Source organism: Gossypium arboreum, chromosome 11, assembly GCF_025698485.1.
Source record: "Gossypium arboreum isolate Shixiya-1 chromosome 11, ASM2569848v2, whole genome shotgun sequence".
NCBI classification, from domain to species: domain Eukaryota; kingdom Viridiplantae; phylum Streptophyta; class Magnoliopsida; order Malvales; family Malvaceae; genus Gossypium; species Gossypium arboreum.
In genome coordinates, this window is record NC_069080.1 from 98,191,069 (window position 1) to 98,324,309 (window position 133,241).

At 36.4% G+C, this 133,241-nt stretch overlaps 2 non-coding genes and 1 pseudogene across 2 annotated transcripts; all 3 read left to right on the forward strand.

Moving 5' to 3' along the window:
* Positions 1–57,968: 57,968 nt before the first annotated feature.
* Positions 57,969–118,092, forward strand: LOC128283911 (cellulose synthase-like protein E6; annotated as a pseudogene).
* LOC128284658 (small nucleolar RNA R71) lies at positions 105,415–105,521 on the forward strand. Its single transcript, XR_008275080.1, has one exon. It is a non-coding gene; the product is annotated as a small nucleolar RNA R71 (small nucleolar RNA).
* Positions 112,115–112,221, forward strand: LOC128284499 (small nucleolar RNA R71). The gene has a single exon (XR_008274924.1). It is a non-coding gene; the product is annotated as a small nucleolar RNA R71 (small nucleolar RNA).
* Positions 118,093–133,241: the final 15,149 nt, after the last annotated feature.

Sequence of the window (133,241 nt, forward strand, 5' to 3'; positions counted from 1 at the left end):
GCCAAATTTATGGAGATAAAATTCATGTACCTCCTTCACCACTTCATGTCATGACTTTACTATGGCCCTTCTACATGTGGGGCATGGACGTTATTAGGTCAATCTCGCCAAAAGTGTCTAATAGGCATCGATTCATATTCGTAGTCATTGATTACTTTACCATGTGGATAGAGGCCACTTCTTATGCCAACATCACAAATTCGGCAATTAGCAAATTCTTGAAGAAAGAAATCATATCTTGATATGGCATGCCAGAGAGGATCATATCAGACAATGCATTGAACTTGAACAATAGCATGATAGTGGAGGTCTGTAGTCAATTCAAAATTAAACACCATAACTCATCACCATATCGCCCAAAGATGAATGGTACAGTGGAAGCAACCAATAAGAACCTCAAGAAGATCATAGGAAAAATGACTGAGACTTATAAAGATTGGCACGATAAGTTACCATTTGCCCTTTACGCTTATCGAACATATATCAAGACTTCCACCGGGACAACGCCTTTCTCTTTGGTTTGTTGAATGGAGGTGGTTCTACCTATTGAGGTTAAAATTCCCTCTATGAGTGCTATCAGAACTAAAGTTAGATGAAGTAGAATGGATCCAGTCTCGATACGATCAGCTGAACTTAATTGAAGAAAATAGGCTGAAAGCTATTTGCCATGGTCAAATGAACCAAAAGCGAATGATGCAGGCTTATAATAAGAAGGTTTGCCCTAGAGAATTCCATGAAGGAGACCTTTTTTTAAAAAAGATCCTTCCCATACAAAAGGATTTCAGAGGAAAATGGATTCCAAATTGGAAGAGACCTTATGTGGTGAATAAGGTTTTCTTTGGAGGAGCTCTAATTTTGACCAAGATGGATGGAAAAAGCCTAGCTAATCTCGTGAATTTGGATTCGATCAAGAGGTACTTTACCTAAAAAAAAAGGAAGAGGCTAAGGCGAAAACTCGCAAAAGGGCGCTTTGAGACCAAAGGGGTTTTGAGTTGAAAACCCAGGAATAGGCAATTCAAATTTTGATCAAAGATGGGGCATACAATAGTCTTGTCTTTTTAAATTAACAAGAAGGAGGGATGCTACATCTTGGGGCATCAAAAAAGTACTATTGGTCTTCTAAACACATATCAAGTTCAAAGGGTCTTCAAGAAGTTTTGTGCAGAGAAGCTCATGCTATGATATCTGGGGCATCTATTTTCATTTTACTCATTTTGTATCATAGCAAATACGTTATTCATTTTCGAGCTTTGCTCTCAATAAATTTCCATCTTGTCTATTGCGACAATTTTTTCAAGCGTTCCTCACTGAAATAATGATTAATGTATTAATAATATTCAAAAAAAAAGGAATTCTGCATATTACTCTGAAATACTTCTAAATAGTACAAGGACTAGAAACAAAACCACTTAGTTAAAACTAACCCAAATTCAAGAGTTGGAAACATTTGTTAAAGAATAGCCCAAATTGTGATTATTCTTCAAGTTTTCTTCCAGAGATACCAGCTGAAGAAAAGACAAAGTAATAGGTCAATGATAAAACCTCGATTAACAACGAGCAATGTCAACATAAGCATTAAAAGAAGTTCATGCTCAAAATGACATTTTTGCATTTATGCAAACATCATTCATATACATCTAGTTAGAAGCATTTGATTCATTCTAATCATGACATCTTAATTATTTGGCATGAATAGACCCATGAAATAGATTCAACAAGTAATGTTCCCCAAAGAATAGTGTAACAGACTAGAGAAACCAAAATCCTATACCCGTGAAGATGTATTGGGATGGACTGAAATCACCATGGAAAATCTTGTCTCCCTAAAGTTGTAGTGGAGTAGATTGAAGCCACAAACCTTATCTCCTTGAAGTTGCAGTCTAGCAAGTTAAGATTACAAGTCTTATCTTCCTGAAGTTGTAGTGGGGAGCAAATCCTATCTCCCTAAAGTTGCAGTGGAGCAGATTAAAGTTACAAGTCTTATCTTCCTGAAGTTAAAGTGGAGCAGACTGAAGATAGCAAATCTTATCTCCCAAAAGTTGCAATGGATAGATTGAAGCCACAAACCTTATCTCCTTAAAGTTGCAGTGGAGCAGGTTGAAATAACAAATCTTATCTTCCTAAAGTTGTAGTGGAGAAGATTAAAGCCACAAACCTTATCCCCCTGAAGTTGTAGTGGGGCAGGTTGAAGTTACAATTCTTATCTCTCTGAAGTTGCAGTGGAGTAGATTAAAGCCACAAACCTTATCCCCCTGAAGTTGCAGTGGGGTAGGTTGAAGTTACAATTCTTATCTCCTTAAAGTTGTAGTAGAGTGGATCAAAGCAACAATTCCTATACCCCTGAAGATGCAGTGGGATGGAATGAGGCTACTCGAAGAACAAAAGCACCAAAGAAGTCAAGATTCGCAAGACTAGGAAAATTTGGCCCTTTTGAAATCTTTGCTCCATTCTCGTTACACGACATGAGCAAAAAGAGGTAGCTGTAATAGTCAATTTTGGCCCAGGTCAATAAAATAAAAACAAACCCAAACAAATAATTAATTAAATAGTCCAAAATAAATGTCCATTTACATATTAAACCCGCCTAAAACCCAATAGCCCAATCAAGACCCAACTACCAGCCCAAAACCTATAAAGCTAACCCTAGCCCACTAGCTATCAACATTTTCAGCAAACAAAACAAAACTAGCCCCGCTCACCCCACGCCGCCGCATGTCAGCAAGGCTTTCCCCACACCCCACCATCGGTCTCCCCTATGCGTCACACAACACCTGCAACAAAATCAAATACAATGGCAGAGAGAGCACGCGAGCGACAGAGAAGTAAATAGAAAAAGAACAAAAACAATGAAACCAACAATTTGTAGATTGGCTTTAAAAGCCAACACCTATTCTTTGTAATCATTTACGAACACTTCACGAACACAGAGATTAATCAAAAAAACTCAAAAGTTTAAAAGGTGATATTCGTTTGATTTTCTATTGATTTTTTTACTCTCAAGTTTTATTTTGTTATTTTTTTTTTTACTTTTGAAAATAAAAAAGAAAAGGAGAAAGAAAACCTTACCTGAGCCATCTCGCGGTTTTGTCGTTGAAAATCCTTCTCGGTGCCGAAATTGGACTAATAAATGGTGGAGAGTCTTTTTATCTTCGTTTTTTCGAACTAGGAAGGTTTGCCTTCAAATCTGCCTTAAAAAGGCTAAAATTTGATCTTTTCGTGGCTTTGACCACGGCCCACGGTGGAGCCACGGTGGTCTGGCATCATGCGATGATGGGTTTTATAAACCCTAGCAGAGAAAAGAAATAAAAAAGGGGGGCTACTCTCTAGATTTTTTAAAAGGGGGTTGAAATGAAAAGAATAAATTTTTTTGGCTTTAATAGCCATGCAAAACGGCAGCATTTTGCACCCCCCCTACACGCCTCAAAATTGCTTCTTTTTAGGGGGCTATCCAGGCGTGACCTGACCCAATTTGAAGGGGATCCACATGTTTTTAAGGCCCAAATGGGCTATTTGCAGTTTTGGTCCCTCCTTTTTGCAACACCATTCGATTAAGCCCTATTTTATTGTCTTTGACTTCTCATTTTACCCTAAAATTTGTGTGTCGTTTCATTTTGGCCCAGGATAAAACGCAGCGCATAGAGGGGTTTGGGGCATTTGCTATTTCACCCCTTACATTTTCGGCTTGCTGCGAATTGGCCCTTTGTTTCATTTTTGTTATTTCAAATTTATACCCGAAATTCTAGTTCATTTTCAATCACGTCCTAAGTCCTTTTAATTCATTTATTTTAAAATGTTTTATTATGTGTTACTTTAAATATTTTACATGCTATTTACGTTAGATTATTTATGTACATTATTTATTTTAATTTGTTTTAATATATTGATTATTTAAAATTGTATTATTATTTATTCTTAAATTGTTTTTATATATACATTATGTATTCTAAACTACTTTGTATATATTATATATTTTTAATCTTTTCACATATTATTTATATAGTTTATTTCAAATTATTTTTATACATATTCAAAAAAACTATTTTGTATATTATTTCTTTAAATCTCCTTTTGTTTTAAACTTTTATCTATTATTTTTAAATTGACTTATATATTTCTTATTTTAAATTGTTTTACATATCTTGTTTTAAACTCTATTTATTTATTTCAAAATGTTTTATTACTATTATTCCCTCTTTTATATTATTTATTTCACACATTTATACACATATATACATACTATTTTATCTTAAATTTTGTATAAACATATATTTTTTTATCGTTTAGTGTTATTGATTTTAAATTTCTATTTTGACATTATTTATTTCAAACTCATTATTGTCATTTTAAAATGTTACATTTATTTTATTTTATTTTATTTTATACTATTTTTTTATTTTTAAAATTATTATTTAATTCATTGGCCTTTATCTGTCGATGTTATTATTTAAATGTTGTATGATTATTGTCATTGTGTGTATTTTAATTCGTTTATTTCATATTTTTGTATTATTGTTATTCATTCATATAATGTTGTGTTCATGTATCATTGTTCTAGGCTCATTACTATATTTTTATTTCATATCATCGCTTCATGAATCAAGCCTCGTTACATTTATCCAATAAACCGTTTTATTTTAATCCAAACAAATAACGCACGTTGTTTAAATATCATACTCGCTATTATTCAAAAACAAAAATTTTCAAAATAAGGCAATATTTCGCGTTTTGGAATCTCGAGGAATTGTGCCCTAACTTACGGGGTTTCGATTTTCTCATTGATCCTAAATGGCCAAATATCCTTCGAGTTTTAAAATACAAGGAATTCCAATGAAAATTAAAGGCAAACTTATTCTTGAGGGTGCAAAGTGTCACGTCCTAACTCACAGGATGTGACGTTTTATTACTTCAAGACGAGAGAGTCTTTAATACTCTTTTCGGTTTAATTTGAGCATTTTTAAAATCAACATTAATAAGAAGGATCGTATTTCAAAATCTTTTCAAATTTTTAACTTTCAATATAAGGACATTAAATAATCAATTTGGTACCGATTTTGGGCGTGACGAGGGTGTTAATCCTTCCTCGCATGTAACCACTCCCGAACCCAATTTCTCAAAGTTTCATAGACCAAAAACACCGTTTTAGTAAACTAAAATGTTTTATTAAAAAAAGGTGGTCCGATCACACCTAATAAAGATCGGTGGCGACTCCCGTTTTAATTTTCATTTTCAAACAAAGTCGATTCCCATTTTCAAAAAATGATTTCTACATCCTATTTTTCAATGGTGTCAAAAATAGTGGTTTTGAAACCACAATTCTGATCTGTGAGTCTCATAAATATTAATTATTTAATATTTACGAGGTCATTAGTATTTTTTAAAATTTGGTTTAGAAATTTTAACACTTAGATAGTTAATTAAAGAAAAAAAAGACTAAATTGTAAAAACTACAAAAGTCAATTGCTATTAGAATTTTATTGCCAATTGATGGACTAAGTAAAATAGTATGGTTTAATATGGCAAATAAACCATTTCAATAGTGAGTGGACGGTAGGTAGTGGGAAATGAATTAAAAATATGAGGTAATGGCGTTTTTATAATTAAGTTAAAATAAAACAAAAAAAAAAAAAAAGAAAAGAAATGGCAATCCTTTTTATTTTATTTTGGCTGGAGAACCGAATGCGATAGTTAGGAGAACAAGAAGCTTTGGTTTTCTATTTTCCCCTTGCATGTAATTGTGTTTACCATTCGTTTGTCATGAATTTTATGTTTTTGTAATCGTTCTATTTTCGAAATTACTAAATATTTTAATATGTACCATTGATAAATTTAGTGTGTTCTTGAAGTTTATTAATGAATTACCATGCTTAGGTGTTAAATAGAAATATTTTGTTAAAAATTTTGTATGATTTTAAGTTTTGGGATTTAAATGAAAATTAATTAAATTAAGCTAGGTTTTCTTTTGAAATTTCAACATGTGTGAATTGTTTAACATAGCTGAAAATTAAGTTCAATGGGTTTAAATTTTAATAGGGAGAAATAGGCTTGTTTTGATCTTAAGGACCAAATTAATTAAAATGTAAATGTTTGGGGTCTAATGTGCAAAATTGTAAATAGAAAGTTATATGTATTAAATTGAATAGTATATGAAATTAAGGCTAATAATTGAAATAAATTATATCATAGATCAAGAACAAGTAGATAACTGAGGGAAAGGGAAAGTAGTTGAATAGTCCCTGAATCATTGTCGTTATTATAGTTTAGCCCTAGTAAGTTCATTTGTTTATTTTAATATAAATTGCAATATAAATTGAATGAGGTATTGAATGTTGAATGTTGAATGTTGAAATGAATGTTTTATTATTAATTTAACATGAATTGAGGTAATAAATTGTTTGATCTACGTTTTACAAAAATAACTCCTAACTCAAATGAATATAGGATAGAGTACAACTGGCATGCCAATAGGTTATATTGCATGCTGTTCGGGATTGGTTTGAGATGAGATGATGATTTCTATTTATTTCCTGTTCACTGAATATACCGACATCCAGCATTTGTTGCAGACTATCGTGTTATATTTACAATTTCTGGCGTGTTACCAGGGGCGAATGTAAAGCCTTTGGGCTTGGCATTTGGTGCGAGGTGTGTTATAGGAGGGATGTTAGCCTACGAGCTAGGCGCTTGGTGTCGAGGCATGTTATCGGTTGGATTAGCTCACTTGAGTGTTTGGCATGTTTCGGATGGTAACTGTGTACTCATATCCATGTATCGCTCATTGGGCAATGTTTTTTGTGTTAAATATCTTGTTATTGAATTGGTGAATGATTATTCATGAATCTCCTGATAGAATTGTGGCTTGATAGTGAATGATCTCGTACTTGTTTATGTATAAACTCACTTGTTGTGGATTGTGGTTGACAAGAGTTTCTAACTTTTAATCTAGTTATTAAAATTGTTATATTTAATTCAGTAAACTTTATCGTTTTAACCTTTGAACTTACTAAGCTCTAGTGAAGCTTACTCATGTTCTTTTCTGTTACTTATAGATAACGTTCGAGCGATTGGATCAACTTGAAGATCACATATCCAGATACATTTTGGTAGATTTTGATATGTTTATTTTGGATTATGTGGCATGTAATAGGTTTTCTTGTATATGTTTAGATACTTATTACAAATGTTATGTTTTAAGTTTGGTATAAGCTTACATGAGTATGTGCCTTTAATCTTGGTGTGAATATTTTCATATGAAGTTGTTTTGGTCATGTGATATAAACCTTATTTAAGTGTTTGAATCATGGTATGAATGAATGTGAATGATTAAGAAGAAATGATAAGCTTGGCATGAGTTTTTTATATGAACTTATGAATTTGAATGCAAATTAGTTGATATGTCAAGTGAATTGAGGTTGATAATTGAATTGTGGTGTTAATGAGGACACATTGGTTAGACACTTAGGATGATTGTTTTGCTATGTTTTAGGCTTGTTTAAATGTGTTTTTAAAGTATGGAAATAGTTTATTTTGATTTGGCTTGGAACTTAAGTGTTAGATGAAAGCTTGTCTTGTTTTGAAAGATTGTTAAGGTGCATATGGCTTGGGCTATTCTACACGGCCATGAGTCTTATTAATGTTTAAGCGCAGGATTTTCACACGGTCATAGTTAGTTACATGGTTTGGCCACACGGGCGTGTGGGGAAGCCACACAGCCTGGGCTATTCCACATGTTCATGTGACCCCTGTTTCCAAAATTTTTAATTTTTTGCATATTTTTCTATTTTGATTCAAATTAATCCCAAATTCTTCCAAACTATTTTTAGGGCCCCGTAAGCTTGATTTAAGGCCCGTAAGTGTATTTTTACCCTGATTTTTATAAGCTATTGAATGTTATCATTTATTTTATATTTTTTGTTTCTATTTAATGATAAATGTCCTTATTTGTATTGTAATGCTTCGTAACCTCAATCTGATAACGAAGATAAGTTAAGGGTATTAATCAACAAAAACTAAGAAAATCAAGGACATGCCACAATAATAGATGGAAAACATGTCATAGACACGGACAGAAACGTGTTATAAAGACAAACCTATAAAGTAGAAAATTATTACATTTGTGTCTTTAATTTTATATATTAAAGATGTGGTCAATGAAATTGATCCACCAACAACTTTGAATGTTGAATCTTGAATTTCACATTTGTTTTTATTTTCTTAAAAAAAGAAAAATATTGAAAATAAAATGGGCTGAAAATTTTAAGAATGGGCACTTACAATCAGCCCAAAACTCAATAATTCAATCTTCTCTATTTTTTTCCTTCCTTTTATTTTATTTTCTTCTCTTCTTTATTTTCTTTTGTTTAATTATACTATTAATCTCTATACTCTTTAAACATTATAAAATTTATTTCTCCAATTTTAATATCAATAACTCAATTCATTTATTATTTTGATTTAATAATTAAAATTCAATTAATAGCACTACAAAAGACTTTATTAAACTGCATTATGTACTATTTTTAAATAAAAAATTATGCATGTGAGTATGTGACCAATATTACAAGTGTGAAAGGTGAAATAAGAAAATAATGAATTTAAGGTGTAAGGTTTCTTTCTAATTTTGGAATTGCGAAGTTCTTTAGCTCTATTTAAAGATATAGAGTGAAAGTAAATTTTTTACTTACATGGTTTTTACATATGACTTTATGAACGACATCTTTTTAAATGCTAGATAATTTAAATTAATGGAAGTTTTTATATAGTTATTATTTGCAATTCAATTATTAAATTCAAATAGTAAAAAATAAAATTGAAATTAAATGTAAAAAACTAAAATTAGAAATAAAATTAAAAATAAAAATTTAATTTTAAATGGGTTGAAAATATAAGGATTAAGAATAAAATTAGTTTTATTTCTTATTTCTACTTTTCATTTTCATTTTCCCTCTTTTCTCTACCTTTCACCGTCACAACTCCTTCGAAAGAGGAAAAATAATACACGTCATAATAAATTGGAGGCACATATTTACGGGTAAATGTATTGTTGAAGTTTTTGTACTAACAATTATTTTTTATATTTAAAAATGAATAAATTAATTTCTATAAATTAGATCAAAGAGTAAATTGATCTTTTGTTAAAAATTCTATTAATTTCTAATGTAAAAATTAATCATTATATTTTAGCATAAGGTACAAGTGTCACTTTGCTTAATTATCCTGTTAACCAACTAGTTTTTTAACGGTATAAATGGATGAAATTTTAATCAAATCGCTCTTTAGTTTAATATATATAGACTAATTTACTCATTTTTAAATTGAAAAAACAAAATATAATCTGACTCCTAATACAAATTCATACATCATACTTGTTGGGATCAACCCGATTAAGCAACAAGTAGAAAAATAGCTGAATAAATTGAGAAATTGAACACACAAATTTAACGTGAAAAAACCCTCAAAAGTTGATAAAAAACCACGAGCAAAGATAATTTTACTATAATGGCAAAAGAATGAAGAGTACAAAAGATGGAAATAAAAACTAAACCCCGAAACCTGAAAATAAAGTGTGTTATGAGTTCTTGTAATATCCCGAATTAGGGCCTAATCAGAATAGTGGTTTCGTGACCATAAAATTTGAGATAGAAATAATAATTTTATGATTATTTTGAGGTCTATGATATGATTGCATGATTGTGTGAAAATTTCGTGAAGAAATTTATGCATAAAGTGCTTAAGTTGAAATTAGGGACTAAAGTGAATAATTTGCAAAAATTGCATTCTAGAAGTTTTTAGTATGAAATTGCTTTGGAATATTAATGAGGAGGTCTTAAATAGCAATTTGACCAATTTCTAAGTTTATGGACAAAAATTGGACATGGATGAAATTTTTGAAAGTTTAGTAAGGAAGGGCATTTTGGTCATTTGGATATTAAATGAAATAAAATGGGAAAAATAACACAAAAATGATCATCTTCTCCATAATTTGCTACCAAATTTTGCTCTCCACCATAGCTAGGGTTTCAACACTTTTAAACCTTGATTGTAAGTGATTTCTATGCCCGTTTTTAATGTTCTTTACATTTTTGAAATCCTCATAGCTCGGTTTACCTATTTCTACCAATATTTTGAGCTAGGGTTTATATTTAAAATTTTACCCATGGATGATATGTATGAATTTTGATGTTTTATGGTAAAATATGAAGTTTGAGATTGTGTTAAACAACTTTTGCTAAGTGATTTTTCATAAAAATGAGTAAAATGACATAATCGGTAAAAATACCTAATATTCATAAGTACATGTTAGAGTGTGAATTTGATGTTGCTATAGAAGGTAAAAATGATCAGCATGTCATAAAACATAAGAAAATAATATAAAGTTTAATTTACGAGCCTTGGGGAAAAAGTGTAAATATGTGAAAGTTTAGGGGCAAAATGGTAATTTTACCAAAGCTCATACTAGGGGATGTTTTGATGAATGTATCTATTAAATAAATTAATTTGGTATTATAGATCAAGAGAAACAAGATTCAAGTCGTGATCGAGGGAAAAACAAAGTTTACGAGGAATAGACTCGATTGCTAATATTTTGTATCAAGGTAAGTTCATGTGTAAATAAGGTAACATAATTTTATTTTAAGTGATTTAATGATATTTGTATGATATGATATTTATTATCATGAAATATTGTGCTTTCTGAATTATTATTTGGTAATATGCAAATTATGTGAACAACTTGATAAGTATGAGATGTTAGCAAGTATCGATTTTTACATTTCGAAGAAGGTGATCAAAATGTAAATTTGAGAAGAATCCCGTTTGAACCTTGGGAATAGATTAGGGTACAAGTGACATGTCACTAGGATGGTTGAGTTCCGAACTCGTTGAGTTGAGTCCGAGTTCGTAAGATGTAATTAGGCATCCGAGCTCGTTGAGTTGAGTCTGAGTTCGTTTATGAGCGGGTTACATGGTAACTTGGCTACATAGATTTCGAAAGCTATTGAGCTTGTTCAGTTATGAGTATAGCACTTACATGCACACTATACGCGTATCCGAAATTATATTTCGATGTGTTCAACGGGATAATCTTAAGAGAATATGGAGAATACTTAAAATGAAAGTGATTCGATGATGAATGTGTTGAAGAAGTGAAAATGGACAGGTATGAGTTTAATTATTGGTTGAGAACTTGGTAAGACAAAATTGTGGTAAGATGGTAAGTATTCTTATGATATGAGTGTCTTAATGATGTTTATGTTGGATTGCATGATCATGTTACTTGTTATTTGCATGTGAACTTACTAAGCATCTATGCTTACTCCCTCTTTTTCATTCTTTGTAGTTTTGACAAGTCAATTTGGAGACCGGGACCGTCAGAGGCACGCTCACACTATCACTAGACAATCGCGGTATATTTTTGGAAATATGGCATGTATAGCATTCCAATCATTTTGTGTGTATAATCTTACGATATGGCCATGGATGGAATGGAAATATTTGAGAATTATTAGCTATTGGAATGGCTAATCAAGTTTATATATGATAACATGTATGCTTTATGTCTTAACTAAACCATGAAAATCCTTGGAAAGGTAAAATTTGCCACAAAACAGAATCAGACAGCAGTAGTGATGTGAATTTGAAAAATCACTAAAAATAGTAAAAATGGAATTAAATGATGAATAAGTTAAGAAATAGAATCTTGATGAGTCTGTTTTCATATGGAAGAAACGAAACAGGTAAATGAGTTATATTTTATGAGATATTTAAGTTTTGGTGGAACAGGGTTAGAATGGTCTTTGAATCCCCTGTTCTGATTTTAAAAATTCACCAACAAAAACAATTAGGAGTTTTACATTACATGTATGAAATCCTTGTTGAGTATAGTTTTATGATAAACAAACTTCATAGTCATTGAAACTCTGTACGAGGAAATATCTTATTCGTAATACACAGGGGTTAGAGTAGTCAAACCCTAAAATAGGGGATACTTTAATCAATAAACTGTAATAATTAGCTTGACCAAAAATTCTAGAAAACAATTAGTAGATATATATATGAGTCTAGTTTCAGGAAAAATTTATGGATCTTAATTTTGAGTTTCGTAACTCGAGATATGGATTTTTTAGCGACTGTGACACAGTTAGCCAGCTTGTTTGGAAATTCTAAAATAAATTGTTTAAGCTGTTTAATTAATGAATTAAGTTTAGTAACACCTCGTACTCGACTTCGGTGATGGTCTCGGGTACGGGGGCATTACAATTCTCATCTATAATGGATGTATTTTCTAAGGTTGTAAAAGATCCTATTTATAGACTAAATTCATAGGTCAAATAATAATAAAATAATCTAGACTAATCAAAGTTTGATTGAAACAAATAAATATAGTTTAACTGAAAGATTATTTCTCAAATTTGACTGAAATAAGAGTCATCCTCAACAAAACTCCACCTTGACTCATATTTCCACAATGCCATCCTTGCCAAAGCCTACCACGGGTCTATCTTGAACTATGCAGAGAATTAACTGAGTCGAATCTATGCTTAGAAACTGGAAGACTTCTAGCCTTCGACTTGTACACTGCTAAATTAAAACTAACCCGAGTCTGATTTTCATGAACACAGTGCCCTAACTTTTCAAAACCTACATCCAAAAAGAACCTCTTTTCAATGAAATGGTCATCCCTTTTTCCTTCATATGACCAAGTTACATTTGCTCCAAACAAGTTGACTTCGACTCCATAATGGACGAGGGACGTTTGATTCACCGGTCACTGTAGAACCTTCCAGAATATAAAGACTACCGGTTTTTTACCTTTTAACAAAATGAGATCTCCATGAGATACTTTAATGTCACTCGACTCGATGTTGATTCTTCATCCTTTCAAGTCTAAAATACTCAATGAGATGAGATGCTTTTGTAAATCAGGTACATACCTAACATCTGATAGTATCCTAATTGTCCCATCGTGTATCCTAATTTTAACAGTACCAATACCAATTACCTTACTAGATGAATTGTTTCCTATGTGCACAACTCCACCTTCAACCTAACTATTTGTGGATAACCATTCTCTATTGGGACACATGTGGAAAGAACATCCCGAATCTAGGATCCACTCGGACGTGAGCTTGGAGTTATCACTCGTTGACACTAACAAGAAATCATCACCGCTTTCATTGGCCAAATTAGCATCAACTACATTTTCCTCTTTACTCTCGGCAGCTCTTTTATTTTGTAGTTTATAACAATCTGCTTTGACGTGACCTAATTTTTTACAATAGTGACACCTTTTGTCTCGTTTCTTTGATGCTACCAAAACGAAGCTTGCCTATCTACCTTGCTATCCATACCAAACTTATTGTCAAGTTTGTCTCTACTCAACAAATGACCCTTCACATCTTCGAATGAGAGTTTGTCTATACCATAAATCAGAGCACAATAATGGCATAGATTGATCTTCATCGTCAATCTGAACCTCAACATTCTTTAAATCATTTAAAAGAGTAATGAATTGATTGATTTGATATCTAAGAAGTTTACCTTCGTTCATGTGAAACGTAAATAGACGTTGTTTCAACACTAAACAGTTAATCAGAGACTTAGTCGCATAAAGAGTTTCTAACCTTTTCCACAAGGTAGATGCGGTCTTCTCCATCAATACCTCTTGCAATACCGTATTTTCAAGGCACAATTAGATTGCAGACAAGGCCTTTTCATCAAGCTCTTCCCATTTTATTTGATTTAGATTCTCAGGATTTTTCTCGATAACAACATTTTTCAAGTGGGTTTGAACTAGAATTGTCATCATTTGAACTTGCCACAGATTGAAATTTGTCTCACCATCAAACTTCTCAATTTTAAACCTTGTTGTTTCCATCTCTGAACGGGTTGATCTATGAAAATTGAACTAGCTCTGATACCACTTGTTGAGATCGACTTGATTAAGCAACAAGTAAAAAAATAGCGAAATAAATTAAGAAATTGAACACATAAATTTAACGTGGAAAAACCCCTCCAAAGAGGATATAAAATCATGGACAAAGATAATTTTACTATAATGAAAAAAGAGCAAATAGTACAAAAGATGGAGATAAAAACTAAATCCTAAAAACTCGAAAATAAAGAACCCTTAAAACGTAAACACAAAATTCTCTAAATGTGTTATGAGTTCTAATCTCTAATGAGTGTATTGTGACAGCCAACTATAATATGTGTTAATTCATGTGTGACATTTTGATGTTTCGATTTAGAGTTATAAATGTGAATTTTACTAGAAAGGACCTAGTAGTAAACTTTGAAAGTATGATGGGGAAATGTGTGATGACTAGTTGATAATGCATGCAAAAATAAGGGATTTGCATGTCAAATTCCCCTAACATGAAGTGGCCGCCATGACAAGGAGTATGGGCTAAACATGTCATGAAACATGTTTTGTTGGTGCATTAGGGTGAAATAATAAACAAAGGTGTATGGGTGATAAAGGAATGAAAAAAAATGTGTGTGAGTGTGGTAATCCCCCCCTTGCCGTGAGTTGAGAAAGAAGGAAGAAAAAAATTGTTGTGTTCATCCTTTCTCATCTTTTTGGCCGAAAATCATAAGGAGGAAGAAAGGGATTTTTGCTCCATTTTTGGTTTAGAAGAGAACTAGAAGGAGATTTGGCCATACTTGTACCAAGATTAAGGTATGTATGAGGTTGTGTCATGAGATTCATGCATGTTTTAGTTGCTAACTTGATGTTCATGTTAGCCCATGGTTCAAATCCTTGTTGTGCCATGGAAATGGTATTTGGCCAAGGTTGATATTGTGTTAAAGCCATTGCATGCTAAATGTGAAGCTTGTTGATGATGCATGCAATGATGGATTGACTACTCTTGAAATTTATTTTAGCATTCTTGAGTAAGACATTGAATTCTTTGTTTAACCATGACCGAAGTTGAAAGGGTATGGTTGTGATGTATTCGGCCATGGTGCATTCATGAGCATGATTTATGCTTGTTACTTGATTGGTAAAAAAATTTGTGTTTGGATGGGTATGAACCCCTTGAGATTCGGCCATGCACCTATATGTGTATATATGTTTGCACATGATGTATTGGTATGATATATATATTATCTCAAAGTATGTATTTTCTTGTGATGTTGTTTCGGTTATGAAGTAAATGATAGATGTGTATTGAGCTACAATATGTAAAGCATTAGCTAGTAAAATGTGTGCCATTCATGAGTGGTATTAACCATGTAGTTGGCCTCAACATCAACATGCATAATCGGCCCATGAATGAGTACCTAAGATGTTGTATATATTTGGCCATTAAAGTGAGTATGTAGGTGATGTTGAATCAAGTTTTTGGTGCATATTCGGTTATGTGTATAATCGACCAAATGGGTGATTAGTAAGAATAGTTGCCGAATATACAAACATACATATGCATGTGTAATTGAATTGTGAATGTTTAGCAAGATGATTAAACTAGTTGATTTATTAATCAAGCTCAAGGAGTTAAAGGAGGAGAATCAAGCAAGAGAAAGGCGAAGGTTATCGAGTAGCCGACTTGGAACTATTTTACCCAACACAAGGTAAGTCATTAAGCATATATTTGGTATTGATTTAAATGATCATAATATATATGCAATTGTGTTTAATGAATTGATGTGTAAATGGAAATGTATGTGTATGGAATGATGCCATCGTTGAATGTATAAAGGTAGTAAATTGCATAAAGTATTGGTCTCGGCACTAAGTGTGCGGGTATAAATGGACACGGTGACAAGATTGGCACTAAGTGTGCGGGTTTAAAATTTGTACAGCACTAAGTGTGCGAATTTGATTATATAGCACTATGTGTGCGAAGCTGATTATATAGCACTAAGTGTGCGGACTCACTATATGCTTTTGCATCACTATTGGCACCGAGTGTGTGATATTATCGAGTTGATCACGGACAGCGGATTGGGTAAGTACCTTGAGCTCATGGCGAATAGGCACTATGTTCATGTTCTGGGATGAGCTTGGTAAGCTTTAAATCTATGTGATGATTGCAATTGTATGATTGTGGTGAAAATGAGTTGGTGTGTAAAATGCCTCAAATATCTTATTGAATAGAATATGAAATGTGGATGTATGACTTGGTATGAGATTGAACCGAAAGGCCTGACGAATTATGGTATAGTTTCGACATGGATGGAGTACCTAACCTCGCTTATTGTTTCATGTTGTGATAATTTTATTAATGGATGGTTGTCGAATGCTTATGACTTATCGAGTTATAAACTCACTCGGTGTTTTTCTTGTCACCCATTTTAGGTCTCTTGGGCTCGTCTATTTTGTGTGCTCGGAGCCGTCAACGAAGTCATCACACCGGCGAGCAATTTTGGTATTGTCTTCTTAGTCAACCTAGGAGAACATTTGGCATGTATGGGCTATTTTGTTTTGTTGAATTTTGGGTTGTAAACTTTAAACCATGTGAAAATGGCCTATGTGGTCGTTTGAGTGGGATGCTAGAACCTATAGCCACGGGTCTTAGAAACCTTAATTTTGATAAGGTGGCCATAGTTGTGCCATGTATGATGAATGATTAGTAAGGCCAAGGAAAGATTCATGAAATTGGCATAGTCTACTGCAGTAACTGTTGCGGACAGCAGCAGTGATATGAAATCGAAAAATCACCAAAAATAGTAGAAGTGGAATTAATTGCTAAGAAAATTATGTACTCGAAGCTCGATGGGTCTATTTTCATATGGATGAAACGAAAAGACCATATGAGCTGTATTTTGAGAGATATTCAAGATTTCGTGAGACAGGGCCAGAACAGTTTCTGGATCCTCTGTTTCGACTTTGAAAATTTACCATAAATTATCCAGAAACAATTAGAAGTCATTCCTTATATTCATAGATTCCCTTTGAGTCTAGTTTCATTAGAAACAAACGGCATGAGCATTAGAGCTCTGTACGAGATGATATCCAGGTCGTAATGCGTAAAGGTCAGTGTAGTCGAACCCTGAAACAGGGGTGACTTTAACTAATAAACTGTACCAATTGGCCCAACCAAAAATTCTAGAAATAAATCCATAGATGTATATATGAGTCTAAATTCGGGGAAAATTTACAGATTTGGTTTTCAAGTTCTGAAACTCGAGATATGATTTTTAAGGTGGCAGTGACGCAGTTAACTAGCTTTGCTGGAATGTAAAAAAGGAAAACAAAAAATTTTCCAAGAGAGGAATAAGTAAAAGTAAGCCCGGTAACACCTCGTGGTCAAATCCGGTGACGGTCACGGGTTTGGGGTGTTACATTTAATTGGTATCGAGCTATGGTTTAGTCGGTTCTAGGACTACCATAGCGTGTGAGTCTAGCTATACATGCCAAATTGTTAGTGCTTAATAATGTGATGACTTCGACGGTTGAAATTTTTGTTTTGATTAGCAATGGAACCCGGTAGAGAGACCCTTGGCGGATGACGTTGAAAGTGTAGCGGCTGCTCCCGCAGAAAGGACACCGCCTGTTGAGCCTCGACCATCCGCGAATAATCAAAATAAAGGCGAAACAAGCCTTCTTCACCTTGATGAATGAGTGGGTCGCGCAATATGCCCGAACCAACCCTACTGTTCAACCATTCCCGAATTCAAATACTCCGCCCAAGAGCCCGCAATGCCTCCAGCATCGATCCCGTGAGGCTGAGTAAACCACCGTGGACTTGATTAGGAAGCGGGGCGAGGAGTTCAAGGCCCTAGTTATCGATGATGCCGAAAGGGCCGAAGTTCGCTTGATAACACCATTCGAGTGTTTGATGAACTATCATGCACACCCGATGAATGTCTTAAGTGTGCTATATCCTTGTTGCGAGACTCAGCTTACTATTGGTGGAGGACTTTAATTTCCATAGTCCCAAACGAACGCGTTACTTGGGATTTCTTTCAATCGAATTTCAAAGAAATACATTAGTCAACAGTTCATCGATCGAAGCGTAAGGAATTCTTGGAACTTAAGCAAGGCCATATGACAAGATCTCAATCTGAACATGAGTTCGTAAGACTCGATCAGATGCCCGGAGTGTGTGGTGATGAGGTTGCTATGTGCAAAAGATTTGAAGAAGGATTGAATGAAGAGTTAAAGCTACTAGTGGGTATTTTGGAGATAAAGGAGTTCATAACACTAGTCGAACGAGCCTACAAGGCGGAAGAACTTGGAAAGGAGAAGAAGAAGGCTGAATTTGAAGCAAGAGATTATCGTAAAAGATCGACGAGTAAAGCTCCGTTCTCGGCGGTAAAGAAGTTCAGGGAGGACACTAATAAGTCGAGGGCGACTGCGGGAATTTCCATCAGAGCCCGACCATTGACGGACTCCCGAGCTACTTCAGTAGCTAGTGTGGGCAATAATCGTCAAGAGAAACCTGAATGCCCCCAGTGTGGAAGACGACACCTAGGTGAATGGTGGGGTAAGTCTATTAATAGGGCCTGTTATGGATGCGGTTCGAAGGACCAATTCATTAGAGATTGCACGGAGCTAGATGAGAAGAATAAGATGCAAGGTACAAGACCTAGTGGAACGACGGCTAGAGGTAGGCCCCCGAGAATTTCTGGAGGTAGGGGTGGTAATCAGAGAGGAGCCTCTGATACGGCTATTCGATCCGAGACCCGTGCTCCTGCTAGAGCATATGCCATCCGCGCACGAGAGGAGGCGTCCTCCCCTGACGTTATCACTGGTACTTTTACTCTCTTTGATACTAGTGTGATTGCATTGATTGACCCCGGCTCTACTCATTCATATGTATGTGAAACCTTAGCATCCAAGAAGACTCTACCGCCGAGTTCATCGAGTTCGTAATTCGAGTGTCGAACCCTTTGGGTCAATACGTACTCGTTGATAAAGTGTGCAAGAGATTCCCCCTTATAATTCGAGAATCCTGTTTTCCGGTCGATCTGATGCTTCTACCCTTTAATGAATTCGATGTTATTCTTGGTATGGATTGGCTGACCGTACATGATGCAGTGGTGGACTGCAAAAGGAAAACCATTGATTTGAGGAGTGCAAATAACGAGGTAGTCCGAGTCGAGTCTACTGATTTAAAAGGAGTGCTAGCGATAATATCTTCTATGACCGCTCGGAGATATGTGAAAAAGGGGTGTGAAACATACCTTGCGTATGTGTTTGAAAGTAAAGAGACGGAAAGGAAACTCGAATCGGTACCAGTGGTTTGTGAGTATTCAGATGTTTTTCCTGAGGAGTTACCGGGATTGCCACCGGTTCGAGAAGTGGAATTCGACATCAAAGTTGTACCGGGTACTACGCCGATCTCAATAGCCCCGTATCGTATGGAATTAACGGAATTAAAGGAATTGAAGGTTCAATTGCAAGAATTGACGGATAGAGGTTTCGCTCGACCGAGTTTTTCTTTATGGGGCACACCAGCATTGTTTGTGAAGAAGAAGGATGGAACTATGAGATTGTGCATCGACTATCGTCAGTTGAATAAAGTGACGATAAAGAATAAATATCCGTTGCCACGAATTGACGATTTGTTTGATCAATTAAAGGGAGGCTCAGTGTTTTCAAAGATAGATTTGAGGTCGGGGTACTATCAGTTGAGGGTCCGAGAATCGGACATACCCAAAACCGCTTTTAGAACGAGGTACGGTCACTCTGAATTCTTAGTGATGCCGCTTTGGGCTCACTAATGCCCTACGGTATTTATGGATTTAATGAATAGAATTTTGAGGCCATACTTGAATCGGTTCGTAGTTGTATTTATCGATGACATTTTGGTCTATTCGAGAGATGATACTGAGCATGCTGAACACCGAGGCTAGTGTTGCAAATTTTACGAGATAAGCAAGTTATACGCAAAGTTCAAGAATGTGAATTTTGGTTAAGAGAGGTTAGCTTTTGGGGCACGTGGTGTCCGTGATCGGTGTCGTGGTGGACCCGAACAAAATTTCGCTATAGTCGATTGAAACCTCCAAGGAATGTTACCGGTTAGGAGCTTTTGGGGCTTACGGATACTATCGACGATTTGTGAAAGGTTTTTCGATGATAGCTGCACCGATGATGAAACTACTCCAAAAGATGTTAAGTTCGAGTGGTCGAACGTCACAAGAAAGTTTCGATCGACTAAAAACTGCTTAACCGAGGCCCCAAGATTAGTACAAATGAGTCCCAGAAAGAGTTTGTCATATACAATGATGCATCCTTGCTTGGGTTAGGTTGTGTGTTGATGCAAGAAGGTCGAGTTGTGGCCTATCGCCGAGACAATTGAAGCCACATGAGAGAAATTATCGACCCATGATCTCGAACTAGCTGCCATCGTATTCGCTTTGAAAATATGGCGACACTACCTATTTGGGGAGAAGTGCCATGTATTTTCGGATCACAAAAGTCTCAAATATTTGATGACTCAAAGAGACTTAAATCTGCGACAAAGACATTGGCTCGAGCTGTTAAAGGATTATGAGCTGGTCATTGACTATCACCCGGGAAAGGCTAATGTGGTTGCGGATGCCTTAAGTTGTAAATCACTATTCGCTTTACGAGCGATGAATGTACACTTGTCTATTCTACCTGACAATGTGTTAGTAGCTGAATTGAAAGCCAAACCATTATTGATACGTCAAATTCGTGAAGCTCAGAAAGTCGACGATGAGTTGGTTGCAAAACGGGCTGAGTGTGTTCCGAACAAGGAGTCGGAGTTTCAAATCGATGATGACGATTGTTTGAGGTTCAGAAGTCGTCTGTGTGTTCCAAAGAATTCGGAACTTATTTCGATAATTTTGAACGAAGCCCATAGTAGCCGAATGGCAATTCACCCGGGGAGTACGAAAATGTACAACGATTTGAAACATCGATTTTGGTGGCATGGTATGAAATGAGACATCTCTGACTTTGTTTCGAGATGTTTAATATGTCAACAAGTGAAAGCGGAACATCAAGTGCCTTCAGGATTACTTCAGCCGATCACGATACCCGAGTGGAAATGGATCGAGTCACAATGGACTTTGTATCCAGACTGCCATTGTCAGCGAGTATGAAGGATGCGATTTGGGTTGTTGTAGATAGATTGACTAAGTCGGCTCACTTTGTCCCCGTACGTACGGATTTTTCAATGGACAAACTAGCCGAGATTGTGAGATTACACGGGGTGCCTATTTCCATCGTGTCGGATAGAGATCCGAGATTTACCTCGCGATTTTGGAAGAAGTTGCAAGAAGCTTTAGGTACCAAGTTGCATTTCAGCACCGCCTTTCACCCCCAAACCGATGGTCAATCCGAGCGGATAATTCAAATACTTGAGGATATGTTGAGATGTTGCGTCCTCGAGTTCGGGTTCATGGGAACAGATTTGCCTTTGATTGAATTCGCCACAACAATAGTTTTCAATCAAGTATTAAGATGGCACCTTACGAGGCCTTGTATGGGCGTAAATGCCGTACACCATTGTGTTGGACGGAGCTCGGTGAAAGCAAAATTTTGGGGTGGACTTGATTAAAGATGCTGAATGAAAGTGAAAGTAATCCGTGAAAGTCTCAAGATAGCCTCCGATCGCCGGTTGTACGCGGATCTGAAACGTAAAGACATCGAGTATCAGGTGGGAGATAAAGTGTTTCTTAAAGTTGCGCCTTGGAAAAAGATACTCAGATTTGGCCGTAAGGGCAAGTTAAGCCCGAGATTCATTGGGCCGTACGAAATCTCCGAACGAGTTGGCCCAGTTGCGTATCGTTTGATTTTGCCCCCTGAACTCGAAAAGATTCACGACATCTTTCATGTTTCGATGCTTCGACGCAATAGATCTAATCCATCGCACGTGATTAGTCCATCAGAGGTTGAAATTCAAGCCAATATGAGTTATGAGGAAGAACCGATTCGTATCCTAGCATGTGAAGTGAAAGAGTTGCGAAACAAGCGGGTTTCGCTAGTGAAAGTGTTATGGCTCAAACACAGGATAGAAGAAGCTACTTGGGAACCCGAGAACTCTATGAAAGAGCGATACCCAAACCTATTTACCGGTAAGATTTTCGGGGATGAAAATTTCTTAAGTGGGGGAGAGTTGTGACAGCCCAAAATTGACCCTAGTCGGGATGTGGTTTCGGGACCACAAAACCGAGGCATAAAAATAATTTATAATTTATTTTGATGCCTATAATATGTGTTAATTCATGTGTGACATTTTTGATGTTTCAATTTAGAGTTATAAATGTGAATTTCACTATAAAGGACCTAGTAGTAAACTTTGAAAGTATGATGGGGAAATGTGTGATGACCAGTTGATAATGCATGCAAAAATAAGGGATTTGCATGTCAAATTCCCCCCCTAACATGAAGTGGCCGGCCATGACAAGGGAGTATGGGCTAAACATGTCATGAAACATGTTTTGTTGGTGCATTAGGGTGAAATAATAAACAAAGGTGTATGGGTGATAAAGGAATGAAAAAAAAATGTGTGTGAGTGTGGTAATCCCCCCCTTGCCGTGAGTTGAGAAAGAAGGAAGAAAAAAAATTGTTGTGTTCATCCTTTCTCATCTTTTTGGCCGAAAATCATAAGGAGGAAGAAAGGGATTTTTGCTCCATTTTTGGTTTAGAAGAGAACTAGAAGGAGATTTGGCCATACTTGTACCAAGATTAAGGTATGTATGAGGTTGTGTCATGAGATTCATGCATGTTTTAGTTGCTAACTTGATGTTCATGTTAGCCCATGGTTCAAATCCTTGTTGTGCCATGGAAATGGTATTTGGCCAAGGTTGATATTGTGTTAAAGCCATTGCATGCTAAATGTGAAGCTTGTTGATGATGCATGCAATGATGGATTGACTACTCTTGAAATTTCTTTTAGCATTCTTGAGTAAGACATTGAATTCTTTGTTTAACCATGACCGAAGTTGAAAGGGTATGGTTGTGATGTATTCGGCCATGGTGCATTCATGAGCATGATTTATGCTTGTTACTTGATTGGTAAAAAAAATTTGTGTTTGGATGGGTATGAACCCCTTGAGATTCGGCCATGCACCTATATGTGTATATATGTTTGCACATGATGTATTGGTATGATATATATATTATCTCAAAGTATGTATTTTCTTGTGATGTTGTTTGGTTATGAAGTAAATGATAGATGTGTATTGAGCTACAATATGTAAAGCATTAGCTAGTAAAATGTGTGCCATTCATGAGTGGTATTAACCATGTAGTTGGCCTCAACATCAACATGCATAATCGGCCCATGAATGAGTACCTAAGATGTTGTATATATTCGCCATTAAAGTGAGTATGTAGGTGATGTTGAATCAAGTTTTTGGTGCATATTCGGTTATGTGTATAATCGACCAAATGGGTGATTAGTAAGAATAGTTGCTATACAAACATACATATGCATGTGTAATTGAATTGTGAATGTTTAGCAAGATGATTAAACTAGTTGATTTATTAATCAAGCTCAAGGAGTTAAAGGAGGAGAATCAAGCAAGAGAAAGGCGAAGGTCATCGAGTAGCCGACTTGGAACTATTTTACCCAACACAAGGTAAGTCATTAAGCATATATTTGGTATTGATTTAAATGATCATAATATATATGCAATTGTGTTTAATGAATTGATGTGTAAATGGAAATGTATGTGTATGGAATGATGCCATCGTTGAATGTATAAAGGTAGTAAATTGCATAAAGTATTGGTCTCGGCACTAAGTGTGCGGGTATAAATGGACACGGTGACAAGATTGGCACTAAGTGTGCGGGTTTAAAATTTGTACAGCACTAAGTGTGCGAATTTGATTATATAGCACTATGTGTGCGAAGCTGATTATATAGCACTAAGTGTGCGGACTCACTATATGCTTTTGCATCACTATTGGCACTCGAAAAGCGATATTATCGAGTTGATCACGGACAACGGATTGGGTAAGTACCTTGAGCTCATGGCGAATAGGCACTATGTTCATGTTCGGGATGAGCTTGGTAAGCCTTAAATCTATGTGATGATTGCAATTGTATGATTGTGGTGAAAATGAGTTGGTGTGTAAAAATGCCTCAAATATCTTATTGAATAGAATATGAAATGTGGATGTATGACTTGGTATGAGATTGAACCGAAAGGTCCGAGGAATTATGGTATAGTTTCGACATGGATGGAGTACCTAACCTCGCTTATTGTTTCATGTTGTGATAATTTTATTAATGGATGGTTGTCGAATGCTTATGACTTCTCGAGTTATAAACTCACTCGGTGTTTTTCTTGTCACCCATTTTAGGTCTCTTGGGCTCGTCTATTTTGTGTGCTCGAGCCGTCAACTAAGTCATCACACCGCGAGCAATTTTGGTATTGTCTTCTTAGTCAACCTAGGAGAACATTTGGCATGTATGGGCTATTTTGTTTTGTTGAATTTTGGGTTGTAAACTTTAAGCCATGTGAAAATGGCCTATGTGGTCGCTTGAGTGGGATGCTAGAACCTATAGCCACGGGTCTTAGAAACCTTAATTTTGATAAGGTGGCCATAGTTGTGCCATGTATGATGAATGATTAGTAAGGCCAAGGAAAGATTCATGAAATTGGCATAGTCTCATCGCAGTAACTGTTGCGGACAGCAGCAGTGATATGAAATCGAAAAATCACCAAAAATAGTAGAAGTGGCATTAATTGCTAAGAAAATTATGTACTCGAAGCTCGATGGGTCTATTTTCATATGGACGAAACGAAAAGACCATATGAGCTGTATTTTGAGAGATATTCAAGATTTCGTGAGACAGGGCCAGAACAGTTTCTGGATCCTCTGTTTCGAATTTGAAAATTTACCATAAATTATCCAGAAACAATTAGAAGTCATTCCTTATATGCATAGATTCCCCTTTGAGTCTAGTTTCATTAGAAACAAACCGGCATGAGCATTAGAGCTCTGTACGAGATGATATCCAGGTCGTAATGCGCAAAGGTCAGTGTAGTCGAACCCTGAAACAGAGGTGACTTTAACTAATAAACTGTACCAATTGGACCGACCAAAATTCTAGAAATAAATCCATGGATGGATATATGAGTCTAAATTCAGGAAAATTTACGGATTTTCTAAGGTTGTAAAAGAGCCTATTTATAGGCTAAATTCATAGGTCAAGTAATAATAAAATAATCTAAACTAATCAGAGTTTGACTAAAACAAATAAACATTGTATAAGTGAAAAATTATTTCTCAAATTTGATTGAAATAGGAGTCATACTCAACAATACTTTTACCCACATTTTCGTTACCTCATGTATTTTATTTTTTTTTTGTTTAAAAAGTAAAAAAAAGCATAGCATTAAAGTGTGCTATAATCCCACATTACAAAGTCAATGGTCAGCTTCCATCTTAGAGATAGGGAAATTATAGAAATGGAAAAAAGTAATTATGTTCCACTCTTTGAAACAAAGAATGTTAAAGGACCACTTCTTTTTAGGTGTATTGCAACCTCAATCTTTCTTGGCATATGTTTCATTGTCATGTATAGAGTAATGTTTTTCCCAGTCGGACGAAAAGCTGAGAGATGGACTTGGGTTGGATTGTTTCTTTCTAAGCTATGGTTCTATTTTTATTAGTTTCTCACCACCTTTAGTAGTAGAACTCTATCCACTATTTTCCTTACATACACAGTGTAATCCCAAAAAATATCGAACCCAAAAATTCTAAATTCCTGAATTTCTTTTTTCTTTTGGTTCTAGTAAAAAGTGTGCTTAGTATTCCCTGTTAAGTGTTAATTATGTGATAGTAGGTCTCGGTTAATGTTTGAATTTGAACTTAAGGGTGAAAGAAATTATGGGTTAATAATTAAAAGAACCCTAATGGCAAGTAGGTGGGCTTTTGAATAAATGAAGGAAGAATTGGACACAAGGAAGCCTTGTGATAGAGTGGCAAGTGGCGTCACATGCAAGGCAAGGAGGTAAAGGGTTCAAATCCCTCCTTGCTAAAAAAAGACTTATTTTTGCTTAAGAGATGGACAGAGGTGGCGTTGGATATGAACTATGTAGGGAGTGATAAGAGGAGAAATTTGAGGAGGGTATTAAGAAGTTATCAGGGAGAAAAACTAGGAGATGAGTAGTGAAGAAGAGGTGGAGCCGAAATAGGAATTTAGGCATAGGGGATTCAGCTATAGAGGCTATATATAGGTGCCAAATGTGAGGTTACCAGGCTAATGCCGAATTCTCCTTCACATTGTGGCCAAAAACCCTTTTCTCTCCAAGATCTAAAAGCCGAAAACCGTTGTTCTTCTTTCTTTTTCTTTGTGCCGATTTTCCATTCTTCCTCTACTCAATTCTCTTTTATTCACTTTTGGTTTAGTCAAATTTTTCTTCTCTTTTTCTTGGTTCCTAATAACCCATTTTTTCCATACAAATCTCAAGGGCCGAACATCTCTTTAGCCGAATACCCTTGGTGCCGCCAGTACCCTTTCCACTCGGTCAATTCTAGTGTAAGTGTTTGCTCTCCCAATTGATTTTTGCTAAGTATCGAGTATTTAGTTCCTCACTTCTTCTAATCGGTTTTGGTAGGATTAGTATTGAATCCCAATTTTTTGGATCCCTGTCGATTTGCTCCCTATGTGTTGAAACTTTGGTAAGTGTTCTTCACTTCGGTAAGGGTTGGTCGAATAGGCTTTAGTGAAAAGGGTGACATATGTTGGAAACAAATCACCAATTATGTTTTACCAATAAAGGTTAATGAAGAGCTGAAACATACACGTGATTAGTATTCAAAGGAAAAGCTATTAAGGCTTGGCGTTTCAGGTAGGGTTAAGGTGACACTTCGACTTTCGGTAAAGAATTCGATAGGTTCATGAAATTAATCATTGAGTGATGTCAGTTGTAGGTTCATGGCAAAGGAGATCGCAACATGCTTTATTACCAGGTGTGTACATAAACTGCACACACAAGTAGATCGGCAAAAGTCAAAATGCCGAAAAGTCGAAATGCCGAAAAGCTAAAAGTTTGGTTACAGTAGTCCTGCGAGTGCGCGAACACTTGTAAGGGGGAAACCGATAGGTTGTCTGAGGCCCCATAGGAGATTCTATGGGCTTGGGCTGTGAATTGGCCAACCGGGCTAGAATGGGCGAAATAGGCCCAATGGGCCGTAGAGCCCAAAATAGGCAAAAATTGATAATTAATGCTATGTGATGGAAAATTGTATGTGAGCATGACTGAAAAAGTGATTGGGCCTAGTGGGCCATATAAAAGTGATTTAAGCCTAATGGACCATATAAATGTGATTGGACTTAATGGGCCATATGAAAGAGATTAGACCTAGTAGGCCATATAAAGGTATGTGGATTTGGTTGGGCTTTGTAAGGGGTTTTAGGCCTAGTATCTGATAACTGCATGAACAGACATAAAACTTAATTAACTAAATGAGACTGTGGACAAGTCATAGGGTTAAGGTGTGGCAACGGGTATATGCATGTCTAGGATTGGATCTAGGGAAAGCTTGGTACTTAAGCGGTCTTACTGACTCACCTCTTCTTTTTTGGAATCCTACCTGGTGCATAGTATTCATTCATCTTAGCTCACGGGATTTGTTAACAGGCCAAGGCAAGTAAAAACCCGTAATAAATAAAATTTATCAAAATGCCCCTAAGGGCAAAAATGACCAAAATACCCTTATGTGTTGAATGTAAGATTTATGGATGTTACATGTATAATTGCTTCATACATATGATATTCTATTTAAGTTGCATATGGGTTGAGAATTATGGAACGGAGGAAGTATATGAGGATCACATGGTTGCTTGACAACCATGGATCTATCGACGGCTATTAAGCCCAATATGTGATTGGCAGCTTGTTGCAATGAAGGAGTTCCACAATCGAGCTAGCATTGATGTGTATCGGTTGGCTGGGTCGATATTTATATCCCCACATGATGTTTATCGGGGGACGGAGCTGATGTGTATCGATTGGATTATTGGGGTGGGTTGCATTGCATTGCATTGCATGTATGTTGTATGGTGATTGATGAATGCTTGTTACTCGTCAAGGGTTGTACACACTAAGTTTTTGAAAACTCACCCATTTTTCTCAGGTGGTGCTCAGTAGGAGGTTCGATGTCTAAAGGGACTCTAGGTGGTCACTAGCAAGACAACTTGGATTTGTTTTAAAGCATATAAGTTATTAGTTTATTAAGTTATTTTTATTTAGTCTGGATTGTAATAAGGCCTCTTCTTTTGTTATTATTTGGATTATTAATTTCATGCGTTGTAATTATGAGAAGTGGAACATGGATTTTCTAAACCATAGTTTTTTTTTATATATTACGTTTCCGTAACTAAATTTTTAAATGATAAGTTTTCTTAAATAAAATGTTTTAAACAAAGCTTTCACAATTGAAAAGAGATTTTACAAAGTAATTGAGATGTATCTTTTTAAGGAAGGGTTTTCAATGAAAACAAGGTTTTCACTAAAACACTTCAATGTGACACGCCAGATTCGACCATAACATCAGAGCCGAGTTTGGGGTGTTACATTTAGTGGTATCAGAGTTTGATTACAAAACTTGGGTTGTGAAGTGGGCCTTATTACTTGATTTCTTTTTTGTCTTCTAAAATTTTTTTGATTGAATGACAATGTTTTGGAAAAGAGGAAGTCTTGCTGAGCGGCACATCGAATGTCCAACGTCGAACCAAGTAAGTTCTTTTGTTCTTAAGCCTATTTAAATTGTTATACAGTAGATAGTTAGAGGGCTACTTTAGATGATTATGTTAGAATGAAATTTAAGCCCATAGGATCTTGAAACTGTAGAGGATCTTAAAAAACAATCTTCTCTTTAAATACTTTCATAAAACATCGGTTTGATCATGGAAACTAACTAAAACTTCCTAAAATTTTAATCCAAAAATACGTGAATCGACGATGAGTGCTAGAAGAGGTGCAAGAGGTCGTGGTCAAGGTCGCAAAAGTGTTAGGGTTGAATCATCGGCATCGGGCCATATGCCCAATGTTAGAGTAGAAGAGGTTTCGGCCTCACCCGTGGCTGAGAATGGACCATATGATCGGGCCGTGGGGGAAGATGCATTGTCGCAGGTAATGCAAAAGATTTTGGAAAGGGTCGCATCGCCCAATAATGGTACGGGAAATCGGGGGTCTATTCCAGAGCGACTTCAATCAAATGGGGTTGATATCTTTAGGGGTGTGGCTGGTGTGGATCCTAACATGGCTGAATATTGGTTGGAGGCCACAGAAAGGATAATAGAGGACTTGGACTATTCACCTGAATAAAAAGCTAAAAGGGGTAGTGTCACTGCTTAGGGAAGAAGGTTACCAGTGGTGGCTAACAGTGAAAGAGGGCACCCAACTTGAGCAGGTCACTTGGGAGTTCTTCAAAACTGCGTTCCAAGGGAAGTATGTAGGTACGAGTTATGTGGATGCTAGAAGGAATGAGTTCCTAAACTTGACCTAGGGAAACAAATCTGTGGTGGAGTACGAGGCCAAATTTCTATGCCTTAGTAGGTATGCAAGAGTTATGGTGGCAATGGACTATGAGCGTTGCGTTAGGTTTGTGGATGGACTTAGGGATAGCCTCAGAGTACTGATAGCACCACAAAGGGAGCGATTTTTCTCGGAGTTAGTGGAGAAAGCAAAGATAGCAGAGGAGGTAAAATGAACTGAGCGCCTAAATCGGGAAAAAAAAGGGCTAAGAATAAAAGGAAGGCTGAGACTCTGGTGTTGGACAGAGGCCTAGGGCTAAGGCTTGAGTTATTGGGCCAGTTAGAGTAGGGCCCCCTGCTATTAATCCAGGGGTGCCACATTATGCTGATTGTGGGAGAAGCCATGGAAACAAGTGTTGGAAGAGGACAAGAGCTTGTTTAGCTTGTGGGTCTATGGAGCATAGGATCAGACATTACCCTAGAATGCCAGGACAGGTGCCAGTCATAGGCTGAGGTGGTGCTCAGCCACAAAAGGGTGGTCAACGTCTTCATGGGGTAGTGGGTAGAGTAGGGGCGGTAACAGTAATGGACGTGAACATGGAGCACTAGGCAGAAATGCAGGCCATGCTGAGGCGAGGCAGCCAACTTTGGTTTATGCTACTCGTCACGGAGAAGATGGGGATGCCCCAGATGTGATAACATGTATGTTCTTTATATATGAGTTACCTTACACTACATTGATTGGTATTGGATCGACGCATTCATATGTTGCATGCAATATGATTGAACCTTTGGGTGATATGTTTGAAATTACTACGAATGAGATGACTGTGATAAGTCCGTTAGGTCAGTTAGTAGGAGTGAATAAGTTATTTAGGGAGGTACCCTTAGTAGTTCAAGGGCTACCTTTTTAGCGGATTTGATGGAGTTGACGTTTAGTGAGTTTGATTTAATCTTGGGAATGGATTAGCTATTGAAACACCGAGCCACCTTAGATTGCACTGCAAAATGAATGGTGTTAAGAACGGTAGAGAAGGTGATGGTGATTGGTGAACGCCAGAATTATCTATCGAACGTGATTTCGGCATTAAGGGTTGAGAAGTTGGTACGAAGGGATGCAAAGCCTATTTGGCTTATATTAGCGATACAGAGGTTGAGAGCCCTACAGTTAAAGATTTGAGAAAACTTAAGGAATTTCTTGATGTTTTTCCCAAGGAGCTATCAGGGTTGCCACCCAGTAGAGAAGTAGAATTTAGAATCGAGTTGTTACTTGGTACGGCTCTGGTGTCCATCGCCCCTTATCGGATGGCACCAAAGGAGTTGGTGGAACTTAAGGCATATATTCAAGAATTGTTGGATTCCATAGGGAGCACCGGTGTTCTTCGTAAAGAAGAAGGATGGGACATTGCGAATGTACATCGGCTACCGGCAGTTAAACAAGTTAACTATTTAAAACAAGTACCCTCTGCTGAGAATCGATGATCTTTTTTATCAGTTTAGGGGAGCTTCCATTTTCTCAAAGATTGACTTGCATTTGGGGTATCACAAATTGAGGGTTAAGGAGGCAGATGTTCATAAGACAGCTTTCAAAACTCGTTATGGGCACTACAAGTTCTTAGTGATGCCATTTGGGCTAACAACTGCACCGCCCACTTTTATGGATCTTATGAATCGAGTCTTCTAACCCTACTTGGATCGGTTCATGGTAGTTTTTATAGATGACATTTTGGTGTACTCAAGTGATGACGATGAGCATGATATGTATTTAAGGATTGTGTTGCAGACTTTGAGGGAGAAGCAATTGTATGCCAAATTCAGTAAGTGCAAATTTTGGCTAAGGGAGGCTACTTTTCTTGGACATGTGGTGTCAGATGAGAGGATTAAGGTGGATCATCAAAAAATTAAAGCAGTGTTAGACTGGAAAACAACCAAGTCGGTGTCAAAAATCTAAAGTTTTTTGGGTTTAGCAAGGTATTATAGATAATTTGTTGAGTGCTTTTCAGTAATTACTGCACCCTAAACTAAGTTGTTGAGGAAGGGGTGTCATTTGTTTGGATAGACAAGCAGCAGGAGAGTTCCAAAAAACTTAAGAAGATTTTAACTGAGGCCCCTGTGTTGATTCAACCAGAGCCTGGGAAGGAGTTTACGGTTTATAGTGACACGTTGTATGTGGGCTTGGGTTGTGTATTGATGCAAGAAGGAAAGATGGTTGCATATGCGTCACGGCAACTTAAGACGCATGAGGTGAATTGCCTAACCTATGACTTGGAGCTAGCTACGGTGGTTTTTGCGCTAAAGATATAGAGGCCTTACTTATACGGGGAAAAGTGTATAATTTATTCGGACCATAAGAGTTTGAAGTACCTCCTTACCCAAAAGGACCTAAACCTTAGGCAGCGTAGGTGGGTAGAATTATTGAAGTATGATTGAATACTACCCTGGCAAATCAAATGTGGTAGCCGACGCATTGAGTCGTAGGGTTAAGTCAAACTTGAGGGCTATGCTCGCCCGTTTAAGTTTGTTGGATGATGGTAGTTTTCTAGTTGAGCTTCAAGTAAAATTGGTGTGGGTCGAGCAGATAAGAAGTAAGCAATTAGTGGATAAGACTTTGGATGCTCATTTTAGACAAGTGGAGAGTGGAGAGACATCGGACTTTGGGATAAATAGTGAATGATTGTTGTGTTTTCATAAGAGAATGTGTATACCTAAGGACAATGATCAAAGATAGTCTATTCTGAGGGAAGCACATAGCAGCCTCTATGCTATGCATCCTAGCTAAAACAAGATGTATCAGAACTTGCGAGAGCTTTACTAGTGGCCTAGACTTAAGCACGAGGTTATGGAGTTCATAGGTAAATGCTTGGTTTGTCAGAAAGTGAAGGCGGAACATCAGTTGCCTTCAGGATTGCTTCAGCTAGTAAAGATTCCACTTTGGAAGTGGGAAATGATCACTATGGACTTTGTTAGTGGGCTAACCTTAACGCCTACTAAGAAAGACTCGATATGGGTTATAGTGGATCGGTTAACCAAGTTTGCCCATTTTGTATCGGTTTGCATCGATTACTTGTTACAAAAGTTGGCTAGGTTGTATGTGACAGAGATTGTACCCACGTTTCACTTCGCGATTTTGGAAGAAGCTGTATGAAGTGTTGGGTACTAGGTTGAATTTCAGTATGACATTCCACCCTCAAACTGATGGACAGCCGGAAAGTGTGATCCAAGTATTGGAAAATATGTTGAGGGGATGTGTGATTGAGTTCTGAGGTAGTTGGGAAGACTGTTTGTCGTTGGCTGAATTCGCATACAATAATAACTATCTAGCAAGCATTGAGATGGCTCTATATGAGGCATTGTATGGGCAAAGGTGTCGAACTCCAACATGTTGGATGGAGTTGGGAGAATGAAGAGTTTTGGGCCTTGAGTTAGTAGAAGATACAGAGGATAAGGTGAAGTTGATTCGGGATCTGTTGAAGAAGGCCTCGGATAGGCAGAAATCATATACTGAACTTAAGTGTCATAAGATAGAGTATGCAGTGGGGGACTTAGTTTTTCTTAAGGTCTCTCCATGGAAGAGGGTATTAAGGTTTGGACGGAAGGGGAAGCTAAGCCCAAGGTTCATTGGGCCATATCGGGTTATGAGGCGGATTGGGCCAGTCGCTTATCAACTAGAATTACCTCCTAAACTGAGCCAGATCCACGACGTGTTTCATGTTTCCATGCTAAGGCGGTATCGCTCAGATCCTTCACATGTCGTAGCAGTGGAGGAAATCGAGGTCAGGCTAGACCTAACTTTCAAGGAAGAGCCCATAGAAATAATTGGTCGTGATGTTAAGGTACTAAGGAGAAAATTTGTTCCATTAGTCAAAGTGCTTTGGCGTAATCATAAGGCCGAGGAGGCTACTTGGGAACCTGAGGAAATGATGCGACGTCAATATCCTCAACTGTTTGAATCAGGTAAAATTTCGAGGACGAAATTTCTTTTAGGAGGCAGAGTTGTAACTCCCTAAAAATTTTGAACCCAAAAATCTTAAACTTTTGAATTTTTTTTTTTCAGTTTTGGTAAACAGTGTGCTTCATATATCCACTTAAGTGTTAATTATGTGATAGTAGATCTTGATTAAGGTTTGAGTTCGAACTTAGGGTTGAAAGAAATCATGGGTTAATAATTAAAAGAATCCTGATGGCAAGTAGGTGGGCTTTCGAATAAATGAAGGAAGAATTGGACACAAGGAAGCCTTGTGGTGGAGTGGCAAGTGGCGTCACATGCAAGGCAAGGAGGTAAGGGGTTCGAATCCCTCTTTGATCAAAAGGGGGCTTTATTTTTGCTTAAAAGATGGACAGTGGTGGCGTTGGATATGAACTCTATAGGGAGTGATAAGAGGAGAAATTTGAGGAGGGGATTAAGGAGTTATTAGGGAGAAAAACTAAGAGATGAGGAGTGAAGAAGACATGGAGCTGAAATAGGAATTTAGGCATAGGAAATTCATCTATAAAGGCTATATATAGGTGCCGAATGTGAGGTTGCCAGGCTAATGCCAAATTCTCCTTCATCTTGTGGCTATAAACCCTTTTCTCTACAAGATCTAAAAGCCAAAAGCCCTTGTTCTTCTTTTTTTTTTTTTGTGTTGATTTTCCATTCTTCCTCTACTCAATTCTCTTTAACTCACTTTTGGTTTAGCCGACTTCTTCTTCTCTTTTCCTTGGTGCCGACTAACCCCTTTTGCCATACAAATCTCAAGAGCCGAACATCTCTTTGGCGAAATACCTTTGGTGCCGCTAGTACCCTTTTCACTTGGTCAATTCTAGTATAAATGTTTGCTCTCCCAATTGGTTTTTGTTAATTATCGAGTATTCAGTTCCTCACTTCTTCTAATCGATTTTGGTAGGATTAGTATAGAATCCCAGTCTTTTGGATCCTTACGATTTGCTCCCTAGGTGTTAAAACTTTGGTAAGTGTTCATCACTTAGGTAAGGGTTGACCGAATAAGCTTTAGTGAAAAGGGTGACATATGTTGGATGCAAATCACCCATTATGTTTTAACGATAAAGGTTAATGTAGATCTGAGAAGTACACGTGATTAGTGTTCAAAGGAAAAGCTATTAAGGCTTGGTGTTTCAGGTAAGGTTAAGGTGAGACTTCGGCTTTCGGTAAACAATTTGATAGGTTTATGTAATTAATCATTGAGTGATATCGGTTGTAGGTTCGTGCCAAGAGGGATCGCAGACATGCTTTATTACCAGGTGTGTACATACACTGTACACACAAATAGATCAGCAAAAGCCGAAATGCCAAAAGTCAAAATGTCGAAAAGCCAAAAGTTTGGCTACGGATAGTCTTGTAACTGTGCAAACACTTGTAAGGGGGAAATCGATAAGTTTTCTGAGGCCCCATGGGCGATTCCATGGACTTGGGCTATGAATTGGCCAACCGGGCCAGAATGGGCTAAATGGGCCCGATGAGTCGTTGTGCCCATAATAGGCAAAAATTGATAATTAATGCTATGTGATGGAAAATTGTATGTGAGCATGATTGAAAAGTGATTGGGCCTAGTGGGCCATATAAAAGTGATTTGGGCCTAATGGGCCACATAAATGTGATTGGGCTAAATGGGCCATATGAAAGAGATTGGGCCTAGTGGGCCATATATAGGTATGTGGATTTGGTTGGGCTTTGTAAGGGGTTGTGGGCCTAGTATCTGATAACTACATGAACAGACATAAAACTTAATTAACGAAATGAGACCGTGGACAAGTCATAGGGTTAAGGTGTGGCAACGGGTATATGCATGTCTAGGATTGGATCTAGGAAGAGCTTGGTACTTAAGCGGTCTTAATGACTCACCTCCTCTTCTTTGGAATCCTACTTGGTACATAGTATTCGTTCATCTTAGCTCATGGGATTTGTTAACGAGCCAAGGTAAGTAAAAATCCGTAATAAAAGAAAATTATCGAAATGCCCCTAAGGGAAAAAATAACCAAAATACCCCTATGTGTTGAATGTAAGATTTATGGACGTTACATGTATAACTGCTGCATACATACGATATTCTGTTTAGGTACATATGGGTTGGGAATTATGGAACGGAGGAAGTATATGAGGATCGCATGGTTGCTTGACAACCGTGGATCCACCGACAGCTATTAAGCCCAATATGTGATTGGTAGCTTGCTGCAATGAAGGTTGTTCCGCAACCGGGCTGCCATTGATGTGTATTGGTTGGGTGGGTTGATATTTATATCGCCAAATGATGTGTATCGGGGGATGGAGCTTATGTATATCAATTGGATTATTGGGGTGGGATGCACTGCATTGCATTGCATGTATGTTGTATGGTGATTGATGAATGCTTGTTACTCGTCAAGGGTTGTACACACTGAGTTTTCGAAAACTCACCCCCTCTTTTATTTTCTCAGGTGATGCTCAGTAGGAGGTTTGATGTCTGGAGGAACTCTGGGTGGCCAGCTAGCAACACAACTTGGATTTGTTTTAAAGCATATAAGATACTAGTTTATTAAGTTATTTTTATTTAGTCTGGATTGTAATAAGGCCTCCCCTTTTGTTATTATTTGGATTATTAATTTCATGCGTTGTAATTATGAGAAGTGGAACATGGATTTTCTAAACCATAGTTTTTTTTTATATACTACGTTTCCACAACTAAATTTTTAAATGATAAGTTTTCTTAAATCAAATGTTTTAAACAAAGCTTTCGTAACTGAAAAGAGATTTTACAAAGTAATTGAGATATATCTTTTTAAGGAAGGGCTTTCAATGAAAACAAGGTTTTCACTAAAACACTTCAATGTGACACGTTAGATTCGACCATAACGTCCGGGTGGGTTTGGGGTGTTACACATAGGCTCTCTCAAAGGTATACATACATATCTTAATTATGTTGTTTACAAAAACTATTCATGTTACCTCGTTTATTTTTTCACGTTTAACCATTCAATCTTTTGAAATGATATAACTCTATTCAGTAATGTGATTTGAAATATGCAAGTTGGATTGATATCAATTATATGGTTTTTTTATGTGAAATTATAGAAACGAATACGTAACCTTGCTGTAAATGCATGATAGTCTAACTTCCAATTATATAAGGTTGTAAGACCCTCCTTTGATATGAAAATGAGAAATGATAATCCATTCTCGGTTATAACTGATATGCTCTATAAATGAAATCCCCTATTCTGTTAATATTTGAATATAATCTTTGATTTGGCGTTCATGCCCTAATAAATTTGGTAGAAAGATTAGAATACAATTAGCAAGCCAATTAAGGTCTATTACACATTTGTGTATGGGTTCAATTATGATTTGGAGCTCTACTATGTTATTCCATGGTTGGGCACTTTTGCATTGACCATTGGACTCATCCTTTGATGAGATCTCTAATGTGTTCTAGTTGGAGATACTTCTAGTGTTACTTTTGGTTTGTTTGGTGTGAACACACTTATAGTGTAATATCTTCTTTGATATGTTTTGTGGATTCCCATGTGCCTGAGCCCTATTTTACTAAGGTTACTAAGAAATAAATTCATAAATCTGTTCAGAAACAGTTTAATAAATAAATGTGAGAACTTAACTAATGATAACTTGATAACTTTGAAACTACTTTACATTTCGTATCCTTTGACATGATTATTAGGATTAAATATAAAATTATCCTGACTAAAAAGGACTTTGTTGAATTGGGTTAAATTGAATTATAGATGTATGTAAATATGCTAAATTCTGATCTATGCATAATTGATACGAGTCACAAGGACCAATTTCAAATTTATGGATTGATGAGCTTATGCTACATCAAGGCTCAACAACAAGGTCAAAAGTCAAACAAATCAAACCAAGATTTGATCAAATTTAGTATGTAAGGATGAATTTTTCGAGGAAACGAGGAATGATACATGCACAGAATGGGTGAAATGTATTAAAGTCAATTCAACCAAGTTGTCAAGTTTCAATCTAAAAGATTAGTTAACTTGCAACAAATTTTTGGATGGGATCCAGACATTTTGGATTAAGATGTCTTCATAGAATTCAAATTTCTATCTCTTAGCTTCGAAACTCATTTTGAATTACTTGATTTTGAGTTCGGGAACTCAAGTTATGACTGTTTTATTGAAGATTGCGTGATTAGAATTTCTAAACAAAATTACGAGTTTTGGACTTTTAATTCGAGTTTAAATAATATTGGGTTCGAGTTTTAGGCTTAATTTTTATTATATATGAGCTCATTATTGTATTAATCAACTCTTATTATTTTATTATTTCTTTACTCTGAATTTTTATAATTATTAAATATTTTAAGTTATTTAGGAAAGATTAGTTTAGAACCACCTCTTGTTTAAGTTAATTAGAGCTATAGTATACTTAAGAGTTTTACTTAGATTTATTTAGCTAGCTTATATAAGAGCCTATGTATTGTTCAACAATCAATTCATTATTATTCAACTTTTCTTTTGAGTTAATAAATTCTCTTTGAGTTTTTCTTTTCAAGAATTTTTCTTGAGTTTTCTCTTAGAAGGGTTTTAACAAATTTTTCAAATTGTGGGAATCATTTTTAAACTTTTTTTTTTGCCAAGTTTTCGTTCTTGGAGGGGATATTAGAGTTGCTTGAAGGGTTGTGAATTATTCTTGTTTCTAAGGCTCCTTAGAACTTCTACATGTCACGTTCCACCTTTTCCATCTATCTTTTTTTTTTTTTTTCTTTATTGTTCTAATAATTGATTTATTGTATTTATTTTATTTGGCTTAGTTATTCAATTTAATTGAGTTCTTTAATTTTTTTATTTGACATGAATTTGTTTGCATTTCAGGTTGTGTTAAAATTCAAGTTTCTTTTTGAACGTCTAGAGCCATTGATAATACTCTAAAATGACATACTTTTATGTGTTAATTACATATATATTTTGAGTACGATCCTACTAATTTGGACTGTTTATGGTTTTTTTTTATCTTGTAGGGACTAAATTGAAGGCAAAAGAAAATTTAGGGGCAAAAAGCATGAATTAAAGACAAAACGGGTCAGCAGGCGAAATAGGGAAAAAGTGGTGCCGAAAGTACAAAGTGTGGAAGATTTGGTGCAAAATTTCAAAGAAGAGATTTATGAATATAAAACTTTGTTTAAATTTGAATTTTAATTTTAGGATTATTGTTCGGATTATTATATTGTTTGAATTTAATTTCAAATTATATCTCTTAAACATTATGATATAGAGTTTTAAATAGGAACTAACTAGGGTTTTTCATGTACTATAAATAGAGGATGGAGTGACATGAATACTCACTTATCACTTTTGTAAAAAAACTCCTTCCCCCTAAGGCTCTTAGCCTTTTGTTTCTTTTCTTTTCCAATAAAATTCTATTCATTAAACTTATGTTTTTTTTCCCAAAGAGAATGAGTAACTAAACTCGTCCAACCGAAGGTTATCAAGATTCCTTCAATAGAGTTAATGAGGCTTAGAACCCCCATGTAACCCTTCTCAACTAGTATTCATCATTTCTTCGCATTATGAGACTGATGCTTTCGTCCATGTCCTTCCAAAAGTAATCTTTTCATCTTGTGCAAAGATGGTCACTAATGGCGTGACATTAGCCATTGAAAAATGATGATCTAGTGTAAGATAGTGCCACAGGAGTGACAGTTAGCTAGTGTTAGGTTCCTCTAGATTACAAGGTTATAACCTAAAGTGGAGCTGGTGGTCGTAGGCGTCCTGTTCCACTATAATTGACTTATTCGGCATGAGAAGAACCACCTTAGATTCTATGATTGAACCAAAGGAGGATCAAGATGACCGGAGGCTGGAATCCTTCAAATCGAAAAACCCTTTTTCTCAAATTTGTTTCTTTTCATAATTGCAGTTTCAATTTATTTAATCTCAACTCGTCTATATTCTTAATTCTATTTTTTATTTATTTGTCCAAGTCGAGTTTTTTTTAGGCACAACAGCGCCCAAGATTTCGAGGAACAATAAGCTATAGCGATCCAGTCCTTGAGGATTTGACCTTACTTCCCTTATACTATTCTTTTCGTTATTTCTTAGGGATATGTTATATTTGGTGCTTTCGACGACGCACTAGCCGTAAGTCAAATCTATGACTTAGATAAACTTACGATCTTGTTTCGCACTCATTCGTATCATTTGATATCGATTCTTGGGCGATTTAGATGTTATTTGTGTTCTTATAAACTGATTTCCACCAAAAAACCTTAAAACAATTTTTTCTAATCTAGAAAGTTTTTGGAAAAAAATATTTTTCAGTGGATAAATGTTTTTCAAATGATCTGAAATTTTACATACTGATTCTTGGCACTCTGTTAGAATATTAAAAATATTTCTCAAAAAAAAGTGATCGAAAAAGTAAAAAAATAAAAATTTAAAAATAAAGAAAAGTTTAAAAAATATTTTGTGGGTTAAATTTTGTGTTGAAAATTTTCCGATTAGATCTAAATTATTTGAGGAAATTTTAGTATAAATTTTGTTATTTTTGAAAATCGGAAACATCTTAAACGAAATTTGTAAAATTACTTCCAATTTTTAAGTTATATAACTAGTTTATTTTTAAAAAAAAGTAAAGTAAAAACCACTCTCATATTTTTAATAATACAATTTTCTTTTCAATAAAATTATGATGAGACTCAATCATTTGCATTTGAGTTTCATATTTATCCACACAACTTATGTTTCCATTGTAAAACAATTTTCCATTAGCTTCTTTTATATATATATTTATATTTTGAAATTACCAAAAATATTTTTCCTCTTGTAAAGTAATAAATACTATTTCGAGAGTATTTATATCTTTTTATATGAAAAATTTAAATATATATATAGATAATTATAAGATTTAAATTTAAAACATCATAATTTTTACTATATCAATTTTACCATTTCAATCAAAATCTCATTTAATTTTATATCAATTTTTTATAAATTTATAATACATTTTTTTCACCTAGGTCCCATAATCTAAATATTTAAACTTCTTAAATCCACAGCGTTAAATGTAGTGTGTAACGCCCCGAATTTTGGGCCTAGAAGTTTTGGGTTTTGAGTGTAGGGATAGTGGAGAGGCTGCACACATAAGCTAAGTTGTGCAATTTAGTGATAAGAATGGGCCTGCTAGTCTAGTGGTTAAGTTGTGTGTTAGTGCGTTGCAGGTTTGGAGTTCGAGTTACTAGTGTGGGCGTTTTAGAAAACATTTTAGTTATTTCTGTTTTAAGTTTAAGTAATTGTTTTATTAATTGTGATGAGGGATATTATCATTTATTTTGGTTATTATTCTATTTTATTTTATTTTATTCTCATTGATTTTCTTTTAATTTGTACGTTAGTCTCTATTCTTTTCTTTTGGTATTGGCTCTTATTTTTTTCTCCTCGTTTTTGGATCGGTAGTGTTGTGGGGTCGAATGGCTTTGGTTTTTTCTGCTCCTCTGATGTGTTTTCTTCGTCGTCAAATAGCTGTTGGATTCGAACCATGACTACTTTCTCTTTTGTATTACGTAATTGTTTGGCTTTTCTTGTCGGCATGATTAAACCATTGTTTTTGGGATGTTAGTCGAAGGAAGTGGTGGGAAATTGCCACTTTCGATGTATTGTTGATAAGGAAAGGCTTAGGGATCGTTTCAGTGGCTTAAGCGGTGGTTTCGAGGCTGTTTTAGGGTGGTTTCATGACTACCTCAAAGGCTACACGGGCATGTACCGAGGCATATGGCCGTATGGATTTGGGGATTAGGGTTTCAGGCTAGTTATGAATGCCACACGGCCTAGCCACTCGGGCGTCCAGCCAATTTGGGGATTTTTGTCGAAAACCACACGGACGTGTCCCCTAGGGCACACGGGCGTGTGAGTTTGGGAATTAGGGATTTGAGATTTGGGGTCACACGGCCTGGCCACACGATCATGTGACTGATTTGGGAATTTTAGGATTCTCACGTGGGCGTGTGTTTCAGGACACGTGGCCGTGTAACCAATTTAAGGCCTAGGTGTTCCTCACGGGCATGTGTTGTGGGACACACAGCCGTGTCTGATTGTCACACGGGTGTATGACACCTTCACATGGTCGTATCTACTCTGCACTTGAATTTAGCGAAATTGGACTGTGTCTTACATGGCCGTGCCTCTGCACCACATGGGCGTGTGCCTCTGCCACACAACCGTATGCTACTCCTTACACGGGCGTATGGATCCCCACACGGCCTAGATTGCTCCATACGGAAGGAGCACACTGGAATGTGGCCCTATCTCACCAAGTTTGATTTTAGGTTGATTTAAGTGTAGTTGTGATCTCTGTTTGTTCTAACCTTTCGACTAAGATTTCTGAGGGTGATTATGACTCTGTTCTCAGCTTGATTTATGTACTGTTTGTAATTGAAGTGTGACATGTTAGGTATCGAATCTGAGTACACAAGTGTGCATGTTTCTATAATTGATTTACTGATTGCAAGGGAATATTTCTGAATGTCTGTCTAAGATTGTGTTGCGGATTGATGCATTGGCATTCATACAATCGCATACACTCATCTACATAAACCTTTTTGGGTAGGATATTGAAGAGAAGGGAGATTTACGATCTGCCATTTGAGATACATTCTGAATGCCTTAATAATACCCAGAGGGTCATAGGCGTTCCTAATACCCTGAGGGTCGTGGACATTTTCGTTAATGGTATAGCGGTTTACCGCCTTGCACTATACCGCATGTACGTTAGCTACGTTACGTACCATTATCTGATCTGATAGTTTATACTGTACATTTGTACCGTGGTTCATCGTATAGCACAGTACAGTATACGCTAGCTTTGCTACGTAACATATCTGATTTGGTAGTTATACTGCATGTCTGTACCATGGTCTTCCACATGGTACTGTATAGCTTTCTGATAGTCCTAATTCCCTGAGGGTCGTGGACAATGTATAGAGGATATAAGGTTGGATGGGCTTTTCGAGGTCCTATTTAGAGTGATTGGTTGGATGAGCTTACAGCTCTATTGAGATTTGATGGGGGACGGAGATGGTGTTGGTTGGATTGTTGGGTTACTTTATAACTCATTCGCACTCATATGCATTTGTTAGATTCTATGACTGCTATATCTGTTTGACTGAAACATTTTTGTCTGATTGTCTGGGAAATCTGATTGCAATATTTGACTAGAAGACACTCGTACCTAAAGGAATTTTGTGTGATGGGCTAATGCCCAATCGACTCAAATTCTGGAAAGGGCTTAGGCCCAGTTGTGACTTTTGAGAATTTTAGGTATTGTGTTTAACAGAGCCATATGACTGTAAAGTTACATATGGTCTGTTTTGTTAAGTCGCTTTGTAAGTACGTTCCACTGCTGAACTATTTTCATGTTTACTGTATTTGTTTCTGTTTTGGTAGTTAGTTAGTTTTATCTCACACTAAGCTCGTATAGCTTACCCCCTCTTCTGTTTCTCCTTTCAGGTACATTTCAAAATTTTGATGCTAGACTCGACATGCAAAGGACTCAAGCAGTTTGAGACTAATAAATTATTAGTTATGGTTTCTGATTTCTATTTGTATTTAGTTTTAAAACTAAGGTTTTTATTAACACTGTGGTAGAATGCTATTTTATGTTTTAATCATTTTATTATTTGGATTTTGAGCATGTGATATTTATATTTTTCGAAAATTGAGTAAATGATGTTTATATAAATATTTCCTCGCAGTCACTTCGGTGATCAATGTAGCATTCCAAATTCGGTTTAAACTTTTAGGACAAGTTTGGGGTGTTACGTTTAGTGGTATCAGAGCCAAGTATACAAAAGCTCGGCCTATGCTCTTATGTTTTTGTGTGCGTACATGTGGGATTTAAAAAGGAATTTTCTGAAAATTTTACCGCAGTAAGATGAAGTAATTGTGTTTTGGAAACGTTTTATGAAAATAAATTGTCTGATACTCCAATGCTAGTCCAGGTAAAATTTGAAACTGTACAAATAGAGATATAGACTCTGTTATTACAACTATTTCTATGTTCTGACATTGTAGGTTTTTAAGGTAGCCTTACTCTAGTTATGACTTCCGAAGGTGAGCATGATCGTGATGAGTCATCTGTTCCTCCAGAATGTGTGACTGTTTGGGAATTGGAGGACAGTGTGAGTCCGTTGACTTTGGGTGGCGATAACCCAGAACTTGGTACTGAAGCACTAACCCGATTAGTAAGGGAAGTGCTAGAAGGAGTGTTTGAAGCTAGGATAGGAGGAATCAATGGGATGCTTAAAACTAGATACGTGGATTGTGGGAATAAGAGAGATCGCAGTTCTATGGGGCTGGAGTCTAGTTTTGTGAAGCGAGTTAAAATGTGTCCGAATTTTTAGTCTTGCGAGCATTGCAAGAGCCATCATCCGGGCGACTGCTGGAGGAAGGCAAGAGCATGTCTTAGGTGTGGATTTAAAGATCATCAGGTTTGAGATTGTCCTCAATGATTCTGAGTCAGGTATGTTAGATGTATTGGTTCGAATATAGAAATTGTGTGTGTAGTATGTGTATCTGCTTCAATGGTTGAATGTTTTGGGTGTGTATGAGATGGTTCAAGTTCAAGTTTGGTATGGTAGTGTTTTGGGATTAGAGTGCACAGCGGGAGCATAGTGGTGTAATTCGTGTTATACAACTGTTCTGTTAGTGGGAAATTTCGAGGACGAAATTTCTTTAAGTAGGGGTGAGTTGTAACGCCCTGAATTTTGGGCCTAGAAGTTTTGGTTTTTGAGTGTAGGGATGGTGGGGAGGCTGCACACATAAGCTAAGTTGTGCAGTTTAGTGACAAGAATGGGTCTGCTGGTCTAGTGGTTAAGGTGTGTGTTAGTGTGTTAGAGGTCTGGAGTTCGAGTTACTGTGTGGGCATTTTAGAAAACATTTTAGTTATTTATGTTTTAAGTTTAAGTTTAAGTAATTGTTTTATTAATTGTGATGAAGGATATTATCATTTATTTTGGTTATTATTCTATTTTATTTTATTTTATTCTCATTGATTTTCTTTTAATTTGTACGTTAGTCTCTATTCTTTTCTTTTTGGTATTGGCTCTTTTTTTTTTCTCCTCGTTTTTGGATCGATAGTGTTTATGGGGTCGAAGGGTTTTGGTTTTTTCTGCTCCTCTGTCGTGTCTTTTTCACCGTCAAACAGGTGTGGGATTCGAACCATAACTACTTTCCCTTTTGTTTTACGTAATTATTTTGGCTTTTCTTGTCGGTATGATTAAACCGTTGTTTTTGGGATGTTAGTCAAGGGAAGTGGTGGGAAATCGCCACTTTTCTGATGTACTGTTGATAGGGAAAGGCTTAAGGACCATTTCGGTGGCTTAAGTGGTGGTTTCGGGGCTATTTTGGGGTGGTTTCGTGACTGCCCCGACGGCCACACGGGCGTGTGCCGAGGCATATGGCCTTGTAGATTTGGGGATTAGGGTTTCAGGCTAGTTATGAGTGCCACAAGGCCTGGCCACTCGGGCGTGTGGTCGATTTGGGGATTTTTGTTGGAAACCACACGGGCGTGTCCCCTAGGGCACACGGACGTGTGACTTTGGGAATTAAGGATTTGAGATTTGGGGTCACACAGCCTGGCGACACAACCGTTTGACTAATTTGAGAATTTTAGGGTTTTTACACGGGCGTGTGTTTTGGGACACGTGGCCGTGTAGCCAATTTGGGGCCTAGGGGTTCCTCACGAGCATGTGTTGTGGGTCACACGGCCGTGTCTGATTGCCACACGGGCGTGTGACACCTTCACACGGCCATGTCTACTTTGCACTTGAATTTAGCAAAATTGGACTGTATCTTACATAGTTTGATCACACGGCCGTGCCTCTACACCACATGGGTGTGTGCCTCTGCCACACAACTGTGTGCTACTCCTTACACGGGTGTATGGATCCCCACATGGCTGGAGCACACGGGCGTGTGGCCCTATCTCACTAAGCTCAATTTTAGGTTGATTTAAGTGTAGTCGTGATCTCTGTTTGTTCTAACCTTTCGACTAAGATTTCTGAGGGTGATTATGACTCTTTTCTCACCCCGATTTATGTACTATTTCTGATTGAAGTGTGACATGTTAGGTATCGAATCTGAGTGCTCAAGTGTGCATGTTTCTATAATTGATTGACTGATTGCAAGTGAATGTTTCTGAATGTCTGTCTAAGATTGTGTTGCGGATTGATGCATCAGCATTCATACCATCGCATACACTCATCTACATAAACCTTTTTGGGTGGGATGTTGAAGAGAAGGGAGATTTACGATCTAGCAGTTGATTTGTATTCTGAATGCCTTAATAATACCCAGAGGGTCATAGACGGTCCCAATACCCTAAGGGTCGTGGACATTTCCGTTAACAGTATAGAAGTTTACACCTTGCACTATACCACATGTACGTTAGTTACGCTATGTACCATTATCTGATCTGGCAGTTTATACTGCATATCTGTACCGTAGTTCACCACATAGCATAGTACAGTATAAGCTAGCTTTGCTGCTTAACATATTTGATCTGGCAGTTATATTGCATGTCTGTACTGTGGTCTTCTGCATGGCACTGTACAGCTTTTTGATAGTCCCAATTCCCTGAGGGTCGTGGACAATGTATAAGGGATATAAGGTTTGATGTGCTTTTCGAGGTCTTATTTCGAGTGATTGGTTGGATGAGCTTACAGCTATATTGAGGTTTGATGGGGGATGGAGATGGTGTTGGTTGGATGGGTGGGTTACTTTATAACTTAGTCGCACTCATATTGTAATGGCCTAAATTCAAAGTTATCAGAACAGTGGTTTCGTAACCACAAATCCGATTTAAAGAGAAATTTTTTTCAATATTTTTGCATGAAAATTGATATGATAGGAAAATCGTATGAAAATATTGATAAAAAAATTCTACCGATTTAGTGGTTAGTTAGAAAAAGAAATTATTGAAGAAATGAGGTAAAAACAAGGTATCGAGACCTCTATCTCGTAAAACTGAGTCGAAAATAATTTTATAAATATTTATGAAATGTTAGTAATGTGGTATTAAAATTTCGTTAGGAAATTTTAATGTTTGGGTAGTCAATTAAATGAAAAGAACTAAATTGTAATAGGTGTAAAAGTTACTAGAATGATTAAATAGCTTAAAAGTCTAATGAGAAAGGATTTAAAAGGCAATTAGACCCAAAATTTATTTGGACTGGACGGCAAGGGCATGAAATCAGCAGGAAAATTGATAAATTAAGGACAAAATTGGAATATTGCAAAATTAACTAAATAAAGCTAGGACTAAATAGGAAATATCTGGATTTCTCTTCATTTCCAGCAGCTAAAAATGCCATAGGAGGGTTCTCTAAGCTGGTATTTCATATTTTTTGCACCAAGTGAGTTAATCCTTGCCTTTTTCTTGTAATTTTTGTGTTTCTAAGACTTTTACAACTAGGTCCTACTATTAAATTCATTAGTTTTTTATTTCATGGATGAAATTGAAAGTCACGATGGTTGAGTGCTGTAAGTTTATGATGAAATAGAATGAAATTAAAGCTTTAATTTGTTTATGAGATGATTTTATTAGATAATTTCAATAAAAAATGATTTTTAGGACCTAATTGTAAAAATGCTTGGAATTAAAGTCTATTGCTGAAATTCTGATTCCTAAAGGTTGTAAACTAGTTCAAGGTGATAGAATAAAATGTTAATTGAGAAAACTCAGCTCAATTTAGAGGCTAATTGAGTAGGGACGAAATTATCATCTATTAAAACTTAGGGGAAAAATGGTAACAAACAGCTTGCACAAAAACAGTTTGGATAGTAGCAGTAGAGTAAATTTGAAAAATCACCATAAATTGTAGAAATTGAATTAGAAGATGAACAAAATATGGAATTAAATCTTATTGAGTCTAGTTTCTCATAGAAGAAATAGTGTAAGAAATGGATTTGTAAATTTTGAGATATAATGAATTTTGTGAGACAAGATCAGAATGAATTTGGGTTCTCCTATTCTGAATTTGAAAAATCATAAAAATTGAATAAAAATAATTAAGGTCTTATATTTATATATATAGAATACTGGATGAGTCTATTTTCAAGAGAAACAAATGAAAACATCATCCAAATTCTGTATGAAGAGATAATTAATTTTTAGTGAAGAAGGGTCAGAACTGTTGGACAGCAGAACAAGGGTGACTTTAAAGAATAAACTATATTTATTGGCTAAACAAAAAATTCTTAAACTTTTATGGTAAGAATATATATGAGTCTAGTTTTAGGGAAAATTAACAGATCTTAATTTTGAGTCCTGTAGCTCGAGTTATAAATAATTTAGTAACTATTACTCAAATAGACAGCTTTGAATAAACCATAAATAATAATAATGAAATTATAAAAATTGTTGCATATAAGCATGAAATGTATTAAATTGATAATTAAATTTATTTATTTAGATCCAGAAGATTCAAATCTGAAGCTAGATCGAGGAAAGGAAAATGTTCAGATTAGTAGATTTTTGTACATGAACAAGTATCAAGGTAAGTTCGTAACTTGAATTATATTCTTAAATGCTTGAGATTGTATGTTATTTATGTGAATATGATTTGAATGTTCATTGTATGAAAATTGGTGAAACATTGATATATTTGATAAAAGGGAAGAAATCCGGTTGAATGAAAGGAAAATTCGATGGATCTCGAAAAGGAATTGACGATAAAAGGATCAAGCCGGACGGGTGATCCTATCTGATATAGCCCTCCGAAGAATATGTGAAAAATGGATTTAACCGGATGGGTAATCCGAATCGTGGTCTGAATTTAGCTTTGACTGGTAATTCAAATCAAGCTCATTAGAGTAATTGTCGTTGCGAGGATTTAGCTTTGGTGGTAATCCCGACAATACTCTATGAGTTTATATTGCGAGGATTTAGCTCGGACCGGCAATCCCGCTGCAAGGTTGAGGTTCACGGGAGTGTGCTCTCTGAAATGGAAATGTGCGTACATGAATATGAATTGACGGACCCGGAATTGTACACTAAAAGTGTACCTCTGAAAATCCATCGAAATTCCAATAAATTCAATGGGATAAATATGGAAAAATAACAAGGAAATGGAAATCATGGTGTTGATGAGCTCATCAATCATCATATATATTATTGACACATGAAAATTATTGTACTAACTTGAATGTTGAGTTTGTGCATATTAGGGTAATAATGCATTGAATGGATAGGATATAAGTATGTTTATTGTATTGTATTGAAAATATTAGGTAAGAATAATTCTTGTTACATGAGCTTACTAAGCACAAAGTGCTTGCCCTGTTTCCTTTTCCCTGTTTTCTAGTGTTAAGAGCTCGGAGGTCGAATTTGGTCGGAGACACATCACACTATCAACCTCAAGATTTCGGTATATAAAGAAACTTTATTTTGGAAATCAATGGCATGTATAAGCTAATAAAGTAAATTATTCTGTGAAATAAATGTAGAGCTAGCCATTGATATGGTTAACAAACCTGGTTTTGGGTATGTGATGACGTTATTTTATAAATATGCATGAATTTATCTTTAAAATATGTTGAATTGGATTGGTTGATGTAGATTGTTTTTGGTTTAAAATTTCAGAGAAGGTTAGATATCTATAAAGGGGTTATATTGAGCCAAAAAAAAAATTATTAGTAAACTCCAGTAATACCTCGTACCCTATTCCGACAATGAATATGAGTAGGGGGTATTACATTTGTTGGTATCAGAGCTACGGTTTAGTCAGTTCTAGGACCAATATAGCAAATACGGGATTAGCTATACATGCCATTTAAATTATTATTGATAGTGTGATATCTCCTGACCATTTAAAATGTGTTTTTCTTATAGTAATGTCATCCGACCGAGCTTAATCTGAGGAAGCTGGGAGCCATGCTCCGGCTTCAGTACAAAGAGAAGAAACTAGCAGTAGAAGGCCCGAGACAGAGGGTCGAGGGGAAGAGGCAAAAACAACCTTCTTTCAAATGATGAATGAATAGTTTAATCAATACTTAAGAACTAACCCTGTAGTGCAGCAAGTTCAAGCTCCCCCTCCTGCTCTTCCACCGGTTCCCGAGATCCCACAAGGTATAGGTACTAAATCTGTCAGAAAAAGGAAAAGCTCCAGTAGATAAAATTTAAAAATATGGGGCCGAAGAATTTCAAACAGCAGTTGATGATGATTCCGAACGGGCTAAATTCTGGTTAGAAAACACTACTCGGGTTTTGGAGGAATTATCTTGTACACCAGAAGAATGTTTGAAATGTGCCGTCTCACTGTTAAAAGACACAGCTTACCATTGGTGGAATACTAAAGCTTCAGTTGTTCCGAAAGAAGAAATTACATGGGAGTTCTTTCAGAATGAATTTAAAAAGAAATATATCAGCCAGAGGTTCCTTTACCAGAAAAGAAAATAATTTTTTGAGCTGAAACAGGGCAATAGATCGGTATCTGAGTATGAAAGAGAATTTTTTCGATTAAGTAAATATGCTCGAGAATGGGTACAGTCAGAAGTTGAAATGTGCAAACGATTCGAAGAAGGGTTGAATGAAGACATTAAGCTATTGATCGAAATTCTTGAAATTCGAGAGTTTGCTACATTGGCAGAGAGAGCTTATAAAGCAGAAGAACTGAGCAAAGAAAAGAAACAGGCTGAGAGAAGCTCGAATTTTTAGTAAAAGACCGATGGGAAAATGTCAATTTTCTGCTTCAAAGAAATTGAAGAAGTATCAGGATTGTTTTACCTTAGCCACTAGGTATTTGGGCAGAGAGCGAGGTTCTCAACGCACTAATCCAAGACCTTCTACTCCATCAGTGATCAGTGTTGGCAGTGTTGGCACTCCTAAGTCGAGATGCCAGTACTGTAATAAAGCTCATTTTGATGAATGTCACTTAAAGAGCGGGGCTTGTTACCGATGTGATTCTTTTGACCATTTCCTCAGAGATTGTCCAGAAAGGGGTGAAAAAGAAGCTGAACAGATATCGAAGATGAGTAATCTAGTTTCGAGAGGTAGACTACCTCGACCATCCAGTAATGTCAGTGGTAGTCGAGGAGCTATAAAAGATACTGCAGGCAGGCCTAAGGCACGAGCACCTACTAGGACATATGCCATTCGTGCCAGAGAAGATACCTCAGCACCAGATGTTATTACTGGTACATTTTCTTTACTTGATACTGATATTACTGCATTGATTGATCCTGGTTCTACGCATTCATATATATGTGTTAAACTTACAATTATTAAAAATTTATCTATTGAACCTATTGAATTTGTGGTTAAAGTCTCGAACCCCCTGGGCCAGCCTGTGTTGGTGGATAAAATTTGTAAAAATTGTCCACTGATGGTAAGAGGTTATTGTTTCCCGGCTGATTTGATGTTACTTCTATTTGATGAATTTGATGTGATATTGGGCATCGATTGGTTAACCCATCATGATGCGGTAGTAAATTGTAGACAAAAATATATTATGCTAAAATGTCAGAATGATGAGTTGCTCCGGGTTAAATCTGATCAGACAGAGGGGTTATCTAATGTGATTTCAGTAATGGCAGCACAAAGGTATGTCAAAAAAAGGTATGATGCTTACTTGGCTTATGTACTCGACACCAAGGTATCTGAGTCAAAGTACAGGCAGTGCCAATAGTATGTGAATTTTCTGATGTGTTTCTAGAGGAATTACCAGGATTGCCACCAGAAAGAGAAGTGGAATTTTCCATAGATTTGATTCCGAGAACTACTCCAATTTCTATAACTCCGTACCGGATGGATCCTACAGAATTAAAGGAGTTAAAGACACAGTTGCAAGAACTTGTTGACAGGGGTTTTGTCCGATCGAGTCATTCATCTTGAGGTGCTCCAGTTCTGTTTGTGAAAAAGAAAGACGAGTCTTTGAGATTGTGCATCGACTACCGGCAGCTTAATAAAGTAACCATAAAGAATAAGTACCCGTTACCCCGGATTGACGATTTATTTAATCAGCTGAAAGGTGCTACTGTGTTTTCAAAGATTGATCTTTGATCAGGTTATTATCAGTTACGGGTAAAGGAGTCAAATGTGCCAAAAACTGCCTTCAGAACTCGGTACGGGCATTATGAGTTTCTAGTTATGCCGTTTGGGCTAACTAATGCACCTGCAGTATTCATGGATTTGATGAACCAGATATTCAGATCGTACTTAGCCAGATTTGTGGTAGTATTCATTGATGATATTTTGGTTTATTCTCAGGATGAAAAAGAACATACAGAACATTTGAGAATTGTATTGCAAATTCTGCGAGAGAAGCAGTTATATGCTAAATTCAGTAAATGTGAATTTTGGCTTTGAGAAGTGAGTTTTCTAGGACATATTGTATCTGCCGAAGGTATCAGGGTAGATCCAAGTAAAATCTCAGCTATTGTCAATTGGAGTCCACCGAAAAAGGTATCTGAAGTTAGAAGTTTCTTAGGTTTAGCTGGTTATTATCGGAGATTTGTATAGGGATTCTCTATGATAGCTTCTCCTTTGACTCGATTATTGCAGAAAGATGTAAAGTTCGAGTGGACTGATGAATGTCAGTAGAGTTTCAATCGATTGAAAGATCTACTAACGAGAGCACCTGTATTAGTGCAGCCTGAACTGGGTAAGGAATTTGTTATTTATAGTGATGCCTCATTAAATGGTTTAGGTTGTGTCTTAATGCAAGAAGGTAAAGTAATAGCCTATGCTTCAAGACAACTTAAACCACATGAAAGAAATTACCTAGTACATGATCTTGAATTAGCTGCTATTGTATTTGCGCTGAAGATATGGCGGCATTACTTGTACGGTGAGAAATGTCATATTTATACTGATCATAAAAGCTTGAAATATTTGATGACACAGAAAGATTTGAATTTGAGACAGCGGAGGTGGCTTGAACTGATAAAGGACTATGATTTGATTATTGATTACCATCCGGGTAAAGCTAATGTTGTAGCTGATGCTTTGAGCCAGCAATCTCTATTTACTTTACGAGCTATGAATACCCAGTTATCATTAACTGATGATGGTTCAATCCTAGCAGAATTAAGAGCTAAACTGACATTTTTACAGCAAATATGTGGAGCTCAGAAGAATGATGAGAAGTTACAAGTTAAATGGGCACAGTGTGAGTCAGATCATGATTCTAAATTTCAGATTGGTTCTGATTGCTGTTTATTATTCAGAGGTATGGTATGTGTACCTCAGAATTCAGAGCTCATACAGAAGATTCTACGCGAGGCTCACAGCGGTACTATGTCTGTACATCTGGGGAGTAATAAAATGTATAATGATCTGAAAAAGATGTACTGGTGGTCGGGAATGAAACGTGATATCTCTGAGTTTGTATCAATGTGTTTAATATGTCATCAAGTTAAAGCTGAACATCAAGTACCTTCGGGGTTACTTCAGCCAATTACTATATCGGAATGGAAATGGGAAAGAATCACTATAGATTTTGTATCGGGGTTACCTTTGTCTCTGAGGAAAAAAGATGCTATTTGGGAGATTGTTGACTGATTGACAAAGTCAGCTCACTTTATTTCGATACGTATGGATTATTCTTTAGATAAACTAGCTGAACTGTACATATCTGAGATTGTCAAGCACATGGAGTGCCTGTCTCCATTATATCAGATAGAGATCCCAGATTTACGTCTCGTTTCTAGGACAAATTGCAAGAAGCCTTGGGTACTCAGTTGTATTTCAGCACTGTATTTCATCCTCAGACAAATGGTCAATCTGAGCGTGTAATTCAAGCATTGGAAGATATGCTCCGATGTTGTATACTAGAGTTTGAAGGTAATTGGGAGAGGTATCTACCTTTAATTGAATTTGCTTACAATAATAGTTATCAGTCTAGTATTAAAATGGCTCCGTATGAAGCTTTGTATGGTAGAAAATGTAGAACACCGTTATATTGGATAGAGCTTAGTGAAAGGAAGATACATGGGGTTGATTTGATCCGGGAAATAGAAGAAAAAGTAAAGGTTATTCGAGATAGTCTAAAAGCAGCTTCCGATCGTCAAAAATCATATGCCGACCTTAAATGAAAAGAGATTGAATTTCAAGTCGGTGACAAGGTATTCCTGAAAGTGTCTCCTTGGAAGAAAGTCCTTCGATTTGGTCGAAAGGGTAAACTGAGTCCAAGATTTATCGAGCCATATGAAATCATAGAAAGAATTGGACCGGACGCTTATCGATTGACATTACCACAGGAACTTGATAGAATCCATAATGTTTTTCATGTATCTATGTGACGACGATATCGATCAGATCCTTCATATGTTATTTCTCTGACAGAAGTGGAAATTCAACCGGATATGACTTACAGTGAAGAACCGGTCAAGATATTGGCACGGGAGACAAAAGAGCTTAGAAATAAAAAGATAAATTTGGTGAAAGTATTGTGGCAAAAGCACGAGATTGAGAAAGTGACATGGGAATCGGAGGAGGCGATGAGGAAACAATACCCAAACCTCTTTACTGGTAAGATTTTCGAGGACGAAAATCCTTAAAGGGGGGAGAGTTGTAATGGCCTAAATTCAAAGTTATCGGAACAGTGGTTTCATAACCACAAATCCGATTTAAAGAAAAATTTATTTCAATATTTTTTCATGAAAATTGATATGATAGGAAAATCTATGAAAATATTGATAGAAAAATTTTACCGATTTAATGGTTAGTTAGAAAAAGAAATTATTGAATAAATTAGGTAAAAACAAGGTATCGAGACCTCTATCTCATAAAACCGAGTCGAAAATAATTTTATAAATATTTATGAAATGTTAGTAATGTGGTATTAAAATTTCGTTAGGAAATTTTAATGTTTGGGTAGTCAATTAAATGAAAAGGACTAAATTGTAATAGGTGTAAAAGTTGCTAGAATGATTAAATAGCTTAAAAGTCTAATGAGAAAGGATTTAAAAGGCAATTAGACCCAAAAGTTATTTGGTTTGGACGGCAAGAGCATGAAATCAGCAGGAAAATTGATAAATTAAGGACAAAATTGGAATATTGCAAAATTAACTAAATAAAGCTAGGACTAAATAGGAAATATCTAGATTTCTCTTCATTTATCTTCAATTCCAGCAGCTAAAAACACCATAGGAGGGTTCTCTAAGCTGGTATTTCATAATTTTTGCACCAAGTGAGTTAATCCTTGCCTTTTTCTTGTAATTTTTGTGTTTCTAAGACTTTTACAACTAGGTCCTACTATTAAATTCATTAGTTTTTTATTTCATGGATGAAATTGAAAGTCACTATGGTTGAGTGCTGTAAGTTTATGATGAAATAGAATGAAATTAAAGCTTTAATTTGTTTATGAGATGATTTTATTAGGTAATTTCAATAGAAATTGATTGTTAGGACCTAATTGTAAAAATGCTTGGAATTAAAGTCTATTGCCGAAATTCTGATTCCTAAAGGTTGTAAAATAGTTTAAGGTGATAGAATAAAATGTTAATTGAGAAAAATCAGCTCAATTTAGAGGCTAATTGAGTAGGGACGAAATTATCATTTATTAAAACTTAGGGGAAAAAAGGTAATAAACAACTTGCACAAAAACAGTTTGGACAGCAGTAGTAGACTAATTTCGAAAAATCACCATAAATTTTAGAAATCGAATTAGAAGATGAACAAAATATGGAATTAAAGTTTATTGAGTCTAGTTTCTCATAGAAGAAATAGTGTAAGAAATGGATTTGTAAATATTGAGATATAATGAATATTGTGAGACAAGATCAGAATGAATTCGGGTTCTCCTGTTCTGACTTTGGAAAATCATAAAAAAATTGAATAAAAATAATTAGGGGCTTAAATTTATATTTCTAGAAACAAATGAAAACATAATCCAAATTCTGTATGAAGAGATAATTAATTTTTAGTGAAGAAGGGTCAGAACTGTTGGACAGTAGAACAGGGGTGAATTTTAAGAATAAACTGTACTTATTGGCTAAACCAAAAATTTTGAAAATTTTATGGTAAGAAGATATATGAGTCTAGTTTTAAGGAAAATTAACGGATCTTAATTTTGAGTCCTTTAGCTCGAGTTATAAATAATTTAGTGACTATGACTCAAATAGACAGCTTTGAATAAACTATAAATAATAATAATGAAATTATAGAAATTGTTGCATATAAGCATGAAATGTATTAAATTGATAATTAAATTTATTTATTTAGATCCAGAAGATTCAAATACGAAGCTAGATCGAGGAAAGGAAAATGTTCAGGATTAGTAGATTTTTGTACACGAACAAGTATCAAGGTAAGTTCGTGTAACTTGAATTATATTCTTAAATGCTTGAGATTGTATGTTATTTATGTGAATATGATTTGAATGTTCATTGTATGAAAATTGGTGAAACATTGATATATTTGATAAAAAGGGGAAGAAATCCCGGTTGAATGAAAGGAAAATTCGATGGATCTCTGAAAAGGAATTGACGGTAAAAAGGATCAAGCCCGGACGGGTGATCCTATCCTGATATGGCCCTCTTGAAGAATATGTGAAAAATAGATTTAGCCCGGACGGGTAATCCGAATCAGGGTTTGAATTTAGCTCGACCGGTAATTCAGATCCAAGCTCATTAGAGTAATTGTCGCTGCGAGGATTTAGCTCGACCGGTAATCCCGACAATACTCTATGAGTTTATATTGCGAGAATTTAGCTCGATCGGTAATCCATTGCCGCAAGGTTGAGGTTCACGGGAGTGTGTTCTCTGAAATGGAAATGTGCGCACATGAATATGAGTTGACGGACCTGGAATTGTACACTAAAAGTGTACCTCTGAAAATCCATCGAAATTCCGATAAATTCAATGGGATAAATATGGAAAAATAACAAGGAAATGGAAATCATGGTGTTGATGAGCTCATCAATCATCATATATATTATTGACACATGGAAATTATTGTACTAACTTGAATGTCAAGTTTGTGCATATTAGGGTAATAATGCATTGAATGGATAGGATATAGGAATGTTTATTGTATTGTATTGAAAATATTAGGTAAGTATAATTCTTGTTACATGAGCTTACTAAGCATAAAGTGCTTACCCTGTTTCCTTTTCCCCTGTTTTGTAGTGTTAAGAGCTCGGAGGTCGAATATGGTCGGAGACACATCACACTATCAACCTCAGGATTTCGGTATATAAAGAAACTTTATTTTGGAAATCAATGGCATGTATAAGCTAATAAAGTAAATTATTCTGTGAAATGAATGTAGAGCTAGCCATTGGTATGGTTAACAAACCTGATTTTGGGTATGTGATGACGTTATTTTATAAATATGCATGAATTCATCTTGAAAATATGTTGAATTGGATTGGTTGATGTGGATTGTTTTTGGTTTAAAATTTCAGGGAAGTTTATATATCTATAAAGGGGTTATATTGAGCCAAAAAAAATTATTAGTAAACTCCGGTAATACCTCGTACCCTATTCCGGCAATGAATACGGGTAGGGGGTATTACACATATGCATCTGTTGGATTCTTTGACTGCTATATATGTTTGACTGAAACATTTCTGTCTGATTTTCTGGGAAATCTGATTGCAATATTGGACTGGAAGGCACTCATGCCTAAAGGAATTTTGTGTGATAGGCTAAGGCCCAATCGACTCAGATTCTAGAAAAGGCTTAGGCCCAGTTTTTGACTTCTGAGAATTTTAGGTATTGTATTTAACAGAGCCATATGACTGTAAAGTTACATATGGTTTGTTTTGTTAAGTCGCTCTGTAAGTATGTTCCACTGCTAAACTATTTTTAGGTTTACTGTATTTGTTTCTGTTTCGACAGTTAGTTCGTTTGATCCCACACTAAGCTTGTATAGCTTACCCCCTCTTCTGTTTCTCCTTTCAGGTACATTTTGAAATTTTGATGCTTGACTCGGCATGCGAAGGACTCAGGCAGTTTGAGACTAATAAATTATTAGTTATGGTTTCTAATTTCTATTTGTTTTTCAATTTTGAAAGTAAGGATTTTATTAACACTGTGGTAGAATGCTGTTTTATGTTTTAATCATTCTATTATTTGGACTTTGAACATGTGATATTTATGTTTTTCGAAAATTGAGTAAAGGATGTTTATATAAATATTTACTCACGGTCACTTCGGTGATCAATGTAACATTCCAAATTCGATCTAAACTTTTAGGCCGGGTTTGGGGTGTTACGCAGTGAACGACAAGAAATAAAATTCATTGTATAAATAATAATAGAAAATAAAATTCAAATAAAAATAGTGCAAGAGGACGAAAGCCATCGGTGGGTGTCGCCAAGCTTTAGTTTGTACTGGTAATCAAACTTCAAAACCCTTCTTTATGAAAATTAACCTTTTCTGGTCTATATAGTACGTTAAACTTGGGGATCAAGAATATCCAAGACACCAAAAACAGACAAGAACAAAAGGATAATGTCAAGAAAATATCACTTATATTATATTTATTCGATTTTTTATTAAAATGACCTTAAAAATTTAATAAATTACAAAAATAATCTATTTTCTTGATTATGTACATAAATGACCTGTAATGAATAGTAAAAGTTGGTGGAGTAAAAATGATTAGCACTACCAACATGTCATGTTAATCATGAAATTAAAAAATTAAACTTTTAATGGAACCATAATGAATGACACAGCCTATATAAATATCAAAGAAATTATGGTATTTCGCATTAATTAAGGAGCCAAAAAAATATATGATGGAAGTGTAGTCTTTCTAAATGGAGCCACGTCAAGTTCAATATTCGTTTTAGTTTTTTTAAATTAAAAAAAAAGGTTGAGCCATGAAAAGTAAAAGCAAAGCATAGCATTAAAGTGTGCTATAATCCGACATTATAAAGTCAATGGTCAGCTTCCATCTTAGCACCATCTGCAGAACTAGTTGAGATAGAGAAATTACAGAAATGGCAAAACGTAATTATGTTCCACTCTTCGAAACAAAGCAAGTTAAAGGACGACTCCTTTTCAGGTGTATTGCAGCCTCAATCTTTCTCGGCATCTGCTTCATTGTTATGTATAGAGTAATGTTTTTCCCAGTCGGAGGAAAAGCTGAGAGATGGACTTGGATTGGACTGTTTCTTTCTGAGCTATGGTTCTATTTTTATTAATTTCTCACCACCGTTAGTAGATGGAACTCTGTCTACCGCTTGCCGCACTTACAAAGGCTCTCTCAAAGGTATATATACAAATCTTAATTATGTTGTTTACAGAAACTATTCATGCTAATTCGTTTCGTTTTTCATGATTCACAATTTAATCTTGAAAAGGTTCAAAAAGGAATTACCGGGCATCGACATATTTGTGTGCACAGCGGATCCGTTTATAGAGCTACCGGGCATGGTGGTGTATACGATTTTATCAGTGATGGCATAGGATTATCCACCTGAGAAGTTAAGCATCTATTTGTCAGATGATGGAGGATCGGATTTGACGTTTTATGCCATGTTAGAGGCAGCAAATTTCTCCAAGACATGGCTTCCTTTTTGCAAGAAGTTCAGAGTTGAACCAACATCTCCTGAGGCCTACTTTAGGACAGCTTCTGAACCACTCAGTGATGCTGTCAATGTCAAAGATTGGCTTTCGGTTAAGGTAGTTTTAATATTTGTTCGCTTTCCACCAACTTATTTTATATATAAACATATGTGTCATTACATTTTTTATCGTTAAACATGAATGGTCTTAGGCGAAAAGGCAATGTATTTATTTTTCAAATTTTTAGTTGTTTTATTTAATAATTCATATAAAATTAATAATAATGAAAATATCATTAACAACACTTTTTAAGTTGAGTTCATATAAAAATAATAAAAAGTAAAATTTAAATTAAATTATATTTATTATGTTGTATTTAACAAATTAAAGGTAAAATTAAACAAATTCATAACTAAAATTAATTTCTTCTATTAACAAAATCATGAAAAATTTAAATCTAATCATATTATCAATTAACTTTTATTAAATTCAACCTAAAAGTTAGTTGAATACTAAGTTAATATCATTACCTTTCAATATCAAAATATATAAATTTTGTCAAATACAAGTACTAGATTAGACAAAAATAATACAATTACCACATTAAAAGAATATGTCAAGTTCGAGCATCAAAAGATATATTAGGCCTAAATGAAATTCTCAGTAAAAAACCATCAATCTTATATAGTAAGACAAAGCCTACCTAAGTGTAGAACAAGATAAATACATATAAATCTTACTATATAAGATCCTAAATTAGGAATGTTTGATGTATCATGAGTGCATAAGTCTTATGCACCATCAATGAATAATAATATGACACATCATCATTAAATTAAAGAAAAAAATAGAGGACTTGTAAATAAACACAAATAATTTTATTTAAACATAAAACATTAAATGTAACTATTATAAATAAATATTGATAACTCTCATATTTAGAATATTAAGTTTAAAGGTTTAGGAACCAAAATCTCTTAGGTTTCTAGGGTTTTAGCATAAACACAAACATTGTTTGTGTAACACTCCTAACTCGTGACCGTCGCCGGTGTCGGACACGAGGGGTTAACGGCCAAATCCCCTTAAGGTACCAACCAATTTGACATTTCCAGTCAGGCTAGAAAACTGCGTCACCGTCGCCTTAAAAATCATATCTCGAGTTTCAAAACTCGGAAACTGGTTTCGTAAATTTTCCCTGAATTTAGACTCACATACCCATCCATGGATTTATTTCTAGAATTTTTGGTCGGGCCAATTGGTACAGTTTATTAGTTAAAGTCACCCATGTTACAGGGATCGACTGCTCTGACCCTCGCGGGTTACAACTTGAATATCTCTCTGTACAGGGCTTTAATACTGGTGTCGTTTGTTTCTAATGAAACTAGACTCAAAATGGAATCTGTACATATAAGGCATGACTCCTAATTCTTTCTGGATAATTTATGGAAAATTTTCAAAGTCGCAACAGGGGACCCAGAAACCGTTCTGGCCCTGTCTCACGAGAACTTTAATATTTCTCAGTATACTGCTCATATGGTCGTTTCGTTTCGTCCATATAAAAATAGATTCATCAAGGTTCAATTTCATAATTTACTCACTATTTAATTCTACTTTTACTATTTTTAGTGATTTTTCAATCTCATCTCACTGCTGCTGTCCGCAACAGTTACTGCAGTAGACTATGCCAATTTTATGAATCTTTCCTTGGCCTTAATCATCCATCATACATGACACAAATTATGGCCACCTTATCAAAATTAGAGTTTCTAAGACTCGTGGCTATAGGTTCTAGCATCCCACTCGACGACTACATAGGCCATTTTCACATGGCTTAAAGTTTACAACCCACAATTCGACAAAATATAATAGCCTATACATGCCAAATGTTCTTCAACAACGAAAACAATACCACAAGATTTCAGCGGTGTGATGACTTCAACGACAGTCCCGATCACGCAAACAATAAGAGTCCGAGAGACCTAAAATGGGTGACAAGAAAACACCGAGTGAGTTTATAACTCAGAAGTCATAAGCATTCATCAATCCACCGATAAAGTTACTACAACATGTACAACAAACGAGGCTAGGTATTCATCCATATCGAATCTATACCATAATACCTCGGACCTTTCGGTCCAATCTCGTACCAAGTCATACATCCCCATTTCATATTCTACACAACAAGATAATCGAAGCATTTTACACATTAACTCATTTTCCAGCACAACCATGCAATTTCAATCATCACATAGATTTAAGGCTTACCAGATTCAACCCCAAGCATGAACGTATTTTCTATTCGTCATGGGCTCGAGGTACTTACCCGATCCGCTGTCCATACTCAATTCAATGGAGACACACCTCCATATATATATAGAGTACGCACACACACAGTGCTTACTACTCGATTTCGCACACTTAGTGCCACGAAATTTAAGCCCGCACACACAGTGCCATACCCTTCGAGCTCGCACACCCAAGGTCTTGTACTTTTTCAGCTTGCACACATAGTGTCATATTTTTCCAGCACGCACACTTAGTGCCATATATTTCCAGCACGCACACTTAGTGCCAATCTCGTCACCATACACACGTATTGCCCAACACATAGTGCCGAAAGCAAACTTTCTACACATTCCACTATTTCTTTTACATTCAACAATTATCCTCACTCCATACACATACAATTTCATTTATACATATATAGCATTCCATTAAACACAATTGCATAGATTTTCCAATCATTTAAGCAATATCAAACATATGTGCTTAATGACTTACTTGTTTGGGGTAGAACGGTTCCAAATCGGCTACTCGTTTGCTTTCTCCTTTCCTTTATCCAATCTAGTTCCCTTTGCTCTTGAGCTAAATCAAACAAATTTACTTCTCAATCAAACACACACATACGGCAACCATATACATTTCGAAACCAATTCATTCGTATCATTTGTCCATACATTAGCTTTTAACACATTCGCCACTAGGGCAACCTATTTAACTTTTAAGATTCATTTCTAATTTTAGTTAAACGATGCGAATGCCATTAACTACTAATGCCACACACACATATGCATAAAATTAACCCATACATGACCTATAGCTCATTCGGTCATTCATCTTTCAAGCCTATCAAGCTTCATATCATGCTTCCTTGGCGAATATACATATAACCACAATTTAGCATTTTATTCATTTCATGATACATTCGCCTAGGCATAATTTCATTGAGAGTCCCTATTAGCCACTTCACCCTTCAATTATATCATCTACTTAACATTTCTTAAGATTACCATCTTAATGCCCATTATAACCACTCTCATAATCTAAATCTAAAAATCGGCAACACCCACCTTTTAGCTATCTTAGCTGAATACTTCTCAACACTTAGATTAAAGTATGCACCTTAACTTAATACAACTTTCATTATCCCATGTAGCCGAATGTACCAAGCATTTATCATTTGCACATAGATTCTATAGCATGGCGAATACTCATGCACATACACATAACAACAAGAACTCAAGGATCTAAAATCTCCTTTTATTAAACATTCATCTCACTTCTCTTCATGCTTCATCACAACAACATTTAAACAACCAACCAAAAAGACAACCTCCATGGCGAACTTCATCTCCATCAAATAGCAAAGAAATCTAAGCCATGGGCTAGGTAGGTTTCAAACTAACAACTAAAACATGCATGAATCTTAAGGAATGACATCAAACATACCTCACTCTAGTTGCAAGTATGGCCAAGCTTCTCCAAACCCCCCCTCTCTCTCACTCACGGCAATTGAAAGAAATTTGAGGAAGGATGAGCACTTTTTTTTGTTTTTCTTGTTCAATTCACGGCAAATGGGGGGGGGAAAGGCATCCACACACACTTTTTTTTTCTTTTCTATTTCTTTTATTATTTTCATTTCTTTATTCTTTCTACATAATCCACTAATTAAACATGTTGGCAACATGTTTCCACTCATAGCATGGCCGCCATCATGCTTCATTTTGGCTAATTTGACATGCAAGGACAACACTTTCCCACATGTATTAATAGGCCACCTTACATTTGCCTAGCACATTTCTAAATTTTTCTCACATAAGTCCTATTTGATAAAATTCACTTACAATTAATAAAATCCAACCATGAAATTTTCACACATGCATATATGCATATAATGATCATCAATTATGATGGTTAATTATTATTATGACTCGGTTTAGTGGTCCCGAAACCACTTTCCGACTAGGGTCAATTTAGGGATGTCACAACTCTCCCCCACTTAAGAAATTTTCGTCCCCGAAAAATCTTCTTGTAAATAGGCTCGGTATCGCTCTTTCATAGAGTCCTCAAGTTCCCAAGTGGCTTCTTCCATTCCGTGTTTATGCCACAACACCTTCACTAACGGGATTTTCCTATTGCGCAACTCTTTTACTTCACGCCTCATAATGCGAACCGGTTCCTCTTCATAGCTCAAATTAGGCTGAATCTCAATCTCAGATGGAGCAATTACGTGCGATGGATCAGACCTATATCGTCAAGCATCGAGACATGAAAACGTTGTGAATCTTTTCGAGCTCAGGGGGCAAAATTAATCGATATGCGACTGGCCCAACTCGTTCGGATACTTCATATGGCCCGATGAACCTCGGACTTAATTTGCCCTTACGACCAAATCTAAGCACCTTCTTCCAAGGTGAAACTTTGAGAAAGACCTTGTCTCCAACCTGATATTCAATATCTTTTCTTTTCAAATCCGATACGACTTTTGGCGATCCGGAGCAACTTTCAAACTTTCACGAATCACTCGAACTTTTTGCTCGGCATCCTTAACCAAATCAACCCCAAAGATTTTTCCTTCACTAAGTTCAGTCCAGAATAATGGGGTACGGCATTTACGACCGTATAAAGCCTCGTAAGGCGCCATCTTGATACTTGATTGAAAGCTATTGTTGTAAGCGAATTCAACCAAAGGTAAATACCGTTCCCATGAACCACTAAACTCAAGGATGCAACATCTCAACATATCCTCGAGTATTTGAATTATCCGTTCGGATTGACCATCGGTTTGGGGGTGAAAAGCAGTGCTAAAATGCAGCTTGGTACCCAAAGCCTCTTGCAACTTCTTCCAAAATCGCGAGGTAAATCTCGGATCTCTATCCGACACGATGGAAATAGGCACCCCGTGTAGTCTCACAATCTGAGAAGCGTACAATTGGCTAGTTTGTCCATTGAAAAATCCGTACGTACGGGGACAAAGTGAGCCTACTTAGTCAATCTATCTACAACGACCCAAATCGCATCCTTCTTACTTGCTGACAATGGCAGTCCGGATACAAAGTCCATTGTGACTCAATCCCATTTCCACTTGGGTATCGTGATCGGCTGAAGTAATCCCGATGGCACTTGATGTTCCGCTTTCACTTGTTGACATATTAAACATTTCAAAACAAAATCAGAGATGTCTCGTTTCATACCATTCCACCAAAATTGACGTTTCAAATCGTTGTACATCTTCGTACTCCCCGGGTGGATTGCCATTCGGCTACAATGGGCTTCATTTAGAATTATCGAAATAAGTTCCGAATTCTTTGGAACACATAGACGACTTCTGAACCTCAAACAATCGTCATCATCAATTTGAAACTCTGATTCCTTGTTCAGAACACACTCAGCCCGTTTTGCAAGCAACTCCTCATCAACTTTCTGAGCTTCCCGAATTTGATGAGCCAACAATGGTTTGGCCTTTAATTCGGCTACTAACACATTGTCGGGTAGGATAGACAAGTGTACATTCATCGTCAGTAAAAAAAGCGGTGATTTCCGACTTAAGGCATCCGCAACCACATTAGCCTTTCCGGTGATAATCAATGACGAGTTCATAATCTTTTAACAACTCGAGCCATCGTCTTTGTCGCAGATTTAAGTCTCTCGAGTCATCAAATATTTGAGACTTTTGTGATCCGAATACACATGGCACTTCTCACCAAATAAGTAATGTCGCCATATCTTTAAGGCGAATACGATGGCGACCAATTCGAGATCATGGGTTGGATAATTTTTCTCATGTGGCTTTAATTGTCTCGACGCATAGGCCACAACTCGACCTTCTTGCATCAATACGCAACCTAACCCAAGTAGGGAGGCATCACTATAGATGACAAACTCTTTGCCGATTCGGGTGTACTAGAACCGGAGCTTTCGTCAAATGGGTTTTCAATTGGTCGAAACTTTTCGACACTTTTCCGTCCATTCAAATTTGACATCTTTCGAAGCGGTTTTGTCATGGGTGTGGCTATCATCGAGAATCCTTTCACAAACCGTCGGTAGTAACCGCAAGCCCCAAAAAGCTCCTAACTTCGGTAACATTCCTTGGAGGTTTCCAATTGACTATGGTCGAAATTTTGTTCAGTCCACCGACACCGATCACGGACACCACGTGCCCCAAAAAGCTAACCTCTTTCAACCAAAATTCACATTTATTGAACTTTGCGTATAATCGCTTATCTCGTAAGATTTGCAACACTAGCCTCGGTGTTCAAGATGTTCGGTTTCATCTCTCGAATAGACCAAAATGTCATCGATAAATACAACTACGAACCGATCCAAGTATGGCCTGAAAATTCTATTCATTAAATCCATAAACACCGCAGGGCATTAGTGAGCCCAAACGGCATCACCAAGAATTCAGTAGTGACCGTACCTTGTTCTAAAAGCGGTTTTGGTATGTCCGATTCTCGACCCTCAACCGATAGTATCCCGACCTCAAATCTATCTTTGAAAACACCGAGGCTCCCTTTAATTGATCAAACAAATCGTCAATTCGTGGCAACGGATATTTATTCTTTATCGTCACTTTATTGAGTTGACGGTAGTCGATGCACAACCTCATGCTTCCGTCCTTCTTTTCACAAACAATACTTGGTGCGCCCACGGAGAAAAACTCGGTCGAGCGAAACCTCTATCCGTCAATTCTTGCAATTGAACCTTCAATTCCTTTAATTCCGTTAATGCCATACGATACGGGGCTATTGAAATCGGCGTAGTACCGGTACAACCGATGCGAATTCCACTTCTCGAACCGGTGGCAATCCGTAACTCCTTAGGAAAAACATCCGAATACTCACAAACTCTGGTACCGATTCGAGTTTCCTTTCCGTCTCTTTACTTCCAAACACATACGCAAGGTATGTTTCACACCCTTTTTCACATACCTCCGAGCGGTCATAGAAGATATTATCGTGGCGCTCCTTTTAAATCGAGAGACTCGACTCGGACTACCTCATTATTTGCACTCCTCAAATCAATGGTTTTCCTTTGCGATCCACCACCGCATCATGTACGGTCACCAATCCATACCAAGAATAACATCGAATTCATGAAATGGTAGAAGCATCGGATCGGTAGGAAACAGATTCTCGAATTATTAGGGGCATCTCTTGCACACTTTATCAACGAAAGCACGTATTGACCCAAAGGGTTTGACACTCGAATTACGAACTCGAGAGACTCAACGTGTAGAGTCTTCTTGGATGCTAAGGTTTCACATACATATGAGTGAGTAGAGCGGGGTCAATCAATGCAATCACAATAGTATCAAAGAGAGTAAAAGTACCGGTGATAACGTCGGGGAGGATGCCTCCTCTCGTGCTGGATGGCATATGCTCTAGCAGAGCACGGTCTCGGATCGGACAGCCGTATTAGAGGCTCCTCTCGATTACCACCCCTACCTCCAGAGATTCTCGGGGCCTACCTCCACCGTCGTTCCACTAGGTCTTGCACCTTGCGTCTTATTCCTCTCATCTAGCTCCGTGCAATCTCTAATGAAGTGGTCCTTGAACCGCATCCATAATGAGCCCTATTAATGAGACTTACCCCAACATTCACCTAGGTGTCGTCTTCCACATTGGGGACATTCAGGTCTCTCTTGACGATTATTGCCCACACTAGCTATCAAGTAGCTCGGAGTCCGTCAATGGTGGGGCTCTAATGGAAATTCCCGCATCGTCCTCGACTTCTCGGTGTCCTCCCCGAACCTCTTTACAGCCAAGAACGGAGCTTTACTCGTCAATCTTTTACGGTAATCTCTTGCTTCAAATTCAGCCTTCTTCTTCTCCTTCCCAAGTTCTTCCGCCTTGCAGGCTCGTTCGACTAGTGTCACGAACTCCTTTATCTCCAAAATTCCCACTAGTAACTTTAACTTTTCATTCAATCCTTCTTCAAATCTTTTGCACATCGCAACCTCATCAGCCACACACTCCGAGCATACCGACTAAGTCTTACGAACTCATGTTCAGATTCAGATCTGATCATCCGGCCTTGCTTGAGTTCCAAGAATTCCTTACGCTTCTGATCGATGAACCGTTGACTAATGTATTTCTTTCGAAATTCAGATTGAAAGAAATCCCAAGTAACTCGTTCATTTGGGACCATGGAAATTAAAGTCCTCCACCAATAGTAAGTGAGTCTCGAACAAGGATATAGCACACTTAAGACATTCATCGGTGTGCATGACAGTTCATCTAACACTCTAATGGTGTTATCGAGCCAAAACTTCGGCCTTTTCGGCATCATCAAGAACTATGGCCTTAAACTCCTCGGCCCCACGCTTCCTAATCAAGTCTACAGTGGTTTACTCAGCCTCACAGGATCAAGAATCGGAGGCATTGCGTGCTCTTGGGGTGGAGTATTTAAATTCGGAATGGTTGGACAGCCGGGTTGGTTCGAGCATATTACGCGACCCACTCATTCATCATGGTGAAGAAGGCTTGTTTCGCCCTTCATTTTGATTATTCGCGGATGATCGAGGCTCAACGGGCGGTGTCCTTGCGCAGAGCAGCCGCTACACTTTCAAGGTCATCCGCCAAGGGTCTCTCTACCGGGTTCCATTGCTAATCAAAACAAAAATTTCAACCGTCAAGTCATCACATTATTAAGCACTAACAATTTGGCATGTATAGCTAGACTCACACGCGCTATGGTAGTCCTAGAACCGACTAAACCATAGCTCTGATACCAATAAAATTGTAACACTCCTAACTCGTGACCGTCGCCGGTGTCGGACACGAGGGGTTAACGGCCAAATCCCCTTAAGGTACCAACCAATTTGACATTTCCAGTCAGGCTGGAAAACTGCGTCACCGTCGCCTTAAAAATTATATCTCGAGTTTCAAAACTCGGAAACTGGTTTCGTAAATTTTCCCTGAATTTAGACTCACATACCCATCCATGGATTTATTTCTAGAATTTTTGGTCAGGCCAATTGGTACAGTTTATTAGTTAAAGTCACCCATGTTACAGGGATGGACTGCTCTGACCCTCGCGGGTTACAACTTGAATATCTCTCTGTACAGGGCTTTAATACTGGTGTCGTTTGTTTCTAATGAAACTAGACTCAAAATGGAATCTGTACATATAAGGCATGACTCCTAATTCTTTCTGGATAATTTATGGAAAATTTTCAAAGTCGCGACAGGGGACCCAGAAACCGTTCTGGCCCTGTCTCACGAGAACTTTAATATTTCTCAGTATACTGCTCATATGGTCTTTTCGTTTCGTCCATATAAAATAGATTCATCAAGGTTCAATTTCATAATTTACTCACTATTTAATTCTACTTCTACTATTTTTAGTGATTTTTCAATCTCATCTCACTGCTGCTGTCCGCAACAGTTACTGCAGTAGACTATGCCAATTTCATGAATCTTTCCTTGGCCTTAATCATCCATCATACATGACACAAATTATGGCCACCTTATCAAAATTAGAGTTTCTAAGACTCGTGGCTATAGGTTCTAGCATCCCACTCGACGACTACATAGGCCATTTTCACATGGCTTAAAGTTTACAACCCACAATTCGACAAAATATAATAGCCTATACATGCCAAATGTTCTTCAACAACGAAAACAATACCACAAGATTTCAGCCGGTGTGATGACTTCAACGACAGTCCGATCACGCAAACAATAAGAGTCCGAGAGACCTAAAATGGGTGACAAGAAAACACCGAGTGAGTTTATAACTCAGTAAGTCATAAGCATTCATCAATCCACTGATAAAGTTACTACAACATGTACAACAAACGAGGCTAGGTATTCATCCATATCGAATCTATACCATAATACCTCGGACCTTTCGGTCCAATCTCGCACCAAGTCATACATCCCCATTTCATATTCTACACAACAAGATAATCAAGCATTTTACACATTAACTCATTTTCCAGCACAACCATGCAATTTCAATCATCACATAGATTTAAGGCTTACCAGATTCAACCCCAAGCATGAACGTATTTTCTATTCGTCATGGGCTCGAGGTACTTACCCGATCCGCTGTCCATACTCAATTCAATGGAGACACACCCTCCATATATATATAGAGTACGCACACACAGTGCTTACTACTCGATTTCGCACACTTAGTGCCACGAAATTTAAGCCCGCACACACAGTGCCATACCCTTCGAGCTCGCACACCCAAAGGCTGTACTTTTTCAGCTTGCACACATAGTGTCATATTTTTCCAGCACGCACACTTAGTGCCATATATTTCCAGCACGCACACTTAGTGCCAATCTCGTCACCATACACACGTATTGCCCGCACACATAGTGCCGAAAGCAAACTTTCTACACATTCCACTATTTCTTTTACATTCAACAATTATCCTCACTCCATACACATACAATTTCATTTATACATATATAGCATTCCATTAAACACAATTGCATAGATTTTCCAATCATTTAAGCAATATCAAACATATGTGCTTAATGACTTACCTTGTTTGGGGTAGAACGGTTCCAAATCGGCTACTCGTTTGCTTTCTCCTTTCCTTTATCCAATCTAGTTCCCCTTTGCTCTTGAGCTAAATCAAACAAATTTACTTCTCAATCAAACACACACATACGGCAACCATATACATTTCAAAAACCAATTCATTCGTATCATTTGTCCATACATTAGCTTTTAACACATTCGGCCACTAGGGCAACCTATTTAACTTTTAAGATTCATTTCTAATTTTAGTTAAACGATGCCGAATGCCATTAACTACTAATGCCACACACACATATGCATAAAATTAACCCATACATGACCTATAGCTCATTCGGTCATTCATCTTTCAAGCCTATCAAGCTTCATATCATGCTTCCTTTGCTTAATATACATATAACCACAATTTAGCATTTTTATTCATTTCATGATACATTCGCCTAGGCATAATTTCATTGAGAGTCCCTATTAGCCACTTCACCCTTCAATTATATCATCTACTTAACATTTCTTAAGATTACCATCTTAATGCCCATTATAACCACTCTCATAATCTAAATCTAAAAATCGGCAACACCCACCTTTTAGCTATCTTAGCGAATACTTCTCAACACTTAGATTAAAGTATGCACCTTAACTTAATACAACTTTCATTATCCCATGTAGCCGAATGTACCAAGCATTTATCATTTGCACATAGATTCTATAGCATGGCCGAATACTCATGCACATACACATAACAACAAGAACTCAAGGATCTAAAATCTCCTTTTATTAAACATTCATCTCACTTCTCTTCATGCTTCATCACAACAACATTTAAACAACCAACCAAAAAGACAACCTCCATGGCGAACTTCATCTCCATCAAATAGCAAAGAAATCTAAGCCATGGGCTAGGTAGGTTTCAAACTAACAACTAAAACATGCATGAATCTTAAGGAATGACATCAAACATACCTCACTCTAGTTGCAAGTATGGCCAAGCTTCTCCAAACCCCCCCCTCTCTCTCACTCACGGCAATTGAAAGAAATTTGAGGAAGGATGAGCACTTTTTTTTTGTTTTTCTTGTTCAATTCACGGCAAATGGGGGGGAAAGGCATCCACACACACTTTTTTTTTTCTTTTCTATTTCTTTTATTATTTTCATTTCTTTATTCTTTCTACATAATCCACTAATTAAACATGTTGGCAACATGTTTCCACTCATAGCATGGCCGGCCATCATGCTTCATTTTGGCTAATTTGACATGCAAGGACAACACTTTCCCACATGTATTAATAGGCCACCTTACATTTGCCTAGCACATTTCTAAATTTTTCTCACATAAGTCCTATTTGATAAAAATTCACTTACAATTAATAAAATCCAACCATGAAATTTTCACACATGCATATATGCATATAATGATCATCAATTATGATGGTTAATTATTATTATGACTCGGTTTAGTGGTCCCGAAACCACTTTCCGACTAGGGTCAATTTAGGGATGTCACAGTTTGCTGTAGCATTTCATGTCAAAGGTGTTGATATATGTTTGTGTTTATATATATAATATTGTTAAATTTATGCATAAACTATATGAGGAAATGAAAATGAGGATTAAAGCCACTATAAAGTTGAACCGAATTCCAGATCACATTCGTAAACAACACAAAGGATTTCGTGAATGAGACTTCGTTTTAAGCAAACATGATCATCAAACCATTCTTCAAGTAATTACTCGTTTCATAAACTCTTAATTAATTAAAGTCGAATAGTTGAGCTTAATCAATTAATGGTGCTTTAATTAATGTTTCTTAGATCCTAATTGATGGAAGAGACTCTAATGCTATGGATATTGAAGGAAACCCTTTGCCAACTCTGGTGTACTTGGTAAGAGAGAAAAGACCCCAACATCACAACCATTTCAAAGCTGGATCCATGAATGCTCTTGTAAGTATAACGTTATATAGGCCTAAATATATACATATAAAAAGCTCATAAAATTAAATGAGCATTCAAACTCTTACCGTTTTATTGCAAACAATTATCATTCATGTACTTTCATGTACATTCAAACTCATATGCATGAATCTAATAGGTTAAGAGGTGACATTTAAGTAGGTTTGAGTTCTAATTTCATTAATTATAATCTCTTTTTCTATTTTTAAGTATTAACTTGTTGAATGTCACATTTTAATGATAATGCATGAATCTAATAGGTTATCACCTAATTAACATAGGCAAGTAGACATGGATTTGAACATTTTTTAATAGTAATGATAATAAGTTTTTCGCTGCAGATGGGTTTAATATATGGCTTTCTAGTGGAAGATATAATTACAGGGTTGAATATACAATGTAAAGGCTAGAAATCTATGTATTTAAGCCCTAAAAGAGATGGCTTCTTAGGAGTTGCACCAATAACATTATTACATTCGCTTGTCCAACATAAGAGATGGATGGATGGTCACCTTCAAGTTTTCCTATCGAGAATTTACTCCTATCAAAAGTATGTGAGTAGTACATTATCTTAGAATTTTTATTTAATGAACTATCTTTATATCTGCTTCTCATAATCTCATATTCATTCAAAATGCATTAAAAAAAGCCCTCAATTTTTTTTGGCACTTATTTAGTATTTAAATTTTCAAAATGAATAAAAAAAAGTCATCAAACTTTTTCTAAAAAAGCAATTAAGTCCCTACTTTTTTTTTGCACTCAATTGGGTACTTGAACTTTCAAAATGCATTAAAAAAGCCCTCAATTGTTTTAAAAAAAATTAAGCCCCTAATTTTTTTTTACACTCAATTAGTTACTTGAACTGTAAAATGCCTCAAAAATGTTGTTTAACCGTTAACTTTAACAGTTTACCATTAAAGTTAACTGCCCCTAATTTTTTCAGTTAAAGCCTCCCCTATAACAATCACGGCATGACATGTGGAAAAAAATTATACAAAATTAAAATCAATAAAAGTTATAAAAATTATTAAATTTTATTAAAAATAGAAAAAAATTATTGTAACCTCCCAAACCCGACTTAGACGTTAGGGCTAGATTGAGAAGGCTACATTAGCCACTGAAATGGCTAAGCTAATTTACGTTACTTTTGCAGACTTTAAATAAACTCATTTTACAGAAAAACTCGTAGTTGTACTTTTGTGTTAATTTAAAACATTTATTTATTGGGTCAATTATACTAAAGATTTATTTTATTATTGATAGTGTTATTTTAGAAAAATCGTTTGCTTATCGCTAATCTTTGTAAAACTTGATATTAAACTAATGCAGTGGAAAAACCATTTTTCAAGTCATTTTGGAACCTAGTTGTCTTATCAATTTGTTTTTCAGAAGCGGTTCCTTTGCAATGCAATATAAATTAGGGAACAATGTCAAATTTTACTTAAGTCAGATATCATGCATTTTTTTGTTATTATGCTTGAGTAATCCATATCTTGCAAAATAGGTAGTGTCGGCATTAAAAAAGCCATGTGTGGCTTAAGCGCATCAATTAATATTATGCCTTTGTCAATTTATAAACTACTTAATGCGGGTCCTTTGAAGGAAACAGGTGTAATTATTCAACTTGTAGATAGACTTGTAGTGCATCCGGAAGGAGTGCTAGAGGACATTCTTATTTAGGTAAACGAGCTAATTTTTCCTGCAGACTTCTACATTATCGACATGGAGATAACAACTAGGCCAATTCGTCTGAGATACTTCTTGGGAGACCATTCTTGAGTACCGCGTGAACGAAAATTGATGTTTCGAGTGGAACACTCACCATGGAATTTGACAGTGAAGTGGTTAGGTTTAATGTTTATGAGGATATGGGACATCCCAATGATAAGTTACAAATCGTACCTTGCAGGAATGTAGATCTCGATGTTAAGCAAAAGGAATTATCAATGAACCAAAAACCAATATGTGAAGCTGTCATGAAAGCCTCGAAATTAAATCTAAATCATTTCCAGAACGTATAAAGCTTGCAATAGAGAAAAATGCAAACTTGAACGAAGACGCTCAAGGACACCTCAATCAACTAATGATAGGTGAATTCGGGAAGGGCTTCAAGGATAGTGGGCAAAGGTCGAAACTTTTCTGCAAGAACATCCAGTGCACGAGATGGAAAAATTAATTCTCAATGAGCCAAATGGGCAACATTTATGGTCATTGAGCTAACGACGTTAAACAAAAGTGCTTTTTGGGAGGCAACCCAAATTTATTTTTAATTTATTGAATTTTTTTGAATTTCAATTTAAATTGGATTAAAAATAAAATGAATAATAACTAAATTATTATTTAATCAAGTTAATATGCTATTTTCAAGTACGTAATAGGGTTATCAATTTTTCCAAAATCAGATACTGATGGTGGCGTGGGCACACCGTGCTAAATGCTGACAATTATTTCCCAATGCTGACAACATCATTAGAAACATATGGAGAGTATTCTTAACCTTTCTCTTTACTTGTTTGAGTTACTGAACTTTATTACATATAAAACATGCTTGAGGACAAGCATAGAGTAAGTAGGGGGGATTGAAAATTGTAAGTATGCATCCATGATTTTTGTTGCATGTCTCTCTTTTGCATATGTTCAATCTTATGCTAGATTTATTCGATAGTTTGTTTTGATATTGAGCCTCTAATCTCATTACTTAGTCAATTTGGACAATTAGGTAATTTTTGAATTAAAGTGTTCAAGTATTTAGATTAGCCGACATGTAACACCCCGAACCCGAGACCGTTGCCGGTGTCGGACACGAGGGGTTAACGAGCCAAAACCACTTATAGCACCGACCAATTTGACATTTCCAGACAGGCTAGAGAACTGCGTCACTGTCGCCTTAAAAAGCATATCTCGAGTTTCAGAACTCGGAAACTGATTCCGTAATTTTCCCTGAATTTAGACTCATATATCCATCCATGGATTTATTTCTAGAATTTTTGGTCGGGCCAATTGGTACAGTTTATTAGTTAAAGTCGCCCATGTTACAGGGGTCAACTACACTGACCTTTGCGCATTACGACCTGGATATCTTCTCGTACAGAGCTTCAATGCTCATGCCGTTTATTTCTAATGAAACTAGACTAAAAGGAATCTGCACATATAAGGCATGACTTCTAATTCCTTCTGGATAATTTATGGTAATTTTCAAAGTCGAGACAGGGATCCGAAACCGCTTCGCCCTGCCTCACGAGAACTTTAATATCTCTTAGTATACTGTTCATATGATCGTTTTGTTTTCATATGAAAGTAGATTCATCAAGGTTCGATTACATAATTTATTCGCTATTTAATACCATTCCTACAAATTTTGGTGATTTTTCACATCCACGCCACCGCAATCGGCAAAGATCTGCTTTTAAGGTAGGCCTTACCTATTTTGTAGTTTCCATGGACCAACTATAGTCTAGTCATACATAGGTCCACCTATGATCATGTTTAGGCATTCCAATGGCTGATCATGTGACCAACACTCCCATTCCAATCCATAATAACATCATGAAACCATATAAAATTACAAACCACAAATGGTCTAATTCAGACTCCACTTTTACGAACCATTTTCGCATGGCCGTATACATATACATCACAAAAGCACTTGAAAACAACCGAGGGTAGTCCTATACATGCCATATCCAAAGTTCAACTAAAAGAGTACCAAAAGGGGGTTTGATAGTGTGGATGACTTCACTTCAATGATCCCGAATCCGATCGCTAACGAGCAAAATCTATAAAACAGAGAAGCAAAGGAACGGAGTAAGCAATTTATGCTTAGTAAGTTTCGAGCCATAAATTTACACACAACCAAAGCATAGCATTCAAGTAGCTAAACAATAATTCATATGCACAATTTCTCAATGACATGCTTACTTCACAATCCCAACTCTTATATTCATACACCATTAACGGCTTAGTCAAGGCCGATAGCTCATTTATCATTGGAGCGAATACTCATACGCACTTACTCATAGTGTGCAAAGCATACACAAAACGTACCTTGTTGTTGGGAATTTCACAAGCGCATTAACTGAAAATTTTTACAGCAAGCTTATAATTTTCGGATCACATACCTTCAGAGTTTAACCGGATATAGCTACTCATTCAAACGCCTTCGGGACATAGCCCGGTTATGATAACCCGCGCAAATGCCTTCGGGACTTAACTCGGATATCACAACTCGCACAATTGCCTTCGGGATTAGCCCGGATATCACAACTCGCACAATTGCCTTCGGGCTTAGCCCGGATATCACAACTCGCACATTTGCCTTCGGGCTTAGCCCGGATATCACAATTCGCACATTCATACACATCTTTGTTTCAATTTCATAACAAAACTTTTATACACAATTCACTTAATAAGAAATATCATTTCGGCTCAATGGCCACATACAAGGGCACAATTTCGATTGCTTATTACTTCATCCAATCGAATCAAAATCTAAGTTTCGATACTCGAAAACTTACCTTGGAGGTTGTCGAGCGCTTCCAACGACTATTCAATCACCTTTTCTTTTCCTTTATTGGAGCTAGTTCCCTTTTGCTCTTGAGCTTTATGTTAACAAATAAATTGATTTAGTCGTTTTGAATATCAAAGGGAATCCAAGGTACTTAGCCCTTATAAGGTCAAGACACACTTACATCCACATACTTGAGCTCAATAATTATAATATAGCATCAAGTACTCATGTGGCCGATTATACTTAGTCATACTTGCACAAAATCAACAATAAATTCCAAGATTTTCACATCATATATGTACTAAGTCGAATATACTTGCAATGTCACATACATTCTTCAACAATTTCTTCTTTAAACAAACATATTTATCATTTACTTCATAACCAAAACATCATGTGCAAACATATATACACATATAGATGCAAGGTCAATTTTAAGGTGTTCACAACCATCCAAAACACAAATTTTAACTATCATGCAAGAAGCATAAACCATGCTCATGAGCATACCATGGCCGAATACATCACACACCATACTCCTTTTAATTTTTGGTCATGGTTAAACAAAGGACTCAATGCCCTACTCAAGAATACTAAAAGAAATTTCAAGAGTAGTCAATCCATCATTACATGCATCATTAGCAAGCTTCACATTTAGCATGCAATGGCTTCAACACAATATCAACCTTGGCCAAATACCATTTCCATGGCATAACAAGGATTTGAACCATGGCTAACATGAACATCAAGTTAGCAACTAAAACATGCATGAATCTCATGACACAACCTCAAACATACCTTAATCTTGATACAAGTATGATCAAACCTCCATCTAGTTCTCTTCCAAATCAAGCATGAAGCAAAACTCCTACCTTCTTCCTTAGTATTTTAGGCAAAAAAGGAAAGAACAAGGATGAACAATTTTTTTCTTTGCTTTTCTTTCACTCACGGCAAAAGGGGGGAAAAGATGAGCAAATTTTTGATTTTTTTGTTTCTCTTCCTACATGCTTAATTTTTTTATCATTTATTACATCATGTATTAACAAAACATGTCATAACATGTTTTCCTTGCCGATATTCCCTTGTCATGGCCGGCCACTATACCATCTTTGGGGAAATTTGACATGCAAATCCCTTATTTTTGCATGCATGATCAACTAGTCATCACACATTTCCCCATCATACTTTCAAAGTTTACTACTAGGTCCTTTCTAGTGAAATTCACATTTATAACTCTAAATCGAAACATCAAAAATGTCACACATGAATTAACACATATTATAGGCATCAAAATAAATTATAAATTATTTTTATGCCTCGGTTTTGTGGTCCCGAAACCACATCCCGACTAGGGTCAATTTTGGGCTGTCACAACTCTCCCCCACTTAAGAAATTTTCGTCCCCAAAAATCTTACCGGTAAATAGATTTGGGTATTGCTCTTTCATAGAGTTCTCGGGTTCCCAAGTAGCTTCTTCTATCCCGTGTTTGAGCCATAACACTTTCACTAGCGGAACCCTTTTGTTTCGCAACTCTTTTACTTCACGAGCTAGGATACGAATCGGTTCTTCTTCATAACTCATATCGGCTTGAATTTCAACCTCTGATGGACTAATTATGTGCGATGGATCAGATCTATAGCGTCGAAGCATCGAAACATGAAAGACGTCATGAATCTTTTCGAGTTCAGGGGGCAAAATCAAACGATATGCAACTGGACCGACTCGCTCGGATATCTCATATGGCCCAATGAACCTCGGGCTGAACTTGCCCTTACGGCCGAATCTGAGTATCTTTTTCCAAGGCGAAACCTTAAGAAACACTTTATCTCCCACCTGATACTCGATATCTTTATGTTTCAGATCCGCGTACGACTTCTGACGATCGAAGGCTATCTTCAGACTTTCACGGATTACTTTCACTTTCTGTTCAAAGATCTTTAATCAAGTCCACCCCAAAAATTTTGCTTTCACCGAGCTCCGTCCAACACAATGGTGTACGGCATTTACGCCCGTACAAGGCCTCGTAAGGTGCCATCTTAATACTTGATTAAAAACTATTGTTGTAAGCGAATTCAATCAAAGGCAAATACCGTTCCCATGAACCACTGAACTCGAGGATGCAACATCTCAACATATCCTCAAGTATTTGAATTATCCGCTCGGATTGACCATCGGTTTGGGGGTGAAAGGCGGTGCTGAAATGCAACTTGGTACCCAAAGCTTCTTGCAACTTCTTCCAAAATCGCGAGGTAAATCTCGGATCTCTATCCGACACGATGGAAATAGGCACCCCGTGTAATCTCACAATCTGAGAAACGTACAATTCGACTAGTTTGTCTATTGAAAAATCCGTACGTACGAGGATAAAGTGAGCCGACTTAGTCAGTCTATCTACAACGACCCAAATTGCATCCTTCTTACTCACTGACAATGGCAGTCCGGATACAAAGTCCATTGTGACTCGATCCCATTTCCACTCGGGTATCGTGATCGGTGAAGTAATCTCAAGGCACTTGATGTTCCGCTTTCACTTGTTGACATATTAAACATCTCAAACAAATTCGAGATGTCTTGTTTCATACCATGCCACCAAAATCGACGTTTCAAATCGTTGTACATCTTCGTACTCCCGGTGGATTGCCATTCGGCTACAATGGGCTTCGCTTCGAATTATCGAAATAAGTTCAATTCTTTGGAACACACAGACGACTTCTAAACCTCAAACAATCGTCATCATCGATTTGAAACTCCGACTCCTTGTTCGGAACACACTCAGCCCGTTTTGCAACCAACTCATCGTCGACTTTCTGAGCTTCACGAATTTGACGTATCAACAATGGTTTGGCTTTCAATTCAGCTACTAACACATTGTCGTAGAATGCATAAGTGTACATTCATCGTCAGAAAGCAAATAGTGATTTACGACTTAAGGCATCTGCAACCACATTAGCCTTTCCGGTGATAGTCAATGACCACTCATAATCCTTTAACACTCGAGCCAACGCCTTTGTCGCAGATTTAAGTCTCTTTGAGTCATCAAATATTTGAGACTTTTGTGATCCGAATACACATGGCACTTCTCACCAAATAAGTAATGTCGCCATATTTTTAAGGCGAATACGATGGCAGCCAATTCGAGATCATGGGTCGGATAATTTTTCTCATGTGGCTTTAATTGTCTCGACGCATAGGCCACAACTCGACCTTCTTGCATCAATACGCAACCTAACCCAAGTAGGGATGCGTCACTATAAACGACAAACTCTTTGCCCGATTCGGGTTGCACTAGAATTGGAGCTTCAGTCAAATAAGTTTTCAGTTGATCGAAACTTTTCTGACATTTCTCCGTCCATTCGAACTTAACACCCTTTTGGAGTAGCTTCGTCATTGGAGTGGCTATCGTTGAGAAACCTTTTACAAATCGTCGGTAATAACCGGCAAGTCCCAAAAAGCTCCGAACCTCAGTAATATTTTTCGGGGGCTTCCAGTTAAGTATAGCTGAAATTTTGTTCGGGTCGACTCGAATACCCGATGCAGATACCACATGCCCCAAGAAGCTAACCTCTCTTAACCAGAACTCACACTTGTTGAACTTAGCATATAACTGCTTATCCCGTAAAATTTGCAGCACTAACCTCAGGTGTTCAGCATGTTCGTTCTCATTGCTTGAATAGACCAAGATGTCATCGATGAGCACGACTACGAACCGATCCAAATATGGTCTGAAAATTCGATTCATCAAATCCATAAATACCGCAGGGGCATTAGTGAGCCCAAACGGCATCACTAGGAACTCGTAGTGACCATATCTCGTTCTGAAGGCAGTTTTGGGTACGTCCGACTCTCGAATTCAAGAATCGACAATAGCCCGATCTCAAATCTATTTTCGAGAACACCGAGGCTCCCTTCAGTTGATCGAACAAATCATCGATACGTGGTAACGAATATTTGTTCTTTATTGTCGCTTTATTAAGCTGACGATAGTCGATGCACAGCCTCATAGTTCCATCCTTCTTTTTCACAAACAACACTGGCGCACCCCAAGGTGAAAAACTCGGGCGAGCAAAACCTCTATCCACCAATTCTTGCAACTGAGCTTTCAACTCCTTTAATTCCATTGGTGCCATACGATACGGAGCTACCGAAATTGGAGTGGTACCAGGTACCAATTCGATGCCAAACTCTATTTCCCGAACAGGTGGTAAACCCGGCAATTCTTCAAGGAAAACATCCGGGTATTCACAAACCACTAGCACAGATTCGGGTTTCTTTTCTGACTCCTTGTCATCGAGCACATATGCAAGGTATGCTTCGCACCCCTTTCTTACGTATTTCTGGGCCAACATTGCTGATATTACAGCTGGCAACCCCTTTAAGTCCGTAGACTCCACCCGAATCATCTCGTTATTCGTGCACCTCAGATCAATAGTCTTGCTTTTGCAATTTACAACCGCATCATGCATGGTCAACCAATCCAAACCAAGAATAACGTCGAATTCGTCGAACGGCAAAAGCATCAAGTCTGCCGGAAAACAAGAACCTCGAAATACTAGAGGACTTTTCTTACACACTTTGTTGACAAGCACGTAATGACCCAAGGGGTTTGACACCCGAATTACAAACTCAGTAGACTCAATAGGCAAAGTCTTACTGGATGCTAAGGTTTCGCTTATATAAGAATGAGTAGAACCAGGGTCAATCAAAGCAGTCACATTAGTATCAAAGAGAGTGAAAGTACCGGTAATAACATCTGGTGAGGCAGCATCCTCGCGTGCGCGTATGGCATAAGTCCTAGCAGGAGCACGAGCCTCAGATTGGATGGTAGCATCTCTAGATCCTCTCTGACCGCCACTAGCATTGCCCATATTTCTAGGTGGCCTACCTCGAGTTGTGGTAGCACCTGGGTTCCCACTTTGATTTGCGTTTTGTTTAGATAATCTCGGGCAATTTTTAATAAAGTGGTCGGCTGACCCGCACTTGTAACAGGAGCGGTCATGGGATCTATAACTCCCCGAGTGCCATTTACCACAATACTGACACTCCATTCGGTTTCGACGATCATTCCCAACACCGGAGACCAAGTGCCTCAGATACCCACCGGGTCGATCACGATCTCGTCTAAAAGGCCCGGCGCCTCTAGACCGGCTCACATCATCTCGAAATCTCTTCGATGCTGTTGAAGAGACTTTCCGAGGACCTCTTCAAATTCTCCAGCCCCACATCAACTTTTTGTTTCTCCTTTCTAAGCTCTTCGCTTTACAAGCTCGCTCGACAAGTACTACGAACTCTCATATTTCGAGAATGCCAACGAACATCCTTATATCATCATTCAGCCCATCCTCAAAGCGTTTACACATAATAGCTTCGGACGAAACACATTCCCGAGCGTATCTACTAAGTCTAACAAATTTTCGTCGAGTCGAGAATCGACATAGAGCCTTGCTTAAGATCAAGAAATTCCTTTCGCTTTTGGTCGATGAATCTCGATCGATATACTTCTTTCGAACTCGGTTTGGAAGAACTCCCAAGTTACTTGCTCTCTAGGCACAACAGAAGTCGAGTACTCCACCAATAGTAGGCGGAATCGTAGCAAGGAGATAGTACACTTTAAGCATTCATCGGGTGTACAAGATAGCTCATCGAGCACCCGGATAGTGTTGTCCAACCAGAATTCAGCTTGCTCGGCATCGTCGCTATCCGTAGCTTTAAATTCAGTAGCCCCGTGTTTCTGAATTCTGTCGACTGGGGGCTTACTTGACCTTATTTGGTCAGTTACCGGAGCTATTGTAGGTGCGGGGGTTGCATTAGTCGGGAATGGAGGTTGTGGAACAGCCGTGTTAGTTCGAATGTATTGGTTGAACCAACCATTCATCACGCTATAAAAGGCTTGCCTAGCCTCATCATTCGGATTGCTGGCAATAGGTTGAGAGTCCGCCGGCGCTGTCCCTTGCGCGGGAGCAGCCGCCACACTCTCCACATCATCAGCTATTGCTCGGTTGGGATCGGGATCCATTGCTATAAACAAACACAAATTCAAATTGTCAGAAATCTCCACACTATCAATTTATCACTTAATGGCATGTATAGCTAGACCTCAAACATATTACGGTAGTCCTAGAATCGACTAAACCGTAGCTCTGATACCAATAAAATTGTAACACCCCGAACCCGAGACCGTCGCCGGTGTCGGACACGAGGGGTTAACGAGCCAAGACCACTTATTGCACCGACCAATTTGACATTTCCAGACAGGCTGGAGAACTGCGTCACTGTCGCCTTAAAAAGCATATCTCGAGTTTCAGAACTCGGAAACTGATTCCGTAAATTTTCCGTGAATTTAGACTCATATATCCATCCATGGATTTATTTCTAGAATTTTTGGTTGGGCCAATTGGTACAGTTTATAAGTTAAAGTCGCCCTTGTTACAGGGGTCGACTACACTGACCTTCGCGCATTACGACCTGGATATCTTCTTGTACAGAGCTTCAATGCTCATGCCGTTTGTTTCTAATGAAACTAGACTCAAAAGGGAATCTGCACATATAAGGCATGACTTCTAATTCCTTCTGGATAATTTATGGTAAATTTTCAAAGTCGAGATAGGGGATCCAGAAACCGTTCTGGCCCTGTCTCACGAGAACTTTAATATCTCTTAGTATACTGTTCATATGATCGTTTCGTTACTTTCATATGAAAGTAGATTCATCAAGGTTAGATTACATAATTTATTCGCTATTTAATACCATTCCTACAAATTTTGGTGATTTTTCACATCCACGTCACTGCAACTGGAAGCATCTGTTTTTAAGGTAGGCCTTACCTATTTTGTAGTTTCCATGGACCAACTATAGTCTAGTCATACATAGGTCCACCTATGATCATGTTTAGCCATTCCAATGGCTGATCATGTGACCAACACTCCCATTCCAATCCATAATAACATCATGAAACCATATAAAATTACAAACCACAAATGGTCTAATTCCGTACTCCACTTTTACGAACTATTTTCGCATGGCCGTACACATATACATCACAAAAGCACTTGAAAACAACCGAGGGTAGTCCTATACATGCCATATCCAAAGTTCAACTAAAAGAGTACCAAAAGGGGGTTTGATAGTGTGGATGACTTCACTTCAATGATCTCGAATCCGATCGCTAACGAGCAAAATCTATAAAACAGAGAAACAAAGGAACGGAGTAAGCAATTTATGCTTAGTAAGTTTCGAGCCATAAATTTACACACAACCAAAGCATAGCATTCAAGTAGCTAAACAATAATTCATATGCACAATTTCTCAATGACATGCTTACTTCACAATCCCAACTCTTATATTCATACACCATTAACGGCTTAGTCAAGGCCGATAGCTCATTTATCATTGGAGCGAATACTCATACGCACTTACTCATAGTGTGCAAAGCACACACAAAACGTACCTTGTTGTTTGGAATTTCACAAGCGCATTAACTGAAAATTTTTACAGCAAGCTTATAATTTTCGGATCACATACCTTCGGAGTTTAACCGGATATAGCTACTCGTTCAAATGCCTTCAGGACATAGCCCGGTTATGATAACCCGCACAAATGCCGTCGGGACTTAACCCGGATATCACAACTCGCACAATTGCCTTCAGGCTTAGCCCGGATATCACAACTCGCACATTTGCCTTCGGGCTTAGCCCGGATATCACAATTCGCACATTCATACACATCTTTGTTTCAATTTCATAACAACTTTTATGCACAATTCACTTAATAAGAAATATCATTTCGGCTTAATGGCCACATACAAGGGCACAATTTCGATTGCTTATTACTTCATCCAATCGAATCAAAATCTAAGTTCTGATACCCGAAAACTTACCTTGGAGGTTGTCGAGCGCTTCCAACGACTATTCAATCACCTTTTCTTTTCCTTTATTGGAGCTAGTTCCCCTTTGCTCTTGAGCTTTATGTTAACAAATAAATTGATTTAGTCGTTTTGAATATCAAAGGGAATCCAAGGTACTTAGCCCTTATAAGGTCAAGACACACTTACATCCACATACTTGAGCTCAATAATTATAATATAGCATCAAGTACTCATGTGGCCGATTATACTTAGTCATACTTGCACAAAATCAACAATAAATTCCAAGATTTTCACATCATATATGTACTAAGCCGAATATACTTGCAATGTCACATACATTCTTCAACAATTTCTTTTTAAACAAACATATTTATCATTTACTTCATAACCAAAACATCATGTGCAAACATATATACACATATAGATGCAAGGTCAATTTCAAGGTGTTCACAACCATCCAAAACACAAATTTTAACTATCATGCAAGAAGCATAAACCATGCTCATGAGCATACCATGGCCAATACATCACACACCATACTCATTTTAATTTTTGGTCATGGTTAAACAAAGGACTCAATGCCCTACTCAAGAATACTAAAAAGAAATTTCAAGAGTAGTCAATCCATCATTACATGCATCATTAGCAAGCTTCACATTTAGCATGCAATGACTTCAACACAATATCAACCTTGGCCAAATACCATTTCCATGGCATAACAAGGATTTGAACCATGGCTAACATGAACATCAAGTTAGCAACTAAAACATGCATGAATCTCATGACACAACCTCAAACATACCTTAATCTTGATACAAGTATGATCAAACCTCCATCTAGTTCTCTTCCAAATCAAGCATGAAGCAAAATTCCTACCTTCTTCCTTAGTATTTTCGGCCAAAAAGGAAAGAACAAGGATGAACAATTTTTTTCTTTGCTTTTCTTTCACTCACGGCAAAAGGGGGGAAAGGATGAGCAAATTTTTGATTTTTTTGTTTCTCTTCCTACATGCTTAATTTTTTTATCATTTATTACATCATGCATTAACAAAACATGTCATAACATGTTTTCCTTGCCCATATTCCCTTGTCATGGCCGGCCACTATACCATCTTTGGGGAAATTTGACATGCAAATCCCTTATTTTTGCATGCATGATCAACTAGTCATCACACATTTCCCCATCATACTTTCAAAGTTTACTACTAGGTCCTTTCTAGTGAAATTCACATTTATAACTCTAAATCGAAACATCAAAAATGTCACACATGAATTAACACATATTATAGTCATCAAAATAAATTATAAATTATTTTTATGCCTCGGTTTTATGGTCCCGAAACCACATCCCGACTAGGGTCAATTTTGGGCTGTCACACGACATTTGTGTTTTAAGGTTGATATATGTAACTTGATTTTTTCATATAAATTTATTGTTTGAAAAAAATATATATTTGTTTGCACATAAAAAAATAAATAAATGAAAAATAAATAAATAAAGGCTTAAGTTATGAGTGAAAGTTTCGAAAGCGTAACCGAATTTAGTAACTAGGGTGAGGTGCTTGGGTTGTCATTTCATCTCGCGTAAAAAGGTTCGAGTGACAAATCGAGAACTTATAAACACTCCACTAATCGAGTCTAAAAAAAGACTATTTGAACTGAGTAATCGGAATAGGGTGCTTGGGTTGTTATCCTAGCTCGCTTAAAAAGGTTTGACCATGTCTAATTTTTTTTAATGCGTGATTAATTAATTATATCTTGCAAATTATTGGATTAAAACTCAATTTAGTGAAATGATTTATTTCACATATTTCAGTTTTATGACACTTGTCGATCAAACTATATATTCTGAGCATTTATTTATTTATAGTCTATGTTGTTTGCATTGATTATGGATGCAAAAAAGGGGCTCGATTTTTAATAAATTGTAGAATAATTTCTAATGTTTGAAGGAACAATATGCTTAAGGACAAGCATGCGTTAAGTAAGGGGATTTGATAACATGTTAATTTGCATGACATTTTGTGTTTAATTCGGTTTATTTCGAATTGATCCCTGCTAAATTAGTGCTTTTATGTTTTAATCTTGTCAGGAATGCAATTGGGATGCTAAGAGACAAAAACGAGCATAAAAGGACCAAATTGAAACACAATCAATAAAATGGGACTAACTAAAAAATATAGAGGAAGCCAAGGACTCATGAGATTTTTTGACCTTGTAAAAGCCAAAAATAGAAAAAAGTCTTGTTTTATTTTGTCTATTTATTTTTTATTTGATTTTATATTAAAGTGGTTAATGCCAAAATTAGTAAATTCCATGTATATAAATAGGGCCTTAATGTACTTAGGAAATACGCACTTAATTCTACATTCTAACTTCAATTTGCAATTGAATAGAATTATTTTCTTTTTCTTTCAATTTGGTGTGAGCATACTAATACTTTCATTTACATTTCCTTGTTTTTACTAAATTGGTCTAATTTTCTTCCAAGTACCTTTCTTTCTCATTCTTCACCAGCATCATCAACTCACCTTTCAAATTCTACAAAACATGAATAATTTCATGCTTCACTAAATTTCATCTTAGCTTTATACCGGTGTTCTTTCCGATCGAGAATCATGAGATGCGTATTCGTGCTAAAAATCCTCCCAATTGGTATTTATTTTTTTTCCTAAGTATTGGGATAGAGAACTCATCCCTTAAAGTTAAACTCGATTTCAAGTCAAAGTGCACAGTGGGTTGGAGTTGTGTTTGCTGACAGTTGGAGAAATGAGTCGAATGTGCTGTATTCAAATCTCTGGGAACAAATCAAGGAAGAAGTGATTGGGTTTAAACGACCCATGTGGTTAAAGCTGTTGATTCCAGTTGGGTTCTTCAGAGCGCAAGACTGTCGGAATCTTGAATCGAGAACACATGTATCTCGGTTAGATAATCAGTAAGGGTTGGTTTGTAGGTCGTACCTAGACCAACTATAGGAGGAAGAATTGGTGGTTAAGAGGTTTTTAACTACTATAACTAGCTTATCATATGGAGGAAAAGATTAATTTTCAAGGATCGATTTTTAATACGGAATCTACCGAGTCTAGGGCTAAGGCTTATTATCTTTGATTACAAAATCCGAATTTAACTTCCAATTTATTTAATTATTTAGTTTCTAAACATTTCAAAACTCCCCTGATTTATTTGTTTATTTTTCAACAGGTCTGTTTGGAGTCATGAGCACGAATTTTGCCACGACTTTTGACACGACAAAAATTTTGATCACAAGTTAAACATGGAAGTTGATTATAACATCCAATCCCTATGGACTCAACCCTACTACCACTCTTTACTACTATTTAGAGTTATATTATAGGAATTATGTAACACTACCTAACCCTTTTTCAGCATCGAAACAGGATTACGAGCATTACCAGTCACTACAGTTTAAAACAAGAATTATATAAAATTATTCATTATACAGTTCAATAATTTGTCTTATTGACCCTTTAATGGACCTTCTAGGCCTAAAGAAGATGATAGAAACAAATCAGAACCCGATCAGAAGCTTATAAAATTTTTCGTAAAATTTTCAAAATTTATCTTATGAACAGTACCCACATGCCCATGTGATCTAGGAGACACGCCCGTGTGTCCCTAAGACACACCTATGTTGTCACTCCGTGTGACTCACATGGCCAGGACACGTCCGTGTCCTTTACCCGTGTAACTCTCTGACTTGTTGCTCACGAAAAATTAGGTTCACACAGCCAAGACACACACCCGTGTGCTTAACCCATGTGGAGTTATTTTTAATTCGAATCTAATGCAGTTTTCACGTGGCTAGGGCACATGCCTATGTGTTGTGGCCATGTACCATACACGGCTGGGACACACGCTTGTGTCCCTACCCGTGTGGCCATACCTGAGCATTCTGTTTATAATATTTAAGATGCAAGGGACACATGGCCTAACTACATGCCCGTATGTAAGCATGTGTTTCACACGATCTGATCACAAGTCCATGTGCCAGGCCGTGTGGACTAAAAATGAGCCTTATAATTTAAGTTTACCAACCCTGAAAAACTTGAAATATAAGAAACTTAAAATCCAAGCTCTCTACCAATCCAAAACATGATTAAATATATCTAAAGCATGATAAAACTGTCAATATAACGATCTAACTCACGTATGTTTATAAGTATCTAACATAGATTTTTTAAACTTTATATTTAAATACCATTCAAATCAATTCAAATTAAACTAGGTAAAATACCATATTATAAGACATAAATTTGCATATATAGATTAACCAATATCATCTTATACACTATTAACATTCACACCTCAAAGTGACTTCAATGGATAACCTAGGTACATGCCATTTTTCAAAATAAGATACATCACCAAGTATTTGAGTTTAGGATCAGCTTGGATGTTGAGTCGTTAATCACTTTCGTACCTAACCTGCACACGGAAACAAACCGTACTCTGAGTATGCTCTCAGTGGTGTTTCAATAAACCAACACTTATATCAATTATTAATTCAATGCATTTAAACTATAAAATTCCAATTTCATAACAATAACTAATTTTCAAAACTCATTCTCAAGGAATTATTCAATTTATTTCAACATTAATCAATATCATTTAGTTATTTAATAAAGTAATACAGTCATTCAGTTGTCCAGTACAGTAGTTTACCCCTATTAACATAATTCAGACCTAAACGGATACACGGATCCAACCAACACACCAGTACGGCACTTAGTGCCTCATCGGTATTGCCAAAGTAAACAGTAATAGTACTGTACTCAGTACCTCATCGGATTAAACCGAAGTAACAATAGCAGTACGACACACATGGTGCCTCATCGACTCAAAGTCAAAGTAATAGTACGACACTTATAGTGCCTCATCGACTCAAGGTCGAAGTATCCCTGAACACTTTCAATCCTATGGCATGCCAACTATATCCAACTTAGCCCGACACTATTAATAGGGTATTCAATTCACTTTCAATTTTCAGATAATAGTCAAATTACACTTCGATTCAACATTCACAACTTATTTTGATCCAATACAAGAATAGCAATTCTTACCTCTATCTCACTTACCAAACACATTAAATAATAAAAGCAAGAATTAATTATTAAGTTCGATTTATAGAAATACAAACCGTAATTCTCGGATTACTCTTCGTCAATCTTCTCTTTTCCTTTCTTTGTCGATGTCTCCGATACTACATCAGCCACGGAAAGTAAAAAATTTACACTATTAATGCAATATTAATTCATAATAAATAATTAAATTTCTATTTTATTCAAACCTTAATTTCAGTTTGATCCTAATTAATTCATTTACTTTTATCACTCAATTCAGACCTCATTTCTATTCAATTTCCTATCATATTCACCCTAACCATCAAATATAACCCTAATCTTACATTTCTTTCAATGTAGTCCCTCAAACACAAAACTTATAGCTTCTTTTACAATTTAATCCCTTAATTAATTCTAACTTGATATTCACTCAATTAAATCCCTAATTCAACAATTTGTTCAACATAAACCATATCTAAAAATCAATTATCTTTCAAAATTTTCACATAAATCAAGTAATATTTGTCTCTAGGATTCTAAAAACTTTAAAATTACAAGAAAAAGACTAAATTAACTTACCAATTAAGCTTCAAACTTCAAAACCCTAATTTTTCCTTTTTCTTTCTTTCCTTCTTTCTTTCTCTCTTTTTCTTTTCTTTCTCTGTTCTAATTCTTTACTTTATTTCTTTATTTCTTTTATTTCTTTTATGTTTTATTTTATTATATTATATTTTAGTAATAATTATTATTTACTTAAATACTAAGTAAATACATACATGTATTACAAATGTATGTATAATACTTTTTACACTTGTATTTAATTTTTACCATACATTTGGCACTTATGGCTTAATTGTTAATTTAGTCCCTTCACTTTTATTTATTGTATAATTCAACTTTCACACTTTATTCAATCTAGTCCTTTTACTAAATTAGCCTTAATTCAAGCTAATTCACTTAACTAAAATCTAATTAATCACTCAACTAACATTTGTAAATATTCCTATTAAATATTTACGAACCCGATTTATGAAAATAGTAAGCCAGAAACACGATTTTTTATACTCATAAATTTCGGGTCATTACATTTCTCCCCCTTAATAAATTTCGTCTTCAAAATTTACCTGAAAAAAGATGGGGGTATTGAGATCTTATTGTATCCTCTGGTTCCCATGTTGCTTCTTCAATATTATGACTTTTCTATAACACTTTCAGTAAGGAAACCCATTTATTACGCAATTCCTTTTTTTGAAAACAAGAAATTTACTTTCCATTGATCGGAGAATTAAACCACTTTATCGTAGTTACTCTTTTTTTTAACAATTCTATTATATGTTTTGATTATATCTGCTCTTTTTTAATACAATGCATAGAACTAACTATAACGCATCCTCAACCCATAAATAGGAGGATAATACGCTTCAGTGCACTTGAACTCACGTCCTCTTACATTGACAACAATGTCCTTGCCAATCGAGCATAAAAATATATCACAATCGAAGGTTCGATTTGATAAAAAAATTTAAAATTTTATTGTGTATCATAAATAAAATTTCCAACAATAACTGCCTCAACATACGTATATATAATATATTATAATTTTTTAAATCTAATTTCTAACTTAAGAAACAATTTTTTTTATTTTTCTATATTGAATTTAACTTCAAATAAGTTAAAATATTGGAAGCAGATAAAAAGTTTATTTCTTCAAAATTCAAAACTAAATAGAGATCTCCATAAAAAACACTAAACAAAGATAAAAAAAAAAACAATTTAAACAAGTAGATAAGTGACAACATGTAAAATTAACCTTTCACTGCTCTTAGTTGAAGTCTTGTAGTATTATAAAGACAATTAATATTGAGCTGTGACTTATTTATGGATATTCAACTTTTTAGAAATATTTTGGGTTGAAATTATAATTGTTATTAATTTTAAATTTTAGAAACAACGAATTGTGACTAAAATAAAAAATAAATAAATAACAATGAATTTTTAACCTATAATGTATAAAAATATAAATTTATTTTGAGAAAATTTAATTTTTACTTTACATATAATTACGTCTACTTCGACATATAGAAGTTCATACAGGAAAATTGTTGGGGGCTTCGTCCTTACTCATTAATTCCTCCTCTGCCCATAGTGATGCACGAATATATGAACAGAGGTTATATAGCATAAATGTGGATCAATACTTCCTTTCACACTAAAACAAATGATAATATGTAACATTCTAAATGCGGCTAAGATTTTATGGCCGAATTATAAATATTACATTGATAAATTAATAATTTTGGTGATTTGTTCTCAAGATATTTATTTTGGAAATTAAAAATTTGAAATTATAAAATTTGCTTTATACCTTTGGTGATAATATTTTTCAACAAAAGGCATGTGAGAGCATCTTAAATTATTATCTTATAAAACTCAATTTAATTAGAAACGTCATGCTGTCAACCTCGAATACTTGTTTGGTAAAAGCGCATAATCCAAATTAAATTTTTTGCAACGAAAAAATCTTTAGAATTGTTTAACATGAAAATCAATTTTTTTTAAAAAAATTAACAAAAATCATATTTCATTTATAATAATTAACTAAAACTTAGTAGATTCTAGAAACCATAACTAAATTCTGAAAATTTCCAAAAGCCCTTAAAATTTAAGATAAAAATTACTGAATAGATTCATTATGAAAAATCCGAACCGAGCTCTTGAGCAATGCCAAATTCCTAAGTTTAAGGATTACCTGAAAAATGTTAAACAAATAAAGTGAGTTATAAAACTCAGAGTGTGCATTGACCCACAAGCAAAAATCACATTAGAAACATGTTTAAATGCATATATCAGCGTGAGCATGGTATAATCAAATAGAATAATCCTATTTAAATGCATATATCAACGTGAGCATGGTATAATCAAATAGAATAATCCTACCCCCATTCACTACAGACCACTCCGTCCAACCAATCACACCAATATGTGATTGTATGCCACTCAGAATATTTGCATATATCAGCGTGAGCATAAGGCACCAACAAAACTTACACAGGGACAATAAAACCAACTATTCGTCCAAAAGCTCGGCACAGAAATAACACAAAAGAATCAATGACACGAAAGAGATAAGAATGACGCTAGAAACAGTAGCAAATGAATGGCTATTAGGAGAAATAGGGTTGAAAACAAAAGAAAGATGAAAAGAGACTAAGGGTTCGTTTGTTTACATGTAAAAGGTTTTACGGAAAATGATTTCTGTATTTTCCTGTGTTTGTTTCACAAAAAATAGTTTGGTCAGTGGAAAATGACTTACAAGTCAAAGTAAAATAAGTCTTTTTTCCTGTAAAATGACTTACCATTTTGAAAAGCGTAAGTCATTTTCGAAAAAGAGCTGATCTATAGATAATTTTAATTTTCTATAAAAAACTAACTTAAATCAAGCTTAATATTATTATATTGATAATAAATTTTTTTATTTTTAAAAATATTTAAAATATTATATTTTTCAATATTATTAAACATACATATTTAATTATTTATATTTAGTCATATAATAAATTATTAATATAATAAATATAATTTATTATTTTAATAAATTATTTAATGTTTCAATTTTATTTTAATAATAAATTTTAAAAATAATTGTAACGCCCCAAATTTCGGTAAATTCGGCTTTTGTGATTGTTGAGCAGGGAGGTACATTTGTTTTGTATTGGTTTGGCTTAAAATTTATGTTGGTTTAAGTGTTTATGGACTTTGGGGTGTGTTTGGGAGGTCTTAAGTTCGACCCTTAACTTGGGCTAGTTTTGGGTTTTTGTTTGAATAAAGCCTAACTTTTGGTTAGTTGGCTTAAAAGAAATTGTTGGTAAAAATTTAATAGAATGGGCCTGTTGGTCTAGTGGTTAAGTGGCAAGGGTTTATGTTAGAGGTCTTGTGTTCGAATCGTGGTTTGGGCATTAATTTTTGCCACTAAGGCTGTGATAGAATTGGAGGTGAACTAAAACACTGAAGGGTAGGGTTTATCAGATTTTTCTGAGGAGTTCTCAAAAGAACTCTTCCTGTCGAATTTATTTTCCATTTTCCCTCTTCACATTCTTTCCTTTTTTCTTTTTCTTCCAAACCGAAATTTCCCTACTACTATTGATTTTTACTTTGTTAAGTATTAGTTTTTGATCCTTTTTCCTCATCGTTGCTATTCTCTACGGTTGGCACAGATTCGGTAAGTGTTGGGGTTCATTTGTTTGGTTTTTACGATTATAAGGTTATTAAGAGAATTATTTTTTGTTTAGGAGATGATCATCAATCTGTGGACTGTTAAAACGACACTTTAATCAGTAAGGAACTGTCGTTGTTCATTAAAGGTAGGCTGTTGTTAGTTTTTCGGATTTGGGTATCCATAGTAAATCATTTCAAGTGACTGATTTTGGTCTCGGGTTTGTTAATAATAGGTTCTAGAGTGCTCGAGATTGCATTAGCTTCAAATTGATACTAGGTGTGTACTCCGATAGCATAGAAAACGAGTTTCATGAAAGTCGAAAAGCTGTCTGTCGACGCCACACGGGCAGACGTGAGACACGGGCGTTTCATTGATGAACCAAGTCGTGCAAGCACCACACGGGCGCAACGGACATGGGCGTGTGATGGCTCGTAGGCCGTGTGTGAGGCACGGGCTCCACACGGGTGTGTGGGATGTTGGGCCAAACCTTCTGATCCACACGAGCAACGCCAATTTGGGTCGTGTGACCCATATGGGCGTATAAGCCCACATGGGCATGGCATACGACCGTGTGAGCCCAATTAATTTGAAATGTTCTATAAGGTTGCAAGGGTTGCCTAAGTCAACTGTGACCTGATTGTAGGGGTGGTAAATGTTACTTAGACCCCAAACTTCAATTGATTACTGAATTGTGTGCAAAAGCAAGTTATTATAAGCATGTGTATCTGTCTGACTTCGTGTATCCATTCTGCCATGATTTTGATAAGATCTGATATTTGCATATAAGCATGTTATGGTATGAATGTTGCATTGTATTGGGTTGGGATTGTTGTGAAGAGAAGAAAGTCTGAGAGGTGATTAGCTTGTTATTTGGCAGCTATGCTGTATATATCTATTACGTACTATTACGTACTATTTAACGGTACCTTTTAGTGTGCAGGGTTGGATGGGTTAATTATATCCCCATATTTGGTGTGTACGGTTAGGTGGGTCGATTTGATCGTGATCATTCGTGATAAGTCTTATAATTTTATAATTAACCATTCTTTAAAGCTAACTATTATTACGATGAAGGCAAGCACACCTATCGAACAGTAGTATAGTTTATAGCAAGACCGGAATGTCGAATCCAAAGGAACTAAAAGTACTAGTATTACCTCTCTTTTTATTATCTAGCCTAAAAATAAAGGGATTTATTTATCTAAACTAATTACTAAACTAAGAATGCATAGGAAGTGAATTGGGGAAAGTTTTTTTGGAAAACTTATTGATTTAGACAATACCCAAGGGAAACTCCACCTAGGCTTCACTTGTTATTGACTCTGAATTAGATGTTTTATTCATTTGACTTAATCCTTAGAAATCCCTAATTTATATTATTATCTCTCTCGAGACTAACAACGTCTAACCTTAGGTTGATTAATTGAAATCTCTTTCTAAGTAAAACCCCTAGTGTTGCATTAACTCGATCTATGGATTCCTTTATTAGGTTTCACCCTAATCCGGTAAAATTATGTCACACTATCTCTAGGCGTGCAATTAACTCCGCTTAATTATGCTAGATCTACTCTTAAACAGGGACTTTTTCTCCTCAGAATAAGCACATCAATACTTGAATCAATATCCTGGAATATCAAAACAAGAATTATTAACTCATAATTAAGAACAAATCAAATATTTATCATATAATTCAGAAAATAATAACAAGATCCGTCTTAGGTTTCATTCCCCTTAGGTGTTTAGGGGATTTAGTTCATGATTGTAAAGTAAAACATCTCAGAAGAATAAATATGATAAAACATAAAGAAAACCCAAAAAACTCCTGAGGGAAATTGAAGGGAGATCTTCAGTCTTGAAGGAGAATCCGGCTTCTGAGATGGATCAATCGGCTTTCTTCGAGTAATTCCTTACTTCCTACTCCGTATGTGTCTTGAGTCCTCTTCTAGGGTGTTTTAAATAGGCTTTAGAGTGCTTTCAACCCTCAAAAGTGGCCTTTTCGAATAGAACTAAACTTAGGCTCGATAGGGACACGCCCGTGTGACGAGCCCGTATACGATTGCTTCAAGCTGTGGTCAAGGCTGTTAAGTAGGCACTGGCCGTGTGGTCTACTCGTGTGAGGAAGTTCGGGCCGTGTAAGAGTCTGCCAGAAAGGCATGTGCATGTAGTCTACCCATGTAAGGAAGTCTAGGCCGTGTTGATTTCCCACATTGGTCCATTTTTCCGTTTTCACCGTTTCTCACTCTTTTTACTCTCCTATGCTCACTTGAGCATAAAACATGAAATTAAAGGATTAGGAGCATCAAATTCACCAAATCTAAGGAGAAATCATCCAAAAATGTGCTAAGTATGGGATAAAATATGTATAAATTACGGTTTATCAAATACCCCCACACTTAAGTATTTGCTTGTCCTCAGCGAAATCCTCAACTCACGATCAAAATAAATTCTTCTCAATTTATAATTCCTATCGATAATATCTCAAAATAATCCATAAGTAATCATACATTGAAAATTCAACTAGAAGAACATCAAAGTTTCAAACATTCCAAGTTGAGCATTTTATCACGAAAATAGGTGTCTCTCCTCATCAAAGTAATTACCTTTGATTCAAAATATCATAGAGTTTAACATCCTCACTAAAGATTCATTCAAATCACTCGAGGTGTTTAATGACAGCTAGTTAAGAACTCAATAGTCAATATGAAAAGTTATTACCATAGACTTGTGTGAAAATCAAATCTCCACCACTATAAATTGAGAATAAATTGAGATGATACATCAATAAAAAGGTCTTTAGTGGGTTGAAACGTGGCTTTGGTTAGGGGGTGTGGTCACAAGCTGAAAGAAAAGGCTAGAATCGAGATTGAATTTAAAAAAGTACCTAACTAGAAAAATACTAAAATTGACACATTACATTCCTAATTAGATGTTCCTAGAATTGAGCTTTTCTTCTCAGAATATGGAATTATAAACTTAAACTCATAAACAAAGAATTGCTGCTAATATATATATATATATATATATATTTAAGAACAAATCAAATAATCATAGAATTTTGCTAACTTATCGGAAATAAAACATAGCTAAGCAATTTATTCAAATCAAATCTCGACAAAAGTAGGGATCAAATTAGTTGAGGGGATTTCAACAATAATGGGTTATGGGTTAATATTGAGGATAAATCAATGAATGGCTTGTTAGGCTCAAAGGGGTTCACTAAGGGTTAATTATGAAGGTAGGCTTTTATGGAGTGAGTGGGTTAAACCTAAGTGCCTTTATCATTCAACATATCAAATCAAATGTGTGGTCTTGACATGCATAATCAAGCAAGTTCTAGAATAACAATTCAATATTGACGCACTCATAATAAAAGTGAGCATGAAGGAAATAATATATGCTCTAAAAGCTCAAGATCTCACAAAAATTATGGCTTTTTGAGGTTTAAGCCTGTGAATTTCAACTCAAGATAATACCTAAACTTGGGGAAACAACTTAAAAAATTTTAATTTTCAAAAATCAACTTATCATGCTTGATTCTCTACTTCCTTAAAGTTTAAATAGTCAATGCATAAATGTCTATGTTTTAATTCAAGGCATATCAACAAAAATCATAAATTAATCTAAATTCATTCTAATAGTGATATGAGTAAGTCACGTGAGAATAAGACAAAATTTAGGGATTTTTTTGATAAAGATATAAATTACTCCCCACACTTAAGATGTACATTGTCCTCAATGTACAAAGATATATAATAGTGATATGACGATACTATCAAAAGAGAGAGAGAGAAGTGAAACGCCTTGAAATTGTGGATGAGATTCATGGATTAGCGAGAGCGAGAATTGAAGATAAAGCTGGAGGAAAGGCATGATTCTGATGGATAAAGGAGAAGACGCCATTGTGAAAGATAATTAAAGGAAGAATCCGATAATAAGCAAACAAATGAGTCTTCAAAAATAAATAGAAATAAAGGTAAAAATAAAAATAATTTAAATTTAAAAAGAGGGACGGCACGTGTCACACGCCCGTTTGATTTGCATCCAGCCCGTGTTTATCATGAATTGAGGGATAGTCATATAGCCTAATGACACGCCCGTTTGTCTAGACCGTCTGGTCACATGGTCATATCGATATGGCCTTGTGTGATGTGGGCAATTTCTCTAATGCCCGTGTATAAATGCACATGCCCGTGTCATTTTTTCAATCTCGACCACGGTAATTGTCAATCTCCATTGCCCGTGTTAATTTGACAGGATTGCCCACGACCATGTCGCAAAGCCGTGGCAACTTATCGAATCCCGTGTTTTGGGAAAAATTTTGCTCTATTTTCACACGATCGTATGGCATGACCATGTTGCCGCCCGTGGTATAAGCACGGCCTAAGGCACGCCCGTGGGCTAGGCCGTGGTCATTCCTATCAAATATCAAAATTTCCTGCAATTAAACTATGAACAGTTAAAGAAAAATCAAACCCTATTTAGTGAGGTTAGGGCTTGGGTTGCCTCCCAAGAAGCGCTTATTTAGAGTCTAAGCTCAACTCCACTTTGTAGGTATATTTAGGGAAGTTCGTGGAGCCGTAGCTCCTCTCATCGTCTTTAAAATTCTCTCCGTTGTAAAGTTTGACACGATATCCATTTACCTTGAAAGTGCCTTGTGATGGGTGACTTACCTCTACTGTGCCATATGAGAAGACAGTTTTGACTATGAATGAACCTGACCATCGTGATTTAAGTTTCCCAGGGAACAATTTCATCCTCGGGTTATATAACAGGACAAGATCTCCAACTTCAAATTGCTTGTGTTGTCTCAAACGAACATCATGGTGGTGCTTCGTTGCTTCCTTGTATAGGCGTGAATTTTCGTATGCATTGGTTCGCCATTCATCCAACTCGTTTAACTGCATCAACTTGTTTTTACCTTCAAGTTTGGTATCAAAGTTTAGAAATTTTATAGCACAGAATGCCTTGTGTACTAACTCAAATGTTAGATGACAACTTTTTCCATAGACAAGTCTGTAAGGTGATGTCCCTATGGGGGTCTGTAAGGTGATGTCCCTATGGGGGTCTTAAAAGCAGTTCTATAAGCCCATAAAGCGTCATCTACTTTCATCCTTAATCTTTCCTATTTAATTTTACCATCTTTTCTAGGATACATTTAAGCTCTCAATTCGCTACTTTGACTTGGCCACTAGTTTGAGGGTGGTAAGGGGTAACTGTTCTGTGGTGAACTCTGTATTTCTTAAGGGTCTTGCCAAATTAGGCGTTACAAAAATGAGTACCCCTATCACTGATAATTACTCTAGGTGTTCCAAATCAAGAGAAAAGTTTCTTAAGGAATCGTACTACTACTCTAGCATCATTAGTAGGTAAAGCTTGGGCTTCAACCCATTTGGACATATAATCAACAACTACTAATATGTATTTATTCCCGAATAAACTAGGAAATGGGCCCATGAAGTCGATGCCCCAAACGTCTAATATTTCACATGAATGCATATATGTTTGAGATATTTCATCATGTTTGGAGATATTACATGTCTGTTGGCATTTTTCACAAGAAGTAACAAATCTGTTGGTGTCTTTGAATAAGGTGGGCCAATAAAAACCTTATTCGAGTGTTTTGTGTGTAGTTTTATTTCCACTATAATGTCCTCCAGTTGGTCCTGAATGGCAATGTTCCATGATTTTCAATGCTTCCAGGCTTGTAACGCATCACCTAATGACTTGATTTGTACATATACGGAAAAGAAAAGGCTTTTTCAAAAGTAGTTTTTCACATCAGTAAAGAATCGCTTCTTTTGCTTATGTGTCAATCCTTTTGGGATAACTTTAGCAACTAAAAAATTCGCAATGTCTGCAAACCAAGGCACCTCAGAATCAGATATAGCAAAAAACTATTCTTCAGGGAACGAATCATTTATTTCAACTTCATCTAGCTCTTTCGCACTTGAATTTTCAAGCTTGGAAAGATGATCAGCCGCGAGATTTTTAGCTCCTTTCTTATCCTGAATCTCCAAGTCAAATTCCTGCAATAACAAAATCCATTGAATGAGCTGAGGTTTTGCATCAGTCTTAGTTAGAAGGTAGCGAAGAGCAGAATGGTCAGTATAAACGACAACTTTAGACAATATTAGATATGGCCTAAATTTATCGAATACAAAAACCATAGCTAGCAGCTCTTTTTTCCATGGTGGTGTAGTTTTCCTGTGTGACAGTCAAAGTTTTGCTAGCATAATAGATAGGCTAAAAATGCTTGTCTCTTCGCCGTCCCAAAACTACACCTACTGCAAAATCACTTGCATCACACATTAGTTCGAAAGGTAAGTTCCAATTAGGTGCGATTATAATTTGAGCATTAATCAATTTATTCTTTAGAGTACTAAACGCTTCTAAACATTCCTGATCGAAATTAAAGGGCACATCTTTTTCTAGTAATTTAGTCAAAGGCTTAGCTATTTTAGAAAAGTCTTTATTAAATCTTCTATAAAATTGAGCATGTCTTAAAACACTTCTAATAGCCTTAATCGAACTAGGGGAGGTAGTTTTATGCTTATGACTTCATCGAGTTATATACTCACTCGGTGTTTTCTTGTCACCCATTTTAGGTCTCTTGGACTCGTCTCTTTTTGTGTGCTCGGAACCGTCGTCAAGTCATCACACCGCAAGCAATCTTTGGTATTGTCTTCTTAGTCGATCTAGGAGAACATTTGGCATGTATAGGCTATTTTGTTTTGTTGAAAATTGGGTTGTAAACTTTAGCCATGCGAAAATGGCCCATATGGTTGGTTGGATTTGGTTCTAAAACACTTATTCATGAGTCTTAAAAATCTTAATTTTGATAAGGTGGTCATAATTTGTGATATGAATGATGGATGATTAGTTGGGTCATGGAGGAATTATGAAATAGGCATTGTTTGCCTTAGTAATGATGTGACAGCAGCAGTGATGTGAGATTGAAAAATCAGTAAAATAGTAGAAGTAGAATTAAATAGTGAATAAATTATGAAATTTAACCCTGATGAATCTACTTTCATATGGAAGAAACGAAACGGTCATATGAGTCGGATTTTAAGAGATATTCAGGTTTTCGCAAAACAGGGCCAGAACGGTTTCTGGATCCCCTGTTCCGACTTTGAAAATTTACTATAAATTAACCAGAGAGAATTAGAAGTCATTCTCTATATATACAGATTTTTTTGTGAGTCTAGTTTCTTTAGAAACAAACGGCATAAGTGTTGGAGCCCTGTACAGAAAGATATTGAAGACGTAAGGCGCAAAGGTCAGTGTAGTCGAACCCTGAAACAGGGGTGAATTTAACTAATAAACTGTACTAATTGGTTCAACAAAAAAATGATAGAAAAAAATGTGTAGATGGGATTATGAGTCTAGTTTTAGGGAAAATTTACGTAACTAATTTTCGAGTTCTGGAACTCGAGATATGATTTTAAGGTGACAGTGATGCAGTTAGCTAGCTCCGCCGAATGAACTTAAATATTTCAAGAGAGAAATAAGGAAGTAAGCCGGTAACACCATGTGGTCAAATCCGGTGACGGTCACGGGTTTGGGGTGTTACATTTATTAGTATCGAGCTATGGTTTAGTCGGTTCTAGGACTACCATAGCGTGTGAGTTTAGCTATACATGCCAAATTGTTAGTGCTTAATAATGTGATGACTTGGACGGTTGAAATTTTGTTTTGGTTAGCAAATGGATCCCGGGGTAGAGAGACCCTTAGCGGATGACGTTGAAAGTGTAGCGGCTACTCCTGCGCAAGGGACACCGCCTGTTGAGCCTCAGTCATCTGCGAATAATCAAGGTGAAGGGGCGAAACAAGCCTTCTTCACCATGATGAATGAGTGGGTCGCATAATATGCCCGAACCAATCCTACTGTCCAACCATTCCCGAATTTAAATACCCCACCCCAAGAGCCCGTAATGCCATCAGTTACTGATCCTGTGAGGCTGAGTAAACCACCTGTGGACTTGATTAGGAAGCGCGGGGCCGAGGAGTTCAAGGCCATAGTTACTGACGATGCCGAAAGGGCCGAGTTCTGGCTTGATAATACCATTCGGGTGTTTGATGAACATCATGCAAACCCAGAAGAATGTCTTAAGTGTGCTATATCCTTGTTGCGAGACTCAGCCTACTATTGGTGGAGGACCTTAATTTCCATAGTCCCAAAGGAACAAGTTACTTGGGATTTCTTTCAATCAGAGTTTCGAAAGAAATATATTAGTCAACGGTTCATCGATCAAAAGTGCAAGGAATTCTTGGAACTCAAGCAAGGCCGTATGAAGATGTCTGAATACGAACATGAGTTCATAAGACTTAGTCGGTGTGCTTCTGGAGTGTGTGGTGATGAGGTTGCTATGTGTAAAAGATTTGAAGAAGGATTGAATGAAGATTTAAAGCTGCTGGGTATTTTGGAGATAAAAGAATTTGTAACACTAGTTGAACGAGCACTGTAAGGCGAAGAACTTGGAAAGGAGAAGAAGAAGGCTGAATTTGAAGCTAAAGACGCGTAAGAGATCGACGGTAAAGCTCCATTTTCTATCAGTAATGAAGTTCGTGGAGGACACAAATAAGTCAAGGACGATCGGGAGTTTCCATTGGAGCACGACCATCGATGGACTCATGAGCTACTTGGCCGCTAATGTGGGCAATAATCGTCAAGAAAAGCCCGAATGCCCCCAATGTGGAAGACGACACATGGGTGAATGTTAGGTAAGTCTACTAACGAGTACTTACACGGATGTGGTTCAAGGACTACTTCATTAGAGATTGCACCGAGCCGATGAGAAAAATAAGATGCAAGGTACGAGACCTAGTGGAACGACGGCCAGAGGTAGACCCCGAGAATTTCTGGAGGTAGGGGTGGTAATCGAGAGGGCCTCGACACGGTGGTTCGATCCGAGACTCGTGCTCTGCTAGAGCATATGCCATCCGCGCGTGAGAGGAGGCATCCTCCCCGACGTTATCACGGTACTTTCACTCTCTTGATACTAGTGTGATTGCATGGATTGACCCCTTCTACTCATTCATATGTATGTGAAACCTTAGCATCCAAGAAGACTCTACTGTTGAGTCTATCGAGTTCGAATTCAGTGTCAAACCCTTTGGGTCAATACGCACTCGTTGATAAAGTGTGCAAGAGATGCCCCTAATAATTCGAGAATCTTGCTTTCCGGCCGATCGATGCTTCTACCATTTGATGAATTCGATGTTATTCTTGGTATGGATTGGTGACCATACATGATGCGTTGGTGGACCGCAAAGGAAAACCATTGATTTGAGGAGTGCAAATAACGAGGTAGGCCGAGTCGAGTCTCATGATTTAAAAGGAGTGCCAGCGATAATATCTTCAATGACCGCCGTAAACATGTGAAAAGGGGTGTGAAACATACCTTGCGTATGTGCTTGATAGCAAAGAGACGGAAGGAAACTTGAATTGGTACCAATGGTCTGTGAGTATTGACATGTTTTCCGAGGAGTTACCGGATTGCCACCGCTCGAGAAGTGGAATTTGGCATCGGTTGTACCGGTACTACGCTGATCTCAATAGCCAATGGTTTCAATTTTAGATTTATCAACCTCAATCCCTTTACTAGAAATTTTATGTCCTAACACCTTCTTGAACCATAAAGTGACATTTTTCCCAGTTAAGTACAAGATTCATTTCCTCACATCTTATTAAGGCTCATTTTAAATTTTTAAGGCAAAGATGGAAAGAGTTACTGAATACCGAGAAATCATCCATAAATACCTCCATAATGTCTTATACGAGTTCATCAAAAATGGCCATCATGCAGCACTGAAAAGTTGTAGGAGCATTACATAATCCAAAAGGCATTCTATGATAAGCAAACGTATCGTATGGACACATAAATGTTTTCTTTTCTTGATCTTCAAGAGCTGTTGGGATTTGAAAATAGCCAGAGAGCCCGTCTAAAAAGCAGTAGTACATGTGCCCTGATAATCTTTCCAACATTTGGTCGATGAATGGCAGGGGAAATGATCTTTCCTTGTGGCATCATTCAACTTCCTATAGCCAATGTAAACTCTCCAACCTGTGACTGTCCTTGTTGGAATTAATTCATTCTTCTCATTGGTTACAACAGTCATGCCTCCTTTCTTAAGAACAACCTGCACTGGACTTACCCAAGAACTGTCAGAAATAGGATAAATAATTCCAGCATTTAGGAGTTTAATTACCTCAATTTTAACAACTTCATTCATGTTGGGGTTCAGTCGTCTTTGAGATTGCACGAATGGCTTATATTCATCTTCCATTAAATTTTTGTGGGTGTAAAAAAAGGGTTAATCCCTTTAATGTCAGAAATTTTCCAAGCTATGGCCCGTTTATGCTCACTTAATACTTGGAGTAATTCCTCTTTCTCTTTGGGTTGCAAATTAGAAGCAATAATTACTGGTAGTGTAGAATTCTTTCCAAGGAATGCGTATTCCAAGTGACTTGGTAATTATTTAAGTTCCAGTTTTTGAGGTTCTTCAATAGAAGGTTTTTGCTTAAGCTCATCGTTTACCTTAATACCCTCATATTTTTCTTGTCTTGGGGAGTGTTCATTGGGATCATCATTCACCTCCTCTCATTTGGTGAGACATAGTTCCATCGTGTCCTTATGTATGAATTCCTGAAAAGAATCTTGAGTAGCATGATCAATAGAGTTAATAAAATAACATGAGTCATCCTATTCCCTAAAAAATCTCATTGCATCATAAATTTTAAAAATAATCTCTTCATCACCTACTCTAAGTACTAGTTTACCATCACCCATATCAATAGCAGCCCTAGCACTGACTAAAAATGGACGCCCTAAAATTAGAGGCACTTTAACATCTTCATCCATGGAAAGCATAACGAAATCAACAGGGAATATAAATTTATCTACTTTTACAAGTACGTCCTCCATAATACCCCTAGGATATTTAATAGATGTATCAACTCATTGAATACTCATCCTAGTGGGTTTAGGTTTTCCAAGACCAAGTTGTTTAAACATTTTATATGGCATCAAATTAATGCTAATGCCTAAATCATTTAGTACCTTATCAACATTCAAGTTACCAATTAAGTAGGGAATAGTAAAGCTTCCTAGATCTTTTAGTTTGGTTGGCAGTTTATTTTGGAGTATGGTCGAGCACTCCTCGTTAAGTTCCACTGTAGGTAAGTCTTCAAACTTCATTTTATTTGTTAGAAGCTTCTTTAAAAATTTTACATATGTCAAAAGGGAAGTTGATATGCAGTTGTTTAAAAAGTTCAAGAAATTTACAGAATTGTGCATCCATGCGGTCTTTCTTTAACTTTGCTGGATATGGGATTGGCAATTTATATTTCTTTGGCATTGGATTGTCATTTTTTTTGGGTTTTACCTCCTCTCTTTCGGTTCTGCTAGCTTTTTATGGTGGCTTCTTTTCAGATTCAGCCAACACTTTCCCACTTCTAAGTGTAACTACTTTCACATGTTCTTTTGGGTTGGGTTTGGTATTACTAGGTAGACTTCCTGGTGGTCTCTCTGATATCATTTTAGCCAACTGTCTAATTTGATTCTCGAGCCCTTGGATCGATGCTTGCTGATTTTTAAGTGTTGTTTCGGTATTTTGAAAACATGTTTTTGACATCGAGATGAACCTTGTGAGCATCTCCTCAAGGTTCACTTCTTTTCCTGTTGGTACGATGGTTGTTGGAAACCCGGAGGATGTTGTGGCCTTTGATTCCCTTGGCTTCCCCATGAGAAATTTGGGTGGTTCCTCCAACCTGCATTGTAAGTGTTACTATAAGGATTATTTTGAGGTCGAGGATTATTACACATATAATTCATTTGTTCGTTCTCCATGTTATAGCGATAGGGTGGGTATTTTGATTTGCTCGATCCACCTCCACTTGCTTCGCACTGCATTACTGGGTGAACCTGTGAAGAACCAAGTAAACCATCAATTTTCTTATTCAAAAGTTCAACCTAAGTGGAGAGCATCATGACCGAATCGACCTTAAAAACACTAGCTAATTTTGTCGGCTTTGTTCTCATGACTTGCCATTGATAGTTATTCAGTGACATCTCTTCAATAAATTCATAAGCCTCTTCAGGTGTTTTGTTATTCAGAGTTCCACCGGCGGCTGCGTTGATAAGTTGCCTTATTGAGGGGTTCACACCACTGTAAAAAGTCTGAACCTACAACCATAGAGCTAATCGATGGTGAGGACACCTTTTCAATAGAGCTTTGTATCTCTCCCATGCATCATAGAGTGTTTCTAGATCCATATGCACAAAATAAGAGATGTCATTCCTCAACTTAGCCGTTTTAGCTGGCGGAAAATATTTAAGTAGAAACTTTTCAGTCATTTGTTCCCAAGTAGTTTTTGACCCTCGTGGTAACGATTCAACCACTATTTAGCCTTATTCCTCAATGAAAAGGGAAACAACCGAAGGCGAATGGTATCATCAGAAACGCCATTAATTTAAAAAGTGTTGCAAAGCTCCAGAAAGTTCGCTAAGTGATTATTTGGATCCTTATCCTGCAAACTATCAAACTGAACAAACTGTTGTATCATTTGAATTGTGTTAGGTTTCAGTTCAGAATTATTTGCAGCAACAGTAGGTCTAACTATACTTGACTCAGTTCCTGTTAAATTAGGTTTGGCATAATCATACATAGTGCGTGGAGTAGGATTCTGATTTACTGGATCAGTAGCAATAGCAGGATGTAGCGGATTTTCCTAATTGCCAGCCATCTCCTCGGTTGTGGTGTGACTATCGTCCTCTTACACTTCCTCTGTGTATTTTAAGCTTCACCTTATTTCTCTTTGGTTTCTGCGAGCTGCTTTGTCGATCTCACTATCAAAGAGTCCTGACGGGTTTCTTCTAGTCATACACTATAGAAACCTGCAAGAAGAGAATAAAAGAAGATTTAGTAACAAAAAAAAATAAAATTAAAATTGCAATAAAATAAATGGCTAAAGTAATAAAAATTTAGTGTTTCTAATATTTTAGTTCCCTAGCAACGACATCAAAAACTTCATCGTAATCGTTCGTGATAAGTTTTATAATTTTATAATTGACCGTTCTTGAAAGCTAACTATTATGATGTTGAAGGCAAGCGCACTTATTGAACAGTAGTATAGTTTATAGCAAGACCGGAATGTCGAACCCAAAGGAACTAAAAGTACTAGTATTAGCTCTTTTTTATTATCTAGACTAAAAATAAAGGGATTTGTTTATCTAAACTAATTACTAAACTAAGAATGCACAAAAAGTGAATTGGGGAAAAACTTTTGGGAAAATTGATTGATTTAGACAATACCCAAGGGAAAATCCACCTATACTTCACTTGTTATTGACTCTGAATTAGACGATTTATTTATTTGACTTGATCCATAGAAATCCCTAATTTATATTATTTTCTCTCTCGAGACTAATGATCGCATGATTTTGTGTGATAAGTTTTATAAATTTATAATTAATCGTTCTTGAAACTAACTATTATTGCGATGTAGGCAAGTGTACCTATCGAAGAGTAGTATAGTTTTAGCAAGACCGGATTGTCGAACCCAAAGGAACTAAAAGTACTAGTAATGATTGTCTTTTTATTATCTAGCCTAAGAATAAGGGGGTTTTGTTTTAACTAACTAATTATCTAAACTAAGAATTCATAGAAAATAGAATTGGGGAATTATCCTAAACCATAAAAATGATTGAATTAAGACAATACCTAAAGAAGAATCCACCTAGACTTCACTTGTTATTCTGACTCCAAGTCGAACAATTTATTCATTTAACTTGTTCCGTAGAGATCATTAAGTTATGTTATTATCCCTATTTAAGACTAATAACATCTAATCCCTAGATAGAATAATTGAGACTTTTCTCTAATTAACATCCTAGGGTTGCATTAACTCGATCTATGGATCCCCTTATTAGGTTTTACCCTAATCTGGAAAAATCTTGTCACCCTATCTCTATGCACACAATCAACTCTACTTAATTATGACAAATGTACTCTTAGACAGGGTCTATTCCTCCTCTAAATAAGAGCTTATCTTGAATCAGTATCCTGGGATATCAAACAAGAATTAAGAACACATAATTAAGAACAAGTTAAATATTTATCATACAATTCAGAAAATAATAACAAGATTCGTCTTAGGTTTCATTCCCCTTAGGTATTTAGGGGATTTAGTTCATAACTAAAAAAGAAAACATCTCAGAAGAATAATGAATACAAAACATAAAGAAAACCTAAAACTCCTAAAGGAAAATTGAGAGGAGATCTTCAGTCTTGATGATGAATCTAGCTTCTTAGATGGATCAATCAGCTTTCTTCGAGTAATTCCTTCCTTCCTCCCTTTTTCTCCTTTATTCTCCTCTTCTAGGTTGTATTTATAGGCTTTTGAATGCCTAAGAGCCCTCAAAAGTGGTCTTTTCCAAATTGGACTCAACTTGGGCTCGGTAGAGACACGCCCGTGTGCGGTTACTTTAGGCCGTGTTTGAGCTTGTTAGAATGGCACGGGCGTGTGTTTTACCCATTTGAGTCGTGCTTCATTTTGCCAAATTGACACAGCCGTGTGGTATGCCCGTGTGAGGAAGTCCAGGCCGTGTTGATTTCGTAATTTGGCCCATTTTCTCCGTTTTTGGCCCATTTCTCATTCCTTTCGCTTTTCTATGCTCGCCTAAATATAAAACATGGAATTAAGGCATTAGGAGCATCGAATTCACCAATTCTAAGGAAAAATCATCCATAAAATGTTTTAAGCATGGGGTAAAAATATGTATAAATTACGGTTTATCAAATACCCCCATACTTAAGCATTTGCTTGTCCTCAAGCAAAATTCTCAACTCATAATCAAAATAAATTCTTCTCAACTTATAATCTCTATCGAAAATATCTCAAAAATAATCCACAGGTAATCTTACATTGAGAATTCAACTAAAAGAACATCAAAGTTTCAAGCATTCCAAGTTGAGCATTTTATCCTGAAAACATAGGTGTCTCCCCTCATCTAAGTAATTACCTTTGATTTAGAATGTAACAGAGTTTCACATCCTCACTAAAGATTCACTCAAATCACACGAGGTGTTTAAGGACAATAAATGAAGCACTCAATAGTCAATAATGAAAAGTCATTACCATGGGCTTGCATAAAAATAAAATCTTCACCACTATAAATTGAGATGAAACATCGATCAAAAGGTCTTTAGAGGGTTACAACGAGGCTTGGTTAGGGGGTGTAGTCACAAGCTGAAAGAAAATGTTAGAATCGATATCAAATTGAAAAATTACCTAACTAGAAAAAACGACTAGTCATCAATTGTATACATCAAATCTTTTTCTCATAATATGGAATTTAACTTCTTTAGCTCACAAGATTACTACTACTAATATGTAAACATGTTTTTTTTAAAAAAAACAAGTTAAATAAATACAAAATAGAATAAAACATAGCTAAGAAACTATTCCAACTCAGATCTCGATAAAAATAGGGATCAAATTAATTCGGGGGATTTCAAAAATAATGGGTTAAGGGTTAATATTGAAGGTAAATCAAGGAATGGCTTGTTAGGTCAAGGGGGTTCACTAGGTGTTAATCGTGGGGGTAGGCTTTTCATAGCATGGGTGGGTTAATCCTAAGTGCATTAATAATTTTGACATATCAAATCAAATAGTGTGGTCTTGACATGCATAATCAAGCAAGTTCTAGAATAATAGTTCAATACTGACGCACTCAAAGCAATAATAAAAGTGAGCATGAAAGAATTAATAGATGCTCAAAAGGCTCAAAAATCTCACAAAAATTATGGCTTTTTGATGTTTAAAACTTGTGAATTCTAACTCAAAGTAACACCTAAACTTTGGGGAAATAACCTAAAATTTTAAATTCTTAAAAATCAACTTATCATGCTTGATTCTCTAATGTCTTAAAGTTTAAACAATCAATGCATAAATGCCTATGTTTTAATTCAAGATATATCAATCAAAATCATAAATCAATCAAAATTTATCCTAAATATGATATGAGAGCTTCTCAAGAGAACACAACAGTTATTCAGGAATTTTTCTGATAATGAAATGAATACCCCCCACACTTAAGATGTACATCGTCCTCAATGTACAAAGATAGATATATTGACAAATGTAAGTGTAAGTTCTTAAGATAGGGAGAAAAGTGAAACTTCCTGAGTTAAAGATGGATGAAATTCCTGGATTAGCAAGAGCGAGTTGTTGGAAATAAAGCTAGAGGACAAACATGATTCTGAAGGGCAAAAGGAGAATTGGGGGAATAATTTGATAGTAATCATAAAGATAAGCCGTGTTTAAAAATAGAAGAATCTTCAAAAATTAATAAAAGAAAAATAAAATAAGATAGATAATCTAATTTTTCAAGTGGCATAGCCACGTTCACACGTTTGTATGGAGTGAGATGTTGTCACACGCCTGGGCACGTCTAGGCTAGCGTGGCTACATCATCATGTTACACCACCGTGTGTGATGTGGTTCACTTCTCCCACGATCGTGTAGCTTTACGCACGCCCGTGTTATTTTGACAGTGTCATCCACGGGTGCTAGACACGCCCGTGTTCATTTTTGACACGCCCGTGTTCATTTTTGACACGCCTGTGTTCATTTTTGACATGCCCGTGTTCATTTGGCAGATTTGACCACGGCCAGGTCGCACTCCCATGGCCACTTATCGCATCCCGTGTTGGGAAAGATAACTTTTACCCTGTTTTCACACGGCAGTATCGCACGGCAGTGTGCTTGGCCTTGTCTGTGTGGAAAACCTGTATTCAAGATCATCGTTAGTAATTAGGTGTTAAATATTAAAATTTAAAGAAATTAATATTTTTAGTGCTCGGGTTACCTCCCGAGAAGCGCTTATTTATAGTCTAAGCTCAACTTACCTCTCCATTGAATGGTCATTGTGGTTCGAGGAGTTTATACTCCTTATTCTTGTTATCCATCTTATCAATAAGGTTTTAGATGGGTGTTGTTTACCTTAAAAGTGTCGAACTTGGGATGACTTACCTCGACTGTACCGAATGGGAAAATGCTAACTACCATAAGAGGGACGTCTTCATTCGGTTTGGTAGTGACAATGTGTGAATCTGCAGCATCTAATAAAACTTTATCTCCAACCTTAAGTTGATTTGGAAAGGTATTGAGCTCGTTCTGGCATAGTTTCGGTTTATCAGGTGTTCTCGATTTATGCGTCTGCCATTCATCTAGCTCATCGATTTGTAGCCTTCGTTCTTCATGAATAGGTCCTCTACTATTGCTTGAGAATGGTTCATGTACTTCCTTCAAACTCATTTCCTGCAAAGTAGGTTGTATCATATTGTCAGTTTTAGTAGATAGGTCTAAATAATCACCTTCAATTTTTAATGTGTTGCCAGAATTACGAGCTTGAAGGGTGATTGTTTCGTCTCCCACACGAAGTGTGAGCTCACTTGTGCCAACATCAATAATAGTTTTAGCAATTGCTAAAAAGTGCCTTCCTAAAATCAAAGGAGTGTTTCTATCCTTCACTATGTCTAGAATAATGAAGTCAACAAGAAATATAAATTTATCGATTTTAACTAGCACATCCTCAATAATACCCTTAGGAAATCTTATAGTTTTATCTGCTAATTGAATGCTCATCCTTGTTTGTTTGGGTTTCCCGAGACCTAATTGTTTGAAGATTTTGTATGGCATGGCGTTCATACTAGCCCCTAAATCAGCTAATGCATTATTAACACCTAAACTACCAATGAAGTAAGGAATTGTAAAACTCCCTGGATCTTCTAATTTGTTTGGTAGCTTATTCTATATAATAGCTGAGGAAACTGTATTTAGCTCCACATGCGACGCCTCGTCCAACTTCCGCTTATTTTTTAAAAGCTCCTTTAAAAATTTCATTGCATTTGGCATCTATGATAGAGCTTCAATAAACGGTAAGTTAATGTGTAATTTTTTTAAAAGTTTAAGGAATTTACCAAATTGTTTACCTGAGCGGTCTTTCCTTGTCATGTTGGGGTATGGCACACGGGGTTTGTATTCGACATTCACTGATTTGTTTTCATTATGACCTACCTCACCTTGACCTCTGTTAACCACATGTTCTTGCCTCGGTTTTGGCTCAGGCTCAACGAATCCTTCTTAATCTTGAACATTAATTGCGTTGAGCTGTTTCCTTGAGTTGGGTTTAGTATTACTTGCCAAGTTACCTTGTGGTTGTTCGGAGATTAGTTGGGATAGCTAGCCTATCTGAGTTCTTAGCCCTTAGATCGACACTTGTTGATTTTTAAGTGTTGTCTAGGTGTTCTGGAAATGATTTTTTGACACTGAGATAAATTTAGATAGCATCTCTTCAAGGTTTGGTTTCTTTTCTTGTTGATAGGGTGGTTGTTGAAAACCCGGAGGATTTTGTGGCCTTTGATTCCCTTGACCACCCTAGGAGAATTTGGGTGGTTCCTCCAACTTGCATTGTAAGTTTTACTATATGGATTTTTTTGAGATCGAGGATTATTGCCTATGTAATTTAATTGTTCATTCTTCATGCTGTGACCATAGGATTGATATTATGAATTGTTTGATCCACCTCCACTGACTTCACAGTGCATTACTGGATGAACCTGCGAAGAACCAAGTAAACCATCAATCTTTTTATTTAAAAGTTCTACCTAGTTTGACAGCATAGTAACCGAATCGACATTATAAACGCCTGCTATTTTAGTTGGCTTAGTCCTCATGACTTGCCACTGATACTTATTCAGTGACATTTCTTTAATAAATTCATAAGCCTCTTCAGGTGTTTTGTTATTGATGGTTCCTCCAACTGCTGCATCAATCATCTATCTTGTCGAGGGGTTCACACTATTATAGAATGTATGAACTTGTAACCATAGAGGTAATCTATGGTGAGGACACCTTTGCAGTAGGTCCTTTCATCTCTCCCATGCATCGTAAAGAGTTTCTAAGTCCATCTACACAAACGAAGAGATATCATTACGTAATTTGGCCGTTTTAGTCGACGAAAAATATTTTAATAAAAATTTTTCGGTCATTTGTTCTCAAGTAGTAATTGACCCTCTTGGTAACAAGTTTAACCACTGTTTAGCTTTGTTCCTTAATGAAAAATAGAATAACTGAAGACGAATGGCATCATTAGAAATGCCATTAATTTTAAATGTATCGTAGAATTCCAAAAAATTTGCCAAGTGAGTGTTTGGATCCTCATCCTGCAAACCATCAAACTAAAAAAATTGCTGTATCATTTGAATAGTGTTAGGTTTTAGTTCAAAATTATTTTCAGCAATAGTAGGCCTAACTATACTTGACTCAGTTCCTATTAAAGTAGGTTTAGCATAATCATACATAGTACGAGGAGCAGGATTCTGATTTGCTAGTTTAGCGAGTATTGTAGGAGGTAGCTGATTGTCTTGATTTTTAGCCATCTCCTCGGTCATAATTGATATATCATCTTCTTGCTCTTCCTCTCTGTATTTTAGGCTTCGTCTTATTTCTCTTGGTTTCTGCAAGCTGTACTATCGATTTTTTCATCAAAAAGTAGTGGTCCTGACGGGTTTCTTCTAGTCATAAAATATAAAAACCTACCAAGAGAAAGAAAAAGTATATTAATAAATAATAATAAAAATAAAATAAAATTAACTTGCAATAAATGACTAAAGTAATAAAAATTTAGTGTTCCTAATATCTTAGTTCCCCGACAACGGCGCCAAAAACTAGATCGCGTGATTTTGTGTGATAAGTTTTATAAATTTATAATTAATTGTTCTTGAAACTAACTATTATCGCAATGTAGGCAAGTGTACCTATCGAACAGTAGTATAGTTTTAGCAAGATAGGATTGTCGAACCCAAAAGATCTAAAAGTACTAGTAATGACAGCCTTTTTATTATCTAGCCTAAGAATAAGTGGGTTTTGTTTTAACTAACCAATTATCTAAACTAAGAATTCATAGAAAATAGAATTAGGGAATTACTTTTGGGAAAAACGATTGAATTAAGACAATACCTAAGGAAGAATCCACCTAGACTTCACTTGTTACTCTGACTCCGAATCGGACGATTTATTCCTATTCAAGACTAATAACGTCTAATCCCTAGATTGAATAATTTAGACGTTTCTCTAATTAACACCCTAGGGTTGGATTAACTCGATCTATGGATCCCCTTATTAGGTTTCACCTTAATCCGGAAAAATCTTGTCACCCTATCTCTAGGCACACAATTAACTCCGCTTAATTATGAAAAATGTACTCTTAGACAGGGTCTATTCCTCCTCTGAGTGAGAGCTTATCTTGAATCAGTATCCTGGGATATCAAACAAGAATTAAGAACACATAATTAAGAACAAGTTAAATATTTATCATACAATTCAGAAAATAATAACAAGATTCGTCTTAGGTTTCATTCCCCTTAGGTATTTAGGGGATTTAGTTCATAACTAAAAAGAAAAACATTTTAGAAGAATAATGAATACAAAACATAAAGAAAGCCCAAAACTCCTGAAGGAAAATTGAGAGGAGATCTTCAGTCTTGATGATGAATCTGGTTTTGAGATGGATCAATCAGCTTTCTTCAATTAATTCCTTCCTTCCTCCCTGTGCCTCCTTTATTCTCCTCTTCTAGGGTGTATTTATAGGCTTTGGAATGCCTAAGAGGCCTCAAAAGTGGTCTTTTCTAAATTGGACTCAACTTGGGCTCGGCAGAGACACACCCGTGTGACACGCCCGTGTGACACGCCCGTGTACGATTACTTCAGGCCCTGTTCGAGCCTATTAGAATGTCATGGGCGTGTGTTTTACCCGTGTGAGTTGTGCTTCGATTCTGCCAAATTGACACGGTCATGTGGTATGCCCGTGTGAGGAAGTCCAGGCCGTGTTGATTTCGTAAGTTGGCCCATTTTCTCTATTTTTGGCCCGTTTCTAGTTCCTTTCGCTCTCCTATGCTCGCCTAAGTATAAAACATGAAATTAAAGCATTAGGAGCATCGAATTCACCAATTCTAAGTACAAATCATCCATAAATTTTGTTAAGTATGGGGTAAAAATATGTATAAATTACGGTTTATCAACTAACAACGTTTAAGCCTAGGTTGATTAATTGAAATGTCTTTCTAATTAAAACCCCTAGCGTTGCATTAACTCGATCTATGAATTCCTTTATTAGGTTTCACCCTAATCCGGCAAAATTATGTCACCCTATCTCTAGGCGTGCAATCAACTCCGCTTAATTATGCTAGATCTACTCTTAGACAGGGACTTTTGCTTAAGCACATCAATACTTGAATCAATATCTTGGAATATCAAAACAAGAATTAATAACTCATAATTAAGAACAAATCAAATATTTATCATATAATTCAAAAAATAATAACAAGATCCGTCTTAGGTTTCATTCCCCTTAGGTATTTAGGGGATTTAGTTCATGATTGTAAAGTAAAACATCTCAAAAGAATAAATATGATAAAACGTAAAAAAAAACCCAAAAAACTCCCAAAAAACTCCTAAGGGAAATTGAAGGGAGATCTTTAGTCTTGAAGGAGAATCTGGCTTTGGAGATGGATCAATCGGCTTTCTTCGAGTAATTCCTTGCTTCCTACTCTGTGTGTGTCTTGCTCCTCTAGGGTGTTTTAAATAGGCTTTAGAGTGCTTTCAACCCTCAAAAGTTGCCTTTTCCGAATAGAACTAAACTTGGGCTCGATAGGGACACACCCGTGTGACATGCACGTGTGTGATTGCTTCAAGCCATGGTCAAGGCTATTAAATAGGCACGGCCGTGTAGTCTACCCATGTGAGGAAGTTCAGGCCGTGTTAGAGTCTGCCAGAAAGGCATGGGCGTGTGGTCTACCCGTGTAAGGAAGTCCAAGCCATGTTGATTTCCCACGTTGGCCTATTTTCTCTATTTTAGCCCGTTTCTCGCTCTTTTTACTCTCCTATATTCACTTGAGTATAAAACATGAAATTAAAGAATTAGGAGCATCGAATTTGATCAAGTCTTGATCGTTCAAAAACATTGAAATGCATGTGTTTAAGTTTGGTAACGCCTCATATCCCATTCTGGCGTAGGACTCGGGTGTGGGGTGTTACACCTCATAAGTTAGCATACAATTTTCTCGACTCTCCAAAATTTGAAATGTTGCCTTATTATTGAAAATTCCTTTTTTATGCATTTGGGTAAAAATTAATGTAATATTTAAAATGATATAAAATATACGATAAAATATTATGATGACAATGATATAATTTCAAAGATGAATGTAATATTAGTAAACAAGTCTCGATAAATAAGTAAAGCAATAAAACAAAAATGCATTATACAAAAACGAACAAACATAACATAAAATGTTTAAAATGAATGGGACAATGAAACCATATACATAAAAGGAGGAAACAAAAGATAAACAAAAGGATAAATAAGTAAATATTAGTAGTAAGAAAATATTCGAATCAACAAACATTTATAAAGGAAATATTAACTTTACAAACTTTAATATGTATACATGAAGCATATAGAATTATAAATAAATAAGTAAGTAAAATAGATATACATAATGTTAAGTAAAAAATTTTAAAATGTGAAAAATAATAAAATAGCAAAGACGAGATAAAAATATAACAATAGCAATAATAATAATAATAATTTGTAAATAATGAAATAAATAAATAGATACAATAAATAAATATTAAGAAAAATAGTTAATAAATATAAAGAATAAAAGGACCAAATTAGAATATAAATGAAATTTGAAGCACAACTTTTAATAAAGTACATAAATAATGATAACTATTGATAATAATAGTAATAATAATAATAATAACAATATATAATAATCTAAATCTTTTATATATATACATAAAAGAGTAATAAATAGATTAATAGATAATAATAATAATAATAATAATAATAATAATAATAATAATAATAATAATAATAATAATGATGATGATGATGATGATGATGATGGCACAAACAAAATAAATAACCAATGAAAGAAAATTAAAATTAAAAATGAAGGAATAATAAACATCAGGGAATGATGAAAAATAAATAAATGAATGATATGTGAATAAACAAATAAATGAATAAATGTAAAGAATAATGAATAAATAATCAAGTGAATAAATAAATAAGTAAATAAAAGGATTAAAGCAAGAACAAATAAAATAAATAACAAAGGGACTAAAATAAAAAAAACATTCGACAATCCAAAATAAATAAATAAGGGCTAAATTGACATTTAAGTAAAATAAGAGGGATAAATTGCAAAATAAATATAAAATACGGGCTAAAATGGAACACACACAAAGCGACCCTATTTTAGGCATTTGCCTATTAAAAGGTTTAAGGACCAAATTAAAATAAAAATGGAAGTTTGTGGCGAAAATCAAATATAAAGAAAATAGGATAGGACCACATTGGAATCAGCCTCAAAAGCGAAAGGACTGAGGACTTAAATAGCCCATTTGTCCAAAAACAAGTAGATCCTAGGTGGTTAGGGTAGGGTCGGTCGGTCCAGTCCAACTCAAAACTATGTCGTTTTGGTGGCTAAGTACACTGACCAAAAATGGCGTCATTTCATGCTCCTATATAAATCAATTTTTTACAAAAAATTCATTCCATCCTTCAAAAATAAAAAAATCTATGAAAAATTCACTCAACCTCCCTTCCTTTCTCTGGGCTCCGACCATTGCTTTGGAGCCAGACCATTGTGGCAGCCGCCTGTCACCGGCGACGGTGCCATCATCCACGGTGGTTGGAAAAATAAGAATGGGCCATTTTTTGGGTTTTTGACTTCTCGACCTCAAAAAACGTCGTTTTTCATCGAAAACGATGAACCTCAGCCTCCCACGGCGATGCACACAAGGAAAGGGTAAGGTTTTAGCCTTTTTTTTTTTTTTTGTTTATTTCTTTAAAAAAATGAATGAAAAAGGATAGAAAATAAAAGATATTAAAAGAAAACCCACCTTCGTTAGCCTTTGTTTCGATTTGCTTTTTTTGTAATTTGAATCTCTGTGAAATATTTATGTATTCAATATCTCGTAAAAAAATTACAACTCGTCTCTGTGGCTTTTATAGCCAAAAACAATACAATTTTTGCTACCAAATTTTTGCTTGTTTTTGCTACTATTTTTTTGTTTTCTTTTGTGTCTATTGCTTGTAGGTACGAAGAAGGATGCTTGCTAGTAGGCGGTGGTGTATGGAGGTGCTGATGTGGAGTGCCTGTGACACGAGGAGGGTACGACGCCTAAAGCTTACCCTAGTGTTTTGGTTCTTTTTGAAAATCTTAATGTTGTGGGCTTGAATTTGGGTTAGGATTTATTATTTTTTTGTGCCTGTTGGGCCATTGTAATTGGACATTGTTGTAAATAGACTGTTTATTTGGATTTATTATTTGGTTTTATTATTTTTGGTTTCTATATTGCCATGGGCAAATTGGGCTGATTACAGCTGCCCCTCTTTGCTCGTTGTCGTGTAACGAGAATGGAGCAAAGACTTTTAAGAAGGACCAATTTTGCTCGGTCTTGTCGAATCTTGACTTCTTGGTGCTCATGTTCTTCAAGTAGCCTCGTTCCAACCCACTATAACTTTAGGGGTATAGGAATTGTCGCTTCGATCTGCTCCACTGCAACTTCATGGAGATAAGATTTGTAGTTTTAATCCACTCCACTGCAACTTCAGAGAGATAAGATTCATGGCTTTAATCTGCTCGTTGCAACTTCAGGGAGATAAGATTAGCCATTTACAATCTGCTCCACTGCAACTTCAGGGAGTTGAGATTCGTAACTTCAACCTGCTTCACTGCAACTTTAGTGAGATAAGGTTCGTGGCTTTAATCTACACCACTGCAACTTCAGAGAGATAAGATTCGCTATGATAACTTCAATCCATCCTACTGCAACTTTAGGGGTATAGGATTTGTAACTTTTGACCTGCTCCACTGCAATTTCAGGGAGATAAGGCCTGCCATAATAACTTTAATCCGTCCGATTGCAACTTTAGGGGTATAGGATTTGTAACTTGTAGCTTAAATCTGTTCCACTGCAACTTCAAGGAAATATGATCCGCTATCTTCAACCTGCTCCACTGCAACTTCAGGGAGATAACGTCCATAGCTTTAATTTGCTCCACTGCAACTTTAGAGGTATAAGATCTATGGTTTCTCTGATCCGTTACACTATTCTCTGGGGAACATGACCTGTAGAATCCATGTCATGGGTTTATTTATGCCAAGCCATTAGGATGTCATGATCAGAATGAATTAAATGCTTCTATTTGAATGTGCACGAATGATATTTGTATGAATACAAAATGTCCTTTTTTGAGAATGATCTTTTTTTAATGCTTAGTTTGTCATTGCTCGTCGTTTGTCAAGGTTTTATCACTGATATGCTACCGTGCCTTCTCGTTTAGCCAGTATCTTCGATAGAAGATCTAAAGAAATAGTCATAAATTGGACTATTCTTTCTCAAATGTTTCCAATCCTGAATTTAGTTTGTTCTAACTAGTGGTCCTGTTTCAGGTCCTTGTACTATTTAGAAGTTTTTCAAAGCAATATGCAGAACTTCTTTTATGTGAATATTATAAGTCCAATAATTGTTGTTTCAATGAAAAATGCTTGAAAAAGATTATCACAATGGACAAAATAGAATTTTATTGAGAGCAACGCTCGAAATGGATAAATTAATCAAGATAACAAATTTTGCTAATTGCTCTCAATAGATAAATTAATCAAGATAACCAATTTTGCTAAGGTACAAAATGAATAAGATGAAAATAGGTGCCCCAGATATCAAGCTTCTCTATTCAAACTTCTCGAAGACCATTTCAAGCTAGATATGTGTTTAGGAGATCTAAAGTATTTTGTTGATGCCCTAAGATGTAACATTCCTCCTTCTTGTTAATTCTGAGAGGACAAGACTACCACTTGCCCCATCTTCGATCAAAATTTGAGCCGCCCTTTTTGGTTTTCAACTCAAAACCCTTTGGTCTCAAGGCGCCCTTTGTGGATTTTTGACTTGGCCTCTCCTTTTTCTTTCCTTTTTTTTTGTGAGGTCTCAAAGTGCCCTTTATGGGTTTTCGCATTGGCCCCTTCCTTTTTAGGTGAATTACTTCTTGACTCAATCCGCATTTATAAGATTAGGTAAGTTTTTACCATCTATCTTGGTCAAAATCAATGCTTCTCTAGAAAAGGTTTTCTTTACCACATAAGGTCCTTCCAGTTTGGCATCCATTTCCCTCTAAAATCCTTTTGTATGGGAAGGATCATTTTCAATACTAGGTCCCCCTCATGAAATTCTTTTGGGTGAACCTTTCTGTCATAAGCTCGCATCATTCATTTTTGGTACATCTGGCCATGATGGATAGCCTTTAGCCTCTTTTTTTTCAATCAAGTTCACCTAATCATATCAAGACTGGATCCATTCTACTTCATCTAACTTTAGCTCTAACAAAACTCGAAGGGAAGGAATCTCAACTTCAATGGGCAAAACTGCCTCTATTTTGTAGACCAAAAAGAAAGGCGTTGCTTTGGTGGAGGTTTTAACAGACAATCGATAAGCATAGAGAGCAAATGGTAACTTCTGATGCCAATCTTTATAGGTCTAGTCATTTTCCCCACAATCTTCTTAATGTTTTTATTGGCTGCCTCCACTGCACCATTCATTTTTGGGCGATATGGTGACGAGTTGTGATGCCTAATCTTGAATTGACAGCAGACCTTCGCTATTGTGCTATTGTTCAAATCCAGCGCATTGACAGATATAATCCTTTCTGGCATTCCATAGATATATATGGTTTCTTTCTTCAAGAATTTACTGACTGCTGACTCTGTTACATTGGTATATGAAGCGGCTTCTACCCACTTGGTGAAGTAATAGATGACCACAAAGATGAATCGATGCCCATTAGAAGCTTTTGGCGATATTGGCCCGATAACGTCCATGCCCCACGTAGAGAAAGGCCATGGAGAAGTCATAACATGAAGAGGTGAATGAGGCACATGAATTTTTTCTCTATAAATTTGTCATTTATGACATCTCTTGGCATAATTAATACAATCCTCTTCCATGGTGGACCAATAATACCCGAATCTCATAATTTGCCTGGCCATTGTAAATCCATTAGCATGTGTTCCACAAACACCTTTGTGGACTTCTTCTAAGATTTTCTTAGCCGTGATAGCATCCACACATCTCAATAGTACCTGTCCTTTCTTCTTTTGTATAGGATCTCCCCATCTAAGAATAGTCACAGGCTAGTCTTCTCAACGTCCTTTTATCATTCTTAGTTGCTGGGTCAGGGTATTCATGATTTTTCACATATCGCAGTATATTGTGGTACCAAGGGTGATCATCCTTTTCTTCTTCCTCAATGTTGTAACAATGGGCTGGAGCCTTATAAATACTCATCTGGATAGGTTTCACATCTTCTTTTTGTTTACTTTGATCATGGAAGCTAGAGTAGCCAATGTGTCAGCCATCTAGTTTTCATCTCGCCGGAGGTAACTGAAATTGATGTCATCAAACTCCTCAATTAACTCTAGAAATATCCTTCGATAATTAATCAATTTGTGGTCTCTTGTCTCCCATTCGCCTTTGAGCTAATAGATCACCATGTAGAATCCTATATACCTCTAGGACTTTGGTTTTGCATTCTATGGTTGCACGGATAACCATGATGTATGCTTCGTATTCTGTCATATTATTCGTACAATCAAAATCCAATTTACTAGTAAAAGGATAATGATCTCCGTTTGGGGATACCAAGACTGCCCCGATTCTATTACCCACAGCATTTGAGGCTCTATCAAAATTTAGTTTCCAAGGGTTGCCTTCTTAAGAATCTTCTTTGGTGTTGCAACGTACATTAGATCTTTGTTTGGGAAATCAAAGTTCAAAGTCTCGTAATCCTCTAGAGCTCTACTGGCTAGAAAATCTGCTATTGCACCCCCTTTTACAGCTTTCTGGTTCACATAGACTATATCAAATTCGAAAAGCAAAACTTGTCATCGGGCTATCCTTCCATTCAAAGCTATCGACTCCATCATATATTTCAGAGAGTCCAGTTTTGAAATGAGCCAAGTGGTGTGATACAACATGCACTGTCTTAGTCTTCTGGCTATCCAGATTAAGGCGCAACACAATTTCTTAAATGGTGAGTACCTTGTCTCACATTCAGTGAACTTTTTACTGAGGTAGTATATTGCTCTTTCTTTCTTTCTTGACTCATCATGTTGGCTGAGCACGCATCCCATGGATTTCTCAAATACCGCTAACTACAGTAACTCAACGAGGTCTCGCTCTGTCTCTACAGTGATACAAGCTCCAATCTTCACCTCTTTTACCTCTCCTAAACTCACAATTTCTGCTGACTTATTGTAAGGTAGGATTTGTTTCTCATCTTGTTCTACCATCCTCAACAAATCAAGAGATAGGTCACAGTCTCGATCATCTTCAAAATCTTGAGAACCCTCCATACACATATCTTGCTTAAAAAGAGACTCGAGTCATTAGCACCGCCACTCATATCATTGATATCTGGAGACCTGTTATTGGGATGAAGGAAGATCCAAAGAACAAAAGAATCTAAGAATAGTTATTTATATGGTATGATCATGAATGAAGAATAAAAGAATATTTGAAGGAAAAAAAGAATCTAAGAATAATTATATGTATAGTATGATTATGAATGAAATGGAAAGAATAAAAGAATATTTCCTCAAAATGATAGCAAAGATGTATTTTATTGAAAAAAAGATTTTGGACATAAGCCTATTTCACAAAAAGATTCTTATTACTCCTAGGCTTAGAGCAATAAGTGTGTTTTGAACATTACTTTGAATTAGCTCTAAAAATTATAGGAATCTCTTCAGCAGTCCAATTGTTCAAAACACTTCTAGGTACATAAGGGAAATTGCATGATGAATTCCTTCTTTAGTTCCTTCTTCAGATATGGTGTTGATGTTTAGATTTCCCAACATTTCTTCCGCAGTTTTCTTTCTTAGCATCCCTCGCTTAGGGTGAATGGTTCCTCTTGATACAAAAGTTCTGAATATGTGGGAGAATGTCATTGGTTTCTATTTAATCTCCTCCCGCTCAAACATGCTTCCCTCCTCTTTTGCTTTTTTTCCAGCTCGTTCTTTCTTTGTCTTGCATATGGCTTAAAGCCTAAGTGAAGCGGTCTTGTTTGTCTTTCAACATCAGTGCCTCAACCCTTCCTTGGAGGTATCTCTCGAGTCCTCTTCCCAGTAAGGCACCTTTCCTAACCGTCAGTTGTAAGCTTATCCTTGTAGTCTTGGATATCTAAGTAATTGGGATCTTATTCTTTTCGGTAATGAATGTTACATTCACAAATTCCAAAGATCAAAAGGAACATTTGATCGCTTCAACGTCTGCCCCTAAATATGGCACGTCACTGGTCACAGATACAATAATGTCTTCTTCTGCATTTATCATTACCATTCGATCCTCCGTTACCAACTTTAATTTTTGTTGCAGTGATGAAGGAACTGCCCCCGCTAAATGTATCCAAGGCCTTCCCAACAAGCAATTGTAAGAAGGCTTGATGTCCATCACCAGGAAGTCTACCTCGTACGTGTTTGGGCCAATCAACAAGGAAATTTCAATTCTTCCCATTACTCTCCTTTCGGTGCCATCAAATGCCCTCACTATGTTTTGGCATGTCTTCATGTGAGAGCTATCCACAGGCAACCTATTCAGTGTGGATAAGGGTAAGACATTCAGGGCCGATTCATTATCAATTAACACCCTTGGTAGTGTATATCCCTTGCAATAGGTGGTGATGTGTAGAGCCTTAGTCAATCCTATACCCCCGGGTGGTATTTCATCATTATAAAAAAATGAAATTATTGCCACTTATGTTGTTAACCAGAAGATTTAGATTGATGATGGAGATATCATTACCGACATAAGTTTCGTTTAATACTTTCATCAATGCACTACGATATACCTCCGAGCTTAAGAGTAAAGCTAGAACTGATATATGAGCTGGTTGTTTATACATCTTCTCTACAACACTATACTTGTTGTGCTTTAAGAATTTCAAGAATTTCTTAGCCTCCTCTTCATTTATCGGCTCGTTAACAAGTGATTCAAGTCTGGCCGCCTTTTCTTTTTTTGTTCGACCGTCAAAATTTTTCCTTTTACGGCTCCACTCTTGCATTCGATGAATCATAACGCTTCCCACTACGCGTGTAGAAACCCATATCTCAATCCTCTCTTGAAGTGTTAGTCGGGTTCTCCTCTCCGAGATGGTCACATTGCAGTCATAATTCCAGGGGACTCTATTGCTGTATTTATAGGGAAAAACTGCAAGTTTTTTGATTATGACCTTGTGTGCCATTTGTACTCCAACTTTATTGCTTCTTGGTCGTGAAATGATGACCACCGATTAGTTGACTTTTTGGACCTTCATTGTTGATTATCACTCTGACGCGCATATATTTCCCTCTTCTGGTCTTTTAACATCTTCATAAAAGTCCATTTCTTTATTTGCCATTATGTCTTGCACTAGGGCCCTGAACTCGATGCATTCTTGGATCTCAAAACCCTCTCAATTATGAAAATCACAATAGTTCCTCATCCCTTCAAATCTCTCCTCTAAATCTGGTTTGATTAATCCCCTTTCTACTATCTCTTTCTAAACCCATCTTAGAGGGGTTTTAACTTCTGCAACATCACATTTGATTTTCTTAATCCCACCTTCAATTATCCCGTTTACCCTATGGTCAGCATGATTGGGTAACGGGTTTCTTGCCGCATTTGGTCTTGATGGGTCATCAAACTTTACAATTCCCATTTTTATGAATCTTTCGATCAACTTTTTAAATGCGGTGTAATTTTCAATTGAATGCCCAGTGATTCTCGCATGATATTCACATTGTGCATTTGCATGTACCGTTTGGGAAATAGAGGTTTCATCGGTTTTAGGTAGAAAAGGGATACCACGTGTGCATCAAACAAGCTCTGATATAGCTCCCTATACATCATTGGCATGGGTGTGAAATAGAGCCCTTCTGTATTTGTCCTTGTGTTGGATTCTTGTCTTGGGGGGCCCTGATGGTTAGTGGTTACTGTCTTTGGCTGACTAACAGTGATTGGTTTTGAATAACCCTTGTTGTAACAGCCCGATTTTGGGCCTAGTCAAAATAGTGGTTTCAGGACCACTAACCCAAGGTTAGAGAAATTGTTTTTGATATTATTTTATATGTTGTGGCATTATTATATAAGTTCATGAAAAATTTGGTGAAGTAATTTTAATGTTTGTGAGCATAATTGCGAAAGAGGACTAAATCGCATAAAATTCAAAAGTCTTAAATTGATAGCTAAGGGTGTTAAACTACAATGAAACTTAAATTAGGGGTCTTTAAATGGCAAATAGACCCTAAAAATAGTGCTATGCCGGCCATGGGGACAAGAATGGTAAAAAAAACTCACATTAGGTGAGTTTGGTAGCTTAATTGACTAAAAAGAAAATAAAATAAAAAAGGATGATATCAACCCTTTCCCATCTTCTTCTAGTGCCAAAAATATCAGCCATAGGAGGGTTTGAAACCTTGAAAAATTTTATCCACTTAATCTCTTTTCAAGTAAGTGATTTTGATGACTTTTCTTGATAATTTTTGTATTTTTGGAAACCTTGTAGCATGAGCTTTCAAATGAGGGGACTATTTTGCAAAATGGTTGAAAGTCTAAGGTTTTTCCATGATAGTAGACATGTTGTTTTTGAAATTTTATGGAAGAAAATGAATCATGGTTGTGAAATAAATAACTTTTGTGAAGAGATTTCTCATGAAAACCCTAAAAGGGACCATTTTGCATAAGTTGTAAAATGGGTGATAGATGTATGAAATATTGAGAATTTTAGACTGCTTCTAGTGTAAAAAGTGATCGGCTAGTCTTAAGATATGAAGAAATTTGATAAAAATCTATTTTCGGACCTACGGGTAAAATGGTTATTTTGTAAAAGTCTAGGGGCAAAATGGTCACTTTGTCCAATTTTAAATTGTTGAGTACCTAGATTAATAAAATGATTAAATTCATGAATTTTTATCATTACACCGGGGAAAAGTGAAGCAAGTGGACTCAGCCAAACTAGTAGCCTACATTTTGTAATCCAAGGTAAGTTTATGTAAATAATGCAACTACATTGTTATTATATGTATTTGAAATGATATAGCATAAATTATTTGTTTGTGGAAATGATTATGTATGATGAATATTGAGATAGTAGAACTCCTATTTGAACCTCAAGAAATAAATCGGATATTCTTGCCATGACATTCAAGTTACTTGTATGCTAGTGTAAGAAATATCTGGGACATGCATCGGCTACAAAATGTTTCATTGTAAGACCACATTTGGGACATGGCATCGACTTGATGAGTGAGCCAGTGTAAGACCATGTCCGGGACATGGCATCGACATCATACCCTATGTTTGAGGCTTAAAAAATATTTAATATCATTCTGAATGGTTCAACGGTGAGAATTCAAGTTTAAGCTAAACGAGAAAAGTATAACTATGTTGTGAGTGGTACAAGTACCTATTTAAAATTTCATGGGATGTGAGCTTGATATATGCTATGTGAGTTATATTAGATAGTGATGAGTAAGTTGTGCTTATGCCTATTTTTATTATGAGAATGTTGACAAGTGGTAAAGTTGTTGTTATATTTATTTGCATGCAATTTACTAAGCTTTATGCTTACTCTTTCTCCTTTCCATTTTCTTATAGTGACGCCTAACAAGCTCGAGGATCATCGGACGTCGAAGGCATCGATCACACTATCAACTGAAGTTTTTGGTATAGTTTGTTTTATTTTGAGTATGGCATGTATAGGGCTTAGACTTTTGAATTTTGTGTCAATGTTAATTTGGCCAAATGTGTTGGCTTAGGATGAATCCCTTCATTTTTTATAAAGCCTTAGATAATGGATAATGTTCATTATTAATATATGCAAATGATGATATTTTCATAATAAGATAATGCCTTGTGTGGATTTGTCATGTTAGATGTTATGTAGGCTAGTGCAAATAAGGGTGGCAAAGAGGCTTGGAAAATAGCCTTTGTCCACACGAATAGACACATGGGTGTGTTTTAGGCCATGTGTGACACACGACCAACCCTATGGGTGTGTTATCCGACCATGTGTCCCCTGCACGTAAACATTGCAAGTCAGTATGCATGGTAGTAAATAGACAGGCATAGACACGGCCTTGTGTCTCAATCGTTGGAGGACACGGCCTCTGGCCACAGGTGTGTACCTTTTATTGGATGCTGGTGTCAAAAACAGAATGTCAAGGTTTTTAGACACGGGCTAGGACACGGGCGTGTCATGGCCAAGTGAGGGACACGGACCATAGACACGGGCATGTGTCAGGCCATGTGAAAACCCCTATAGGTTCGAATTTGGAATTTATTTCACACGGGTATGAGGCACAGGCGTGTCCCTAGGTGCTTAGGCCGTGTGTGTCACACGAGCCATCAGCATGGCCATGTCATAATAGCCACACGGACGTGTTACCCTTTCATATAGGCGTGCCCTATTTTAAGGGTCATTTTTATTAAGTCAGTTTAAGGTTCCGAATTGGTCCCGAGTGGTTTCTGAGAGATGTTTTGGACCTTAGACCTTATAGGTCCATGATAAAATGTTTTAGACAAAATTTGAAATTTTTTTTAATTTGACCGAGTCTTAATGACATTGAAATGTTTGTATGCATGTGTTTCAGTGTGGGGTGTTACATTTAGTCGTATCAAAGCTATGGTTTAGTTAGTTCTAGGACTAACCTAACATGAGTACGAGTCTAGCTATACATGCCATAACTTTATAGTGATAGTGTAATGACTCCTGACAATTATAAATTATGTATTCATATAGCAAATGGATCCTAGCTACGGCGGATGATGTGGAGAGTAATACACCAGCTCCTGCCAAAGGGACCGCACTAGCAGATAGTGGGCTCGTGACACTAAGTTAGAGAGAGGGGCTAGAGAAGCTTACCTCCATATGATGGATGCTTGGTACTCGAGTTTATTCGGGCAAATCTGAATACTCCACCTCCCCACCTTATCCAATTCCTTAGTATGCCTCTGTAGCTCCGAAAGGAGTGGATTTGGTTAGGAGAGAGAAATCCCCAGTAGATAAGATACAAAAGCAAAAGGTTGAGGAATTTTGGGCTAAGATTGAGGATGACCTTGAAAGAGCAGAGTTCTAGCTAACAAATACCATTAGGGTATTTAATGAACTATCATGCACACCTGAGGAGTGTGTGAAGTGTGTAGTGTCACTCCTACGAGACTCAGCCTACCAATGGTGGAACACCCTTATATCGGTTGTACCAAGGAAAGGATTACATGGGAGTTCTTCCAAGAGGAATTCAGGAAGAAGTATATTAGCCAAAGGTTTATAGACTAGAAAAGAAAAGAGTTTTAAGAGCTAAAGCAAGGTTGTAGGGCGATGACTAAGTATGAAAGTGAGTTTGTGAGACTCAGCAAATATGCACGGGAGTGCATATCTACAGAAGTCATTATGTGCAAGAGGTTTGAAGATGGGTTGAATGAAGACATTCGTCTATTAGTTGTCATTTTAGAATTGAAGGAATTTGTGGTGCTCGTGGAGAGAGCATGTAAGGCCGAGGAATTGGCCAAAGAGAAGAGAATAGCTAACATCGAGTCTCGAGACTCAAGGAAAAGACAGATAGGGAAATCACAGCAAACCTCATCTAAGAGACCGAGAGAGTTTCCTACCCGATTGAACGCGTCAGTGGGGTTCTCAAGTAAGAACAATAATAAGCAGAACACGGCTTCCAAAGCTCAGACCACTTCTGTCACGAGTGTCGGCAGTGCTCGGTGAAATAGGCCGAAGTGTTCACAGTGTGGTAGATGTCATTTCAGCGAGTGTCGGGGAAATGAAAGAGGTTGCTTCAAATGTGGATCTTTGGACCACTTTATCTAAGACTGCCCTGAGTTAGATGAGAAAGAGAAAAAGCAAGATGTATGGGCGAGTAGTGCTCCTACGAGGAGTAGACCATAGAAGAACCCGGGCAGTGGGGCTAGCAGTAGAGGTGCTCCTAGATATTTAACTGTGAGATCCAAGTCGTGAGCCTGCAAGGACTTATGCCATCCGCGCTCTCAAAAAGGCATCTTCATTAGATGTGATTACTGGTACTTTTTCTCTTCACGATATTTTTGTTATTGCTTTGATTAATCCGTGGTCTACTCATTCCTATGTATGCATGAAATTAGTAACCAGTATGAATATGTTAGTTGAACCTACTAAATTTATGGTGAAAGTGTCTAACATGTTAGACAAACATGTATTAGTAGACCAAGTATGTAGAAACTATCCCTTGACAATTAGAGGTCATAGTTTTTGGCTAACCTTATGTTGTTGCCATTTGATGAATTCGATGTAATCCTCGGTATGGACTGGTTGACTTCTCATGGGGTTGTAGTGGATTGTGGATGAAAAGTCATCGAATTGAAATGTAAAAAAGGGGATGTCCTCCGGGTTGAACAGAATGAATTGGATAACTCGCTTGTAGCAATATCATCCATGACTGCGAAGAGATATTTGAGAAAATGATATGAGTCCTACCTTTCATTTGTGTTGAACAAGAAAGAGTCTAAAGTGAAAATTGAGATAGTGCTGGTGGTATGCGAGTATCTAGATGTGTTTGTAGAAGAGTTTCCTGGATTGCCTCCAGCTAGGGAAGTTGAGTTTGGTATCGAGTTGGTCCTCGGTAGTCTCGATTACTCGATATAGGACCCATCTCGATTACTCCATATAGGATGGCTCAAGGTGACGGTGAAAACAAGTATCCCTCTCAAGTAATATCTTGATTTTGGGCCTAGTCGAAGAGGTATGGCCATAGTGGTTTCATGACCACAAAATCTGAGATAGAAATAATTACTTTATGATTATTTTAAGGTCTATGATATGATTGCATGATTGTGTGAAAATTTCGTGAAGAAATTTTATGCATAAAGTGCTTAAATTGAAATTAGGGACTAAATCAAATAATTTGCAAAACTTGCATTCTAGAAGTTTCTAGTATGAAATTGTTTTGAAATATTAATTAAGAGGTCTTAAATAGCAATTTTACCAATTTCTAAGTCTATGGACAAAAAATGGACATGGATGGAATTTTTGGAAAGTTTAGTAGTAGGGGCATTTTGGTCATTTAGGGGTAAAATGAATTAAAATACAAAATTAAAAGCCAATTTTGCTCATCTTCAACCCCATGGCCGAATATAGCAAGGAGAAACCATGGATAGGGTTTTTCAAGCTTCCAAGCTCGATTGTAAGTCCGTTCTAGCCTCGTTTTTAATAATTTTTACGTTTTTGGAGTCCCGGTAACTTGATTTAGCTTATTCTAGCAATAATTTAACCTAGGGTTTATATTTGGAAAAATACCCATAGGTGAAATTTGTGTATTTTGGTGTTTTATGATATAATATGAGGTTTTAAATTATGTTAGACAACTTGTGCTACTTGGTTTTAAGTGAAAACGAGCAAAAGGGCTTAATCGGTAAAAATACCTAATAGTCATAAGTACATGTTAGAGTGAGAATTTGATGTTGCCATAGAAGGGAAAAATGATCAGCATGTCATAAAACATAAGAAACTAGGCTGACGTTTAATTTACGAGCTTTGGGGAAAAAGTGTAAATATGCAAAAATTTAGGGGCAAAATTGTAATTTTTCCAAAATATGATTTTGGGTCAATTTGAATAATGTGAGTCCTAATTAGACTATATTTTAAATGATAGAGCAAGGAAAACTGAAATTGAGGCTAAAATGAGGAAAATACCAAGTTGTGGACGAAATGGTAAAAGTAGCCATTTTCGCATACAAGGTAAGTTCATATGTAAATGTTGGTAACATAGTTATTATTTTAAATGTTTTTATGTTATTTAAATGATATGATAATTATTATGAAATATTAGACTCGTGATAATTGTTTGATAATATGTCAAATTATGTTATATAGTTGGGAAATGTAAAATACTACCGAGTATTGGTATCGGTATTCCGTAGAAGATGGTTGAGACACATGATTGGGAAAAAGGTCCCGTTGAACCTTAGGAAAGAATTAGGATACAAGTGACATGTCACTGGGATATTTGGGCATCCGAACTCGTTGAGTTGAGTCTGGGTTCACTTATGGATGCGAATGTCCGAACTCGTTGAGTTGGGTCAGAGTTCGTGAGATGTAACTAGGCATCCGAGCTCGTTGAGTTGAGTCCGAGTTCACTTATGGATGTGAACGCCTAAGCGCGTTGAGTTGAGTCTGAGTTAAACTTATGGGTGGGTTACATGGTAGCTTGGCTACATATGTGGCACTTATGTGCAAACTTTCCATGTATCCGAATTATATTCCAATGTGTTCAGCGGGTAAAGTTCTACTCAAATGGAGGAATACTCAAGATGAAAGGGACGTATTGGTAAGTGTTGTGAAATGAATACTTTGAGCAGGTATGTACTTAACCCTCGGGTTGAAAAATCGATATAACAATAATATGGTAAGATGATAAATGAAAATATGATATGAATGTCTTGGTGATGATTATGCAAATGATGTTTTATGTTTGCTTATATGGTTATGTTACTTGCTATTTGCATGTGAACTTACTAAGAATTTATGCTTACTCCCTTCTTTTCATTCCTTGTAGTGTTGATAAGCCAGCTCGGAAATTGGGAACTGTCGGAGGCACGCTCACACTATTCGTATACCATCTTGGCATAATGGCTTGTATATTTTGAGTATGGCATGTATAGCATTATAATCATTTTGTATATATGGTCTTATGATATGGTTATTGAGTGGTATAAAATGCTTGGTAATAATTAGCCATTGGAATGGCTAATTATGATCATATTTGGTGTTATGTATGTCAAATTGCTAGCTAATCCATGGAAACCATGAAATAGGTAAAATTTACCATAAAATAGATTGAGATAGCGATAGTGATGTGAATTTAAAAATCACTAAAATAGTAGAAATATAATTACATAATGAATAAAATATGGAATTGAATAATTTTGAGTATATTTTCATATGGAAGAAAGCGAAATAGGTAAATTAGTTATAATTTATGAGATATTTAAGTTTTGGTGGAGCAGGTCGAATAGATCTCTTAATCCCTGTTCTTATTTTAAAAATTCACCATAAATTGTACAAACACAATTAGGATTTTTCCTTACATATATGAAATCCTTATTGATCTAGTTTTATGAGAAATAAATGGCATAGTCATTGAAACTCTGTCTGAGGAGATATATGATTAAGTAATACATAGGGGTCGAGTAGTCAAACCCTGAAATAGGGGAAACTTTAACTAATAAACTGTACTAATTAGCTCAACCAAAAATTCTATAAACAAATTTGTATATATATATATGAGTCTAGTTTCAAAGAAAATTTACGGATCTTAATTTTTAGTTTTGGAACTCGAGATATGAATTTTTAAGCAACTGTGATGCAGATTGCCAGCTTGTCTGAAAATTTTAGAAATATATTGTTTGAGTTGTTTAAGTAATGAATTAAGTCTGTTAACACCTCGTATTCGACTCCATCGACGGTCTCGGGTATGGGGCGTTACACCTACTGAGTTAAAGGAGTTGAAGGCTCAATTACAAGAGTTAATGGATAAAGGTTTTGCAAGACTGAGCTATTCACCATGGGGTGCTCCGATACTTTTTGTGAAAAAGAAAGACTGGTCAATGAGATTATGTATAGACTACTAATAGCTTAACAAGGTGACAGTGAAAAACAAGTATCCCTCTCCAAGGATCGATGATTTGTTCGATCAGTTGAAGGGAGCCACCTTGTTTTCTAAGATCAACTTAAGGTCGGGCTACTACCAGTTAAGGGTTAAGGAGCAATACGTACCGAAAACTACTTTTTGGAAGAGGTATGGCCATTATGAGTTCCTCGTCATGCCCTTTGGGTTAATGAATGCTCCTTCGGAATTTATGGACTTAATGAATTGCATTTTCTGGCCGTATTTGCATAAGTTCGTAGTGGTCTTTACCGACGACATATTGATTTATTCACGTGATGAGAGTGAGGACGCGGAGCATCTGAGAACGGTTTTACAGACCTTGAGAGATAAAAATTGTATGCCAAGTTCAATAAGAGTTAATTTTGGCTTAAAGAGGTTGGATTCCTGGGACACATCGTGTCGGGAGATGGAATCAGAGTTGACCCAAGCAAGATCTCGACCATTGTTGAATGGAAACCGCCGAGGAGAATGTGATAGAGGTTCGAAGCTTTTTGGGTTTAGCTGGGTACTACAGAAGATTTCTAAATAGGTTCACGATAATGGTCGGTGAACACCCGACATCTCTCGCCATACAAATGGTGCCTCCAAATCTTTAGCGCTAACACAATGGTGACCAACTCTAAATCTTGCGTCGGGTAATTCTTCTCGTGTGGTTTTAGCTGTCTAGAGGCATAGGCTATCACTTTGCCTTCTTGCATGAGCACGCACCCCAATCCATTTAAGGAGGCATCACTATATACTACAAACTCTTTTCCCAGTTCCGGTTGCACTAAAACTAGGGCTTCAGTCAACAAAGCCTTTAGTTTCTCGAAACTCTATTGGCATTTCTCCGTCCATTTAAACTTGACATCCTTTTGTAACAACTTTGTCATTGGAGTAGCTATTATCGTGAACCTATTTAGAAATCTTCTGTAGTACCCAGCTAAACCCAAAAGCTTCGAACCTCTATCACATTCTCCTCGGCGGTTTCCATTCAACAATGGTCGAGATCTTGCTTGGGTCAACTCTGATTCCATCTCCCGACACGATGTGTCCCAGGAATCCAACCTCTTTAAGCCAAAATTAACTCTTATTGAACTTGGCATACAATTTTTTATCTCTCAAGGTCTGTAAAACCGTTCTCAGATGCTCCGCGTGCTCACTCTCATCACGTGAATAAATCAGTATGTCGTCGGTAAAGACCACTACGAACTTATCCAAATACG